Here is a 144,179-nt window from a genome sequence, read left to right as displayed (position 1 = left end):
GTGTGTTATCATGTCCCAGTCCATTTAACCACTCTCACCACCTGCACTCTCTGCTAGATTGTCCCCTCACATTATCTAGAGTTTTACCAAGTTCCCACTGTTGCTTTCCTGCCCCTTCGGTCTCTGGGTAAATATACTGACTGCCTTTCTGTTTCTAACCCAATGCCTGCTTCACAGAATTCAGAACATGCCTGTGCCTGTACAACCCCAGTTCCAATGAAGCTGGAACAGTATGTTTACCACTGTGTTACATCACCTTTCCTTCTAACAGCACTCAATAAGTGTTTGGGAACTGAGGACACTAATTGTTGAAGCTTTGTAGGTGGAATTCTTTCCCATTCTTGCTTGATGTACGACTTCAGTTGTTCAACAGTCTCTGTTTGTTGTGAAAGTGTAGGTACACGGACCCACAACAGGGGGCGCAATGAACGGACAATAGAGAAAGGTGAATAACAAGTTTTACTGTTGTGAACAGGGCACAACCAATACAACAATTAATACTTTGTAAGTCGAAATCTGCTGGTGTTGTGTGGGCAGGCTCGAAGGTAGGAGACGTCCGTCCCCGTCGAACCGGAACCACCCAGATTTCCTCTGCCACCGAAAACCAGGAGTACTGGAACCGCCAAGTCCCGAATTCCCAGGTGGCCACTGCCTTCGCTCGTCGGATCCGGTACTGCTGGCGGGAAAGAGCACAAACACACAGGTATGGGTGCGACAGCACCCAGTAGACGGAGAGGGGAGAAGCCGCCTCCACCTCTTGAAATAATGAAGCAGGAAGGTGAGTACTTATCCAAGCAAGGTGCTTTCTGTAATCAGCTGTCCTGAAATAGTTTAGCAAGGTTTATCAGAGTCCTCAAAATATATACTAGCAGAGTAGGTTACCTTAATCTCAAGGCGATATCTCGGCACTGAGGTGGAGACGCTGTCCTGCTGATATACTCCGTCCTGAGTGCAGTCAGCTGTGTCTAGTAATGGGTGACAGCTGTCAGCCTGACAGCCTTCGTCGGCGGCAGCGCCCTCTGGTGCCTGGAGCCCGCACTCCAGGCAGGGCGCCCTCTGGTGGTGGTGGGCCAGCAGTACCTCCTCTTCAGCGGCCCACACAACAGGACCCCCCCCTCAACGGGCGCCTCCTGGCGCACGGCCGGGCTTGTCCGGATGGCGTCGGTAGAAGTCGGCCAGGAGGGCCGGGTCCAGGATGAAGCCCTTCTTCACCCAGGAGCGCTCCTCGGGGCCGTACCCCTCCCAGTCCACCAGGTACTGAAAACCCCGGCCCATTCGACGGACATCAAGGAGCCGGCGCACGGTCCAAGCCGGTTCCCCGTCGATGATCCGGGCAGGAGGTGGTGCCGGACCCGGGGTGCAGAGGGGTGAGGTGTGATGGGGCTTTATCCGGGAGACGTGGAATACTGGGTGGATCCGCAGTGAGGCCGGAAGCTGAAGCCTCACTGCGGCGGGATTGATGACTTTGACAACCTTGAAGGGACCGATGTACCGTTCTTGGAGCTTGGGGGAGTCCACTTGAAGGGGAATGTCCTTGGTGGACAACCACACTGCCTGCCCAGGACGGTACGTGGGGGCCGGGGCCCGCCGCCGGTCTGCATGTTTCTTCGCCCTCGTCCGGGCCTTCAACACAGCAGAGCGGGCAGCACGCCACACCCGACGGCACTTCCGTAGGTGGGCCTGGACCGAGGGCACACCGACCTCTCCCTCGACCACCGGAAACAAGGGGGGCTGATACCCCAAGCACACCTCAAACGGGGAGAGGCCGGTGGCTGATGACACTTGGCTGTTGTGGGCGTACTCGATCCAGGCCAGGTGGGTACTCCAGGCCGTCGGGTGCGCGGCTGTCACACAGCGTAGTGTCTGCTCCAGTTCTTGGTTGGCCCGCTCTGCTTGCCCGTTGGTCTGGGGGTGGTACCCGGACGAAAGGCTGACCGAGGCCCCCAGTTCCCGGCAGAAGCTCCTCCAGACATGTGAGGTGAACTGGGGACCGCGATCGGAGACGATGTCTGATGGTATGCCATGCAGACGGACGACGTGGTGGACCAGGAGGTCCGCTGTCTCCTGGGCCGTAGGGAGCTTCGGGAGGGCCACGAAGTGGGCCGCCTTGGAGAAACGGTCCACTATCGTGAAGACGACGGTTTTTCCCTGGGACGGCGGGAGACCCGTGACGAAGTCCAGGCCGATGTGGGACCAGGGGCGATGAGGCACGGGCAGTGGCTGTAGCTGCCCTGAGGTCTTCTGATGATTGGCCTTGCCCCTGGCACAGGTGGTACAAGCCTGGACGTAGTCCCGGACGTCGGTCTCCAGGGATGCCCACCAGAAGCGTTGCCGGACGACTGCCACGGTCCTTCGCACCCCTGGGTGACAGGAGAGCTTAGAACCGTGACAGAAGTCTAGGACTGCGGCCCTGGCCTCTGGTGGGACGTATAGTTTGTTCTTTGGTCCGTTTCCGGGGTCCGGGACACGGGTCAGGGCCTCCCGGACGGTCTTCTCCACGTCCCAGGTGAGGGCGGCCACGATAGCGGACTCCGGGATGATGGGATCCGGGGGATCCGACGGTTCCGTTCTGACCTCCTCTTCGTGCACCCGGGACAATGCATCCGATCGCTGGTTCTTGGTCCCGGGGCGGTAGGTAATCCGGAAGTCAAAACGGCCAAAGAACAATGACCAGCGGGCTTGCCTGGGGTTCAGACGCTTAGCGGTCCTGATGTACTCCAGGTTCCGATGGTCAGTGAAAACCGTGAATGGCACGGCTGTTCCCTCCAACAGATGTCTCCACTCTTCGAGGGCCTCTTTCACAGCAAGGAGTTCCCGATTGCCGACGTCATAATTCCGTTCAGCGGGGGTCAACCTGCGAGAAAAATAGGCACACGGGTGAAGGACCTTATCGGTCTTCCCGCTCTGGGAGAGCACCGCTCCTATCCCTGAGTCCGAGGCATCCACTTCAACCACTAACTGGCGGCTAGGATCGGGCTGCACCAGAACTGGTGCAGACGAGAAGCGCCGTTTCAACTCCTTGAACGCGGCCTCGCACCGGTCCGACCAGGTGAAGGGAACTTTTGGAGAGGTCAGGGCTGTCAGGGGGCTAACTACCTGACTGTAGCCCTTGATGAACCTCCTGTAGAAATTAGCGAAGCCGAGGAACTGTTGCAGCTTCCTACGGCTAGTGGGTTGGGGCCAATCTCTCACCGCCGCAACCTTGGCCGGATCCGGGGCGACGGAGTCAGAGGAGATGATAAACCCCAGGAAGGACAAAGAAGTGCGGTGGAACTCACACTTCTCGCCCTTCACAAACAGACGGTTCTCCAACAACCGCTGCAGGACCTGACGGACATGCCGGACATGAGTCTCAGGATCCGGGGAAAAGATGAGTATATCGTCTAGATATACGAAGACAAACCGGTGCAGGAAGTCCCGCAAGACATCGTTTACCAACGCTTGGAAGGTCGCGGGAGCATTAGTGAGACCGAACGGCATGACCAGGTACTCAAAATGACCTAAGGGGGTGTTGAATGCCGTCTTCCATTCGTCTCCCTTCCGAATCCGAACCAAATGATACGCATTCCTAAGATCCAGCTTGGTGAACATCTTGGCTCCATGCAGGGGGGTGAACACCGAATCCAACAAGGGCAACGGGTATCGATTGCGAACCGTGATCTCGTTCAACCCCCTATAATCAATGCATGGACGAAGTCCGCCATCCTTTTTACCCACAAAAAAGAAACCTGCGCCCATCGGTGAGGTGGAATTCCGGATCAACCCGGCAGCTAAAGAGTCCCGGATGTAGGTCTCCATGGATTCGCGTTCCGGCCGTGAGAGGTTGTACAGCCTACTGGACGGAAACTCACTGCCTGGAACCAAATCAATGGCACAATCATACGGGCGGTGGGGAGGTAGCGTGAGGGCCAGATCCTTGCTGAACACGTCAGCGAGGTCATGGTACTCCGCTGGCACCGCCTTCAGATTGGGCGGGACTCGGACCTCCTCCTTAGCTTGGGAGCCAGGAGGAACCGAGGAACCGAGACACTCCCGATGGCAGGTTTCGCTCCACTGTACCACTACCCCGGACGGCCAATCAATCCGGGGATTGTGCTTTAGCATCCAGGGAAAACCCAAAACCACACGGGAGGTGGCCTGAGTCACGAAGAACTCGATCACCTCCCGGTGGTTGCCTGACACCACCAGAGTTACTGGAGGTGTCTTGTGCGTGATTGGTGGGAGTAGGGAGCCATCTAGTGCCCGAACCTGCACAGGCGAGGTAAGAGCCACCAGAGGGAGCCCTATCTCCCTGGCCCATCTGCTGTCAAGCAGATTCCCCTCAGAGCCCGTGTCCACCAGTGCTGGGGCTTTCAGGGTTGAATCCTCATATAGGATCGTGACTGGGAGTCGTGTAGCAATGTGGGTGTGTCCCACGTGCATGTTTTGGCCCACCCCTGGCCCAGTCTCTAGGGGCGGGCGTTGGAGTTTAACCGCTCGGGGCAATCGTTTGCCATATGCTCACTCGAGCCACAAACATAACAAGCTCCGTGGGCCCGCCTCCTTTGTGCTTCAGGTGCCCTAAATGTTGCCCTGCTCGTGTCCATAGCTTCGTCAGCAGGGGGAGCCGTAAGCGCACGGAGCGCCGGAACAGAGGAGCGTGGGGACGGCGGAACTCGATTGGACCCGGAAGGGAGAGGGACGACCCGTGCCTGGCCACGCCCTTCGCCTCGCTCCCGGCGACGTTCCTCTAACCGGTTGTCAAGCCGTATGACCAGATCAATGAGCCCGTCTAAATCCCGCGGTTCGTCTTTAGCCACCAGGTGCTCTTTTAGGACCAGAGACAATCCATTTACAAAGGCAGCGCGGAGGGCAGTGCTATTCCAGCCGGATCTCGCTGCCGCGATGCGGAAGGCGACTGCATAGGCAGCTGCGCTCCGACGTCCCTGTCGTATGGACAGTAATGCGGTTGAAGCGGACTCTCCTCTGTTGGGATGATCGAACACCGTTCTGAGCTCCCGTACAAACCCGTCGTATGACTGAAGGAGCCGTGAGCTCTGTTCCCAGAGCGCTGTAGCCCAAGCGCGTGCCTCCCCGCGAAGCAGATTTATCACATAAGCTACCCTGCTAGCATCAGCTGCGTACATCACGGGACGCTGAGCGAAGACGAGCGAACATTGCATAAGGAAGTCCGCGCACGTCTCCACACAGCCGTCGTACGGTTCTGGAGGGCTTATGTATGCTTCAGGGGACGGAGGAAGGGGCCGTTGAACAACCAGTGGAACGTCATTCTCACACGCAGGGTCCTCGGGAGGGAGAGCCGCAGCGGCGCCCGGAGGGCGCGCTTCCATTTGTGCGGCGAGAGCCTCCACCCTGCGGTTTAGGAGAACGTGCTGCTCGGTCATAAAATCGATCCGAGTGGTGAAAGCGGTGAGGATCCGCTGCAACTCACCGATTACCCCTCCCGAAGCCGCCGCTGCGCCCTGTTCTTCCATTGGCCGTTCAACAGCCGGTTGACGCCCCTCGGGATCCATGACGCTGGCCGAGATATCCTGTTGTGAAAGTGTAGGTACACGGACCCACAACAGGGGGCGCAATGAACGGACAATAGAGAAAGGTGAATAACAAGTTTTACTGTTGTGAACAGGGCACAACCAATACAACAATTAATACTTTGTAAGTCGAAATCTGCTGGTGTTGTGTGGGCAGGCTCGAAGGTAGGAGACGTCCGTCCCCGTCGAACCGGAACCACCCAGATTTCCTCTGCCACCGAAAACCAGGAGTACTGGAACCGCCAAGTCCCGAATTCCCAGGTGGCCACTGCCTTCGCTCGTCGGATCCGGTACTGCTGGCGGGAAAGAGCACAAACACACAGGTATGGGTGCGACAGCACCCAGTAGACGGAGAGGGGAGAAGCCGCCTCCACCTCTTGAAATAATGAAGCAGGAAGGTGAGTACTTATCCAAGCAAGGTGCTTTCTGTAATCAGCTGTCCTGAAATAGTTTAGCAAGGTTTATCAGAGTCCTCAAAATATATACTAGCAGAGTAGGTTACCTTAATCTCAAGGCGATATCTCGGCACTGAGGTGGAGACGCTGTCCTGCTGATATACTCCGTCCTGAGTGCAGTCAGCTGTGTCTAGTAATGGGTGACAGCTGTCAGCCTGACAGCCTTCGTCGGCGGCAGCGCCCTCTGGTGCCTGGAGCCCGCACTCCAGGCAGGGCGCCCTCTGGTGGTGGTGGGCCAGCAGTACCTCCTCTTCAGCGGCCCACACAACACTGTTGTCATATTTTGCACTTCATAATGCGCCACACATTTTCAATGGGTGACAGGCCTGGACTGCAGGCAGGCCAGTCTAGTACCCGCACTCTTTTACTACGAAGCCACTCTGTTTAACACGTGCAGAACGTGGCTTGACATTGTCTTACTGAAATAAGCAGGGACGTCCCTGAAAAAGACGTTGCTTGGATGGCAGCATGTGTTGCTCCAAAACCTGGATGTACCTTTCAGCATTGATGGTGCCATCACAGATGTGTAAGTTGCCCATGCCATGGGCACTAACACACCCCCATACCATCACAGATGCTGGCTTTTGAACTTTGCACTGGTAACAATCTGGATGGTCTTTTTTCTCTTTTGTCCGGAGGACACGGCATCCATGATTTCCAAAGACAATTTGAAATGTGGACTCATCAGACCACAGCACACTTTTCTACTTTGTGTCTGTCCATTTCAAACGAGCTCAGACCCAGAGAAGGCGGCAGCATTTCTGGATGTTGTTGATGTATGGCTTTCACTTTGCATGGTAGAGTTTTAACTTGCACTTGTAGATGTAGCGACGAACTGTGTTAACTGACAATGGTTTTGTGAAGTGTTCCTGAGCCCACGTGGTAAGATCCTTTACTATGATGTTGGTTTTTAAAGCAGTGCCGCCTGAGGGGTCAAAGGTCACGGGCATTCAGTGTTGGTTTTCGGCCTTGCTGCTTACGTGTTGAAAGTTCTCCAGATTCTCTGAATCTTCTGATTATATTATGGACTGTAGATGTTGGAATCCCTAAATTCCTTGCAATTGAACGTAGAAAGACATTGTTCCTAAACTGTTGGATTATTTTTTCATGCAGTTGTTCACAAAGTGGTGATCCTTGCCCGATCTTTGCTTGTGAATTGCTGAGCCTTTTAGGGATGCTCCTTGTATACCCAGTCATGACACTCACCTGTTTCCAAAGAACCTGTTCACCCGTGGAATGTTCCAAACAGGTGTTCTTTGAGCATTCATCAACTTTCCTAGTCTTTTGTTGCCCCCGTCCCAGCTTTTTTGAAACGTGTTGCAGGCATCCATTGCAAATTGAGCAAATATTTGCATTAAAAAAAAGGTTTATCAGTTTGAACATTAAATATCTTGTCTTTGTGGTGTATTCAATTGAATATACGTTGAAGAGGATTTGCAAATCCTTGCATTCTGTTTTTATTTACATTTCACACAACAACATTTAAACCACTTACCTGAGTTGCTTCCTGCAAAGGGTTCCTGGATTGTGTCTTGTTTTCCACATTCAATAATACACAAAGTCAAACATTATTGCCTCCATTAACTGATGGATGAGGGGGCAGCCAGGACTCTGATTTTGTCTCCAATATTCTTTGTGATGTCACTGAGATCAAAGTAAAATTGAATAAGGAAATAAAAGGAAATCACATCGAGATCATCACTGCAATTTGTTCAGCTCTTTCTTGTTTGAAGGACCAGCTCTCTGCAATATTGTATTCTAATCATTCCACTACTTTTGGACATTTCCTTTTGAAGTTCCACTTTTGAAGACATTTTATGTGCTAAAATGTTCTTGACACAAATAAAATCACAGAAAAAAATCCCCTTGTCAACAGTCAGTATCTTACCATATCACACTATGTCTCTATGGCCATGCCTATATCACATGAGCAGGTGGTATTTTGTCCCAATATTATTCTGGTAACAAATACTGTGAATGAGACCCTACTCAGCACTTGACTTTTTTGAATTGTGCAAGACAACCACAGCAGAAGATGATGGCTCAGCTAAGGTAAGACTAACTGTATAATCACTCATGTAAAAAAAGGTTCTTGGCAGTTAAGTGCGCTTGGTTCCCGGTTCAAGGCCACCCCGTCCCATTCTCCATGCAAGTTGCAGTTGGGTCAGGAAGGGCATCCGGCATAAAACTTGTGCCAAATCAACATGCAGATCCACCTCAGATCTGCTGTGGTGAACCCAAGTGAAAGCAAGCGAGAAGCATAAGGGACTTACATACATTTAATGGGGTAAATGTGCACACTTTTAGTTCCACATTGAAGTTGTCTATGCAGCTCGGCACTTCTAATGGATGCTTTTGCTTGTTCAGGGTAAAAAAAAACAAACAAACAAACAAACTCTGACTTCTTTTTACCCAGGACACTAACATTAATGAGTCAGTTAACTTCTGTCTGCTAAAGTGGGTGTTTGTTGTAAATAATGCAGATAAAATTCATTTTTCTCCTGAGTGAAATTAATTATAAGTTATAGTAATTATAAGTGTAGCCTCACATAAGTCATCCTGGTGTTTTGTCATAAAATCTGATGACCTGTTTGACTTATGGAACATGTTTAATATGTTAAAGTGTGATTAAGCAAAGGATAACTAGATTAGAGATGATCTGTCAAACAAAAACTGCTCACTTTTTCTAGACATCAAACACTGACAGCAATTTTAATTCCAGATTGCAGGATAACTTCAGCCATCTGTGTGAGTTTCAGTACAGATGCACGCTAGTGTGATGAAGCATTTATTGTGTGTGTGTGTGTGTGTCTATATATGTGTGTGTGAGAGGTGATGGTCTAGTAGTTAACTGTTGGGCCTCAGACCAGAAGATCCTTAGTTCAAAACCCAGCCAGACCAGAAAATCACTAAAATCTTGAGCAAGGTCCTTAATCCTCTAGTTCCTCCCAGTGTGTAGTGAGCACCTTGTATGGCAGCACCCTGACATTGGTGTGTGTGTGAATGGGAGGCATCATTGTAAAGCGCTTTGAGCTTCTGATGCAGATGGAAAAGCGCTATGTAAATGCAGTCCATTTACTATGTATTTATGTGTCCAAATTAAAGAATACCATTCAAGTTCCAACAAAGCATCCAGTTTCAGGACAGCTTCTTGTTTCTGTAAGGCACCATTGAACGTCTGTGAAAACAAAGAGCTGTGAATTACGCAATGATTAAGGAAAACTTTAAAATCCGCCTCTTTGGCGTCACCAACTGCCAGTGTTTTCGGAAGAACACGTTGAAAAGTCAGACAGGATTTTCCTGTCCAGTAGCCGTTGACTATACAAGTTCTGGAAACAAATACGCTGTTGAAGAGAAGACCACAGGAAACATCAGACAAAGCCTCTGTGAATTAGTGACTGAAAATAAGTCACATTTCCCATCAGCTTTGAAGAATAACATTTTGTTTGGCTCTCAAGAATAATATCAAATGACCTGGCTGGCATCGTAAAACAAATAAAAATAAAAATCCAAAGCTGAGCACAGATTGGTTGACACAGCTTAGAGTTATACAACAAACAGATATAACAAAATGAATGCATGTAACTGTATTTGCCCAGGAGGGGGGCTGTTGCGCCAAATATCAATCAATCAATCAACAACTTTATTAATCCCACAAGGGGCAATTTCACAAGAGTAGTCTGTTAAAAAAAAAAACCCACAATAACATAACATATAACATCAATAAAACAAATAAAAACAGACTTGAGTTAAAATGAATAGCAAGAATAAATAAATAAATAAAAACATGACAGACCTATGGAGCATTTAAAAGTCAAATCGCCGAAGGGATAAAAGCTTTAAAAACTGGTTGGTTTTACAAACTGGGGAAGCATAATGGCGTCCTGAAGGAAGCAGAGAAAACGCTCCTAAAAGAACAAGACCTGACAAGAACAAGATGCTTTCAGCCTTCCGGAGGATCTGTTGATTACAGAAAGAGTCTCTTTGTTTCACTCCGATAATCTTTGAACAGATTTTAACAGTGTTGTTCAGGCTGTTTCTGTCTTTCACTGAGAGACTGTGAAACCAGCAGATCAATGAAAAACACAAAAGACTCATTAAAAAACTGATAAAAATGACAAAGGATGACAGGCCTGACAGAAAAATAATTAAATTCACGGAGAAGATAAAGTCTCTGCTGTCCTCGCTTCACAATGGTGTCCGTGTTTACATCAGACTTCAGCTTATCATCAAAAATAGTCCCCAAATACTTATATGATGTGACAAGTTCCACTTTTTCATTGTGTATGATACACTCCTTGGCCCACATCCCCAAATATGGCATGGAATCACGTGTAGCTAGCTTACAAGTGGACGTTACCATCTTCTCTTTCTCTTTGTACTTGGCGCTAACGTAGAGCAGCACGTTATGAACTGTTCAATAAAATATGTTGTACGTGGCAGCTGAAGAGACAAACATATGAACGTTTGCTCACTCCTTAGAATGATTATTCCGCAGCACAAGGTAGGCAGAAGAAAAAAGTCTACCTGTTAACAAGGGTTTTGAAGAAGTGTTAGATATTAGGTAGACAACCTAATGGTGCAGAGTTTAGCGGACGTAGCTAGCTGGGGTCCTTCTCTCTGTACAAAGGAGCAGTTTACGCTAATGTCGCGGTTGGGCAATTCTATGTTCACTGAAGTAGAATCAGAGCAAATTTTTAATGGTGAGCTAAAATACTGTTTTTATTGATTGCTTTTGTTTCCTATTAAATTGTGAAGTTACAATAATGATAATGTGACATGGAAAAAATAACTGTGCAGTTTTGACATTTGCCTGCTTCTCAGATGTATCTCAAATTAGCATGTGTCACCAAGGTTATTTAGCTTAAATCGATGACTGGATGTCCTTGCTGAGAGGTCAGTTTGGAGGATCCTTCGGTTCCACTGGAATAAGTTTGTATCAAATTAGTGGTTACCCAAAGAGGCTCAGATGAGGAGTATCAGTTGCATCATAAGGGAGTGACAGCTACATTTTGTGGCAAGTTTCTCCGATCTTGATCTAACATGTAGGTGCCTTAGTGTTGAGGACCTCAGTGGCTGAAGAACGCCACGGATGCCCAAACCTGGGTGGTTGCCCAGGGCAGTTCTGTAGTGTGGAATTTTTTTTTTTTAAATGCAGCAAATTTCATGAGGCATTTTCTCTAAAGTGTGCCTTTGTTTAGAAATCAGGTGTGTTCTGCACAAAGTGAAAGGTGGATTAAAATCAAAACAATTCATACATATAGTTACAGCACATTGATTTTATTGCCAAGAACAGAGTCAGTACAGCTTTTTAATTTCTTTAAAAATTATGCAACTGTTGTGTCAGAATGGTGCAACATTTAGAAATGCACAAAATGCAAGCAGAGCACATAGTGTTAAAAGAGAAAACGTTAAAATTGCAGGTTTGGTTTCAGGAAATTAAAGAACAGAAAATCACAGTTGTCACAGATCAACATATGAAATCGCTTTGGTTGAATCAATAACAGATTTTAATGCAACTGCCTTTTTTCCTACCACTCTCTTTGTGGCTCGTAGAATTGACCATTCCACTTAAAATAAATGGGTTCTTCTTTTAGGTCAGCGCGAACGCGGTTCATAACAGCAACTTTAGCCTTCTCCCTGTTCTCTGGTGTGTAGGTTGGGGAGGTTGGTGCTGCTGCATTTTTAATTTCAGGATCATTTTTGAGCAAGTTGCTCAGACTCTCGGGCTCAGCACAGTTGCCATAGGGCCACTTGGCATCACTACTTATGGGCAAACCAAACATATTTGAACAGGATTGGCATGGAGGGATTACGTCCCCCTTACGGATATTAAATGCTTCGCATCTCACATACTTTGGAATTTTGAAGGTACCATCAAATCTGGGGTTCTTCTGCATTCCTGGATAGTAAGTCATCACTGCGCTAGCCACGTATTCCTCCCAGGTGCTGCAGCAGGAAGAACCTATCACAATTTGTCTTTGTTTTCGAGTACTGGTGGACATGGAGACCCCATACTGCCTGGCTTTGCCTGTGTTGCGGTGCTGACAGATGCAGATGGTGGTGGAGACCAGGTATGTAGGATTCAGCGTGCCAGCAAACTCTTTCAGAGTAGTTTTTATGGCATCTTCGTTTTGTTGTTCCTTCAGCTTGACAACCTGAAAGCAAGTACAACTACTGTCAATCTGTGATTCCCCAAAAACCAAAATGACTTCCACCAAGCTGAAGAGCTGGAACGAGCTTCTCACATACGATATGTACTTGAGCACATTTTTGCACCTGTGAGCATATCGATCTTGTACGTCAGTCACCCTGTAGATTGATTCTCAAGGGATGTGCAATGGTGCATCAAACTACAACCAAACTGATGTGAAGACACAAGTTAGAAACAAAATAAAAATAAAATGTCACTCGGGAGGAGCTCGGAGTCGAGCCGCTGCTCCTCCACGTCGAAAGGAGTCAGTTGAGGTGGCTCGGGCATCTTTTCCGGATGCCCCCTGGACGCCTCGCTGGAGAGGTGTTCCGGGCACGTCCCATTGGGAGGAGGCCCCGGGGAAGACCCAGGACACGCTGGAGGGACTACATCTCTCGGCTGGCTTGGGAACGCCTTGGGGTTCCCCCGGAGGAGCTGGGGGAGGTGTGTGTGGAGCGGGAGGTCTGGGCGGCTTTGCTTGAGCTGCTGCCCCCGTGACCCAACTCCGGATAAAGCGGAAGAAAATGGATGGATGGATGGTTTAAAAAAAAATACATTGATATTTTGTTCAGTATTTTAACTGTCCCGGTTTCTCCAATCACAGCCACAGAAGCCTATCAGTTGTCTCAGGTGTCTTGGTGCTTTCTCTCACTAGTCTCCTTCTTACACGGCCACTCAGTTTTTGAGAACTGCCTCCTCCAGACAGATTTATCGTACAGTACCATACTGTTTGTATTTCTTAAAGATCGATGGAAATTAAGTCCAAGTTGACTTGCAAATGTATCCATCCCGTCTTGTCTAAAGAAAACTGGCTGTAAAAGTGATTATTTACTTTAAATTCAGTAGTAGCCAATAACCGTGCCCAACATATGTTATGGCATGATTTTTTTTGTTTCACTTTATGAAAGCATTTCCTTTTATTCTTGTTGCCAAATAACTTTTATTCTTGTTGCCAAATAAAATATTTTTGATTAAACAAACTGCTTTGTTTGTATTAATTTCTGACCATATGTATGAGGTCTATTAGAAAAGAAACCGACAGTTTTATTTTTAAAAAAAAACTATATGGATTTGAATCACGTGTGATTACATCAGCCAAGCTTGAACCCTCGTGCGCATGCGTGAGTTTTTTCACGCCTGTTGGTGACGTCATTCGCCTGTGAGCACGCCTTGTGGAAGGAGTGGTCCAACCCCCTCGTAGGATTTTCATTGTCTGAGAAGTTGCTGAGAGACTGGCGCTGTGCTTGATCAAAATTTTTTCAAGAACTGTGAGGCACATCCGAGTGGAGACCATTCGAGAAATTCAGCTGGTTTTCGTTGTAAATTTTAACGGCTGATGAGAGATTTTGGATTGTTTCTATCGCTGTAAGGACTTCCCACGGAGCGGGACGTCACGCAGCGCTCTGAGGCGACGTCGTCATCCTGTTTTAAGCTGAAAACCTCCAAATTTAAGCCTCTGTTGACCCAGGACGTCGTGAGAGAACAGAGAACTTTCAGAAGAGGTCGGAATCAGCAGTTTATCCGGACATTCCACTGTTGAAGGAGATTTTTTTACTGAAAGACGTGCGGATGGATTGGCGCGACGGCTCGTCTGCCACAGGAAAAACACCTCCGTGTTGATAACCATTTGTAAAATCCAGGCGGCTTTTGGTGGCTTTCAGTTGAGTGAGTATCTGAGAAATTGTTTAACAGCAGGGCATGTTCCAACTTGTCCTTAAGGCTTCCAACTGAGGTGTTTTTCCTGTGGCGGGTGCGCCGCGCCGGCTGCGAGCCGACGCACCAATCCATCCGCACGTCTTTCATAAAAAAAAAATCTGCTTTAACAGTGGAATGTCCGGATAAACTGCTGATTCCGACCTCTTCTGAAAGTTCTCTGTTCTCTCACGACGTCCTGGGTCAACAGAGGCTTAAATTAGGAGGTTTTCAGCTTGAAACAGGATGACAACGTCGCCTCGGAGCGCTGCGCGACGTCCCGCTCCGTGGGAAGTCCTTACAGCGATAGAAACAATCCAAAATCTCTCATCAGCCGTTAAAATTTTCACAGAAAACCAGCTGAATTTCTCGAATGGTCTCCACTCGGATGTGACACACAGTTTTTGAAAAAATTCTGATCAAGCACAGCGCCAGTCTCTCAGCAACTTCTCATACAAAGGAATTCCGACGAGGGGGCTGGACCACTCCTTCCACAAGGCGTGCTCACAGGCGAATGACGTCACCAACAGGCGTGAAAAAACTCTTGCATGCCCACGAGGGTTCAAGCTTGGCTGATGTAATCACACGTGATTCAAATCCATATGTTTTTTTTTTTTAAATAATAAGGTTGGATACTTTTCTCACAGACCTCGTATATTCAAATGTGTACATAAAATTATAGGGGTACCAAAAATTTTGTCCATGCACATTATGTACCTCAAAATAATCTGTGACTAAAATGATGTGGCAGTAAATAAAACTGCTTTTTAATCATGTAATAAGTTTTTGTTCATATATTCACATTTGATTTAATTTGATTCATTAAAATGCTATCTCACCATGTCCAGCACGCATGAAAAAGGACTCCTCTGGGCCACCATGGAGGAATAACACTTAAAAGGTTGAGGATACTTGTCTACCAGTAATTCATAGACGTCCTTATCAGTCACAATGGCGTCTGGGGGAATTTGGGGAATGGTGATTCTGCCCAAAAAGAAGATGCTGTGTAGTATCTGTTAAGTAGAAACAAATAAAGTTATTAGTTATTTTCTTTGGTGTGTGTTTGTAAGAAGCCAACATAAAATACAAACCTCACAGCAGTGGGAACAATAATTTTTTTTTTTTATTAGTTTCATAACGTAGATTACCTCATCGACTAAATATCTACTTCCTTTTGGCTGGTTCGCCCAATCCAGCATCTGCTCGATAATTTTGATGGCATTGCTTCTGAACTTATCAACTTCTTCCAGGTATTCTTCTCTTCTAAAACAAGATTTAGCAATTTTTACTTGAAACTCTTAAAGGAGACCTGCATTGAAAAAAATGCAGTCAGATTTTTTGAACGAGATCCTTCTGAATGTAGTAAAATAAATCTGCAAGCCCAGATCTGTCATTCAACGGAGAAATCTTCATTTGAAAATGACAAATTTACAGCTAACATTTAGTCCTCCGCAAATTGTCTCTCTCATCATGGACGCTGCCAAGACGTCACGGACAAGACCCTCTCCCAGCATGCATTGCGCCAGTTGTAATTTGTGGATTTACGTCAGTTTGCATGTGCACCTTTTTCTTGTGTTATACGGAAGATCTACTTTTTTAAAACTTCATATTGTCTTGCGGTACGCTTGGTGAGTACACATTTATTGTGCTTAAAATTATTTTTGGGGACTTTTTCATACGCCCGTTTGATTGAGTGGTGTCGCACTGAAAATCTACTGTCTTTCGCCTCCGGTGTACCATCGTGGGCTACGGAGGCGAGACCCGCAAAGAATCCAAGTCATTAAAAAGATATAAACCTCTCTCAGCGGCCACGGAGCTCTGCAGCTCCGATTACCGAGACGTGCGGCACTGCGGATTTTGCCGCAAGAAGTCTGTCCTTGCGGGCAACAGGTGTCACCGGCCGCTTCGTATTAAAACGGTAAGCATAGTCTCTGGACTTGTGCCAAGTTGGCTGCACCTCCATTCAGTAGACAGGGACGTGTCTGCAGCTGCACAGCAGACACGGGGGTGTGAGTGGCCCGCGGCGGCATTTAACGAGCGCATGCACTCGGTAAGAGCATCAAGGGCAGTGAGAGCGAGGCGTCGGGGAAGAACGGCGCCCGCTGTCGATGTCGCTCGCTGCTGATCTGAGCATGCAGACCGGGCATGCAGAGCTGTATCTCACATTCAGTGAAGCTTACTTTTGGATGTTGAAACCAGGATGTGTATAACAGTAACATTACTAACAGATAAAATCAATTTCAATGCGGGATCAGACTGAAGGCGGGAGCGCGTCGTCTTGTCACTGACGTCATGGAAATGATACGGATGTAAAAACTTTCACGGAGGGCTAAATTTTAGCTGCAAATTTGTCATTTTAACGAAGATTTCTCCGCTGAATTACAAATTTGGGCTTACAGATTTACTTTACTGCATTCACAAGAGTCTTATAAATACATATCAGCTATTTCTTTCTGAAATCTGACATTTATTTCAATGCAGGTCTACTTTAAATATTGTTGGTTTGTCAAAAATCAGTCGACTCACCGTCTCCGCTCTGCTTCAGTCTCCTATCACAGTAATAACAACATAAGAATAATTCAACATTTAGTAATCTGTTTAAAATAGTATTAATAAACTGGTTTAGGACACTTAGAAGCTGCTACTCACCATCACTGCTGGTAGTCAAAACGGAAAATTAAAGAAACTTCCTTGATTTTTTTTTTTTTTCAATTTTCACGAAACCCCGCCTACAAAGTTGCGGTCATGTGATTGGCTGGCTGGTTCCCGCCTCCACCCGTGCCCACATTTTGACCCCAACTGGGAAGTGCAGTTCCTTGACTGGCCGCTTGAGGCTGAGTCCAAAACAGCACATTCCCTTAGAAGCCCATTTAAAATGTGCAACTTGAGAGCAGAAATAAACATCTTTACAACTTTGTACAAAAACTGGCTTTACTGGTTTTGGTCTCTGTAGTTTCCTCATCATGACAACTGTACGGGCAGTGAATTAATTTTTCTACCTTCTTACTTTGAGACATTTTAATTAAAATTCTGTATGATTGTGAGCGTGGTTGCTTTAAGTGACAGTGGCTGTCCATCCACTCACTCGCTTTTGTGTCTGTCTGGAGATTTTTAAGATTCAAGGGTCGTTACACCTGGTAAAAGGTACAAAGTGGAACCAAATTTTGTTGCCACTGTCTCCACGCAAAAACAAAGATGAATAAAATATCAAATATACAATAAATAAAAATCAGATATGCTATGTGTGTGCAAACTGCAGGGTGGCAAGATGAATATATAAAATAACAGATATGTAATATTTATTACAAACACCTGAATAGTACGACTTGTGCGGTGAAATGTCCTAATGGATCATCTAAGACGTCTCTGTTGCAATATTAATATTGTATGCTATTAGCATTGTTAATGTGTCCATTTCCATTTTAAACAAATCCCTCATATGCTGTTAAGATCCTTTTTTTTTTTTTTTTTTAAATTAAAAACGATGTTGGCAGCACACAGAGTAGTTTTTTTTTTTTCTGACCTGTTGGTGTTGTTTCTCTGAGCTCAAAATCACAGCTTGATGAAAACATATGACACCTGGAAGTACTTTAATTCCTTATCGTGGAAATAAATCACTTAAGGGCTGAAAGTCTTTTGTATTAGTCACAACGGTCCCAGTGTTTTACCACAACTATCTTCAGGATTGTGCTCGCAATGGAAATAGTAAATGGACTGCATTTATATAGCGCTTTTCCCATCTGCATCAGACGCTCAAAGCTCTTTACAATTATGCCTCACATTCACCCCGATGTCAGGGTGCTGCCATACAAGGCGCTCACTACACCCCGGGAGCAATAGAGGATTAAAGGCCTTGCCCAAGGATCCTTAGTGATTTTCCAGTCAGGTGGGGATTTGAACCTATGATCTTCTGGACTCAAGCCCAATAATGATATAAAATAAAACCCAATAATGATCCATCAAGACAAAAACAAGTATGTTAAATACACTGTCGTCGTGAATGATGTCATCAGCAGTCCAAGATGGCTACAGCGCCGCCAGCGGCTCTTGACTAAAACGTCACCTCTTGGTACTCTATTCTCTTTGGGGTCATTTCGGCTGTTCCGGGAAAACCAATGGGTAATGTCCACGCAGGCTCTGTCCAGTATAAGTCTATTGAAAAAAGGAGGCGTTACCAGCAGTGAGTCATTCCATTTCATTGGCTGACATCCTGGTGCACCTGGAACAGTTCTGACAAAAAACACCTAAAGACGAGGACTTTCCCAGTGAAGCAGCCACTATAAATCAATGAGACTTGTTTTAAATTGTATTTTTTTATTATTACAATTACAGAATGTAAAGTTTATCAATAAGAATATACACGTGCACAGGGATGATTACTTTTTCTGAACAAAGTGTGGTCTTTAGTGGATAGCAAATCCTCTACATATACATCAGCAGAAAATGATTTTGTCTGTTAAAGGAAATTAAAATAAGAAACAAAGATCATGCATGGCGTACTATTTATACACAAGTGTCCTGTAATGATCACAACTCTGCACTGTGATTAAATGGCAACACGTGCGCTGCTAAACCTGAAGCGGAAACGGGCATCTGCAAAAGAAAAAGAAGAAAGATTAACTCTGAAGAACCAGATACTTTGCCAGAAACTGGTAGTATTTTACATAAAGAATGTTAACATTCAGCCATTAAATTTTATTTGAACAAACAAAAAAAAAGGAGGGTTAACTGATAGTTTTTCTGCTGAGCACAACGTAACACTGCAGCTCATTTTTAATACTCCAATCACATTTAACTGTGAGGTTAACTGTGATGGTCACAACCTTCATCATCATCAAACTGAATCCAAGCATGATCAGGTTCAGATACCCACCTATGTACGATTGCAGGATTTCAGATTCTTCACGATACTGGCCTTATTTTCTTGCACCAGTTTTTTTGTGCTGCTGACCAACCTCTTCCCCACTGGACCCTTTCTTATCTCTGCCCAGTCACTTTCATTCTACACACACGGAAATACCAGTTAATGCTCATTGATAATTAACAACATTCCAGGAATTACATACCCTGCTCGTTTCCTACAAATGGCTAACTGCTCACCATATCTTTGAAGGCGTCCCCTTTGTCATAGCTTACGGACCCTGGATACGTCAAACCCTCCTTGAGCAAATGCTCCATGCTTTCCGCCACCAGATGTAGCTCACAACCGTCAAAAGCGTACACCTTTGTGTCCTCACAGGTCATCAGAACAGTATGCTCACTTTGGCATGAGCCGCCCTGCACTGTACCTATAATGTGCATGTCAACTATGTCAGGAAGGTAGAATTTCCCCCACCCATTCACCACTGCCGGCTTGTCTCTGTAGACCGTGTCAACCAGTTGTCCAAACGTAAATATGGAGCCTGCTGGATTCTTTAAGGTGACCCTCTGGTGTCGATTAGTGGAAACAAACTTTGACACCTGCTCCAGGTATTTCCAACCTGTGGCCAACATGAGAAACGAATGAAGGATGATAAAGACTTGATACAGGAGGTGTGAGGGCTAGAAGATGTGATCTGTATCATTAACCTTTTATGGTACTCGGTGGGACATCACCCTTAAATGGCCAAGCTGCTGGCCTGAAAGACAAAATTAGGTGTTTCAACAAGTAGTTAAACGGCAACTGGGCTTTAAATTTCAGTTAAAGAATGATTTGAGTGAGGGGATAACATACATCAATGGAATCTCTACCTTGGTGTACAATTTTTTTAAAGCCCCATGAAACAGTAACTAAGACTTTGTTGAAAAGCACAAAAATCATCTGCAAGCACACCATCTGTGCACTTCATATGCCACATGGAGATGGTCAAACTGTAAAAATAAAATCAAATGTGTCAATCCTGTTCTGAATTTTGCAGTGACTACAGAAATCTAAATAGTTTATGGCAGGGGAGGGCAATTAGTTTTCCCAAGGGGCCACATAAGTAACAGAAAATATTGTGGTGGGCCTCAATTCGGTTGCATATTAATTTTATCTGTATAAAAAGCAGTAAATTGTATTGGTTTGACAAATTGTGACCATGATTAAACAATGAAAATGTGAACTAAGCTTAGTAAAAACACCAACATTATATAATTTATTCCATCAAAATTCCCCGAAATAGTGAACAAACCATTTTTTCCCCTAAAGACCAGCATTCAATCAACTTCATACAAAATGCCGTTACCATTCTGCTTTTAGTTTAACCACCTCAACTGCTGTTTTTCAGTTCTTTTCTTCCAGCCAAATTATAAGCGCTTCACCATCTACCTTTTTATAGAAACCCTTTTGCGATTGTGTCCTAGGATTTAAGGTCAAACAAGGTCGTCTTCATACAATACAACAAATTGTTTTCCTGCTGAACAAGATTATATTTCACTCACTAACCTTTGCTGCTCTGTTCTAATGCCGCATCATATTATAGAAGAAAGACTTTAACCTACATACTATATAAATACTGTAGGATAAACACATTTTAAGGGGACAGCTTTTCTAGAGCTTTTACTTAATTCAATACAGCCCATCTAATGGGAATCCATCGTAGCGACGGAGAACTTTAATCCTTGAAACAGTAAAGTTGTACACACGCACATAAGTAAGTAAACTGAGAATAAAAGACACCTTCAAAATAAAAGCAACACTGTTTTATTTCATGCATGATGTGCAACGTATTCACATTTAAAAGTTATCTCATGCGGGCCAGTCAGAGAAAGGCAAAAGGCGGGATGTGGCCCAGGTCTGGTTTATGATGTGTTCAAGCCATGAGGAAGAGGACCCCTGACCCAAACCGAACATCTTAAAAAAAAAAAAACACTGTAATGCCAAGATCACTGCCAGTGGTTCCTTTCCAAACTTTTGAAAATAACTAACTGGCCAATCCGAGCCTTTCAATTCCTCCTGCACCAGAAAAGATGCCGGTTAAGCTGGCAAACAGTAAGATCGCGTCTAACTCATCTCCTGAGACGAAACGCAAAATTCCTCCAGCATTTTGTATGGCTGTCTGTAAATAATACACCATCACTCAAACATGTTCCTTTTTGCTAACATATTTACTTACATCCACTAAAATAGCAAAAAAAAAATAAAATTCTGCATCCTTTACCTCATCGCTCATTCGTATCATTTCAAACATTACGGTAAATGTCTCAGTCTGTATATCATGGTCAATGCATCTGGCATTTAATGGATTCAAAATACGTTGTGACTAGTACTACAGTTACATTTTAGTTTTAAAACTGCCAAATATTCAGATCTTCAACGTGTCATTGCCCCTGTCATGGTATGTGTGCAAACATTTGTTTTTGTGTTCCTGAACAGGGGAGAAATCAGCTCTTACACGGAACTCAGTGACTCAGCAGCCATCTTCAGTTTCGGCCACCTACACACACACAGAAAGTACATTATTAAAAACACCACCCAAGGAATACAGGAAGCTGCAACAATTAATCAATTTGTTAAATTACTGACAACTATACTTGGCAACTGATTAATCTTTTGAGTCTATTTTTTAATGTCCTTTCAGCTCCTTAAATGTGAGTATTTGAGAGTTTCTTTACTCCTCTCTGACAGTAAATTGAAGACCTTTAAATAGTCTACAAATTGAATTGAAGTGAATGAACCTTTGAGTTGTGGACAAAGCAAAACATCTCAGGCTTTTTGAAATACTGTGACATTTTCACCATTTCTGACACTTTATGGATCAATGGCTGAAGAAATATGTTTGGACATTATTTCTATCTTTTAACATCTCGGGAAGCTGTTAAGTCTATAAAATGTCACAATTGTGAAAAATGCCAACCAGTATCACCTACAAACCAAGATAAACATTAACATTTAAGAAGTTGTGATCAAAGAATTTTGAATGAAAAAACAAATTCTAAGAGAATGGAAATCTGTAACACCCACATGTTTTCGTAAATGGTTGAATGATATGGTGTTCCATTCATACCTTGAAGAGATATGTTAGAACCTGACAGATAATTACAAGTTTGTAAAGATCTGGGGGTCTTTTATAGATCGCACGAAAAGGAGGAGTCGGCCTGATACCTTGCAACGTTGACGCTTAAAATTATTATAAATAAATTACCATACTTTATTGAGTTTTGTTTGTTGTGTATGCGCTGATGTGTCATGTTTATACTTTGTGTTTGGAGGGGTGGGGGGTTATGTACGAGTGTGCATTTTTGTTTTTTTGTTCATATAAAATGTAAACATTAAATAGATTGTTTAAAAAAAAAAAAAAAAAACACAAAAAGACTCAAAACAATCAGTTATGAAAAGGTGTTGATTAAACGTTGTAACTCTAGTTTAAATATCCTAGAAAATCTTTCAGTTTCCATCTCTGTCATAGAAATATAATGATAAACATTATCGACAAACACCACTTTTGTGCTCTGTAAATTGTTTCTGTCAAGATTATCAGTATTTATGTGGGGAAAATAATAAGTCTCTGTCATCAAATAAGAGTGAAATGTTTTCCAGGAACAGTAAACCGAAAAGTCACTGCTTTTTGTTTGCGTAACCTGAAAACAGTATTTTTATTCCTCAACGCTGGAACAATGCCTGCACCACAGTGAACCAAATGTAAAGTTTTTTCATTCAAGAATTTGAATGAACAACGAATTCTAAGAGAATGGAAATCTGTAACACCCACGTTTTTGTAAATGATTGAATGATATGGCGTTACGTTTATACCTTGAAGAGATACGTTATACCCTGATGGATAATTACAACAAGTTCATAAAGATCTGGGGGTCTTTGATAGACCACACGAAAAGGAGGAGTCGGCCTGATACCTTGCAATGTTGAAGCTTAAATTATTATAAATAAGTTACCATACTTTATTCATTTTTGTTTGTTGTGTATACGCTGATGTATCATGTTTATACTTTTTTTGTGTTTGGAGGGGTGGGGGGTTATGTGCTACTGTACGTTTTTGTTTGTTCATATAAAATGTAAACATTAAATACATTGTTTAAAAAAAAACAAAAAAGACTCAAAGCAATCAATTATGAAAAGGAGTTGATTAACGTAGCTCTACTTTAAATATCCTAGAAAATCTTTCAGTTTCACAGAAATATAATAACAAATGTCATTATCAACAAACACCACTTTTATGCTCTTCAAATGTTTATCTGTCAAGATTATCAGTATTTATGTGGGGAAAATAATAATAAGTCTCTGTCATCAAATAAGTGTGAAATGTTTTCTAGGAAGAGTAAACTGAAAAGTCAGTGCTTTTTGTTTGTGTAACCTGAAAACACTATTTTTATTCCTCAACGCTGTAACAATGGAATAATTCTTCTTTTTGTAGCTGTTTAAAAAAAAAAAAAAAAAAAAAAGAAAGTTACAAAAAATGGTTTAAACATTCAGACTTGTCTGTCCCCGCCTCCTCCTTCACACAGAGCACTTCTGATTGGCTCATACATGCAAGATACAGTCAATGCTCTTTTTTTCCTCCTTCAAAATTTTTATTTGGCATTTCAAAATACAAAAATGAACATGTATATAAATGCAGACAATTGACACAAAATAGAACACAATCATTAATGTAACATCGAATATACGAGGTCTGTGATAAAAGTAAGTAAGTCCCTTCGGCTGCTCCCTTGTTTGCACTCGGGGTCGCCACAGCAAATCCAAGGTGGATCTGCATGTTGATTTGGCACAGGTTTTACGCCGGATGCCTTTCCTGACGCAACTCCACATTACATGGAGAAATGTGGCAGGGGTGGGATTTTAACCCAGAACCTTCCGAACTGAAACCAAGCGCATTAACCACTTGGCCACCACCTGTGGTCTGTGATAAAAGTAACGGACCTTATTATTTTTTTCAAAAACCATATGGATTTGAATCACGTGTGATTACATCAGACATGCTTGAACTCTCATGGGCATGCAAGAGTTTTTTCACGCCTGTCAGTTACGTCATTCGCCTGTGGGCAGTGGCCCACCCTCTCGGCGTTTTTTCATTGTTTAGGAATGGCTCAGAGACTGCTGCTTTGTTTGATCAAAATTTTTTTAAAACTGTAAGGAACAACTGAGTGGACACCATTCGATAAATTCAGCTGGTTTTCGGTAAAAATTTTAACGGCTGATGAGAGATTTGGTCTGGTAGTGTCGCCGTAAGGACGGCCCACGGTGCCTGACGGCGATCTGCGCTTCGAGGCGGCAGCGTCTCACCATTTCAAGTTGAAAACTTCCACATTTCAGGCTCTGTTGACCCAGTAAGTCGTCAGAGAACAGAGAACTTTCAGAAGAAGTCGGCATGAGGAGTTTATTCGGACATTCCATTGTTAACGGACATTTTGTAATGAAAGAATGTGCGGGCAGAGTCGCATGTCGGGCCGGACCTGACCGCGGGGGGTCGCGACAGGAAAAACACCTCCGTTGGAAACCTTAACGGGCAAGTTGGAACATGCCCAAGCTGTTAAACAATTTCTCAGTTACTCACTTGTTGAAAGCCATCAAAAGCCGCCTGAATTTACAAATGGTTTCAACACGGAGGTGTTTTTCCTGTCGCGGCGCACACAGATTCGCCGAGTCGTCACAGAAACGACTCGGCGAATTTGCGTGCACGTCTTTCATTAAAAAAAATGTCCTTAAACAGTGGAATGTCCGTATAAAGTCCTCATGCCGGCCTCTTCTGAATCTTCTCTGTTCTCTGACGACGTCCTGGGTGAATTAAGCCTTAAATTACGATGTTTTCAGGTCAAAACAGGCCGACGACGGCGCCTGGAAGCGCTGCGCGATGTCCCGCTCCGTGGGAAGTCCGTACAGCGACAAACACCCCATAATCTCTCATCAGCCGTTAAACTTTTCACCGAAAACCATCTTAATTTCTCGAATACTGTCCACTCGGACATCCCTCACAGGTTCAGAAAAAATGTTGATAAAGCAACGCGCGCCATCCGCAGTGGCTATTCAGACAAAGATTCCGACGGGCGGGGTGGAGCACTCCTCACTCTAGACCTGCCCACAGGCGAATGACGTCACCGACATGCGTGAAAAAACTCACGCATGCGCACGAGGGTTCAAGCTTGTCTGACGTAAAAACATATGAATCAAATCCATTTTTTTTTTTTAAAAATAAAAAGGACCGCTTTTTTCATCACAGACCCCGTATATCAAACCTTGTTAGTATAAAGAAAAACAGAGAAACCCCCCCCCGCCAAAAAGAAACGTAAAAGGGTGTGAGGCACAGCAAACTCACCAAGGTCTACTGATAAGTCACCAAGGTACTGCAGCGTATATTCACTTTTATTATTACGTGTTAGCTCCAAAGTATTTGTATTTGTAATTTACTTAAATTGGAGCAACTTTAACTTTTGACCCCTGTACAAACTGAAACTGATCTTTGTAACCATTTTTTGCAATTTTTTACCCCATAACATTCTGTCATAGATAGTCCAAACTATACCTTTTTGGAATCGTTATGATCAGACAAGTAATGTGATATAGTTTTCAACATGATTGGAGCATTTTTAAACTTTGAACTCTGTGTAATTCTTCATTGACCCCTACCTGAGTACAGCTACCTCCCTGGGATGACTATCATACATTTTTGTGTAGGCCATGATACAATGAGGCTGGATTCAAAGTGTCATTTCTTCCCTTTAAGTGGTACCGATTAGGTCAAAATTGATGACTGGCTCATGGACTAATTGACATAAATCATTTAACAAGACAGAAGGGACTGAACACTGACCCCTACTGGCGGAATGGCACGTTTAAGGCAGTCGTTCAACCAAGCCAACAAATAAACTGAACAACCGCCAATTTAAGACGGTTTAGAAATTCTCAACAATATTTACATTATAGTTATAGCTAATATATTGACACAATTAACATAAATACGGCCACGTACGAATAATTACTGCCTTAAATAACCCGCCATGTCAACACATTTTTGTCCTAAAAAAAAAGCAAAATTACTGCTAAAACTACTTCTGGCTTAAAACCATACAGTATACGTACGCTTAAAACAGAACTCAAAACTTACCACTTTGACAAAAACAGACAAGACGTCGCGTCCTCGCTTGCTGACACCACACTCCTCCTCCTCCTCTCTTCCTGCCCAAACACGTCACGCCCACTGATCTGTATGTAACGCCTCACTGCCGTGGTGCCTTCACGTGCACAACAAAAGTTATCATTCGTGGTCATATTTAAAATTTATTATACATCAATTCATTAAAATACGACATTTATAAATAACACCAATGCATATTATAAAATAAAACTAAATAAAGATACCTTAAAAGCAGCTACAAATTTTTACATTTATATAAATAATCTTTTCAAACCAAAGTTATGTTTATTTTTTAATTCCTTAATTAATTTCATAGTTACTTTAACTTAGAAAGATAAGATGCTGTGTTCTAAATTTTACAAGCTGCATTTGAGCTATAATGATGTAAAATATATTGTTTTGTGCAGCAAACATTTTACAGTAGATGAGTGGATGAGTTCCATCCCAGTATTATGTAAGCAATAACTCACAAACAGCAAATGGTAACATCTTGTCACCAACCACATTGAAAGAGCACATAATGAGGTTGAAGTGATTAAATGTTGGTTCACTTTAATATAACAGCTCAATTAAAAAAGCAACTTTGTTTTACCTATGTAATCCCAGCTGTATCTGGCACTTGCTGGATGGTTTGCTGGATGGATTATGGTAAATTAGAACTACCTGTGATTCAATTTAAATATGGTTTGTCTGTCATCTGTTGAACTTGACATCAGCTTGCAAGTTAATCTGTCAAATGTTGGGAAATGTTTTAAATGTAAAACCTTTATGACACCTGTGTTGTTTCAGAGTCTATCAGTAGGAAGACATCACATTTATTGTTGTGTACATTTGGCTTCTGGTGTACTAACAATAATACGCATACAAGCTCTTTTCTCGTGTTCTGGAACAGGTAATTCCGACACATCTGAGAGGCCCTGAAGTGAACGAACAAATGTGACGCAGAAGTTAAGTTTCATTCTTATTGTGCAAATATTTGTCTGTGTTACATTGATGTTTATGTGTTGTATTTTGTGTCAATTGTCTGCATTTATATGCTTGTTCATTTTTGTATATTGAAACTTCCAATAACATTTTGAAAGGGGGAAAACCCACATCCGTCCTTTCAAAATAAAAAAAAATATTTGTAACAAATTAATCATTCTTGATAGATGGCTTCCACAAAATAGTATATTTCGTAGTGCTGCATATTACGTAACTTAATGGAAATGTTTGGGTTTTTTTAAGAAACATACTGCGCATGCGTAGCCAGTAAGCGGAACTCGTTTGTGCATCAACCGGAAGCTGTAACGTCCTTTCTGCTCCCGGACTGCCGACATGGTGAGTTCGCCATAAGAGTTTTACCATGTTAAAGTCAAACTTCTAAGTATACACATACATGTCCTGTGGCAACAAGACCAATTCTCATCGCTAACACGTTCATCAGCAAATTCGTTACGGGATTGATGAGTTAATTCAGATATATGTGCAGTTTAAGTCCGTCTTGGTCGGATGTGGCTCAAACGTGGTTCAGGCCGTCGTGAACGGGTTCTTGCCGTGTTCGTCACGTCTCACGGTTTCTTCTATCTACACTTTTACACATTTCAGATAGTGTTTGTCGATTTGACGGTAATCATTAGGTTTTTCGGGGAACTGCGCTGCATGTAGGCTGACCAAAGTGCACCAGCGATGTAATCCAGACTTTAGACGGATCCTGTGCGCTGTTGGTAGTGTTGAACCTTTCCTCTAAACTGCCCAGTTTTTAAAAAAAAAAAAAATCTGTAAAATTTGTGTTTCCACATATAATAGCACTGGGATAATGTGCTAGCCTCCCGATAAGACACGTATTGTGATTTTTAACAATGACTAATTTTTGTTTACTTTTTCAATACAAATCAGGTCTCTTTTTTTATGCATTTATTATTCTTATTTTTACAGAAGCAAAGTATCAAGTTTTTGTGAGTTTTATTTCAGGAGACTCATGTTTGGTAAATAACTACTTCAAACCCTGTGTGTAAGTTTAAAAAAAAAAATCTGTAGAAGAAAGTAATAAATTAAATGTTAAACCAAATTGCCCCTGAAAACTTTAAACACAGATGTTGGCCTATTTTTCCACAACACTACAGAGGGTTTTCAATCACGTGACCGATTTGCTGCAGGACAGGTGCCGTCTCCATTCTGGATTACAAGGAGGCTGGCACGTGATAGAAAAATGGAGAGAATGTACGGTTATTACGATGCTTTAAATCCCCGAGGTAAAGCTATTTATCGTGATAGATGTGTAGGCAGTTGGTTCAGTGGATCTGTATCTTGTACCATATAGTGAATTTGTGGTGATGTAACGAACTGGCCGACAGTGTCACACTGCAATATTGTAAACTAGGAAGCTGGTGACCAGGTCAGCCTGGCCAGCCTCCTGCAGAGCATCACAGCGGAGCTCTGAAAGAGGAGGTCGTCTTGAAGTCCTGAGCGATTTCTCTCACCAGGCGCTGGAAGGGCAGCTTGTGGATCAGCAGCTCGGTGCTCGAGGACCACAATGTAAATAAGCATCCGTATTGGAAGCGTTCCTGTACTATCCTTGGCAGTATTTTTATGTATTCTCATATAATTTATTGCAGAATAAAATAAAATAAAATTCTGGGAGCAGTGATTTCTGTTCGCGGCTGATCTCTCTCACGCCACGGTGCCGTGAGGCTTCTTCACACCGACGTTGAAGCTTCTGCAATTGGTTCGCCAAATGCACGTAGCGTATCGCAGCGGCCACCGCGTCGTAATCCAGAATGGCCGCGGGACACAAAATGACGTGATCGATACGTCGCATGAAAACCCTCTATATGGATTTTGACTCAATTCCAGGTTTATGGAAATTGTTTATTTATTGGTGCATCTATAACTAATGTAGAGCAACATCTAAATGAAGGGGAGTATTACTGTTGACTGCACGTGGATGGGGAGGTGATGGTCTAGTGATCAAGCGTTGGGCTTCAGACCAGAGGATCCTTGGTTCAAAACCCGACCACACACCCGACCAATTGAAACCCACATAATACGGCTTTGCTGGGGTCCAGGGACATCTTGCAGGTTCTGTTGGTTCACTGCTTGAACCCAAGCCTTCTTCCATTCCATTTTTGCTAAAAATTGATGGACAAACTTTGTGTCTGTAGATGTGGCTGTTACAGATGAACGCTGCACAGTAATGTGACATAACTAGTTGTAACACAAAACGTGCATGGTGACGAGCAGTTGAGTAGAGCTGATACGTCATTGTTGTCCTCAACCAAACCGGAGATACACACTGCACAGATCATGTACCTTTTGTATTTTTTGACAAAGTTTACTTACTGATTTAGTCATAACTAACTTTATTTCCTGGTAATGTGTGCAGACTAAGGTACCATACGTTTTGATTTTCAGCCTGATGGTATACATCGTATCTATCTCTGGTGGTTTTCTTATGTCTTCTCGAAGCTACGATGATGTGTGACTCAGATTAGGTCTACAAGAAATACATTGCACTCTTTCCTGGGTCACAACTGTAACATCTTTCCATGTCCTCCATAAGCAAAGTCTAAAATGAAGTAAATAAATCTGAATCTCGTTTGTGGAATAAAAAAAAAAAAAGCTTTAAAATCATAAAAACTTAATATTGCAGTACTTCCCCCACCGTTAACATATAACACAGTAGTCTTATGTTAGACAGATTTATTTCCTTAAAGGTCATCAGGCTTAAGCTTCTATTCTCTTGTCTTCACCAGGTGTTCAAGCGCTTTGTTGAGATAGGCCGTGTGGCCTACATCGCTTTTGGACCCTATGCTGGCAAGCTTGTTGCTATTGTAGATGTCATCGACCAAAATAGGGTGAGAAGAACAGTATTGATTAGGGTATGAAAACAAAAGGATTGGACTTACTTTTGATTCATGGGTATTAACTGCTGTTTTTTTTTTTTTTTTTTTTTATCTAGGCTCTTGTAGATGGTCCATGCACAGGAGTGAAGAGACAAGCTATGCCCTTCAAGTGCATGCAGCTCACAGACTATGTCATCAAATACCTCATGGGTGAGTACAACTCAGGTTGTTTAGAAGACAAGTGATATCGAGTAATGACAGAAAGATCATGTTTGCTGGTGCTGGGCAGTATGGCCCAAAAATTAACTGTAGTTTTGAAGCATAATTGGTAACGATATACAGTACATCACGTTGTGCTACAGTATGAAGGGAGAGAGCAAACCAGTCAGATAAACAAAGCTGTGAATCATTAATATGGTTATGGGATGATACAGTAATGTATCTTGTGGTTTAATTACATTAATGTGCGTCTGTGTGTGATGTTTGACAGTACTTCGTCAGAAGTTTGTGAGGAGGGCCTGGGAGAAAAGCCCAAGTCAATGAGAAATGGGAACAAAGCAGCTGGGCCAAGAAAATTGAAGCAAGGAAGAAGGTAAAGGCACTAAAATGTATTGAATCAGAGCTGCCAACGTTAAGATTTCTTTACAGTCAGTACAATTTCAACATACACTGTGCAGTTTTATATCTCAGGCATTTATTACAATATGAGAATTTGTCATATTAATTTTCATTTGCAGCTGCTCCATTCACTTGTCAGCTTGGGTCAAGTTAAAAACAAACAAAAAACAACAAGCGATGTCTTAAAGTCCACGACTCTGGAAAGTTTTTGTTTTTTGTTTGTTTGTTTTTTACTCAAGCGTCTCCTTGGCAGGACCACTGATCTCAATGAATTCTGATCAATGGGTAGGACTCATGCGTTCATCTTGAAAGGGTTAAGCTGCTCTTACACCGAATGTGTGCGTGAGAGTTACAGGCACTCGACACCAAACTTATCACTGTTGGCTACAACCATGTCACACAAAGCCATGTGGTTACTGGCCAGGGTGGGTAGAGTGTTTTGGACATGTTCAAAAACACTAGCAACTCGCGTCCAGGTGTCGTGCGGTCGCCTCTTTATATGCTGCTAACTGTCCACATGCGCACCATCTGTGTGACAGGATAGAAAGCACCAGGTTGTTTAGAAACTCATAAATCCATGATAAAGTGGAAGAAAAAACTGAGACAAAGTTGATAAAGTATGGGCCAGGAAGCGGCAGACTACATGCTTCGACTGTGCACTGGTCACAAGGCGCGCACACACCAGTAATCACTGGTATTGGCAATATGTGTGCAGTGAGTGTAGCATGCCAGCGGTTCTCACTAACCTCACCGTCTCGCCAGGCAATGTAGACATCTTTTACTTTTTTAAAAATAAATAAATTTGGAAAAAACAGTCCTCCGTGAAATGCGCAGAGCAAAGAAATAGTCGGTGGTTGTATGTACTGGGGATGCGGCTAAAAATGAATAAAAGCCATTGATCGCGTACATTGCTTTCCGTGGGAAGATCGTAGTCCGCTAAAACAGCGTGGGAAAGCACACCTGTAGCTCACCATTGCTCCGCTTCACGTGTTACGAATGGGTGGGCACAACCTTATGAATAATTAATTTTGAAGGGGCGTGTGTGAAAGGGGGTGGGTGTGTGTGTGGGTGGCTATTGGTGAAAAAGTGACGTAAGTTTTCTCTCAAAAACGGATTGGCCTGTTTTCTAGGGGCAATTCAAAAAAGGAGAAATACTTGAAATAGAGGTTCTGAAACTTGCTGGCACTTTGTGTGTATTCCCCACAGCGGGGAGACTCTGAACTAACACCAAAAACATGAAAAAGATGATTTTGATTCTCTATCCCCTTTAAACAAAACCTCTCAAATAATGTTGGTTGGGCTTTTTTCTGCGTTAGTGTGTCCCCTCGGGTCTGCCGAGTCAAGCCAGATCGAGCTCAGAAACCACTCCGACTAGTCTTGGCCAAGTCGTTCCTGGTTTTGTTGCTGCGGGTCTTAGATGTGCCACAGATCAGAGCGCCACACGCTGGCTTATGCGTGCTCAGCAGGACGGTACGACAACGGCAGACCATGCAGGGTTCACGCATGAACTAAAAAGAACGAGGATCTGAATGACGCTGCGAGTCTCGAACACACAGAATGAGCTGCTGACTGTCTTTAATCCGCTGTCAAATGTTGTTCGTGAAGCAGGTGTAAACTTTTCTAAATGTGATTTGTGGTGGCGCTCATCTGCAGCTGATGTGTGTCAAAAATGATCTCTGACTTTTCAGGCACATAATCAGAAAAAGATTTAAATTCTTTGTCTGTGTATTTGAAATGTTCACGGTTGAAGAGTAAATAGTGAACTCGCAAAATGATGGTGATGTTGTTGTTTAAACTCCAAGATGAGCATCCTGTGTTCAAGCTCACCTGATTTCCGTGGACGTCATGTCCTGACCACCCTTCTGAAACCATGTGACATAATCAGCCATTCCATATTGATGACCTTAGCCATTAATCATCAAAAGGGTCTGACATAAATAAATAAATTGCCACAGACCGCACTGAGAGTGCGCTGCTGTACGCGCCACTATTAAAATGCTGGACACCACACACACACACACACCCTCCAACTGTAAAATACTTATTATTGTGAAGCACATTCAGAAAAACATGTTCTCAGTAGCAGCTTTGCACGAGTAGCTCACTGCTGCTTGTAGCGAGAAAGAGAAAGCGATGGATGCGGAAAACCTGTCGTTGTTTGCAGGTCAGCCAAAGAAAATAAGCATTCATAATACTGGCGCTTGAATCATCGGCAAAATCAACATGTTGTGCAGGTTTGCTGCTCACTGCTTGTGTGAGAAGGAATTTATTTATACCTAAGCTTTTCACATTATAACACTATCTTGTTTTTGCAGAGGGCCAAGATGTCTGACTTTGACCGCTACAAGGTGATGAAGGCTAAGAGGATGGTGAGTGCAGTGGAAAACCTCTCACTGTGGTCTGTTTCTCTGCAGGAGATCATTTGGACATCAAACTGATTTTATTTTAAATGGTCTCTTTGTTGTCGTTTCTACAGAGAAACAAGATCATCAGGCACGAGGTGAAAAAGCTTCAGAAACAGGAGGCTAAGAAGTGAAAATTCTTCACAAAATAAATTTCTTGTTTAATTGTTCGTCTGTATTCTGTTAATTTTTTTTTAATCTATTTGTGCTGCGACGCAAACCGATTTCTCCAAATCCAAAAATACATGGAGTGAATATTCTTACATTTCATGTGTGGTTAAATATATAAAAAAGACAAATCTGTCTTTGACAAAAGGACTTAGACATTTTTGCTGAAGCTGTTGCACTCTTCAGTCTGTTTTCAGAGGATTGATGTCACCAAATGAACTGAACTCGGGAACGATGCATCAGTTTTTTGCAGTAAAGCTGGTGGGGATCTGTGGGTGCCGGTCCATCTCTATGGCATCACTGTCTGAACATCTTATAGGATTTGTCCTTTGTCCTGTGCATTTGGACCACAGGAAAGTCACAGGGACACAGATGAGTCGGCATGCATCAGTCCAACAAGGAGTGTTACACTGCCTGCGCTTCTGTCTTGCTGTCAGGAGGGGGGACTGTGTCAGAATTAACATGGACATTTTAAAAATTATTGAAATTACTGCAGGTATTTCAAGCCACACTGAGAGCATTGACACAGATGTTTAAAAAGAAAAACTGTACATTTGACCAGTTGGTCAGACGTGTACATGCACGGATATGACTTGTTTCTTTGACCTGTTTTTGTGGGGTAGAAATTATTGTACAATATGTCTCTGAAATCAACACAGGATCAAAGTTATGCATTCAAGATCAAAGGAGATATATAAACATCTGATATTTGGTTGAATGTCTTAATTTTCACCTGGACCTGATGCTTGTGGCAAAGAGTTCAATTCACCTTCAAACTTAAGTGTTAAATCTGTAGGTTTCCTGGAACATTTCCGACTTTAAAGCACAGTCCAGACACATTTGATAGACCCGAATTCAGGACTTTGGAAAGGCTGTTTAAAAAAACATATTGTTAGTTTGCTTAATCTGTTCCACAAATAACTGAACTCCCAAGTGAGTCCTAAGTTTGAATCATCCGATTGATGGATTTGAGTTTTTGTTAAAGAATGTTGAGGTCAGCCTTCATTATTCCATCCATTTTGTGCAATGCACCAGTTCTGGCAGCAAAACAGCCCTAGAACCTGATGGACCACAATCAACAGTTGGGGTTGACTGCCCGACCTTTACTTCTCCAAACATAATTGTCTCATCTGACCATAAAACCTTACAGGTATTTTCTTTGTCCGTGTGCTCAGCTGAAAACTTTCAGCTTCTGTCTGTGACTGAGACACCCTGAAGAAAACCCAGGACCAGCAGCTTCCAGTTCATGGCAGATCTGGGCCTTGGTGGTTCCTCTCAGCTGGCAGGGGTGGACACATGGTCTTCTTCCAGACCTTGGCAAAGTGGCTACATCTCCCAAGGACAAGGGAGTTTTGACACTTGTCTAGCATTTGACACAGTCTTGCAAATTACTACATTATTCTGTGTCGCCTTCACATTTGATCATTTCTGTCCAAAGGTGGTGGACAGACACTGCTGACTAGGCCTGCAGGTCCCACTGCACAAGGTGTTTGAAGACTGTCCTTGACTAACAACCTCTCCACCGGGTTTAAGCTGTACAAGCTTCAAACTGAAACATTTGGGACATTTGTCAAAGTAAAATCACTTTTCCTTGGCTGACCCTCTGTCAGTCAACTACATTTGGTCCAAGAGTTATGTTCTTCACACAGTGATACTCTGGCATGTACGACCAAAGTGTGTTGGTGTCTGTCATTGTCTCAGGATGTTCAGGACCACAGGGCATTATCCTATGTAATAAAAGTGTCATTTTGTGATGGTGTTAATATCTAAGCACAAAATTTATGCACCAAATTCATGATCCCCCTTCACACTGTTGGTGTTTTTATGTCTTTCCTAGAGCCTTGAAGGTATTTGACTGCACTGTTTAGAATCTTTATTTGAAAAATAGGGTTAAGTGTGTATGTATGTATCTATAAATCAATCAAGTTTTATTTCTATAGCACTTTACAGCAGTTTTCACTGAACCAAAGTGCTTTCCAATAGCACCAGCTAGAGATAAATAAAAAGAACAGTACGAAAAACACAATAAGAGCATCCAAAATAGAATAAAAATAGACAAAAAAGTGTCAAAGCTATTATGTGCAAAAAGCTGCCCTGAACAAGTATATAGAGAGAGAATACAATAAACATAGAAAAACATCTTGTAGGTAACAAAATTGTCAAAATGCAGAGGAATATAAAATAAGAGTTTACAAAACATACTGACTGGGGTTTTATAATCACAAGGCATACAATATTATAAAAAAAATGTAAAGCTTGGGTATAATTCAAATAAGATTTCTACAGATCTTTCTATTTTATTGGAGTATGATTTTTTTTTTAAGGGATAGGAAAAATAATTTGAAATTGTCTATAAATCAGTCAAAGGGGGCTTTTGCTATTTCTCCACTTACTACAATGAATATGATATTTACCTATTATATAGTATATATAATTATATATACGCTATAAATATGTTCCCCCTGTGAAATCCTAGGCTCTCCAAATGTCCACTAGATGGCAGTATAAGCCTAATACTACGTGCATGTGTCCACCAGCTGCTGATTTGCTGAGCTGATTAATCAGTGTGGTTTATTCACAGAGCTGGAAGGTGTTAAATAAAAATAATAATGCATTTTTGATTTGATTTTTTGATTTGCATATTGATTTGCTAATTGTCATTATATGGTATATGTGATGTCATGATGACATCCAAAAAATGAGGTGGGCTTCATAGATAATTGGCAAAGCTTCTGGGGAAAACCTGGTCTTGTTAGGAGAGACGGCATCCATCCCACTTTGGATGGAGCAGCTGTCATTTCTAGAAATCTGGCCAATTTTCTTAAATCCTCCAAACCGTGACTATCCAGGGTTGGGACCAGGAAGCAGAGTTGTAGTCTTACACACCTCTCTGCAGCTTCTCTCCCCCCTGCCATCCCCTCATTACCCCATCCCCGTAGAGACGGTGCCTGCTCCCAGACCACCAATAACCAGCAAAAATCTATTTAAGCATAAAATTCAAAAAAAAAATAATATAGCACCTTCAACTGCACCACAGACTAAAACAAGTTAAATGTGGTCTATTAAACATTAGGTCTCTCTCTTCTAAGTCCCTGTTAGTAATGATATAATAATTGATCAACATATTGATTTATTCTGCCTTACAGAAACCTGGTTACAGCAGGATGAATATGTTAGTTTAAATGAGTCAACACCCCCGAGTCACACTAACTGTCAGAATGCTCGTAGCACGGGCCGAGGCGGAGGATTAGCAGCAATCTTCCATTCCAGCTTATTAATTAATCAAAAACCCAGACAGAGCTTTAATTCATTTGAAAGCTTGACTCTTAGTCTTGTCCATCCAAATTGGAAGTCCCAAAAAACAGTTTTATTTGTTATTATCTATCGTCCTCCTGGTCGTTACTGTGAGTTTCTCTGTGAATTTTCAGACCTTTTGTCTGACTTAGTGCTTAGCTCAGATAAGATAATTATAGTGGGCGATTTTAACATCCACACAGATGCTGAGAATGACAGCCTCAACACTGCATTTAATCTATTATTAGACTCAATTGGCTTTGCTCAAAATGTAAATGAGTCCACCCACCACTTTAATCATATCTTAGATCTTGTTCTGACTTTTGGTATGGAAATTGAAGACCTAACACTATTCCCTGAAAACTCCCTTCTGTCTGATCATTTCTTAATAACATTTACATTTACTCTGATGGTCTGATGGGGAATAAGTTTCATTACACTAGAAGTCTTTCAGAAAGTGCTGTAACTAGGTTTAAGGATATGATTCCTTCTTTATGTTCTCTAATGCCATATACCAACACAGTGCAGAGTAGCTACCTAAACTCTGTAAGTGAGATAGAGTATCTCGTCAATAGTTTTACATCCTCATTGAAGACAACTTTGGATGCTGTAGCTCCTCTGAAAAAGAGAGCTTTAAATCAGAAGTGCCTGACTCCGTGGTATAACTCACAAACTCGCAGCTTAAAGCAGATAACCCGTAAGTTGGAGAGGAAATGGCGTCTCACTAATTTAGAAGATCTTCACTTAGCCTGGAAAAAGAGTCTGTTGCTCTATAAAAAAGCCCTCCGTAAAGCTAGGACATCTTACTACTCATCACTAATTGAAGAAAATAAGAACAAACCCAGGTTTCTTTTCAACACTGTAGCCAGGCTGACAAAGAGTCAGAGCTCTATTGAGCCGAGTATTCCTTTAACTTTAACTAGTAATGACTTCATGACTTTCTTTGCTAATAAAATTTTAACTATTAGAGAAAAAATTACTCATAACCATCCCAAAGACGTATCGTTATCTTTGGCTGCGTTCAGTGATGCCGGTATTTGGTTAGACTCTTTCTCTCAGATTGTTCTGTCTGAGTTATTTTCATTAGTTACTTCATCCAAACCATCAACATGTCTATTAGACCCCCATTCCTACCAGGCTGCTCAAGGAAGCCCTACCATTATTTAATGCTTCGATCTTAAATATGATCAATATATCTTTATTAGTTGGATATGTACCACAGGCTTTTAGGTGGCAGTAATTAAACCATTACTTAAAAGCCATCACTTGACCCAGCTATCTTAGCTAATTATAGGCCAATCTCCAACCTTCCTTTTCTCTCAAAAATTCTTGAAAGGGTAGTTGTAAAACAGCTAACTGATCATCTGCAGAGGAATGGTCTATTTGAAGAGTTTCAGTTAGGTTTTAGAATTCATCATAGTACAGAAACAGCATTAGTGAAGGTTACAAATGATCTTCTTATGGCCTCAGACAGTGGACTCATCTCTGTGCTTGTTCTGTTAGACCTCAGTGCTGCTTTTGATACTGTTGACCATAAAATTTTATTACAGAGATTAGAGCATGCCATAGGTATTAAAGGCACTGCGCTGCGGTGGTTTGAATCATATTTATCTAATAGATTACAATTTGTTCATGTAAATGGGGAATCTTCTTCACAGACTAAGGTTAATTATGGAGTTCCACAAGGTTCTGTGCTAGGACCAATTTTATTCACTTTATACATGCTTCCCTTAGGCAGTATTATTAGACGGCATTGCTTAAATTTTCATTGTTACGCAGATGATACCCAGCTTTATCTGTCCATGAAGCCAGAGGACACACACCAATTAGCTAAACTGCAGGATTGTCTTACAGACATAAAGACATGGATGACCTCTAATTTCCTGCTTTTAAACGCAGATAAAACTGAAGTTATTGTACTTGGCCCCACAAATCTTAGAAACATGGTGTCTAACCAGATCCTTACTCTGGATGGCATTACCCTGACCTCTAGTAATACTGTGAGAAATCTTGGAGTCATTTTTGATCAGGATATGTCATTCAAAGCGCATATTAAACAAATATGTAGGACTGCTTTTTTGCATTTACGCAATATCTCTAAAATTAGAAAGGTCTTGTCTCAGAGTGATGCTGAAAAACTAATTCATGCATTTAGTTCCTCTAGGCTGGACTATTGTAATTCATTATTATCAGGTTGTCCTAAAAGTTCCCTGAAAAGCCTTCAGTTAATTCAAAATGCTGCAGCTAGAGTACTGACGGGGACTAGAAGGAGAGAGCATATCTCACCCATATTGGCCTCTCTTCATTGGCTTCCTGTTAATTCTAGAATAGAATTTAAAATTCTTCTTCTTACTTATAAGGTTTTGAATAATCAGGTCCCATCTTATCTTAGGGACCTCATAGTACCATATCACCCCAATAGAGCGCTTCGCTCTCAGACTGCAGGCTTACTTGTAGTTCCTAGGGTTTGTAAGAGTAGAATGGGAGGCAGAGCCTTCAGCTTTCAGGCTCCTCTCCTGTGGAACCAGCTCCCAATTCAGATCAGGGAGACAGACACCCTCTCTACTTTTAAGATTAGGCTTAAAACTTTCCTTTTTGCTAAAGCTTATAGTTAGGGCTGGATCAGGTGACCCTGAACCATCCCTTAGTTATGCTGCTATAGACTTAGACTGCTGGGGGGTTCCCATGATGCATTGAGTGTTTCTTTCTCTTTTTGTTCTGTATGCACCACTCTGCATTTAATCATTAGTGATTGATCTCTGCTCCCCTCCACAGCATGTCTTTTTCCTGGTTCTCTCCCTCAGCCCCAACCAGTCCCAGCAGAAGACTGCCCCTCCCTGAGCCTGGTTCTGCTGGAGGTGTCTTCCTGTTAAAAGGAAGTTTTTCCTTCCCACTGTCGCCAAGTGCTTGCTCACAGGGGGTCGTTTTGACCATTGGGGTTTTTACGTAATTATTGTATGGCCTTGCCTTACAATATAAAGCGCCTTGGGGCAACTGTTTGTTGTGATTTGGCGCTATATAAATAAAATTGATTGATTGATTGATTGATTATTAAAATACAGCACAATGCTAAAATACCCTGAGCCCTATGAGCATAAAAATAGGAAACAGAATGTAACATTTGACCCCTTAAAATAGGTCAAGGTTAGCCATCTTTAAACTTGTCCAAGATCTGTGTCCCAAGAATGCTCTCTGTGAATATGAAGACCCTGGCAGTAATGGGACCGGAGTTATGCTGAGGAAGGAAGGAAGGGTGGACCGCTATGAAGAGGAAAAAAAACAAAGACAAATCAGTTGCTCCCCCGTAATAATGGGATTGTGTCATAGTCAATGCAAAGCATGCTGGGAGTGTAGGACAGATTGTCGAAGAGCCGAGGAGATGTTAATTGTTGTTCTAAAGTGAAACTGTCCAACCGAAAAAGGTCATTACAGTGTTGAAAGTCTGCTGTGTAGCCGCCTGCCACAACCGCCGACATGTCCGGCTTGAAAAACAGCACAAAGTACTTATCAAAACACGTAAACGTTCTTGAGTTAAACATCGCTAACACTACATAACTAGCTGCCCGCCTGCCTAGCTAGCTCACGGAATAGCTCGTCTTTTTGAAGAAATTCTGTTTAATTTTGGAAATGCTTCGGTGTGATCATGAACATTTAACAATTAGCTACCTTTGTTTGAACGGCAGTTTTCTGGTTCTGGACTCAGAAAATTGACTCAATCTAATAAGGAAACTGAAGTTGGGCCTCCAGGGATTTATAGTTCTTAAACTTCTCGGATGTACAGATGAGGACAAAAACATCAAGATATGGAACATTTGGAAGCAAGTCAAGATCACCAGACCACTCGTTACTTTGTTATTTTTCTGAATGTATCGTTGTTTTGCGTCCTTGTTAGGCTTCGCTCCTCTCACGATCCATTCCAGGTATTTTTTCATACTCCTTCTTGATTAATCTAGTAGGGAAGCCATGAAGAGAAACAAAACTGTGACCTGCAATGAAATAATGCTATCTCTAACCTTACCACTAGATGTCACTGTATCCTACACACTTTGGCTTTAAGCTCAACTGAACACACACACTCCAAATAAGAAACTTCTCCAGCAACACACACACAAAGGAAAAACACGCGGAGTGTGAAGAATATAAACAGGGGCATTTCCAAATTTGCAAATATTACATGACAACGGTTGACTATTTCCCAGCTTGGCACAGAACATGGATTCTAATCACCCACTCGTCATAAGGCTGACTGGGGTTTGAAGGAGGCCTGAAGCCTGGGCTCCAAAAAAAAAACAAAAAAAATTAAAAACATAAATAAATAAAAAACATTTCCTCCTCACATTTCATTATACTTGAAAACCTTGAGTGAAGAAAACAAAAATTCTGCAGTCACCAAAAGGCCTGAAAACACGCTTTTCGATGACAGTAAGTAGGACCAATGCGCAGTGACAATTGTCAGCAAGACACCATTCTGCCGGAAAACAAGTGAAGACAACTTCAACGTAAAAGATCAAGCCAAAGCGTTTTTCATGTTTACATCAGACTATAGACCATTTTCAACCATAATGGTCCTGTTTTAAATTTGTATTCTCATTGTTAAAGCAACATTATATCACAAGATAGTTAAAAGCATTCACTGTCAACCATTTTATGGAATATTAATTTAATTTTTATTCTAAAATAAAAGAGAAGCGGTCTCAGTTATATAAGAAAAGCTATTATGGTTGCAGTTACTCTCAGAATTCATGAGCAAGACTTTAATATTTGTTCAGAAATAGTGACTTCTGCTAAATAAAGGGTAGCACAATAATGTTATTTTTTTCTGAACACAAAAGGTTGAAGTGACGGGTGATAATGAAATGCAATTCCAACTTTTTGTGAATGTGATGCATATTATTATTATTTTATTTTACCTTCAAAACAAGAGCTATAAAATAAACATACACATGTACAAAAATCACATTTAATTCGCTGCGCAATTAAAATTCCAACATCGCAAATAACTGTACATCGGCTAAAAATGGCAACAATATTAACTAAAAGCTATATTATTATTATTATTATTATTATTATTAATTATTATTGATAATTACATTTAACTGTAATGTACAGTTAAAATATGCGTCACATAAATTCACCAGACAATGACAACAACAATTTTGATCTGAAAATTTCCAGACGTAAAATTAACATTAAATTTACTGCGAACCAAACGTGTAATCCATTTTAATATGAGACCTCAAAATACTTTTAAACTGTGAAAAAAATTTCACAAGCCCGTCCAGTATGTTGAGAATGTGGAGTCGACATGGTGCCTAAATATAAATAAATGAGTAAGAGAATAAATAAATGCGGGAATATAACGTGGAACAAATTAATAAAAAAATAAATTATAAAGATACGTTTTTAAAACATATCACATTAAAAATATGAGCATTTTTATTAATTTTATTATTTATTTGTGAATTGATTTATGTTTACTTTTCTTTTTGGATATTTAAAACAGACACTTCTGCAGATATTTCTGTATATTATTAAATTCTATTTCTTTTATATTTTGTATCTGTCTATCTATCTATATATCTAGAACTTGCACTGCTCAAATACTTTTGTTTATTCGTCCATCTTCCGCTGTAAAACGACGATACTCTTATTTTGAAGGATTTACCATGTTTCTGTGGTAACTGCAGTCACTTGACGAAATAGAGCGAGCGAGAGGTTAATTCTCACACACTGGAGTAATCTTTGGCCGTTTTGGTGTCAGTGTGGTTCCAGGTTGATCCGTGTCGTGGTGGATTTCAGACGTTGTAAAGCGGCAGGTGTGAAGGCGTCGGTCCGCACACGTACGGACGGTGTCGCAGTTTAACGCGAGCGGAACGGAGGAGCGACGGTCCTCTGCGGTGAGTCGGACTGAATGTGGGCCCAGACTAATAATATGTCAAATTAAATAATCGAGATTTCAGTCGGGGACAATAACTTGGTGGGTATTTTATCACGCTGTCCACGTCTTCGCAGTTTGTCGCAAACGGGATCTGCGCCGACACGCACGGCGCAGAATCGTCTCAAATAAAGTAGAAATCCTCGCTTAACTTTGTCATTAAAAATATCAGTGGATTTAAAAATTAAAAAACGGTAAGCAACATTTGACAAATGAATGCGCTAAATAAATCTCGAAGCCTGAGGACGGCAAAAATATGACCCAGTGATTCAATGTTGGACCATAAATAATAATATATCCATCGTAACGAATAATTATGCGTTTTTGTTTGTTTGTTTTGTTTTTATTTGGTTAGTTTGTTTTCCCCCAGTTTGGGTTCCAGTCATAGAAAACGCTGTACTCCACTTCCGGTCTATACTATACTATATACTAAAAAAAATTCATAAATTTAAATTCAGTGTAAATTTATCTGCAAATTATTAAAAAATATTCCACTTTTGCTCCTGTCTGAGAAACATGGGGGCTGGTGCTCAATGCATTGTGGGTGCTATATACAGATTGTTTTTCTCAATTATAAAAAAGTAATAATTTTTTTCCATCCATCCATCCATTTTCTTCCGCTTTATCTGGAGTCTGGTCGCGGGGGCAGCAGCTCAAGCAAAGCCGCCCAGACCTCCCGATCCACACACACCTCCCCCAGCTCCTCCGGGGGAACCCCAAGGCGTTCCCAAGCCAGCCGAGAGATGTAGTCCCTCCAGCGTGTCCTGGGTCTTCCCCGGGGCCTCCTCCCAATGGGACGTGCCCGGAACACCTCTCCAGCGAGGCGTCCAGGGGGCATCCGGAAAAGATGCCCAAGCCACCTCAACTGACTCCTTTCGATGTGGAGGAGCAGCGGCTCGACTCCAAGCTCCTCCCGAGTGACCGAGAGGAATAATTCTTTTTTATCTGTTAATTTCTTCTCATACTGACTTTGTGACCTGCAAGAACAGTGACACGTATGCGTACAGTCTGTCAGTAATAATGTCCTATAAATTGAAGAACTGCATATTTAATGCATCTTTAATAGTAAGACATGGTGACTATTTTTGTGCAGCTCAGAAAATAAGGAGTGGAATTAATGAGAACATGCATTTTCTGAATATAACACATTTTTGGTGCGTTATACTCAAGTTGCATTTTCCCGGTTAATCCCCCCCCCCCCAGAAATTTTGCCTGGAAATTAGAATTCTAATGCGTCATCTCATTCGAACCCACGCACCCTGAGTTCACAGTCCAACATGGCTGCTGTGAGTGTCAACAGGAAGTCAAAGCTGTAGTTTTTGTGTGTCCAGTTGAATAAATCATGCACACAGTACTCTTGTTCCTGCTGTCAGTGGACATGTTGCTATGATATTTTTTTTATGCATAAAGTACTGTTTCTCAACAGTTGTCGTCAATATTCGTAAATCCGGTAGATGTCACTAACAACAACAGCTGGCTACATCGCGCTACAAACTGAGCAGTAAAACACTAATGTAAGATCTGCATCATTTGTTCTCTTCCATGAGGTCTCTTTTCTGGACCTGATGTCTTGGTAGCGTTCTATACACCAAGCTTTTGGAGGCATGCTGCTTATTTTCCGACTTTGGTTGCTGTGTGGAAACTGTGGAAACGCACTTCGGGTGTGACATCATTCATAGTTGGAGATTTATGAGTTTGAGGTTAATGGAGGTTCCATTAACCTCAAAGTTCCGAACACAGCATTTGATGGATGAAGGATAGACGTCACCTGTAGCTGAGTGCTTCTGAGACATTGTATTCTACTAATATGTGTGAGTTCTTTTCCATTAATTTTGACCAATAACCTTTGCTAACATAAATGCAAAACATCTAAAACAACACTCTGATGAGGGTTCATTGTATAGAAATGTTGTTTTTTGCCCAGTCAGATTCACAAACTCGGCGTCCTTTTGCATTGACAAAATTTGTAGTTTTCATTTCGGCTTCCTGCAGTGGAAAAACGTCTCAGATTTATCCAGTAAACCGAAATTCTCCATGCCGAGAATAAAAAATAAATAAATAAAATGTGAACAATTCCAAGGAACCTGCACACAGAAAAATACACATGCAACATTTTTAACCAGTAGGTGCTAATCCTGGACTTCTATTTAAGACGAGTGGGAAATATAGCATGAGTGATACCATTCAGTTATTTCAGCACTGCGTAAACCGATACACCAAATTTATTTCTACATCCTGGCGGAGCTGTAGATCAAACACTCTACACAGTGCACTTTTTCTTTCATATGTTGAGGAACCAAGAAATAATAAAAAAAATATTGTGATATGAAGCATAGTTGCACAGTTGTACGACATTTGAATGCATCTTCCTGAGCAGTACATAGAATTAAAACACAAAATTAGGTAGAATCTTTTAACAGAGTCAAAGCAAACATGTGCCCTGCCTATATGAACTACACACATCCATATAACCTTAATCAAGAGGAGCATGCATTAATTAAAATACACACTCACATATTGCACAGGGAGGGTGCAATATGAACAAAACCGTTAGTTTTACTTCAGCACGACGTGTGGAACTTCTGTAAGATCATATTACCTTGCTTATACAGCTGCCTGTGTTGTCTGGATATATTGGCATCATCACTTGAAGTATTACTATGTGCCCGAGGTATTTAGTAAAATGTGGTTCTTCCAGCGCTGCACCAGTCATAAAACATTTAAGTATCTGCCTCTAAAGGACATAACGGCACTTTTCTGTGGGTTCTCTTGTGCAGAGTAGTTTTTGCTTAAAAAAAAAAAAATTTCACATACTGTGATTAACCCATGAACTGAGGGTGCAGACAGTAAGAGATCATCAGCGTGCATGAGGTGGTTTGTCGGTAGATCACGATAATAGTAACCAATGTGGCAGGTGTTAAGCATACCGCTCAGGTCGTCCACGCAGACGTTGAAACAAATGAGTGGGCGAAATTCCACTAGGGATGGGGCGACTAGTCGTAATAGTCGATTACAACTAGCTGACATCAAAAGTCAAGCCATTTATTAAGTTAATTTAACCCTTAAAAGAATAGACCTGGTGGAGCTGCCACCGCTCCCTTCACTCAGTGAAGACAGTGTGTGAACCTCAGCAGGTGAACTAGTCAGCTCACACGGGTCGTCCATACCTAGTAAATGAATGCAGGTATTGTCTTCATGCTATTGCTGTTTTTTTGTGTTTGTGATGTTTGTGGGTATATTTGTTAAAATAAATGTCACATTTCAGTTTCACTATGAAGATTTAAAATTGGCTTAATTCATTGTGTCAAATTTAGTCGCTGGCTAGTCGATGGCTGATGGTACCCGACTAGTCGGCTATTGATTTTCATTAGTTATCCTGTCTGTCTGTGGGTCTGTGGGACAGTTTAAGTCCAGACTGAAAACTCATCTCTTCTCCCTGACTTTCAACACTGGCTAAGTGGTGTATGCTTTGCTCTGCTATTTTGCTCTGTATTTTTAGATTATTTATTTATTTATTTATTTTATTCTTTTCCTTTAATATTTTACACTTTTGTATTGCTATTATTGTGAAGCACTTTGGTCAGCTGCAGCTGTGTTTTAAATGTGCTATATAAATAAATTTGAATTTGAATCCCAACCCTAAATTCCACCCTGTCTAACATCCTGTTAGGGTGTCCAGCTTGATATACACTGTGTTGACTACTCGATGACTAATGGTATCTGACTAGTCTGTCTTTGTTAGACACGGTGGAATTTAGGGTTGGGACGATGAATGAAAACCATTAGTCGACTAGTCGATGCCTAATGGTACCCGAAGAAGCACTGGAAGAAGTGCGTTCTACTAAATACCTCGGACACATAGTCAGTAATACTTCAAGGGTTTGGGACGACTAATGGTGCCCAACTAGTCGATGAGTTAATGGAACCCAACTTGTTGACTCATGATTTTCGTTAGTCATCCCAACCCTAAATTCCACCCTGTCTAACATCCTGTTAGGGTGTCCAGCTTGATATACACTGTGTTGACTACTCGATGACTAATGGTATCTGACTAGTCTGTCTTTGTTAGACACGGTGGAATTTAGGGTTGGGACGATGAATGAAAACCATTAGTCGACTAGTCGATGCCTAATGGTACCCGAAGAAGCACTGGAAGAAGTGCGTTCTACTAAATACCTCGGACACATAGTCAGTAATACTTCAAGGGTTTGGGACGACTAATGGTGCCCAACTAGTCGATGAGTTAATGGAACCCAACTTGTTGACTCATGATTTTCGTTAGTCATCCCAACCCTAAATTCCACCCTGTCTAACATCCTGTTAGGGTGTCCAGCTTGATATACACTGTGTTGACTACTCGATGACTAATGGTATCTGACTAGTCTGTCTTTGTTAGACACGGTGGAATTTAGGGTTGGGACGATGAATGAAAACCATTAGTCGACTAGTCGATGCCTAATGGTATCCGAAGAAGCACTGGAAGAATTGCGTTCTACTAAATACCTCGGACACATAGTCAGTAATACTTCAAGGGTTTGGGATGACTAATGGTGCCCAACTAGTCGATGACTTAATGGAACCCAACTCGTTGACTCATGATTTTCGTTAGTCATCCCAACCCTAAATTCCACCCTGTCTAACTTTGTTAGACACGCCAGAGAATTCAAAGTTCATCCTCCATCTCACATGTAGGTTGTTTGTTTGTTTTGTTGTGTTTTCTTTGGGTGGGGGTTGGTTTTGGGGGGGTACATGTGGTGTCATTCATGCTATTTTGTTGTTTCATCTCTACAGCCTTCAACTAGTGGGCACGTTGTCAACTTGTGCAACCTGCCGCTGTGACATTCCACCAGTCAGTGTAACAATTATCCCCTCCCCTTTTACTTTTGAATGTCAAGTTATTGTCGCTGGTATTTGTGCAGAAACAATGCCAACCTGTACCTGACGTCAACGCCAAATGGTGAAAGAATTTGGCCTCTTGGCAAAGCACCAGCATGAGCACAAACCCTTCATCCATTGTACAGGTTGCAGAATGACTCGGGGAGGAGTGAGTGCTCTGTTGGCACAAAAAGAACAATTCTCCAGAGGTGTCGATGGAATCGCGGTTCAGCAGCACAGATTTTAATGACTTGGTGTCTCAAGTTTGTCAGAAGTTTCCCCGTATTGAAATGTAGACATCAGTGGTGTAATGTTGTATTTTGCACACAGCTGACGTCCTTGACCTCAACATGAAAGTAAGTGCTTTGTTATCGCTGTGCGTGTGCATGTATGCACATTATGGTAAATCAGTGCACCTGTAGCACCTTGAACTGTTATGCAACTGACCTGAAAACGCGTACAGCGCACCTACAGTACCAGCAGTGTTCCGAGGGTGAACTGGTTCTGCAGACACGTGCATCAAGCTGCATGTTCTCTTCTTTTCTTCATGTTTTGCGCTTTTATCCGTTACATGCGTGAAACCAACCCATTGCCGACCTCTGTTTAGGATCCACAAGGATGTGCATAAGGAAAGCATGTGCAAGTGTGTAGAGTTGAGCCCGTTTGAGAAAGAGAGAAGCGGAGCGAGATGGATGGAGATGTCACCCTCCTATTATAAGAAGAATGACTCACTCTTTTCACTCAGGAGCGCACATGTTCACCCAGAGAGATTTTTAGGCTGTTAAACATTCAGCAGAACAACCACAGAGTGCCATCAGGCTTTTTTTTTTTTTTTTTCTTTTTGCCGTACTTCATTCAAACCCACAGGCATGTTCCTTGGCAACGGTATTTGGCCTCCTGTTGTGGGTGGGACACACCTAGGTGAAGATCACCTCCCAGGAATGTTCTCAGCCCACACAGTATGTGCTTTTGTTCCCATGTAAGTAGATTCCTGGAATACGAACGCCATGTCTCCCCCCCTGCAGGTGATATTTCGTAACCGTGACTGTGGACAAACAGAACGCATGAAAACGGCGGCTTCTGTTCAGCGCAGCAGAGGTCACGCGTGTGATTTTTAGAGTAGTGGAATGTTATTGTAGTTAGGGTTGGACGCAAGAACGTCAACTTTGCTCGCATAAAGTCAAGTATGAAGATGACAGATGTGACCAGTTGTGCCGCAGCGATCGGGTGGAACAGTATTTCACGGTGGAAAAAACAGACAGGATGTTAACGTGAATGTCAGATGTAGATTTAGCAATCCCTGGCCACTTTATTAGGTACACCTTGCTAGTATCAGGTTAGCTCCCCTTTTGCCTTCAGAACAGCCTCAATTCTTCATGTCATAGATTGAACAAGGTGTTGGAAACATTCCTCAGAAATGTTGGTCCATATTGACACAACGATATCACACTGTCGCCCATTCAACCGGTCTGTCCATTCACCTCTGACATCAACAAGGCATTTCCATCCACACAACTGCCACTAACTAGATATCTTCTCTTTTTTGGACCATTCTCTGTAAACCCTAGAGATGGTTGTCCATGATAACCTCAGTAGATCAGCCGTTTCTGAAATAGACCAGACTGTCTGGTGCCACCAACCATGCCACGTTCAAAGTAGCTTAAATCCCCTTTCTTCCCTGTTCTGATGTTCGGTTTGAACTTCAACAAGTCGTCCTCACCGTGTCTAGATGCCTAAAAGCACTGAGTTGCTGCCTAATTGGCTGATTAGTTATTTGTGTTGACAAGCAATTGAGCAGGTGTACCTAATAAAGTGGCCCGTGAGAGTATATCAGCCATTGGCTGACTATCCTTGTGTCATAGGTTAAAAAACCCATATTGGTAGACCACCGCTTTTAAAACATATTAATACAATAACATGCTTTTGGAGGGCGGTATGCATTTTCAAGAGGCCCGACGTCCATGCCCAGTCGCCCAAAATGACAGCTATTCGCCCTGGTCTAACTCGGGCGAATAGCTGTCATTTTGGGCGACGGGATGGATGGAGGTACTCAGAAAAATGCATACTGCACGACAACAGCATGTTATTTGCATTATTATCACTTTTTACTGAGATACACAACACATAACGCGTACATAAAAAGTTGGCTCACATAACTTTTGTCGCGTCGCCTGGCGCGCGTGCTGCTCTCCAAATTTGGCAGTGTGCCCTCATCAAGCTGGCTGCTTTCTGTGCTGTTCATTGTCGTACTATCCATGAGAAAATCATCCGGAATATCCATATTGGGACCAAAACAAACTTCTCGTCTTTTCATCTTTTCCTCTGCGGACAGTTCTTGGGCTGCACGCACTATGACGTCATTTGTTTATGCACAGCGGGCAGGTATAGCCAGATAGCGTCGACGTAAATCTACAATACCGGCCCAGCAACGCCCCGGTAAAGTGATAATAATAATTATTATTTTAAACTCTTTCCAACCAGGTATTTATTTTGTGGTTTTAAGCTCTACACTAAAAGTAAAATATCTTAAACTGGGCTACAGTTACAGTTTTCGTTTGTTTGATTTGACTGGGTGTTAATTCTAGTTCTAAGGGGTTTTGACAAATAAGATGCATGTTTACAGCTGTGCATGGTTGTAGCATGTTTTTTGTCATGTGTGTCCGTCTGTGTGAATAAAATAACTTGTACATGTTTGAGTTGGACCAAACTGTGTAATAATTTAGGGTGGTCCAAGGACAATCCATTTTAAAAGAAAGGTTACAGGCCAACGCCAATATTATAAGCCCAATGTTTATATATAGAAAATGTGTAGAATGGATTTTACAGGGATTCGTCAAAGATACACGTACGGTTGCTGTTACAAAGTCGTGTCCCTGTTCTTGTGGTCACGTTACCTTTGACCTTGTGTTACCTTGAAAGGTCAAACTGAAGCCCTTAAACAGTTTGGAGCAAATATGGATTAAACAGGTGAGATGAGAGAGATGATCATTTATTGTCATTACACTTAGAAGTGCAACAAAATTATCTTCACACCCAATTGCCTCAGACAAAATACAACAATTAATCCACAATTATTACTAGCTGAATGTAATAATGGCACGCATCAGAATTAAAACAACCACACATATACGTTTGGCATTGTATATGTGCACTAAACTTTGGAGCAGTCCGTCATCCAAATTGAGGCAAGGTGAGCGTAGGCAGAAGCAGAGTCCCACGCAGCCTCCCGGGAATGGCAGAGCGGGGGGGGGGGGGGGTACAGAAACACAAGGGGGGGTGGCGGAGGTGAGGCGTGCGTCACGTGTGCAGTTGAGTTTATGTCAGTCTCTGTCTGTGAGTTGCATAGAGTCTGTAGGGGAGGGCAAAATGAAGAGGGAGCCAAATGCTTCACCAAAGCCATTGAAATCCTTCTGGAGGAAAACAGCAGGGAATTTTGGGGCAAATGTGGTTCACGTTTGGGCAGAATTGGTCAAATGTTGAGGCCACACAGAATGAACAGTGTAGTTTCACGCAATCACAGAGACTTATTTAAGTGTTCAGTGTTCAACGTAAGGAGCAAGTGTTGCACTCGCTGAACTTCCATACTTCTTGTGCTCGTGTTCTGGTCGACTGTTGTGAGTTTATTAAATATTCACAGAGACTTATTTAAGTGTTCAGTGTTCAACGTAAGGTGCAAGTGTTGCACTCGCTGAACTTCCATACTTCTTGTGCTCTTGTTCTGGTCGACTGTTGTGAGTTTATTACATATTCACTTAACATAGTTATTAAGACTACTCCCCTCCAAACCTTTGAAAACTCAAAAGCAATACATTTCTAAGACCATCAGTTAAATGAATCATTGTGCACCATCAGTTTTGTGTATTTCTTACAGTTAGTTCTCTTTCTGTCTGTCTGCTATTTTTGGTTGCATGCTTCTAGATCTGTTTTGAAGACACCTGGTGATCTGTCTTGGCTGACTGAAAAGAAGTGCAGTGTAACCAACCCCCTTCAAGGACAATAATCACTGGTTGTAGCCTTAAATAGTGTTTGCAGAAAGATCACACAAGACACAAAAGCAAATCGAAGACGGTTGGTACCAAGCAAACCACTGACTAGTTTTCCATGTAAATGCAGTGATGTCGTTTTACTAATAAAGTAACACGAAGCATAGGAAGATTTACAAGTACACGGTCTATAAAATAGAATAAAATAGAGTTTTGATTAGTTTGTGTCTCTTTAAAATCTGCAAAGTAATCTGAGTACTTTTGCTTTGAAAGTTGTGTGGAAAGTAAAACTCCTGTTTTACTTCTTCATATGGTTTGTCAAGTTTTCTATTTCGTAAAGCCTCGTAAAACACTGGAGATGAAGAGCAGTTTGTCGCTCTTACGGTTTAGGTCCAATTTGCATTTAAATGTGTATTTGGAGATGATAAAACTCTGCCTTTGGACGGACTTTGAGGAAGTTCCAGTGACTGCAGGGGAAGATCTGCTGCTGCCAGCTGGGAAAGCCGGGATTCTTTCAGCGGCACGTAAGATCAACAGGGGAATTATGAGCTTGGACAGTGTCCGGGGCGGAATGTGTCTAACTGACCTGGGTTTGTTTCCCAGTAGCTCTATCCCTTGTCAACATAGGAGGGTGGGGGGGCGGGGGGTGACCTATATACCTGCTTCCTTTTAACACACGAGGACCTCTAAGGGTGGTGTAGGGCTGCTGAAGTTGAGGGTAAGCTGAGATGGTACATCTGGGTCCCACTGCACTACAAGATGTATTTGAACATTATGGAGAACAAGTTATCAGGGAGGTCTGTCACTCTTAAAGGGGTCACATTGAACAAAATCCATTTTCAATGACCGCATTGACATTTAAATAAGTTTTGGGTTTTATCTCAGACTGTTAAAATCCAGCTTCTATAACTGTGCATGTACTTAGAAATTTTGCTGCACTAAGCAGAGCCTGTAAAGACTTGTATTAGACTTATGTGACATATGTCATAGAAACCCAGGCCTGCTTTCTCTGTGGGAGAAAGATACTTGAAGGGAGGGGGCCATGGAAATCAATATTCTTTCTGATTGAAGTCACAGAACTTTAACAGTGTTGTTCTTTACAATTTTCTTACCGTCTAAGTCATGAATCTAGTGTGTGTGTGTGTGTGTGTGTGTGTGTGTGTGTGTGTGTGTGTGTGTGTGTGTGTGTGTGTGTGTGTGTGTGTGTGTCTCAACAAAAATATAAACGCAACACTTTTGGTTTTGCTCCCATTTTGTATGAGATGAACTCAAAGATCTCAAACTTTTTCCACATACACAATATCACCATTTCCCTCAAATATTGTTCACAAACCAGTCTAAATCTGTGATAGTGAGCACTTCTCCTTTGCTGAGATAATCCATCCCACCTCACAGGTGTGCCATATCAAGATGCTGATTAGACACCATGATTAGTGCACAGGTGTGCCTTAGACTGTCCACAATAAAAGGCCACTCTGAAAGGTGCAGTTTTGTTTTATTGGGGGGGATACCAGTCAGTATCTGGTGTGACCACCATTTGCCTCATGCAGTGCAACACATCTCCTTCTCATAGAGTTGATCAGGTTGTCAATTGTGGCCTGTGGAATGTTGGTCCACTCCTCTTCAATGGCTGTGCGAAGTTGCTGGATATTGGCAGGAACTGGTACACGCTGTCGTATACGCCGGTCCAGAGCATCCCAAACATGCTCTATGGGTGACATGTCCGGTGAGTATGCCGGCCATGCAAGAACTGGGACATTTTCAGCTTCCAAGAATTGTGTACAGATCCTTGCAACATGGGGCCGTGCATTATCCTGCTGCAACATGAGGTGATGTTCTTGGATGTATGGCACAACAATGGGCCTCAGGATCTCGTCACGGTATCTCTGTGCATTCAAAATGCCATCAATAAAATGCACCTGTGTTCTTCATCCATAACGGACGCCTGCCCATACCATAACCCCACCGCCACCATGGGCCAATCAATCCACAACATTGACATCAGAAAACCGCTCACCCACATGACGCCACACACGCTGTCTGCCATCTGCCCTGGACAGTGTGAACCGGGATTCATCCGTGAAGAGAACACCTCTCCAATGTGCCAAACGCCAGCGAATGTGAGCATTTGCCCACTCAAGTCGGTTACGACGATGAACTGGAGTCAGGTCGAGACCCAGATGAGGACGACAAGCATGCAGATGAGCGTCCCTGAGACGGTTTCTGACAGTTTGTGCAGAAATTCTTTGGTTATGCAAACCGATTGTTTCAGCAGCTGTCCGAGTGGCTGGTCTCAGATGATCTTGGAGGTGAACATGCTGGATGTGGAGGTCCTGGGCTGGTGTGGTTACACGTGGTCTGCGGTTGTGAGGCTGGTTGGATGTACTGCCAAATTCTCTGAAACGCCTTTGGAGACGGCTTATGGTAGAGACATGAACATTCAATACACGAGCAACAGCTCTGGTTGACATTCCTGCTGTCAGCATGCCAATTGCACGCTCCCTCAAATCTTGCGACCTCTGTGGCATTGTGCTGTGATAAAACTGCACCTTTCAGAGTGGCCTTTTATTGTGGGCAGTCTAAGGCACACCTGTGCACTAATCATGGTGTCTAATCAACATCTTGATATGGCACACCTGTGAGGTGGGATGGATTATCTCAGCAAAGGAGAAGTGCTCACTATCACAGATTTAGACTGGTTTGTGAACAATATTTGAGGGAAATGGTGATATTGTGTATGTGGAAAAAGTTTTAGATCTTTGAGTTCATCTCATACAAAATGGGAGCAAAACCAAAAGTGTTGCGTTTATATTTTTGTTGAGTGTATGTATATATATATATATATATATATATATATATATAGTGTGTGTGTCATCCAAGCTATAGCTGGCTTTCGTGATTTCCACTTTTATTTTACATGGTGTAGATTTTTAATTATTCTTCAGTTTATGGGTTCTTTAATAGATATGAACATATAGTATCTACGTTTGGGGTTTCCATTAGATAGCATATAGAATATGTATTTTGTCTTCCTATAGTAAGCTAGCATGGTGAACTTTAGATAGATACCTAAAACATATTACATCATGGCTTCTGTTTCTATAATAAAATAATCATATTTATAGCTTAGCCTACTAGCTATAATTTAATTTTACAACAAATCTACAGACTAGGTATATGTATACTACAATCTTCTCCTGTATGAATATTTAGGTTTTAGAAGCTAACTCCTATAATATTATGTAGTAACTCTATTTCTTGGATATGTTGTTTACTACCCTGATTGTGTAAATATCATTTATATATATGCTGTCCATTTTCTTGAGCCGCTTGGGTGGGTAGGGAGAGTTCCCATGGGATAAAAAAAGCTTTTCAACCTACCATTCCTCGTTCTCAAGACCAGGCACCTAAGTGGCTCTACTCATCTTTTTTTATTTTTATTTATTTATTTTTTTTAGATATACCTTAGTATACACTAGTAGAGTTCTACCTTAGAATTGGAATGTGTTATAGAAGACATACCTTACTGTATTTTCATGAAAAGAACACTATACATACATATAGAACATACATTTGTCTATCACAATATGATAAAAAAAGAAAACAATCTTGTCTGAAAACAATTTAGTATTTTGACCCACATGGGTTAAAATACAGTAACATGGGCTTTTCTGTTCCTGGAATGGCAGATTTGATCAGTGTAATCAAGCAGAAATGTCACTCCTAACTGAATATTGCAAAAAAAAAAAAAAAAAAAAGGAACAAATTTGAAGTATAACTATCATGGCACATAGAGCTTGGAGACAAACATAGGCGACCAGAGTTGCTGTTGGGAAGAACATAGGAAAAGCTCCAGACATATTTAAAACAAAAGTTTTGCTGGATATCTACTGGACAAGTGAGGCAACACACACACACACACACACACACACACACACACACACACACACACACACACACACAGGTCTACTGTGCCCGTTCTCTATGCTAACATTTTCAGTTGGTTTTCCAAACTTAGTGGGGGAGACCAACATTTTACACACAGACTAAGTTAAACTTCAAATGCAACTCACTGCATTTACCATCAAACATTGATGAAATAAATAAGCTGCCAGAATTAAAATAGGCTGTAATTTTACAATATGGCATAAAAATAAAAGTAGTTTTATAATAACTATATATCAACACAAAGAAGGGAGTCAATTTTGTGGAAAATTGAAGACTGTCCCTTTTATTTCATATAATTTTAAGGCTTGTGGTAACATACAGTTTGCTGTAAAAATGGATACTATCACCCCCTTTTTAATTGCGGTTTTTTTTCCCCAACATATGATACCAATTTAGTTATTAATTTTGTTTTCAGTGTGAATTAATGAATTTTGACACCTGTGTCATGTTCCGCTTCTGATCACCAGAGTATGGGAACAAGTGAACAAAGCACTGGCAGCACAGCAGTTTGCAATTGCTCTCTGGCGGCATTTGGACCTTTAACTCTTCGAGAATAATCTGAGAAGACCTGCAGCTGCTCTCGGATCAGCACTCACAGCCAACTGCTCCATTGTCTTCAAACCTCAGCCTAGACGGGAGGAGATGGAGAACTAACTGGGGACCAGCAGGCAGTAGCTCCTCCCTCACCATCCACCAGCAGCCATGGCGGGGCTAAAACGTTGTCGTGATGGCAAGATCGCCGGGCTGTACGACCTGGATAAGACGCTGGGCAGGGGCCATTTTGCTGTGGTCAAACTGGCCAGACATGTCTTCACCGGGGAAAAGGTGTGTAGGTTCAAATGTGATCCTCTTTTCTCATTGGGCAAACTAACACTGGCTTTATTACTTTTGTGACATTGGCGGTTTTTCATCCGGACTCTTCCAGGTTGCTGTGAAGGTGATCGATAAAACCAAGCTGGATCCGGTGGCACGAGGTCACCTTTTCCAGGAGGTGCGATGCATGAAGCTGGTGCAGCATCCCAACGTGGTACGACTCTACGAGGTCATTGACACGGCAACCAAGCTTTACCTCATCCTGGAGTTGGGCGATGGAGGAGACATGTACGACTGCATCATGAAGTACGACGGAGGCCTCAGCGAAGAGGTGAGTGGCACTGCAGGGGACCTGGACGCGTAATGCCTAAAACAAAAAACAAAAAACTGGCTCTGAGGTGACACAGGATCATTTTCACTTCAACCTAAACCTACAGTCAGGTCCATAAGTGTTTGGATAGTCACAAGGGGTTTATCAAAAAATATCACATTAACCCTTAAGGTATTATTGCCATTTTTATACACAAGTCAACTCAAGTCTATGAGAATTGGCTGGTGAAGCACGAAACCACAGAACCACCTTGGGTCCTGGATGGAAACCCCCAGTCAGACATCCGGTCCATTCCTTCATTTCTCAACCATTCATCTGCCAAAGCTGGAAACGTGGGCGTTCCCTGGTCCTTCTCCAGCTACTGGGGTTTTCAACATTCAGGAACCTGTGTTCATTAAGACATACAAACAGTATGATACGGTATGGTTAACCTGTCTGGAGGAGGCAGTTCTCAAGAACTGAGTGATTGTGCAAGAAGAAGACCCGTGAGGGAAGCCACCAAGACACCCAGACCACTCTGACGGATTAAGAGGCTTCTGTGCTGTGATTGTGGAAGCTGTACAAAGTGCAGCTTTTGGCTTTTGCGCTACCAGTCACAGCTTCACAGAGCAGAAAAGAGAAGGACTTTCATCCAAGAAACCAGACCAAATCTAGGCTTGAGTCTCCCAAGTGCCTTCTGTTAACTTATAGCTGAATGTTGCCATCTGCTTTTGTGGGTTACAGGCTGGTAGACCGCTAACCCTATGTTGTGGCGTGGCTTCCATCATAGTCGTCATCTCTTTATTGTGATACCTCAAAAACTGTAACTTTTTTCTAATTCAGCAAGGGCGTAATATGGGTTGTTGACATTGTTCCTGTCTAGAAATCATATTCATAGATTCGTTCGTTTGGAAATGGCGGCCATTTTTATGCCAAAGATAGCTATTTTGAGCACTTAAAGGCAATTTTCTCAAAAAATAACTTTTTTCTAATTTGTCAAGGACAAAATATGGGTCGTTGACATATTTCACATCAAAACATTATACTCAGATTTGTTTATTTGGAAATGGCAGCCATTTTTATGCCAAAAACAGCCAATTTGAGTCTTTGGACCCAATTTTCTCAAAAACTTTTCTTTTAATTTAACAAGGGCACGAGGCCGAAAATGGCCATTTTGCCTTGGGCTTTAATTGAGCCAGTAACCCACAGGGGCCTTGGCACTCTAGTTTAAGAAGAGCCCTTCTCTTTTGCACACCACCATGAAGCTGTATAACTTCTGTCTACTGTGTCCTTTGGTCAAGTGAATAGAGAGTGTGGGATTTATGTTTGATCCTCATGCAGTTTAACTGAATGAAAGAATCGAGGTTCCACTTGGCGTTTGACTATAATGTGAAGCGTTTGTCTGTGTTTCCTGACCTTCTAATCTCAGACTGGTTGAAAATCCCCTACAATGCTCAGTGGCTCTTTGTTTGATGCTCTCTCTGTCTCCTTTCTTCAAGATGGCCAAGTGCTACTTTGCCCAAATTGTCCACGCCATCTCCTACTGTCACCAGCTGCACGTGGTGCACAGAGATCTTAAGCCAGAAAACGTGGTGTTCTTTGAGAAGCAGGGTATCGTCAAGCTCACCGACTTTGGATTCAGCAACCGGTTCCAGCCTGGGAAAAAGCTCAATACCTCCTGTGGCTCCCTGGCGTACTCAGCCCCTGAAATACTGCTGGGAGACGAGTATGACGCACCTGCCGTGGGTAAGTTTACGGTTTGCATGTGAAAGTGAGACACTATAAATGGTGCTTTAACTCGTGATACTTGCGCTGATTTAATGCACGGACTCCGTGACCTCACCCGGACCCCCACCATGGGAGCACTGAGTAAGAGCCAGAACTCATCCCAGACCTTCGCTAGAATTCACAGAGACCTGTCTCCACTCTGCACAGCACTTTTGGTGGTCGTGTTATGACAACAACTTACTCCAGATCGGGTTGAGTCTCAGGATGTCCCACAAGGCGACCTGTTCAAACAACTCAAACACTTTGGGGGGGAAATCCACACAAGCCGCAAATACGCTGCAAATTTACCAAGTGTGTTTGCCTAATTTCTATTCAAACTATCTAATCTACACTTTATATATGACACAGTCACAAATCAAATAAAACATAAGTCAGATTTAAAGACTTGTTTTTGGGGACTAAAACTTAAAAATCTCAAGTGAAAAGAATTTTAGAAACTCAATATTTTTAAGCGGCTGTGTTGTTTTCCAAAGTTGTAACTCTTCCTAATACTAATATAATAAAGCTCGAAATGAGTTTTGTCAGTTCATTTTAAGACATTTCAAGAACTCATAATAATGAATTTTAGTTCTTTCTTTACAATTTAAAAAAGATGAAAACAAGGTGTTTTAAAACCAATCTGCTAATGGAACATGAAAATTCACTTAGTTTTATTGAGATAAGATTAGCTGAGAAAACTCATTTTAAGATTTATTTAGCTAGTATTAGAAGTATTACATCTTCCATGAACACAGCAGCTTAAAAATGGTACGGCGAGTCAAAAAAAAAGTTGTAACTCTGATAAGACTTGAAACAAGATGTTTCCAAAAGTCTTTCTCTTAGCAAGATTTTAAAGATGTACATATTCTTTAAAAAAACAAGTCATTATATATTAATACAAATGTACTTGTTAAAAGTTGAGACAAACATACTTGCACACAGAGAGGTTTAAACCTTACTCACTCCTTGAGTGAGCACTTTGGCAACAGTAGTAAGGAGAAAAACTCCACCAGACATTTCTTTTTTTTTTATTGTAAGAAGAAACCTGAAGCAGACCAGACTCAGTGAGGTGACCATCTGCTTTGACCATACGAACAATACGTACTGCCTGAAATTTTAGATGGAATGTTTATATATCTAATAGGACCGTGAATGTTTCCCTCATAAAATAATAAAATGTGTATACACAGGCTCTGGAACAAAACTTTTATTATGAAACAAATCAGTGCTGTTATATTCAGTGCAGTATGATTATAATTCCTTCATTAATATAGACAATTATTTTCAAAAATAAAATAGAAGAAGCCAACAGTGGCATTCATTTTTTTTTTTTTTAACTCTGGTGTGGCACGCTGGCACTGCCTCTTGTGAACCTTTTGTTCACCACTAGGGGCAGCAGCAGAGCAGAATGCCTTTCATTGAAGAAGCCCAGATGAAGAAACCAGCTGATGTTAGCATAGCATGAAAAATGTCCTGTTCTGAACCGTACAATAGTATTAACAAATTACGAACTGAACGTAAAGTTCAAATGGGTATATTTATCTCTTGTACTGTCTACCGTTATCAGACATACTGATTTTCTTTTTTTCTTGTATGTAGCAAAGCTAACATTGCCGTGACCAGTCTAGCACCGACCTTTGAACTTTTACAAGAGTTGGAAGATATGGAAGCAGCTGTGAAACAATCTTCAGTCAACTGATTAATAACATTAAAAATCGATCCATCAACTGATTATTAATTAAATGTCGATTTTCAATTTGTGACTTTTAATTCTTCCACTTTTTTAATTGGTTAGAATTTTTTATCTAATGTATTTAGGACTTGATAAGGTAAAGGTATTAGGTATAAGGTATTAGCAGTATTTTATTGTCAGCTTTTGTTCATTCTGCTGCTGTGATGGTGGTGTAGCACTGAAATAAATTGTCTGCACTCCTGCAGTTAAAAAATGTGGCTCCTGGCCGATGCGCCATCTGCGAAATAAAATCTCATTCCGTGTTGATACTAACATGCATCATTGCTTTCATACCAGTTCAGGATGATTTCGTGTTCCAGCGTGTGTGTGTGGGAAAACCGGACTTGTTCCAGTGGGTATTTATAGTCGTCCACCTGCAGTTTATTTTTGTCGGCAGTTTTTGTCCTCCTTACGTTCCCAGAGATCCGCAGTCTTCCTGGGAATAATAGAAAACTGATGTCAGATCAGGCTGCAAACCGCCTCACACTCATCACCAACACTTTGCTCTGGTTCCCGACTCAGATATTGATTTTAAAATGCAGTGGCGGGGGGGCACAGAAATATAGAACTTGAGGAAAATAAGCCAGAAGCCACTGCGTCAGAGTGAGATGGGGACAGATAAAACCGTATGATTATGAGAGGTGCGTGTTCTTCTCGAGTGCGTCTGCAGTGTCTGTTTTTTCCTGTCCGCCTTTTCACTCTCCGTTTGTGTGCAAAGCCAGCGAGCTGATCAATCATCCCAAATGTTGACCGCGCTCTAACAGCCTCTCTGTAATTTGGCTACTCATGTTGCTGACGTTTTCTGCAGGATGTCTGAGGTCAGCCATTCTGTAAAAGCCCATTTCAGCACCGATGATAAATGCTTGTGGACATTTAATGTGCACATGCAGTTGTTCAAACCGCACGCGCGCTGTTGTTCATGTGGCTGTGATGGTGCTTCAATTGCAGGGGGTTATCCATCCACTCAGGATGTAATATTGCGCGCGAGGCTGATTGTATCAGGAGTGCTTTTTTGTTAGCCGAATGGAGGCCAACACTCCTGCTTGGCCGGGTTTGTATCCCGGCCAAAGTACCTGCTGACACTCTGCAGATTGTTGAGTCTGACGTTTCCGTGCCAGGTGGCAAGGTGCCAGCTTGCTGCAGAGATAAAAGCTGTTCTCTTCTCAGCTCTCAGGTTTGACCTGTTTGGCGTTTGTTGCATGTTTTGGGGAGGTGCTGCAAATAATTTGAGGTGAGAAGCATTCCAAAATCCCAAAAAGAACAGGGCATTTCTATTCTGGAGCCCACACGGTAAAGACGCTGCACACACCAAAAGTACAAAAAGCTTTTTAAAAAGTGCTTTTACAATAAGGTAGACTTCCTCATCAATGTTCCATACAATCAGGTGTCCATAAATGCAATCTTCACTGCAGTTACGTGTTTGCAACACTACGACTGCCCTCCAGTCATCGTTAGCTTCGTCATGGAGGCTGCGTGATCGTTTATTAGACAGTGAGCATGATGACTCTAAAAGTTTACATGAAACCCTCAGTGAGTGTCTTCACCACGTCTAGATGACTACATGCATTGAGTTGCTGCTGTGTGATTGGCTAATTAGCTATTTGTATTATTAACAAGCAATTGAACAGGTGTACCTAATAAAGTGGCCAGAGGGCGTATGAATTAAATCTGAGACTATTTTAAAAATCTTGAGGTTTTGAGTTGTTTGCTCACTTGTTTTTTGTTTTTACTCTTCTTCCTGTCAAGTATCCTTCCTTGTGGTGCGTTCAGTGTCCTTCTGTGGCTTCAGTCTCACTGACCTGAATCTTAATAACATCTATGTAAATGCACTTTGGTTACATTGGCATACAAATATTTAAAAGTTCACAAATAAATGTGCTATTTATTATGGATTTTGACATATTGAATTCAAATATGACAATAACAACAGCTAATTGGCGACTGTTTCCATGATATACAAGGTTTTACATTTTGCGTCTACATAATTATGTTAACAGTAGACTTTTCATGAAAAATCATAAACATGGGTCTTTTTTTATGTTTCTCTGACTCTTTGTATAATATTTCACCTGTTCTCTTTTTGTAACACTTTAAAAATCAGCAAAAGGGTTATATATTAATCCTTAGTAGCACAGTAGTAGCATTTCTAAAAAATACAGCCAGTCAAAAATTTCAAACATTTTCATTCTCTGTGGCCCAAAATTAGTCAAGTTTGACGATCTTTATTTCAGAAGCATTTTGGCTGTAGACCAGTGTTATTGCTCTTATACAAAATGCAGTCCTTCAACTTATTTTATCTGCCTTCTCCCCCGCATTGGGTCAGATCCCACAGGACTAATAAGACCTACGCTTTGCCTTCTGGTGTTCTGCAGCTCCCTGCTCTTCACTTGCGAAAATGTGATGTTAAATATTGATTTCTGCATCAAAAAAAAAAAACACCAGTAGGATGAGGATTTGTTTGACTTTTTTTCTTTACAGAAAAACACTAAATAATCCTTTATTGGGGTGGGTTGGAGTTTTAGAGATGTCAAGAGAAAGAGAACAAGCTGCTGATCATCGAGGGGCAGAAATGCCATTTAGAGAATCAAAAAAGGAAAAAAGAGACAGGTGTCACCCATAAACAGACAAAGTCCTGAGCAGCCATTGAGGCTAATGTGTAGTGACGTGCACGGCGTTATCCACAGAGCGTGTCATCCATCTGGTTTATAAATAAAGTTACTGAGGAAGGAAGTTTGGCGGATCGCTGATGTAAGTAACAAGGGAGCAGTGCCCCGGTTGCTGGGATACGTTGGCTCAGGGTAAGCTGGTGCCGGAGACTGCAGCGGCGGAACGCGGTGCTCAGGAGACGCGAACGCAGAGACGCCGCCGTCTGGATTCTCTGCTCTTGTTTCCAATAACAGAAGCCCACGTGTATATTTCTGCAGGTTCAGCTCTGTTTAAATTTAGTCTGAGGAGCATGGAAGAAGTGGGGGGGGGGCATCAATAACCACTTGATCAGTTTATTTCATTATCATTAGGTCTGTTCGAGGTGTTAGAGTTGTATTTCATGTGTGGACTATATCATGATGCTGGCTGCTGTTTTCACAAAAGCTGGAAGGCAGAGGAGCGTACACACAGACATGCGCGCGCGCACACACACACACACACTGAAAATCAGCTGTCCTCTGCCCTTTCCTGTACCAAAGTGTCAGTGGGGTGCTGTTTTCCCAATGTACAGAAACACAGGATTCCAATGGGAATTCCAGGGGAGGTGATGGTTTAGTGGTTAAGGTGTTGGGCTTGAGACCAGAAGATTCCCTGTTCAAATCCCATCCTGACTGGAAAATCACTAAGGGCCTTTGGGCAAGGTCTTTTAATCCCCTAGTTGCTCCCAGTGTGTAGTGAATACCTTGTATGGCAGCAGCCTCACATCGGCGTGAATGTGAGGCATTATTGTAAAGCACTTTGAGCATCTGATGCAGATGGAAAAGCGCTATATACGAGGGCTGTCAATAAAGTAACGGTCCTTTTTATTTTTTTCAAAAACTATATGGATTTCATTCATATGTTTTTACGTCAGACATGCTTGAACCCTCGTGCGCATGCGTGAGTTTTTCCACGCCTGTCGGTGACATCATTCGCCTGTGAGCACTCCTTGTGGGAGGAGTCGTCCAGCCCCTCGTCGGAATTCCTTTGTCTGAGAAGTTGCTGAGAGACTGGCGCGTTGTTTGATCAAAATTTTTTCTAAACCTGTGAGACACATCGAAGTGGACACGGTTCGAAAAATTAAGCTGGTTTTCAGTGAAAATTTTAACGGCTGATGAGAGATTTTGAGGTGAGACTGTCGCTTTAAGGACTTTTCACGGTGCGAGACGTCGCGCAGCGCTCTCAGGCGGCGTCATCAGCCTGTTCAAGCTGAAAACCTCCACATTTCAGGCTCTATTGATCCAGGACGTCGTGAGAGAACAGAGAAGTTTCAGAAGAAGTCGGTTTCAGCATTTTATCCGGATATTCCACTGTTAAAGGAGATTTTTTTAATGAAAGACGTGCGGACGGGTCCGCGCGTCGGGACGCAGCCGACGCTACGCAGCCGACGCGACGCTCCGCCACAGGAAAAACACCTCTGTTGAAAGCCTTAAGGACAAGTTGGAACATGTCCTGCCTGTTAAACAATTGCTCATATACTCACTCCACTGAAGCCATCAAAAGCCGCCTGGATTTTACAAATGGTTATCAACACGGAGGTGTTTTTCCTGTGCCGCGCACCGCGTCTGCTGCGTCCCGACGCGCGATCCGTCCACACGTCTTTCATTAAAAAATCTCCTTTAACAGTGGAATATCCGGATAAAATGCTGAAACCGACTTCTTCTGAAACTTCTCTGTTCTCTCACGACGTCCTGGATCAATAGAGCCTGAAATGTGGAGGTTTTCAGCTTGAACAGGCTGATGACGCCGCCTGAGAGCGCTGCGCGACGTCTCGCACCGTGAAAAGTCCTTAAAGCGACAGAATCACCTCAAAATCTCTCATCAGCCGTTAAATTTTCACTGAAAACCAGCTTAATTTTTCGAACCGTGTCCACTTCGATGTGTCTCACAGGTTTAGAAAAACTTTGATCAAACAAAGCGCCAGTCTCTCAGCAACTTCTCAGACAAAGGAATTCCGACGAGGGGCTGGACGACTCCTCCCACAAGGAGTGCTCACAGGCGAATGACGTCACCGACAGGCGTGGAAAAACTCACGCATGCGCACGAGGGTTCAAGCATGTCTGACGTAAAAACATATGAATGAAATCCATATAGTTTTTGAAAAAAATAAAAAGGACCGTTACTTTATTGACAGCCCTCGTAAATGCACACACTGATTTGATTTATTTTAACTGAATTTCATGAATGACGCTGTTGATTTGTTGATGGTGAATTTTATAAAATAACAGACACTGTGTGATTGGGGAATTGGACGCCCTGACAGATGTGTCTTTGGACAGGATACTTTGTCCACATTGTCTCTGTCCAAACAGCTGTCAATGGGAAACGGTCTTGTTTGGGGAAGTAACCTGCGTAGGACTGGTGTCCCATCCTGGGGGAGTCATAGTGTCTTGTCTCCTTCATGCTGTGGAATCAGGACTGACTTTTTCTTTAATACGATGATGTAACAAACTCTGATTATGCGGAGAGTTGTTTGATTTTTTTGTTTTTGCCCCTGTTTGTTTGTTTTGGTTGTGAACAGCCTGGATCCTACAACTTTTCATATATTGTTATGAAATTTTTATTGAAGATTCATATCTTGATAGGCAAAAACTGATTAAATTTTCAAGGTCAAAGGGCAAAGTCAGGAAAAATGTTGAAAAATAGATAAATCCCTATCTTTAACATTGAATGAAAGTCCAAAAATCCATAACTCTGTCAAAAAAGATCAAATTTCTTTCATATTTGAGAACATTATGTAGGATGGTATCCTTTATCAGCTAACAAAGTTTGATCTGGATCTGATCCAGATTACAGATTTTGTGACCATTTAAATTTAACATTGCAAACCCCATTTAATGTATATTTTACATTATATCTTAATCAAACGTGCCCCAATCACTCTCATATTTGAAAGTGAGGTGCAGACTGACACTCACTATCACCTGACAAAGTTTGATCTGGATCTGATCCGGATTGTGGATTTTCTGGACATTTGAATTTAATATTGAAAAGCCCATTTGATGTACATTTTGCATTATATCTCAATCAAAAGTGCCTCATTCACTCTCATTTGTGACAATGAGGTGCAAACTGACACTCTCAATGAATAGACTAAGTTTGATGTGTATTGCAGATTAGCAGATATTTGATTTTAACATTGAAAAGCCATTTTGATCTATATTTTGTATTATATTTTAGCTTATGAAAAGACACTTCTAACAGGACTTTGAAAGTTTCTTCAGAGGTAAAAATTTATGGAATTGGAAACTAGTGTTGGCAGAGGTTTGCGCTCTGGCTGTGGTGCTCTAGTTTTTTTTGTTTTTTCCTGGTAGATAGGACAACAAAAAAAAAACCTCAAACATTGCACCTGATTATTTTTCTGTAAAAACAGAGGGGCAAATATAAATAATTCAAGGAGATTCACGCGACTGTGCAAATGTGTTTGGCATCAATTAAAGCATGTGGGGAGGGAAGAAAAAAGAAACCTTATTCTTCCAGACGCAGTTGTCAAAAAGTTGTCTGCGGCATCTTTGTGCTTTCTTGCTGCTGTCTCATCTCGCCGTGACGAGAATGTGTGTCAGTGGGACGCACCGTTGATCGGAGTGGAAACGAAGTGCTCAGAGCTAAAAGTCGCTCTCTGAAAATGCCCATTCAGACCAGTGCAGCTGTTCCACTATAAATGCCATTTGCATGAAGCTTTGAGGGATGAACATGTTCACCTACTTTTGCAGGTGTGTGTGTGTGTGTGTGTGTGTGTGTGTGTGTGTGTGTGTGTGTGTGTGTGTGTGTGTGTGTGTGAGACTGAGCGTGCTGCAGGCGGCGGTGCAGCGCCTCATCCTTGGTTACACAGTTGTGTCCTTAAGCTTGTGCATATTTATGGAAATGGCTCTGATCAGATATGATTCATGCTTCATTTTGAACTGGTGGGGGGGCAGCCTGTTGTTTTTTAATCTAGGTCACTGAGCAGCAAAGACTGCTCCGTTTATCCTCTCTGTCTGATTTCATTTGTGACCATCTGAAGTGAAATATTTTCAGGTATTATGTGCACACAGTAGGATTTGAGTTCCACTCCCCGTGTGTGTGTGTTTCTTTCTGCAGATATCTGGAGTCTGGGGGTGATTCTTTACATGCTGGTGTGTGGGCAGCCCCCCTTCCAAGAGGCTAACGACAGCGAGACGCTCACCATGATCATGGACTGTAAATACACGGTGCCCACGCAGATCTCCCACGCATGCAGAGAGTGAGTATATAAGAACGGCGGCGCGCCGTGCAGGTGCTGCATATTTCATGTTTAAAGAAGTGTGAAGACAGAGAGAGTGAGAGAGGAGCGGCCGCTCTTCTCTTCTCGTTTTCGCTCAGTGCCGCAGTCAGTTGCTCTGCTTGAGGCGCAGCGTTGCTTTCTTTAAAATCTTCTCTGTTTTTATGAGCAACACGCTGCAGAAGCAAAGGGCTGAAATGGGAATAAATGATACTGTAGAATGACAGGCGTGAACCACTCAGAGGAGAACTTTCTTTAAGAGCACATGGCTCAAAATGAAACCCATAAAATGGCCCAGAAATTTTATTCTGAAAGAATCTTAATTGGCATATAATCTATTAACGCACCAAACCTTACAGTTTTAACCACCTTAATCTGGTACTTTTAAAGCTACAGTATGTAGGATTTGGTGGCAGTTTGAGAAGCCTCATGTTTATGAGCTGATTTTGCTGGGTTTGATTCAGAGACTGAAATGAACACTTCATCTTCACAGGCAAAGCTATCACCTCCAACCTACCCCGGATCCCAGAGAACTGTTAGGGTGCCACTAAAGCTGTCTCAGGAAGAGACAGCCCCCCCCAATATGTCAGAGTATATGTGTGCCAAGTTTGGCTCTGTTCTGCAGCACAAAAAATGTCTCTCCTCTTAACTACTACTGCCACCGCTACCACTGTTACTAAAGTGCTCAATAGCCTATGTCACCCCCACCCCCACGTCACTCCCTGTATGTGGAGTGACATGTGGGGGTGGGGGTGACCATCTGATTTATGAATCAGATTTATGTGTGCTAGGTTTGGCTCTGTACTGCAGCACAAATGTGTCTCTCCCCTTAAATACTATTACTACTGCTACCACTACTACTGTTACTAAAGTGGTTAATAGCCTATGTCACCTCCACCCCATATGTCACTCCCCGTATGTCAGAGTATATGTGTGCCAAGTTTGGCTCTGTTCTGCAGAACAAATGTCTCTCCCCTGAACTACTACTACTACTACTACTACTACAACTGTTACTAAAGTGCTCAATAGTCTTTGTCACTCCCCATATGTCGGAGTATATGTGTGCCAAGTTTGGCTTTGTTCTGCAGCACAAAAATGTCTCTCTCCTTAACTACTGCTACTACTACCACTACTGCTGTTACTAAAGTGCTCAATAACTTTTGTCACCCCCATACAGTAGTGTTCAGAATAATAGTAGTGCTATTATTATTGTGAACACCCCCTTTTCTACTTTTTTTTTTTTACTAATAGCCCAATTTCATAGCCTTAAGAGTGTGCATATCATGAATGCTTGGTCTTGTTAGATTTGTGAAAATCTACTGAATCTACTGGTACCTTGTTTCCCATGTAACAATAAGAAATATACTCAAAACCTGGATTAATCTTTTTAGTCACATAGCACTACTATTATTCTGAACACTACTGTATGTCAGAACACGTGTGCCAAGTTTGGCTCTGTTCCGCAGCACAAAAATGTCTCTCTCCTTAACTCCTACTACTACTACCGCTACCACTACTACTGTTACTAAAGTGCTCAATAGCCTTTGTCACCCCCATATGTCAGAATATATGTGTGCCAAGTTTGGCTCTGTTCTGCAGCACAAAAATGTCTCTCTCCTTAACTCCTACTACTACTACTACTACTACCACCGCTACCACTACTACTGTTACTAAAGTGCTCAATAGCCTATGTCACCCCCACCCCCATATATCACTCCCTGCCCTGTCACAATCTGCCCTGGAGTGGACTCTCTCAAATTATAGGGTGGACCTGGATAATTGCCCTGTAAGCAATTTAATGAATGAATCACTTTCTACAAAAGTTTCCAAAAATGTTGGGCCTGTATCATGACACTTTGAGCCCGATCGGCATCAAGAGGCGGAGTGGAACTTCTTTATGAATCCAGAACACTGAGGACTGTCTCTGTCCAGTCTCATAGGCCTGATGCTGCAGAGGGACCCTAAGGAACGGGCGTCCCTGGAGCATATCGAGGCCCACGAGTGGCTCCAAGGAGTCGACCCCTCCCCGGCCACCAAGCTGTCCACGCCGCTGGTGTCGCATCGCAGCTTGTCGGACGAAGAGCACGGCTGCATCATCCAACGCATGGTGCTGGGGGGCATCGCGGACCGAGACAGCATAACCAAGTATGTGTGACTGCCACTGTCGCGTATAAGCAGCGCAGCTGTTTGGTGTAATCTGTAACTTAAAGTCATTCTGTATGACAGCTGAAAGTTCCATTGTCGATTGCAAGCAGATGGCCGTTAATCCTCAGCTGCTACCATGTCAGTTTAATTCACATCTGTGTCTTTGAGTTTCTCGGTCAGGCTTTGGCACTGATCCACTCATTTGTGCTCCTATGCTTTTTGCAACCATCCTCTGCAGCGCTCTGGAGTCCAATCAGTACAACAACATCACCTCTACCTACTTTCTGCTGGCTGAGAGGATGCTGAGAGAGCGGCAAGAAAAGGAACAGCACAACCAGACGCGATCACCAAGTCCCAGCAAGGCCCAGTTCAGGTATAAACATAGAAAACTGGATATTCCTCCCACCCCAGAGTTTCTGTACCATATAAAAGCCGCATCAATCTATATGTCACATTTATTTTTAGAAATGTGATGTTGCATCTTCATGTACCAAGAAGCAAAATTTATTTAATGGGTGCATTGTTTATTTAGAATGCATTGTTAACGATCAGAAGCTAACGAGTGGGGAAAAATGTAAAAGGCAAAAAAATAGTAATTATAAGAATGAAGTTTCTTTTGGCCACTAAAACTGTCATAGCTGAAGTAAATGTGCAGTATAATTAAATGTGTGTAATTTATAACGCAAAAAAGATGACAGACTTACCTGTGCTGACTTACCATTTTACCTGTTCTTCTGTCTCATACAGTTCAAACAAGAAGAGGCTTTCAGTTTGAGAGCATGATTTTTGTAAATGTTCTCATTCTCTAAGTCAAAGAATGTTCTTCTCATATGGAGCTTCTTTTGCTCCATAGTGTGAATTAGTATACAGGAGCAGCTTGTCACACATGCGGATGGCACCATCTTGTAGCCACAGATGATAATGCAGTATTTTTTTATATATGTATGTGTGTGTGTGTGTGTGTATATGTATATATATGTCTCTATATATGTCTCTTCCGAATGTAAATCACAGGACCTCCAAGACTAATTTGAACACACAAACACACACAACTTGTAGTCAGGAAAATACTGTAATTGTCAAATCTGGACTTGTTGGTTTGGTGTGACAAGGTGTGTTAAGATCAACCTAAAATCCACTAAAACATGTTGTACTATGTTATTTTTGCCATCACAGGCAGTCCTGGCCCACTAGAGTGGATGTTCATCAGGATGTTAATAACGGCTTGGGAGGACCTCCAATCTCTCATCCAGGAGGGCCCCAGTCTCCTGCCCGCAGCGCTGAGAGCCTCCACACAGGTCCCAGGCCCAAAACCGCTCTATTGGACCTCAGTCACCAGCAGGACAAAAGCACCTCATCATCCATCCAGCAGTCTGCACGGCAGAACCAGGAGAGGGCGCTCAGGCCTCTGGGGAACACCCAGCAGCCCAACCCCCTCAGGCTGTGCTCTCTGGCCCCCGCGGGGCCGCGCAAACGCCGCAGTCCCGGACTTTTTAGTGTCGAAGAACACGAGGAAGAAAATGAAGAAGAGAAATGCTTGTCCCCCTCAGCACTACCTGCTCAGGTGGTGCTCCGTTGTAAAGCCTCTTCTTCCTCATTGCCCTCGTCTGTAGAGTCTTCTGGTAATCGCCTGACGTCTCGTATGAGCGCTCCCATCCTTAACCATATCCACGAGGAAGAGAAAGAAGATGAGGGAGATGAGGAGAAGAAGGAGCTGGGTGGACTAGGTCCACCCAAACCCAGCCTTAGCCTCAATCTGAACTCTAGAATATCGTCACCATCACCGCTCACGTCCTCTCCCAAAGCTCCTGCCATAGTAACACCCATCATCACTTTGACGCCCAGTTCTGAGACGAGCGATGATGACGCAGCAACTCATAATAAAGAGAAACCAGATGGAGATACGGCAGCTGTGGGTGGACAAGGGAAAGAGAGAGAAAGAAGGTCCCACAGGAAGGAGGAGAAGGCAAAAAAGGGGGCCGAGCAGGAGAGTCCCACCACTTGTTCCAATCCGCCTGCGGGTCAAGGGAAGGGTTCAGCCAAAGCTGCCAGTGGCCTGGTGGAAAGCCTGAAGCTAATGAGCCTGTGCCTGAGCTCGCAGTTCCACAACCTGACAGGAGGAGGGGGAGGTGGCAATGGCGGTCTTGGAGGCGACGCCCAGGACCGCCCCATGTGGAGAATGTGCATGGGCGGTTCCACCGGGAGCTTGGATAAGGTCTTACTGTTGGGTGGCCCATCGCCCAGGGGGAACCTTTACCACCACCAGGCCCCACTGGGAGACCTGTTGGTGGATCCCCTGCTGGACGGCACCTGCTCAGCGACCCTGAGGTTGGGAGAGCTGGACCTGGCTCGAGAGAACCACAGGAACATGAAGAACCAGGGGCTGCAGGTGCCTCTGAGTGACAAAGCTCTGTCTGTCAACATCCACCGGAGTCCCAAAGACGGTCTGCTGTGCACCCCGAGCCCCCACAGCTGCTGCCAGGTCATCTAATGCATGGACGGACCGCGCCACGCCACGCTCCCCGTGTGGTGTGTTTGAACAGGCCGTGACAAATCTACGGGTTCATTGTTCTTTTTTTTTTTTGTATTTATTGCTGTCACATTTAACACTTTTGGTGGATGAGTGGAGGTCCATATGACAACGTTGCACATTTAGAGACATAACTGGTCTCCATGGTGACGGAGACCAAGCGCCACAACAAGTATGTGGGTATTTTGTTCCTTTGGTTTCGCTAAAGGCAGGCGCTCCCTTCTCATGTCCTCGCCGTAACATACCAACACGTGCACGACGTGCGCCTCCACATGCACTACGTGCGCCTCCACATGCACGCTCATTCTGATAAGCTGATAAAAGGAAACGTCTCATGTTACATGTTGTCTTTTGTTCCAATTTGATGCTGTTTTTTTTTTTTTTTTTTTTTTTTTTTACGGTCATTTTTAATTCTATTTTGGAGTAATATTTTTATTAATTTGTCTTTTTATTCTGACTGAAATGTTTAATTTATGGCTGTTTTTAATCAAGAACACAGGGTGTAGTGGCACATCAGCGTGAGGGTTGCACATGGCATTTTATAGTCCGTCACTGTTTTATTTTTGTATCTTGAATAAACTCTGCACGGCAGTCTGAAAGAAATTGTTCGCCTCTGCACGAGTACATGCCAGAGTTTGTACATATGTAAATAACCTTAAGAGTACACTGTACCTGTGGTATTGATGGTAAAGTTGTATTGCAGTAGAAACATGAATATCCATCCATTTTCTTCCGCTTTAGCCGGAGTTGAGTCGCGGGGACAGCAGCTCATGCAAAGCCGCCCAGACCTCCCGATCCACACACACCTCCCCCAGCTCCTCCGGGGGAACCCCAAGGCGTTCCCAAGCCAGCCGAGAGATGTAGGCCCTCCAGCGTGTCCTGGGTCTTCCCCGGGGCCTCCTCCCAATGGGACGTGCCCGGAACACCTCTCCAGTGAGGCATCCAGGGGGCATCCGGAAAAGATGCGTGAGCCAGCTCAACTGATTCCTTTCGACGTGGAGGAGCAGCGGCTCGACTCCGAGCTCCTCCCGAAACATGAATACTCTATCCTTAATGCACACCATTACTTGTCATGTCTACAGGATGTTCCAGGTTTTGGTTGAACCCAGAGCTGTAAATGCTTTTATTGCCAGGTTGGGTGAAATTCAACAGTTGCACATATTTTCACCAAAAAAAACCCCACAGAATTAGCAGCTAAAATTAGCAGTCACTGACGTGATATAAGAGGATTTGTGCTGTTAATTAAAGGAGCTGCATCTGGCCACGCCCCCTCAGGGAGGTGGAGCAGAAGCTATGCAATGGGTGAGCAGTCTGTCTAAAAATGTCTCAATGCGTGAACATCTTACCGACTGCAGACCAACTCAGTGGGTGTGTCTCTTTTGGCCAACAGCTCTCTAGATAAGAATTTCTGTGACATGTCACGGAAGTGTAAACCAGGCTTTTTAAGGCCCAAATGTTGCTCATAGTCATTGAGATTTTATATGCACAAACAGAATTGTGGGACTTTGAGTATATTTACATGAAACTCCATATGTAATTACAAAAGGAAGATTAGAACAGTTTGGCTCCTTTTGCTGTAAGCAAACTGGGTATTATCCAGTTTACTCCAATTAAGGGTGACAGAGGGCTGGAACCTATCCAGCAGTCATGGTGTAAGGTGGATACACTCTGGACGGGTCGTCAGCCTGTCACAGGGCCACATAATACAAACAAACACATTCACACCTACGGATAATTTAAAGTTTCCAGTCCACCTAATCTGCATGTCTTTGGAATGCGGGAGGAAGCCGGAGCACCCGGAGGGAACCCACACAAACACAGGGAGAACACGCAAAACTCCACAATGAAAGACCCCAAGTAGGAATCAAACCCACAACTTTCTTGCTGTGGGGTAACAGTGCTAACCACTAAGTCATCATGCTGCCAACTGGGGATTATTATTATTATTTTTAAGATTTTTGCACAATATAACCTCTGGGTATGGAAAAACAAAACAGCCTATTGATGCTGGGTGAAACCCAAACCGAGCACATCCTGTAGCTTCCGAGGATCACGGTAGCCACTGTTGTAGCATATTCCAAAAACGAAATCAGCTAAGGGGTTTCAGCAGAAAATAACACCACCTGCTCCTTTGTCGTCTGTGTAACTGGATGTTAGAGCAGCCGTAGTGGAGAATATAACTTGAAAGTGCATGTGTTTTTGCTGTAGCAACCTTATTCTCGCCCACTGAGGTCAGTCCACCTACTGTATGTAAGTAACAATCTAAAGGTCACTTTATTGTAGCCTCACAGCAATACCAGCGACTACAAATGTACAACAGACATAGATGTGCCATTAAAAACAAAAAAAAAAGTCTGTCTTCGAGCATATTGTATATGACAGAGATCTATTAAATTAAAAAGTGTGAATGAAGTCATTTTATGGTCTGATTCTTAGCTTGTTTGGATAACGTTTTGTTTAAAGATGAAACGAGGTGTATTCATGTATTCGAGATGCTGATACTTATTCAGAGGTTCAGACAAAACCCCTGTAAGATCTGACACCACAGTGTTTTGTTTTGTTTTTTTTGTTTGTTTTTTTAAAGTGTCCTCTCTGTGTATGTCAAGGTAGACTTGTTGCCCCAAGTGGAGGAGTTCAAGTATCTCAGGGTTAACAAGCAAGCAGCTAAGTAACTGGCACGTGCCATGACCTGAAAGCTGTTGAAACACCAGTGTCACTCTCACAGACTAAGGTCAGGTGAGTTTTACATCACCATGGATTGAGAGGATTTTTTTAAAATTTATTTTCATTTTTCATAGCACCAAATCACAAGCGAGTTGCCTCAAGGCGCTTCATACAAGGAAGGTCTAACCTTACTAACCCCCTGAGCAACAGTGGTAAGGAAAAACTCCCTCTGAGGAAGAAACCTCAAGCAGACCAGACTCAAAGGGGTGACCCTCTGCTTGGGCCATGCTACAAAACATAAATTACAGAACAATTCACAGAACAATTCATGGACGAATATACAAGAAATGCTATTGGCGCACAGGACAGGAGGATCGCCAACATGACCACAACTCCCATCTCTGGATGGAGCTGCACCTTAAACAGAGAGAAAAAACAGAATCAGGCATCAGAAAGACAAGAAATACTGTATAAATTGTCAGCATTAAACAACAAGAAATACTAAGGTGATCGCCGGCCACTAGCCCTAAGCTTCACTAAAAGAACCAGAATTTAGGTAAAGTTGAGGCTGCAGCACGCTCAGTTTCCTAGTAAAATGAATTAAAAGAGTAAAAAGCATAGAACTATACTATGCCAGTATGCTACGAAAGGGAAAATAAGTGCATCTTAAGTCTGAACTTGAAAGTCTCTACAGAGTCTGACTGTTTTATTGACACAGGGAGATCATTCCGCAGAATAAGAGAAAGCTCCATGACCCGCAGACTTCTTATTCACCTTAGGGACACAAAGTAGTCCTGCACCCTGAGAACGCAAAGCCCGGGCTGGTACATAGGGTTTAATTAGGTCAGCTAGGTAGGGAGGTGCCAGTCCGTGAACAATTTTATAGACTAGTAGCAGAACCTTAAAATCTGATCTCACTGGGACAGGAAGCCGGTGAAGAGACGCCAAAATGGGTGTAATGTGGTCGAACTTTCTGCTTCCTGTCAAAAGTCTGTTGTGATATGTTGTTATGGGACTATATTACACTTACGCGGAGTAATCTATACTGTAACAGGGCCCGTGTAATAACGCTGCATGTTCTGTGTTCTACGTCAGTCAGTACCTGAGTTAAAACAACGGCAACTTTATCTCCGAGACTTCTCATCATTGTGTACCTAATGTATTCAATAACACATCATGGTGGCAGCGGAAAAAGATCGCTAACAACACCATTCAGCGGGATCAAGCTAACGCTAAGTGGCTGGTTGCAACAGTTCAAGCTCGAGACCAGAGAAACGTAAAAAAAAAAAAAATGACTTCATCTGCCAACAATGAACTGGTCCGACCCGGATCTGAGTGAGGCTATTTCACTTTTCAAACAGAAAATGTGTCTATATCTGGAGGATGAGGAGATAGAGGATGCAGCTAAGAAAGCTAGGAAGATATGCCAAAGGATTGGAGATGAAGGCCTAAAGAGACTTAACGCGAGTGGACTCAGTGAAGAGAATAAAAAGAAACCAGAGGAGTTGTGGAAGTTTTTCGAAGGTCAGTTAAAACTAAACGTGAATTTCAGAATACACAGACTTCATTTGATGCAGTACAGACAGAGGTCTGATGAAACGATTGACGACTTTGTTACCAGAGCTAGGACGCTAGCGCTGAAATGTCAGTTCACAGACGAGGAACTGAGTGAACGTCTGATTGAGCTCATAATAGCCAGTACCCCACACGACACACTGAGAAACGATCTGTACAGTAAACCCAAAGGCTACTCCTTGGCTGAAGTGCTAACTGAAGGAAGAAAATAGGAAGCGCTGTCAGCAGGCAACGAGCAGTTAAACCAGCTGGGCCTGACTACTGCAGAAAAGGTTCACGCCATACACCGAGGACGGGCATGTCAGAACTGCGGCAGAAGCCATCAACCGCGTCAGTGCCCTGCCTATAACGATGAATGCTCTGCGTGTGGCGTGAAGGGACACTGGGCGAGGTGCTGCAGGAAGAACCAACATCAACAGAAGCCAGGCTCCACTCCACAGAGAAAAAGTAAGCCCTGTCCACCACCAAACAAACATTACAACAAGCACCGGGCAGCCAGGAGAAGAGACAAGCCACACCATAGAGCCACAGTTGATTGAGTTGACTGTGAGGACCCAGAGGATGAAAACATCTACCAACAACAGTTCCATTCCATCACCATAAGCGAAAAATGCATGCACAGCATCAGCAGCAAACCACCTAGAGATGAAGCCTACACAACACTCAACGTGTGACCACCCGACGTACCTGGCCAAGGACACACACTTAGGCTGAAGATCGACACAGGGGCATCTGGGAACACTCTTCCTCTGCACACATTCATGCAGATGTACGGCAAGGACACAGCTGCATACCAACGCCTGAAGAACAACAACATGAAGCTGTCAGCATACAGTGGACACGAAATACCATACTATGGAACCATCAACATCCCATGTTAGTACAAGGACTCCAGATGGGTAAACGCCAAGTTTATGTTGTGAATGTACCAGGGCCTGTTGTCATTGGACTACCCACGAGTGAACTGCTTAACCTTGTTACCCTGCATGTGGACACTGTAAAGAGGAAGACTGATAACATTAAGGAAGACAGAGAAAAGCCAAAACACTTGAAAGTAAGCACTTGTACTGATCTCATGAGAGCATACCCCAACCAATTCGACCAAATCGGCAACTTCAAAGGAACTGCAAAACTCATCCTGAACCCTGATGCTGAACCATTTATCAACCCACCACAGAAATGCAGCATCCACATCAAAGACAAGCTCCAAGGGGAACTGAACAAGCTAGTTGCACAAGATGTCCTGAGGAAAGTAGAACACCATACAGACTGGTGCTCCAGCCTTGCATACAGCACAAAGAAAGACGGATCCCTGCGCATATGCCTTGATCCACAAAAGCTCAACGCCAGCCTGAAGAGATGCCCACACAAAATACCTACCGTGGAGGAACTGAATCCCAGATTCGCAACGCAAAGGTCTTCAGTAAGCTGGATGCAAAAGCAGGGTACTGGTCCATACATCTGGATGAAGAGTCACAAATCCTGACAACATTCCGCACCCCCTTTGGCAGATACTGCTGGAAACGTTTGCCATTGGGATTGAGTGTGTCTCAGGATCTCTTCCAGGCCAAGATGGACCAAATCCTGGAAGGACTTCAGGGCATGGCCAGCATCGCCGACGACATTGTAATCTACGGGAAGGATGAAGAGGAGCACGACAGAAACTTGACTGCGCTGATGGAGCGTGCTGCAGAGGCAGGTATGGTGTTCAACAGTGATAAGTGTGTCATCAAGCAAAACAACATTTCATTCTTTGGCAACCCGTACACAGACAGTGGCATAAAACCAGACCCTGCAAAGATCAGAGACATTCAGAAAATGCCAACACCACGAAGCAAAGATGAACTGCACAGATTCTTGGGAATGTTAACCTACCTTGCCACATACATACCAAAGTTTGCAGAGAAAGCGCACACACTCAGAAGACTGTTGAAAAATGACGCTATGTGGATATGGGAAGCTGACCACCAAAAATGCTTCGACGACTTAAAATCTGCCATCACAGAGGACGCATGTCTGAAATACTACGACGCCAGCACATCTCTGACACTGGAAGTAGACGCATCACAGAAAGGCCTTGGCATAGCACTGGTGCAGAACAACAGACCCATCACATTTGGATCAAAGACCCTGACCGACTGCCAATCCAGGTACAGCAACATTGAACATGAAATGCTTGCAGTTGTTTATGGAATGCAGAGATACCATACCTACCTGTATGGGAAGTCATTCACTGTGATTACAGACCACAAGCCACTTGTCATCCATCATCTGCTCGAAACCACTGCATGCTGCACCACCCTGACTCCAGCGTATGCTGATCAAGACTCAAGGCTACAACTACGAGGTGAAGTACCGACCTGGCGCGGAAATGGTCCTGGCAGACACCCTCAGTCGACTCCCAAACCCCGAGAACGACGGCGACATCGAGCTGGATGAACGGATAGACGGCATCGACACAGAGTTTGAAGATCCAGAGAGGCACACCATCGCCATTTTCAACTTTTCACCTGAAAAGCAAGACACTCTACGCAACCAAACTGCTGACGATCCAAAGCTCCGTGCACTGACAGAACTCATTCAGCGGGGATGGCCTGAAAACATCAAAGACTTACCCAAAGATCTACATCCATACTGGTCCTTCAGAGACGAGCTTGCCACGGAGTCAGGAGTCATCTTCAAGGGCAGACAGGTACTCATCCCCGACACCATGACTGCAGACATTCTCACACAATTACACATAGCACACCAAGGTATAGAGAAAACACGTAGACTGGCAAGAGAAAGTGTCTATTGGATTAAAATGAATGACGACATCGAAAGAGTTTGCAGGTCATGCAGCGTATGTGCTGAACACCAAGACGCCAACCCAAAACAATCTCTTAAGCCACATGAGACACCATCCAGACCATGGCAGTCTATAGCCTCTGACCTGTTCGAAACCAACAGATGCCACTACCTATTGACTGTAGACAGATACTCAAAATACCCACTTGTTGAAGAAATGCCCACTCCAGTATCCAGCCATGCAGTCACACTAAAGATGCAGTCTTACATGTCTCTGTTCAGACGACCAGGCGAAATCCTTACAGACAACGGACCACAGTACATGGGACAGACTTTCCAAGCATTTGTGAAAAGGTGGGGAATCACACATGTAACCAGCTCCCCCCACTACCCCAAAAGCAACGGGTTCATCGAAAGGCATATCAGACACATCAAAAGCATCATCAAGAGGACACAGCAGAACAAAAGTGACCTCCACATTGCCTTGCTGCAAGTCAGAGCAACACCCATCGACAGCAAGCTGCCTTCACCTGCAGAACTGCTCTTTGGGAGGCCTGTCACCACCCTACGGCCAAGCCGAGCAGAACCAGGTAAAGAGCAACACCGTCAACGCCTAGCCCACAGAGCAGCTGTGATGAAAGAACACCACGACCACAGCTGCTGCAGAAAACTACCACCACTCCAGCCTGGACAGCACGTGATGGTGTGGAGCAAGGAGAGAAGGACATGGTACCCAGCAGTCGTCCAGCAGAAGTGTAAGGCGCCAAGGAGCTACATCGTCCGGACACCCAATGGACACATACTGAGGTGTTGCAGGAGCCACCTACGCTGACCCTACAACACACACCACACAGGCACAACAACATGCTGTGAGCAGAACACACCCGGCAGTGCCACAAATGCTGGGTGAACGTCAAGAGGGTCACAGTGAACAGACAGAGACTGCACCATCCTGTGAACCTGTAAGCAAACCACCAGACCCCAACACCCCTCAGCCAGTCCGTACACGCTTCGGAAGGGCTGTGGTCAAGTCAGCGCACTTCAAGGACTATGTCCAGTAACAAGTATAATGTACTCTTGCTCACTTTCAGAGATTAAATGTTAATATGTGTTTTCTAAATTGTTTAAAAATATGTTCCTCTTGTCATTTGACAGTGATTGCCAGATGTTTACAGCCTCGACTTAATGTGTTTACAACCTTGAATTACACGGTTCACAACTTTGCATTAATATGTTTACACCAGTATTGTGAGAGATATAGTAAGCCTTAAATGATATGTGAATTGAAATGTTCAGTCTATATAAGAACAAGTAACCATAACTAAATAATACAGTGCTGATGTGAGTTTAAATGAAACATTTAATAGTAACCAGAGCTGAATTTTGTAAAATTAAATTAATGCAGTTCATGGCAATGTTTGCTACACAGCTATGCATCAGATCTTATTTTCTAGGATTGTCTCTCAAGCTAAACAAGGGGGATGTTGTGATATGTTGTTATGGGACTATATTACACTTACGCGGAGTAATCTATACTGTAATAGGGCCTTTGTAATAACACTGCATGTTCTGTGTTCTACATCAGTCAGTACCTGAGTTAAAACAACGGCAACTTTATCTCCGAGACTCCTCATCATTGTGTACCTAATATATTCAGTAACACATCAAAGTCTGGCAGGAAGCCGGCAGGAATCAATTGGAGACCCCTAATGCTAGACTGCGGTAAACCAGAAAATAGACCATTGCAGTCGTCCAATCTAGAAGAGATAAACGCATGGATCAGGGTCTCAGCATCAGCCATAGACAGGATGGGACGAATCTTCGCTATATTTCACAGGTGGAAGAAAGCAGTCCTCGTAATATTTCTAATGTGGAGGTCAAAGGACAACGTAGGATCAAAAATTACCCCAAGGTTCCTCACTTTGTTAGTGTGATGTTAACTGGTCAAATTGATGCCGATGTCTCTTGGACCAAGAATCATTTCAGTCTTATCAGAGTTTAAAAGTAGGAAGTTTCTTGACATCCAACTTCTCACTGATGCAAGGCAATCTTCTAAGGATTTTATGTGAATGAGATTACCAGCAGTTATCGGCATGTATAACAGTATCATCAACATAGCAGTGAAAGGTAATCCCAAAACGCTGCAATATGTGCCCAAGGGGTGCTATATAAAGGGAGAAAAGCAGGGGGCCTAAGACGGTCCCCTGTGGAACCTCAAATTTCATGTCACTAAGGTTAGAGGTAGTGTTACTGTACAAAACGACTGGTCAAGTATGACGTCATCCATGCAAGGGCACTCCCAGTAATCCAAAAGTGATTCTCCAGCCTATCAAGTAGAATTGGATGATCCACGTTATGCAGCACTGAGATCTAACAGCACCAGAACCATATTGGTGTCTGAATCCATTGCAGGCAGAAGATCATTCACCCCTTTAGTGAGAGTCGTCTCTGTGGAATGATATTTTCTAAAAGCAGACTGCAGTGGCTCAAAGAGATTATTCTCAGTAAGGTGGTGCACGAGCTGCCGTGACACCACTTTTTCCAGATTTTTAGAGCAAAATAATAGATTTGATATCGGCTGACAGTTTTTCAATACACTAGGGTCAAGATTAGGTTTCTTAAGTAATGGTTTAATCACTGCAGATCTGAAACATGTAGGAACAGATCCAGAAGTTACAGAAAGATTAATCATTTCCAGCACAGTCGGCCCAAGAGTGGGCCACAGGTCCTTAAACAGTTTTGCTGGTATAGGATCAAATAAACAGGTTGTGCTTTTTGTTGACGTTACAAGGTTCGTCAGCATGCCTAGAGAGATACTATCAAATTCTGTAAATCTAGATAATACCTCAATAGCAGGGTGTAGTGGCTGAGTTAAGGCATGCTGGGATATGTTTAACCTGATGTCTTCTCTTTTCTTCTCAGAGTAATCCAGGAACTCCTGTGCTGTAAAAGGAGAGCGACGGTTGTCCATGAATAAGTGTTGCCACCGTGTCGAACAAGAACTTTTGAGTTATGCTTGTTAATCAAATCAGAGTAATAGGTCCGCTTTGTAGCCAGTAATGCATGCTTATAGTCTAAGATAGCATCACGCCAAGCAAGATGGAATACTTCTAATTTTGAACTATGCCATTTCCGTTCTAGACGTCTAGCCTTATGCTTGAGGTCACGCAGGAATCCAAGAAAGAAGCTCCTGCTACGAAAATCAACATCTTTAAGCTCAATTAAGAATTGGAGCTGACCAAGGGGACAAAGACAAATCCTTCTTTATGTCAGATGCAACTCCAGATATACATGGAGAATAGGGTGCAGATGGCACCTACGCATACTGCATATACTTGTTTTCTAATCATGTAATATCTGTTTTGTTCTTTTCACAACTGTATTGTTAAAAAAATACATTTCAGCTGGTTTCTCGTGGGTTTGCACTCTGTCTGTAATCTGTCTTTTGTAATCACCCCACCTGCATCTCCTTTATTAATCACACACGTGTCTGTTTTTCAGTATGTCTGCCAGGATTTTGTTTCTGCGTAGTTTGGTAACTGACTTTGTTTTCCATCTTATGTTGCTGACTTTTCTTCTAGTTTATCTCTTGTTTGATTGTCACTGCCTGTTTCCCCCCCATGTGTTCCTGGCATTTTCCTCCGTGGGCTCATTTGTTCGGTAATAAACACCATCTCCTGCCTGCGTCTGAGGTTTTCATTGCATTATTTCACACCCAGTTATTTTTGGCCTTCAGACTTTCAGTAAACTTTTACCTTCTGTTGTTTTGTTTCCTCCATAAGGATACGATTTATCGCACATGTGACTGAGTTGGTGAGAAATATATTGTGATCTGTTGCATCATCTTATTAAATGTTTATTGTAGACACAGGCCCGGGTGTTGTGCACGTGTCTCCAGCAGCTGTGCACACGTAGCTCCTGCTTCTCCATGCTGCCTTGACAAGGACTCAGCCAGCAAGAAAACAACCCATAATTACCCCGTCCAACCACAACATCACTTCCTGCGGGTCCACAAGATGGTCTCCCTGGCTACCTAGTTGCCAGGAAACTGTTCTGGTGGGCCAGGATGATGTCTCAGAAATGGTGGGGAGGGGGAAAGTGACAGTGGGGCGGTTCTGTTGGCGATTGGGATGCTTCAAACACTAAAATAGGCACCAACTTTTTTTTTTTCTCAATTCAAACCTCACATGATTTTCTTTGCTTTGATTCCTTGGAGTATTGGAATCAAAGCTATTCCTTGCTTTGATTACAGCACTAGTTAAACTTGACAATACAGGTTTCTCACCATATCTGTTGCTCTCCAGTTACCAAATTAAGATCATCCCCCCCTTCAAAATCTCATTTTGTTCCACGGAATCTCAACTTTTATCCAGAACTCCAAAATATGGGATACATTCAGTTATTGTCACTGTAGATCTACATAACTAAAGCTCTTGGCAAAATTCTATTGTACCTACACATAAAATCACCAGTGTTAAATTAACACTGCCAGTGTCTATTCCTCACTGACTAAGGTTGGGTAGGATTACTTTGAAAGAATACATGTGGATAACATGTATGTACATACATTTGGATTACTTGTAATCTGATTACATTTCAAAGTAATCCTACCCAACCTTCTCACTGACCCAGTGTGGACCCATATAGACACTGTCAGTGTTAATTTAACATGGGTGATTCTGCTATGTATGTTAATGGTAAAATCAATGTGATATTTCCCAATCAGGGCCACGAATCAGGTGTGATTGGTGGTAGCAGTAACATTATAAAGCAGTTGGGAAAGTTTAAATGTTTTTAAAAACAGAATTGTGGTGTCAGAAATGTGATCCACAAAATGTGAGTAATCAGATTTTACTGGTGTAGATTTGTGGCAATCTTGTGTAAAAATAAGTGAAAGTGGACAATGGGGTGCAGTATGCAGTAGTTGGGGCCTACTTTCAGCAGGACAGTGGCCCTAAGCACACAGCCAAGATTCAAAGGAGTAGCTTCAGGACAACTCTGTGAATGTCCTTGAGTGGCCCAGCCAGAGCCCAGACCTGAATCTGATTGAACATCTCTGGAGAGATCTGAAAATGGCTGTGCACCGACGCTCCCCATCCAACCTGATGGCGCTTGAGAGGTGCTGCAATGAGGAATGGACCAAACTGCCCAAAGATAATTATATACTATATAAATATGGAACCTCCAAATTTGGTGTGTAGTTTTTTTCTCAAATGTGACACTCAGAATGCAAGACCACAAAACTATAAACATACCTTAATATTTCTGACCCTTGGTATTTCTACATTTATGACTTCCCCTACTTGGATAGAGGATCCCACAAAACCAAGAGACCAGAATTCCCATGTGGTCTTTCCTCATTGAGGACTTGTGGTAATACAGTGTGTGTGCAGGGTAGGAAGTAACACAAGCTTGCAGATGCACCTTATAGCATGTTTGGCAGCTTCCGAGTAGTTCCGCTGAACGACTATTTTTAATCCCACACATGTCCAACCCTATTCCGTCATGACTTAGCTGAGGTGAGTGTCGTACTGCACTTAAAGCCTCACTGTCCAGGTCCCCTGAGTGGGTCTCTCTACTCAATATGTATGAGTGTGCCAATGTGGGACACTCGGTTTTATCAATTTGTAAAACAGTGGATGCACCTTGTGCGTTTGTTGTTACTCTGCTGCCACCTGCAGGTCACTTTCAGTCACACAGTCTCTGGAGAGGTGAGGAGGTTTTGTGAAAACCAACCAACCCCTCTGCCCCACTTCCATGTCCACTATCTCTCACAGTGGGTGAAGAGTCACAGAAGGAACACAGAGTGTACTTTGCCTCAGTGACTACCCAAAAAACATGATATTCCTTTGAGAAACATGTTATCTTTGCTCACAGATAAAAGTACACACACGGTTTCTCAGAATTGATGTTTGAAAACAGTTTCCACTCACTGCTGCTGCTGCCGGCACAAAGAGGACAGACCACCAAGAACATAGTACCACTACATCGAACATTTATTTACAAATTATCCTTCACATGAGTTTGACTTGAGAAGAATGTATTTAAAGAGTGTTTGTCCGTGTAACAGTGAGCAACGTGTCCGAAGGCACTGATGGGTGTCTTTTATGAGTAAAGTGCGAGATAAAGAGGCGTATGGTTGTGTAATCAGTCCTGTGTATGTTTTTGTTAAGCTATCAGTGCTTCAGCCTTTCACCTCCGTCTTTCCTCTCTGTTCGGACAAGTATCTGATGGACGGTCTGGTTGAAGTCATCTGGCTGGTCGGCAAAAACATAATGACCCGCTCCCCTGATCACCTGACAAACACACACACACACACACACACACACACATAAACACAGGCCAAGAGACAAACAAAAACTTAGCTGTCGAAACATAAAGCAGCCGTGCTTCATTCTCAAAAACGGAATAAAGTAGACACAATGAAATACCTACTATAAATCCTATTAGATAATATTAGGGGTGGACAGTTACCCCAGTGTGATACCGCGCCATGATATGAATAAATTCAATAATGTGAGAAATAATGCTAACAAGTACCCGCTCTAGCCCAGAGATATATTATTAATGGTGTCCCCCAAAAAATAACCTGGATGAAATATTGAAAAATACAGGCAAATATCCTTCAATTTCAAAATCAGTAATCATTTTGGTGCACCCCATCTCGGATTAGCACTGCAGTGCTGAGCTCCACACGTGAGTCAAAATATCTATTAAATACTACAAAAAAGGAGAGTTCTCCACACTTCTGTACATCACAAAAAAATCCGGTGCAACCAGGTAGGACTGACTTGTAGACGAGAAAAGCAACTGGGGCAACACAGAAGTAGGTGCTGAAACCTACTTCTGTGTTGCCCCAATTGCTTTTCTCATCTATTAAATACTTTTCTTGTGAATGTAACTGGCTATAAAGTCATTTTGATATGAAGATATACAACCCCAATTCCAAAGTTGGGATGTTGTGTAAAATGTGAATAGAAACAGAATATGATTTGCAAATCCTCTTCAACCTATATTCAATTGAATACATCACAAAGACAAGATATTTAATGTTCAAACTGATAAACTTTATTGTTTTTGTGCAAATATTTGCTCATTTTGAAATGGATGCCTGCAGCACGTTTCAAAAAAGCTGGGACAGTGGTATGTTTACCGCTGTGTTACATCACCTTTCCTTCTAACAACACTCAATAAGCATTTGGGAACTGAAGACACTAATTGTTGAAGCTTTGTAGGTGGAATTCTTTCCCATTCTTGCTTGATGTACGACTTCAGTTGTTCAACAGTCCGGGGTCTCTGTTGTCATATTTTGTGCTTCATAATGCGCCACACATTTTCAATGGGCAACAGGTCTGGACTGCAGGCAGGCCAGTCTAGTACCCGCACTCTTCTACTACGAAGCCACGCTATTGTAACGCATGCAGAATGTGGCTTGGCATTGTCTTGCTGAAATAAGCAGGGACGTCCCTGAAAAAGACCTTGCTTGGATGGCAGAATGTGTTGCTCCAAAACCTGGATGTACCTTTCAGCATTGATGGTGCCATCACAGATGTGTAAGTTGCCCTTGCCATGGGCACTAACACACCCCCATACCATCACAGATGCTGGCTTTTGAACATGGAAAAAATCTGGATGGTCTTTTTCTTCTTTTGTCCGGAGGACACGACATCCATGATTTCCAAAAACAGTTCGAAATGTGGACTCATCAGACCACAGCACACTTTTCCACTTTGCGTCTGTCCATTTCAAATGAGCTCAGGCCCAGAGAAGGCGGCGGCGTTTCTGGATGTTGTTGATGTATGGCTTTCACTTTGCATGGTAGAGTTTTAACTTGCACTTGTAGATGTAGTGACGAACTGTGTTAACTGACAATGGTTTTCTGAAGTGTTCCTGAGCCCACGCAGTAAAATCCTTTACAAAATGATTTCGGCTTTTAATGTTGTGCCGCCTGAGGGATCGAAGGTCACGGGCATTCAATATTGGTTTTCGGCCTTGCCACTTACGTGTAGAAAGTTATCCAGATTCTCTGAATCTTCTGATTATATTATGGACTGTAGATGATGGAATCCCTACATTCCTTGCAATTGAACGTTGAAAGACATTGTTCTTAAACTGTTGGACTATTTTTCACGCAATTATTCACAAAGTGGTGATCCTCGCCCCATCTTTGCTTGTGAATGGCTGAGCCTTTTGGGGATGCTCCTTTTAAACCCATCATGACACACAATTAGTGTCCTCAGTTCCCAAAAGCTTATTGAGTGTTGTTAGAAGGAAAGGTGATGTAACACAGTGGTAAACATACCACTGTCCCAGCTTTTTTGAAACGTGTTGCAGGCATCCATTTCAAAATGAGCAAATATTTGCACAAAAACAATAAAGTTTACCGGTTTCAACATTAAATATCTTGTTTTTGTGGTGCATTCAACTGAATATAGGTTGAAGAGGATCATTGTATTCTGTTTTTATTTACATTTACACAACGCCCCAACTTCATTGTTAGATGAAAACGTGGGTCATTCTTCGAATAATCACTCCACACCCATGCGTGGCTCCTTCTTCATCCTTCATTATTCAGTGGGACCCAGGCTTAAGTTAACAGTCATGGAAATGGCTAAACTGTGATTCTGTTGTGAGAACCAGTGGACCTTTGCGCTGCAGGCTCATTTAAGCTTTAATGATTGTTACTTAAGCACAGCTACGGATTTATTCAAGAGAAAACTGTAAAAACCTTTGATTAGTGACGTTTTTCCATCCAGATGTTGACTTTGAAGGAGCAGATTTGAAAAGTAAAAGTATCTAGGTTAAACACAGTACTATGGTCATAGGACACCATCGCCATCCAAAAAGTGAAGTATAATGATATTTATTTTAGGTCATATCACTCACCTGATACTACAACAACCACCCAGTTTTTACACAACTAGATTAAAATTTAACATCTTTATACTTGCATGTGCATATCTGTGTGTACAGTGTTCTTCCTGTTATGTTAAAGCTACGACTGCTGTAGAATTGTGACTGCGTTGACACTGGGTTTTTTCCAAGGATAGAATTACTTTGTGTGTAAGAAGTATGGTAAGGCCTATATAGGACCTGATGCCCATTGGTGCTGGTTCTTATCTGCAGGTTCCACTGCGTGAAGGTGAGGAGAGTTTACAACTCCCGCTGAACAGGGCGCTAATCTGACCCAGGTTAGTTCCCCAGCCAAGTGTCTTGTCCAAGTACACAAACAGGAAGCTTCACTGGGAATCAACCCCAGGTCTGTATATATTGGTAGCCCAACTCCTTATCCCGCTGAGACCTTGATCAATCATCAATACATTTAATAAACATTTTCTGATACAATCCAGGGTTAAGAACTTACTGTGATCTCCACGTCAGGCCTGGTTTTCTTGAACGCATATCCAGAGTCACTGTCAATGCTGGAGCGGGAGCCATAGATGAAGGAAATGGGAATGTCAGCTTGGATGTGACCAATCCTCTCCAACATAGGCCTCTTAGCCCACCCGTAGGGAACAGTCATGTTCTTAAAGGCTGTTTCTCCACTGACACATGAAGAAACAATGTTGGCGTGTGAATGACGTGCTGCCAGAGAAATAAGGTAACTGTGTTTAGACTTCCATACCTTGGAGTCTGAGCGTTCAGATGGTAGATGTAGTCGGACACGGTGTGGTCGTCAAACATAGAAGAGTATTTCTGTTTGAAATCTGACCTGATTGTCTGAACCAGCATTGGGCCTAAAGACAGGAAGTTAAAGAACTTTTATTTTCAGATATGAGCATGACGACCCGAAAATTTTGCTTATTGAGTCATGAAATGTCTAAAATTCATCTACTGTAGTTTGCAGAACTTTTATTTAAGTTGTTTTTGTTTTATTTGACAAAATATCAGTGTTTAATAAAGTTATGTGGTGAAGCAGGATGAGTACAAAGAGAAAGTCAATCACAGTCAACACAAATACAATTACAAGGCAAAAACACCAGAGAGCTGAGTACAAACCTCAAGGAAAACCAGTGTCACAAGCATGTGGAAAATTATGCATAACTTGAGGCATGTAAGGCTGGGATAGAGCCTATCCTAGCAGTCACTGGGGGCGAGGAGGGGTACACACTGGACAGAACAATAGCCTATCGACAAACTCCTTCAGAACTATGGTCAATTTAAAGTTTCCAGTTTACTTAACCTTTGGAAATGTGAGGAAGACGGAGCACCGTTAGGAAACCCACGCAAACACGGGAACAACATGCAAACTCAACACAGAGAGGACCAGATTGAATTCAAACCTGGGAGCTTCTCACTGTGATGCAACAGTGCTAACCGCCAAGCCACTGTGCTGCCACACATTCAACTATTTTGTCATAAAAAATAAATTTTACAAGTTTTTATAAAACCCAGCATATAAAGACTATAATGGGCCAAAAACGTAAAAAAAAGCAGTTGTGGAAAAAGTATGGAGAGAAAAAAAAAAATTGCTCACAGCTATGCCTAAAAACAAATCATGGCCAAAAAATAAATAAATAAATAAATTTTCATCGAACTGCAAGCATAGTTTTTTTTTTTCGTTATAAATGAAACTCTTCATTATTTTCTGCATTTATCTATATTAGCTGTTTGGCCCATAAAACATGAGAAAATTGTACAAAATGTCAGCCGTTATATTTCTCAGAGCCCAGTATGACATCCTCAAGTGTCTTGTTTTGTCCACAACACAAAAAATATTCAGATTACTGTCAGAGACGAGTAAAGAAACCAGAAAATAGTCATATTAATGAAGCTGAAATCAGAGAATTCAGACATTTAAAAAAATGAATAATTATTTTACTAAACAATTACTTGTTGCATGTAAACACCGTAATCAATGTCCTGATCAAAGCATGTAAACACAGTAATCAATGTCCTGATCAAAGCATGTAAACACAGTATTACAGTGATCAATGTCCTGATTAAAGCATGTAAACAGTAATACAGTGATCAATGTCCTGATTAAAGCAAGTAAATAGTGATACTGTATTTACTACACACTAACAACTCTACAAACACGAATCCTACAAAATGAGGAGAGTTTACTTGGAATAATTCGATTTTTTCCTGTTCTTTTAATTTTTTTTTTTTTTTTGTTAATTACAACTAATGTTAAAAGTAAATTATGCAGTTCAAAATACAGTTAGAGGTAGTGCATAGTGAGGAACATGTATGGACAGAAGCTTTCCATTTTGTTTGATTTGAAGAAAGATTTTTGGAAATGACATCAAAGACTGCAAGTCAGTGCAATTTTTCTGAAAATGTGATGTGATAATATCAGCACAAAATTCTATTTGTCTGTAAGAACAAAGATGAAAATGACAATGTTCCACACACTCGGAACAATCATCTCAGAATAAATTTACATATTAAGGAAAACAGAGCTTGACATTACAGAAACACGACCCCTTTATCATTTCTCATCTGGCCTTTTTTTTTCCTCTCCCCTGTTGATTGTTAAAAAGCAATTAAACAAATATACAGATATCTTTAAAGCCTGTCTACCATGACAGATTTTATTTTAATCCTTATTGTTTACAATTTAGGCAACAAACAAAAAATTAAATAAAAACAAAATGGGATACCTGGTTGGGACCTGAACAATGAGCAATTTGTAAAGTTTTACACATTAAAAAAAAATTGTGACATAATAAATTGCAATTGAAAAAAGTGAATAACTGAATTTAACTGGTGCAGATCGGGGGTAATTTTGCATGAGTCAAGTATCGATGGTCTCAGATGAAGCCCTGCCGGAAGAAGAAAAAGTGGCAGTTTCTTGACTGCCACTTGAGGCTGGATCCAAAACAGAGTCATAGGAGTCCATGTTAAAATGTCCAACTTCAGAGCAGAAATAAACATTTACAGCCTGGTAAAAATGGTTTAGTCTCTATAGTTTCACCTCCATAACAACTGTACGGGGGTGATTTTTTTTTTTCTAACTTCTTATTTTAAGATGTTTTGAGCCATAAAGTTGCATATATTTAGGGGTATGGTTGCTTTGAGTGACAGCAGCTCAACCAAGCATCTCCACCACTCATAGTGTCCAACCGTAACTCATTGGGCACTTGATGTGGCTGCTAGTTGTTGTGGAGGTTGTGTCTGTTTTGTTTGCAGTATTTTATTACAAATACCTGGAATAATACGGCTTGTTGTGTGGTGAAACATTAACAAATCTTCTAAGACGTCCCTGTTGCAACAGTCTCACTGAATGAATTTCTTGTGGTATCTAATGTTGTATGCTCATGACCTTAGCACTTTTACCAGCTGATTCCGTAAGTCCCATTAATACATGATTACTGAGAAAATAAGTGTGTCTTAACTTTTAATGTCCACAACAAAGTAAATCGTTAGGAGAATCACTGTGCGGTCTCCAAAAATATGATTTAATAGACACCCAGACCAAGATTAGCCTGTTAGCTCACTCACTGCTGAAATCAGGATGGAAGTCATAGCTACAAATCTGTAATGAGAGACAGGCTTTACGTGTTCGACAAAATCTGTATTTGCAGTGGAAGCAAAAAGCTACTGTGGAGTGTGTTTGCTGACCTAGAGGACCAGCCAGTCTGAGTCCAGCCAGGGGGTTAAAGGGGCTCACGAAGGCCGCCATAGCTCTGATCCACACTGGGATGGAGCTATGGTTGGGGTTCTCTGGACGTGCTGGGAACCCCCACGGCTCCACCAGAATCAGACGTTTTACCCTGCAGACACACACACACACACACACACACACACACACACACACATAATTTCTTCATGATTTTAACATTCTGCAAGCTCAGTAATTTACAAATATTCACATTAACGTCTCCACAGGGTTCCTTATTCAGTGGTTAGATCTTGTTTACATTGATGTACTCCAAAGTAATCTCCCAGTAAGATATGGTGAATCCCTCATGGACTTGATTAAGACAGTGCTTGCAAAAGTATCCAAGGCCTTTGGATGTTGTACAGTATAAACCTGCATGTTGATATTCACAAGTTTGTGGAACAAAGTGCCGTCCTGTTCGGCATGATTGGCACACCTTTTTTTTTTTAAGACCACCTTTTTTATTAAAAAAAAACACCTGACAACACTGTACAACAAAGATACTTTCATATCAATTAAATTTTAAAAATAATAGACACAAAGTCTCACACTCGATAAAATTACAGCAAATTATCACTTTTACTGCCAGTTTGTTAAACAAAAATAGAAATGCATGTAGTAGTGGCTTAAGAAAAAGACATTCACGTTCATCGACAGACGTTTTGAGCCTGAGGCAGAAAAAGTAGGGTGTCGTTCTCTATCTTTTGCATTCTGAGGAAACAACATTTATTCAGAATGTGTGATGCTCTCCCTCACTGGGCACAATGTTGAGAAATGTTGGTTTCTCAAAATAGATTGTTGTCGACTGATAACATGAGGAGACTATTACATCTGCTAGGATGAATAAGACTAACTCACAACCTGTGGTAGCCATATCTTTAGATGCCCAAAAAGCCTTTGACAGGGTGGAGTGGGCTTTCCTATTCGCAACTCTGTCAAGATTTGGATTTGGTGCTAATTTCTGTAGATGGATAAGGATTCTGTATTCAAATCCAAGGGCTGCAGTTTTTACTAATGGGATGGTGTCTCAGTTTTTTTAACATATCTAGATCAACATGTCAAGGATGCAGTCTTAGCACAGTCTTGTTCACAATATTTCTTGAACCTTTAGCTGTAATGATAAGAGAGGAATCAAAAGTCAGAAGAGTTACTGGAGGAGGTAGGAAGCATCAACTGTTTCTCTATGCTGATGACATTTTGGTACTGTGTCAAGACTGAACCAGCTCTATAGAAATGCTGTTGGAAATTATCAAAAGACATGCTGTGGAGGGGACCAGAGATCAATCACTAATGATTAAATGCAGAGTGGTGCATACAGAGCAAAAACAGAAAGAAACACTCAGTGCATCATGGGAACCCCCCAGCAGTCTAAGTCTATAGCAGCATAACTAAGGGATGGTTCAGGGTCACCTGATCCAGCCCTAAATATAAGCTTTAGCAAAAAGGAAAGTTTTAAGCCTAATCTTAAAAGTAGAGAGGGTGTCTGTCTCCCTGATCTGAATTGGGAGCTGGTTCCACAGCAGAGGAGCCTGAAAGCTGAAGGCTCTGCCTCCCATTCTACTCTTACAAACCCTAGGAACTACAAGTAAGCCTGCAGTCTGAGAGCGAAGCGCTCTATTGGGGTGATATGGTACTATGAGGTCCCTAAGATAAGATGGGACCTGATTATTCAAAACCTTATAAGTAAGAAGAAGAATTTTAAATTCTATTGTAGAATTAACAGGAAGCCAATGAAGAGAGGCCAATATGGGTGAGATATGCTCTCTCCTTCTAGTCCCCGTTAGTACTCTAGCTGCAGCATTTTGAATTAACTGAAGGCTTTTCAGGGAACTTTTAGGACAACATGATAATAATGAATTACAATAGTCCAGCCTAGAGGAAATAAATGCATGAATTAGTTTTTCAGCATCACTCTGAGACAAGACCTTTCTAATTTTAGAGATATTGCGTAAATGCACAAAAGCAGTCCTACATATTTGTTTAATATGCGCTTTGAATGACATATCCTGATCAAAAATGACTCCAAGATTTCTCACAGTATTACTAGAGGTCAGGGTAATGCCATCCAGAGTAAGGATCTGGTTAGACACCATGTTTCTAAGATTTGTGGGGCCAAGTACAATAACTTCAGTTTTATCTGAGTTTAAAAGCAGGAAATTAGAGGTCATCCATGTCTTTATGTCTGTAAGACAATCCTGCAGTTTAGCTAATTGGTGTGTGTCCTCTGGCTTCATGGATAGATAAAGCTGGGTATCATCTGCGTAACAATGAAAATTTAAGCAATGCCGTCTAATAATACTGCCTAAGGGTAGCATGTATAAAGTGAATAAAATTGGTCCTAGCACAGAACCTTGTGGAACTCCATAATTAACCTTAGTCTGTGAAGAAGATTCCCCATTTACATGAACAAATTGTAATCTATTAGATAAATATGATTCAAACCACCGCAGCGCAGTGTCTTTAATACCTATGGCATGCTCTAATCTCTGTAATAAAATTTTATGGTCAACAGTATCAAAAGCAGCACTGAGGTCTAACAGAACAAGCACAGAGATGAGTCCACTGTCTGAGGCCATAAGAAGATCATTTGTAACCTTCACTAATGCTGTTTCTGTACTATGATGAATTCTAAAACCTGACTGAAACTCTTCAAATAGACAATTCCTCTGCAGATGATCAGTTAGCTGTTTTACAACTACCCTTTCAAGATTTTTTGAGAGAAAAGGAAGGTTGGAGATTGGCCTATAATTAGCTAAGATAGCTGGGTCAAGTGATGGCTTTTTAAGTAATGGTTTAATTACTGCCACCTTAAAAGCCTGTGGTTCTCTTCAGGCAGTCATCTTTATAAATCTCATTGGAACGGCACCAAACAAAAGCTCCAGCATCATCACCTTGCCCAATGCAGATTCGAGATTCATCACTGAATATGACTTTCATCCAGTCATCCACAGTCCACGACTGCTTTTCCTTAGCCCATTGGAACCTTGTTTTTTTCTGTTCAGGTGTTAATGATGGCTTTCGTTTAGCTTTTCTGTATGTAAATCCCATTTCCTTTAGGCGGTTTCTTACAGTTCAGTCACAGACGTTGACTCCAGTTTCCTCCCATTCGTTCCTCATTTGTTTTGTTGTGCATTTTCGATTTTTGAGACATATTGCTTTAAGTTTACTGTCTTGACACTTTGATGTCTTCCTTGGTCTACCAGTATGTTTGCCTTTCACAACCTTCCCATGTTGTTTGTAATTGGTCCAGAGTTTAGACACAGTTGACTGTGAACAACCAACATCTTTTGCAACATTGCGTGATGATTTACCCTCTTTTAAGAGTTTGATAATCAGTGTTGGGGAAAGTAACTTTGGAAAGTTACTTCATTAGTTAATCTATACAGTTATATTTTACAGTTACTTCTTACATTTACTTCATTAGCAGCTGCGGACACCTTGTCAGCAGCTGCTGAATGTAATTAATAAAGTTACTCATAATCTAATTTGGTTATTTTTAAGATTTAGTACTCAGAAAAGTAACTATTAGTTACTTTGCTGATTAGTTACTTTTCTGATTGCTCAATCTTACGAGTAACCAAGTTAGATTACTCGTTACCTTATTAGTTACATTACTTATTAGTTGCAAGTTTTCTGCAGATTCTAATAAAGTAATTGCATAAAGCTGCTAATGAAGTCACTGCATAAAGCACCTGTATAAAGCAACTAAAAAAGTAACTTGTCAACGTTACTTTCCACAACACTGTTGATAATCCTCTCCTTTGTTTCAACTGACATCTCTCGTGTTGGAGCCATGATTCATGTCAGTCCATTTGGTGCAACAGCTCTACAAGGTGTGATCACTCCTTTTTAGATGCAGACTAACGACCAGATCTGATTTGATGCAGGTGTTAGTTTTGGGAATGAAAATTTACAGGGTGATTCCATAATTTATTCCTCAGAATTGAGTGAGTCCATATTTTTTTCCCTCTGCTTGGTCTAAAAAAGTAACCGTTACTGACTGCCACAATTTTTTTTTCCTGATTTCTTATAGTGTTTCTTAAAGCCAGAAAGTTGCCATTTGAAATGACTTTAGTTTTGTGTCATATCTGTGATCTGCTTTTTTTCTACAAAATTAAACAACTGAATGAACATCCTCTGAGGCCGGTGATTCCATAATTTTTGCCAGGGGTTGGGCAAAACTTCCAAACATTGGGGTGGAGCAAATTATGATTTAGACAGGATTTTAATTGAGCAAGAGCTTACCTGGCCTTTTAAACCCACTGAAACCCTTGCTCAAATGATATAGATGAAGAGATATACACATAATCAGGCGTTACTTACAACTGCCACCAATATCCCAAAAAGCATCCAAGTGGTATGAGATATGCCTGTGGAAGACTAACCAGGGCTGTCGTTATTTAAGGAGAATATGGGAAAAAGACCTGAGTTGTACACTGGATGAAAAAACATGGGAAGGGATTCTTTCCAACAATGAAGAGTACATCCAGGGGCGGTCCTGAAGGCGGGCCGACCGGGCAGCCGCCCGGGGTGGCATTGTGGGGGGGGCGGCACGACCGTGAGGGGGAAAAAAAAAACGAACGGGGTGGGGGGGTGTCCTGACGGGGGGGTTCGTGGTTACAACGCGCTCAACTTTTGTTCAGAATCATCTTCTTATCACTGGTAATGACGCGGCTTTCCTCTCACTCATTCAGCAGCTTCACAGTGCTTTAAATAGTGATGACGCTGAGCGTCCAGAGTTCAATAGCGAAGCAAAGAGTGCAGTGAAACGAGACGAGTCATTGGATAAATGCTGGGCTTTGTCCCGCCCATTGGACGCTCAGCGTCTCTGGGGGTCTATGGGGCAGTGGGCTGGCCTCGGCTGGCCCGGACGCTCAGCTTCTGCATGATGATTGGATGATCTGTCTGAGGCTGAATCCCTTTTTGATTGACAGCGAAATGAGCGAATCAGCGATCTTTTGGTGTAAACATCCGTGGGAGCATTTTTTAATTTTCATTCTGTTCTGAGTTGAACCGGAGACTTTCCTAATCCTCTTAGCAGGATTTTCTTTGTTAAAAATGACCAGCGACAAATTGAGCTTCTATTTCTGGTGTGTTTTTTTGTAGCTGCTTGTGTTTGGAGACTGACTTCTATCACTCTTTCTGACTTCTATCGCAGTTTCTGTCCCTACCGAACAGCGGGTGCTGCTGAGCTCCTCCACCGTCACAAAGCACTCACAGGCGGACACACTTCACACTAGCCTCGCGCCAGTTCCAGCTAGCGAGCTAGCTAGGTAGCAAGCTGCACATAATGGCAGACAATTTGAATGTTGTGGACTGGATTTTGGCGAAGCCATTTGATATTCTTCCTTACGAAGAAGCCGTGGCTGCTGTCATGGCTTCAGCTCTCAATGGTTTGCAGGCCAAAGTTAAAGCAATAGCCCCCAGTGCAATGTTTGTGCATTGCTATGCACACAGACTGAATCTGGTTCTGTCTCAGGGGGCTAAATGCAGAATATTTTTTGCATCACTCTCTGGGTTTGCCACATTTTTTTCTCAAAATCCACAAAGAGGATGTCTTTTCTTGAGTCTGCAGGCTGCTCAAGGTTGCCCAGAAATGCTCCTACTCTATGGAATTTCACATCACGGATAGTGAGCACTGTGGCAAACAATTATGATGCCCTCCTGCAAACTTTTGAGATGATCATTGCAGATAAGTCCATGGATGATAACACATTAGAATGTGCCAATTTCTTTGTGTTTGTTATTGCAGTAGTCAATAAAACCAGAAATTTGTTCTTGAAAATAGCTGTTGTGAGTTAATTTGTGGGATTGTGGGTGTTCTGGACAAGTTAGTGTTTTCATGGGTGGTGGGGCGGAGGTGGTGGCCACGTTAGTGTGCGCGGGGGGGGGGGGGGCACGTAGGGGGTTTTGCCCGGGGAGTAAATCACTCTAGGACCGCCACTGAGTACATCAGAGAAGCCAGCAGTAAATTTATTCAGTACAAAATAATACAAAGATATTATTATACTCCAGCAAGACTTTATAAAATGAAATTAATGGGAGATGATTTTTGCTGGAATTGTAAGGGAGAATGTGGCACATGCATGCATGCAATGTTTAGATGTAAAAAGGTTTTTCCTCTGTGGGAAATCATTTTTGACTATTTAGGAAACTGGTTGAACTATAAACTCCCAAGGTCACTGAGATTGTGTCTCCTTGGAGACAGTAGTGCCACACTTAAATAAATTTAAGTCTAGTCCTAAGATGTTGGAAGGAACCACAAACTCCCACACTGGCTATTTGGAAAGTTCAAATGATGGAAACAGCTGCATATGAAAAAATGCTGACAAGATTGAATGAGGGAAATATGGAGGTTGATGAACAACAGGAAAGTTTTAGAGAATATGTGTATAGAAGAAATAATGTAAGCATGTGAAAATTGGTGAAATGTCCTACATTCAATGACTGCCTTCCCTATAGTATAACCTCTATTTTTTTTTGATAATTTGTGACTGACACTGCCTGTTCCATAATCTGCCTTTTTTTTTCCTTTCTTTGTTCAACGATATTGTTTTAATGCCTGATAATTATCAAAATTTAATAAAAAATTTGAATTATTAAAAAATGGTTTCTCAGAATGCAAAAGATGGAGAACCATGCTCTACTTTTTCTGGCTCAGGCTCAGGCTCAGTTGCCCTTTGTTGATGAGTTAAAATACTTTTGGTCGGTCAACTGTTCAATGTACCGAGAGTGTGGTGGAGGGGTGAAAAGAAGCAGGAGTGATTTCTGACAGAATGGTATCTGCAGGAGCAAAAGAGATAGTTTACAAGATGGTCCTCAGATGAGCTAAGTTGTATAGTTTGGCTGTGATGGACTGGACAAAAAGACAGAAGTTGGAGCTGGAGGTGGCAGCGCTGAAAATGCTACAATTTCCCTTGAACGTAATGAGGATGGACAGGATTAGGAATGAACATATCAAAGGGACAGCGCAGGTAGGAGGGGTTAGGAAGTCAAGTGAAACAGATGAGATTGAGACAGCTTGGGCATGTGCAGAAGAGGGATGTGGGGTATGTAGAGAGAAGGATGCTGAGGATGGAGGAGAAGATGAAGGCCAAAGGGAAGGTGAATGGTCTTGGTGATGGAGGACATGCAAGTAGGTGCAGAACATTTATGTTCCTGGCTCCCCTAAAATGACTCTCTGCAAGATGAAACCCAACTTGTATACCCCCTCAGCCACCCACATGCAGTGACACACCCACATCACAGCACCTGTGAGGGTATTTTAGGGTGTAGGCAGCAGCCAGATATCCGCCCAGATTATGTCCCAGCAGCACCATTTCCTCCAGTCCCACCTTCTCCCTCCATTTCTCCAGAGCATCCAGGAACTGATCCTCAGCTTCCTCCGGGTCAGTGCTGAACTGTGGACGGCTGCTCCGGCCGAATCCCAGTAGGTCTAGCGCGTAGACTGGCCCGCTGCTGGAGAGAGAGTCCAGATTCTGAGTCCAGAGCGCAACCCCACCTCCAAAACCGTGCAGCAGAACCAGAGGAAACCTGGCCCCTGTCTGGAGGTGGGGGAGTGAGATGGAGCGTGGTTGCCACTGATGGGAAAAGGCTATGGTCCACAGATAACTGCTGTGTGATATTCGGACGTGCTGCCGGGAGAATGGCTGCTTCACAGCTGCAGCAGAGAAGATCACAGAGAAATAAAGTAAGAAGGACTTTGGACATGGATCACATCAAATCTAATTTCCAAAGCTGGGTAGAGAGAAACCAACAAAAGTAAAACAGAAAGTACACAGTTAATAAATGTTCAAGCGTGTGCTCATTTATGGTACTGACTGACCCCACTTTGGATGATTATCACTCCAGCAACAGAAAATATTTAGTATACGTAATGTGTGTCCTCATCGCGATGCACATGTACAATGTACTGTTTGCACAATGTGCAGCAGCTGCACTAATGCACTTTGCATGTGTCATTATACTCTTATTTCTGCACTGTAAAAACAAAAAAGTGTTCTTAAATTCAAACAAAAAATTGCCAGCTATGACTGTCAGAATATTTCTGTAAAACAATACAGTAACAAGAGCAAACCAAGATTTCTGACATCCACCAATCCGGATCCGGATCACCTCCAAAGGTCAGTGGAGTGTTCAATGGCTTAATATCTATCTGTGGAGCAAATTTGGTGAAAATCTGTAAAGTAGTTTGTTTGTTTGTTTTTACTAGTAATCCTTCAAAGTTTATATAAAATGAAATCCACAATCCGGTTCCAGATCACCACCAAAATGTAATGGAGTCTTACATGCCCTAATATCCATCTGTGGAGAAAATTTCGTCAAAATCCGCACAGTAGTTTTGACAAATCTTGCTAACAGACAGACAAATCAATAAATAAACGGTAATGATTTATTACATAGTTGGCAGATGTAAAAATATGTAAATAGTATTATGGGAACAATCTCTGAAATTTACAGTACAAATCTGTTGTAATTTACATTTTCAACCAGTAAATCCAACAGCATTTTTTGCTAAATTAACATTATAGTGCTGTTTCTAAACTAATTATTTCTGTAGAATTCAAATGCAGTTGTAACTTATTGCATACTGAATCCCATTTGCTCTGGGCCAGTAGAAGGTGTTTGGTATGAGATCCACACGTTGATCTACTTTATCTTATATACACTCCAACTGTATTTATGTGAATGGTCCTTGGGCAGCTTCATCTTGGGATATTTCGGTTGGGGGATAAGCACACTTATTGTTTGTGCTGTCACACAATAGGAACTCCTCTGAAAATATAATGAACATTATATTATATTGCTATATTAACATAAAATGGACTCTGCAGTTAATTTTCAGACAAATTCATATCATGTAGCCAAATGGTGGTGCAAGCAGTTAGTGTTTCCCAAACAGAATATCCCTGTTTCAAAACTACCCTTACCCCATTCTCCTTTTCATCTTTTTTTTTTTTTTTTTTTGAAAATAACAACATTTTATACTGTAAATTTTACAGTATTTACTGTAACTGTATATACATGTTTTTACTGTATTTTTTGCAGAATTATTCTATTAAAAACAGCTGCCAGTTTTTCCTGAAAAATAACCGAATTTTCAGATTTTTTTTACATACGTGAAGACCGGTTTGAAAACCACTCTGCTTGGCTTTTTAACTGGTGACAATTCAACACCTGTCCGCCAGATTGTCTAGGTTCATGACTGCTCTCTTGGGTTGTTTCTACATGTTTTCTTCTGTGTTATGAGTCATGCCGTCTTCCTGTGTTTTTCTGAGTTTAGCCTGCCAATTCTAGATTTGGTCACCTCATGTGATTGATCATTGCCTATTGATGCTCTGACTGTTTTTGTGGATAACTCTTCTGCTGCTCCCTTGAAGAACACGGATGCCTGTGGTTGACTGTTTTTCCATGTTCCGGACCTCTGCCTGTTTAAACAACGGATCTCCTTGTCTGCCACTTCCTTGAAACTGTGTGGTACAAACTGTTCCTAATGTGCATATAAAGCCAGTTTCAGTTTGGAGTTACAAACCAGCTTTTTACCTACCTCTGTTGTTGTTCTCTGCATTGAGGTCATCTGCCAAGCAATGACAGAATGGCTATTGTGTTACTGTTCAAAATTTGTTGCAGTGCTGATATGATGATAGCCTTAAAACTGCAGAAACCATCACACCTGACACCTGCTCTCAGGTTGTGCATGCATATTTCCTTTATGATTACCATTTGGGTTCAATGGGATTTGTGGGGTTGGGGCCCAACTCCTACTGCACAACACAAGTGAGGCACAATGAGAAACGTAGCGAACTGAAAAGTAGATTATTGGCTCACAATTACTTGAGTTAGGAGTACAAATAGACTTTTATACAAGAATTATGAAAAGTGTTTGTTCCCCTAAAATGATATGGATTACCTGAAACACATTACTACAAATCCATGTTAATTTCACAAAGCTCATCATTTTTAAGAACCAGTCCTGGAGTTCCTGGATGCCAGCTTTTGGCATTTTACCCTCCAATAAATGATTTTATTTTTTAGTCTTTTATACCACAGAGGTTAAAAATTGCAGGGGGGGAGACAACACTACAATCGTCTCACCACATAAATGCAACACAACTACTCAGTGAAGTTGTTATTGGTGGGTGAAAAGCTATTTAAGGCAACTTACTCTTGAGCATCTTTTCTTCTGCATTTTTCAGCTGAGAAGGAGAAGTGGGGCACCAAGAGGGGAGCCAACTTAACATCCAGCAGCTGCGAGTCAGCCAGCGAGGACATGCAAACACAGACAGGCATAGACAAAAACAAAATGTAAATACAGTGGATGTCAATGAACTTTGATCAGATGTTGTTTATTGGCAGTGTGGCTGATATCAGAAATACTTGGAATGAGAGGCTTGGAAACATAGTATTGTGTAGCACAAAGTGGAAAAGACTTTGTATTGGGTGGAATTAAAGAAATCTGTGTATTAATGTTGTCTTGCCTGGAACAACACATTTAATGAATTTAAAAATGGCCAAAGTTTTCATAAATCCTCTCATAGTCCAACAAATAGAGCCCCACTTGAAAATCAGTGAAACTAGCTTTTCAAATAACATAGCACTGAAAACACTCAAATAGGAAATTCAACTATTTTCACATTTGATTAACCATTTAAAAATGTAAGCAAGGAAAACAAACTTAATTCCAAGTTCTTAAATAAGCACATTCTGTTTCAAATGACTGTAGATTTTAGGCTGTGTCTTTAAAAAAAAAAAAAAAAAAAAAAAATAAAACACTTCAGTAATGCAATGCTCATCTTTGGGACTGTGTATTAGGCATTATTTTTCAAGTTTATATTAATTAATCACAAGATTAAACAACTGTAGCCCAAAATGAATTATTAGGGGACACCGGGGCACAGTGGATCAGAAATGCTGTTTTGTGGCAGCATAAACACATTATGCATAGGTTTAGGTCATTCTATTGTGGATTTAATACAGCAGATTATTGTTTATAAGGCTGTTTTATTTATTTCTCCCCAAGTGTAATTTACAGGTGTTTAAAATCAATTTTAAAATTTTTTGATTCACTGTACCCTGGACACTAATTCACGGGGCACAGTGAATCAACTTAGTATGAAAAAAAAAACCACATGATTATAAAGATTTCTTCAAAATTATTAGTATATATGCTGAAGCATATACAAACTATAATCCAGCAAACCAGCTTTGTAATGGGTGAGAGTCTTATATAGTGATATAAGTCCTTTAAAAACTATTATAAATACAACTATTATAAATGTGAAATCAGTTGTTTATATACACAAACTATAGAAATACTTAATGGAAAAATAAATGTATAAGCTTCAACAAATAATATTTGTCATCCACTTGACTGATTCACTGTGCCCCGAGTGCATATGACACACATGAGTCATGTTATCAAGTAGCTGATAGTCTGGAGAAGACATGGAGAGGACATTGGACCACCTTTCCTCTGTTGTGAGAAATAAATACAAAGACACTGACAGCGACACAATTTACTTTTGACAGGAAAAACTGACTTCACTTGCCACTTACTTTTACTCTCAATGTATCCAAAAACAAACACTAAGTTATAAGAGGGATGTCTTTATGCATAAAAATATGACATAACTGCTGCAAATATATATGAAGTTTTGCAGATATAGCTACTGATTTATTGTTCCCCGTGATTCACCGTGCCCCGGTTTCCCCTATTTTTCATGCGTTCACGTGATTGTATTTCAGGTGGTGGCATCTCCCCCCACCACAACATGGCTACGCCCCTGTTTTAAAAAATACTACTTTCCAACCTTAGTAAATTTGAATATAACCAAAACCATATTAAGTATTGTTTTAGTCAATTTTGTATATAATCTTCAAAATAAAAACGAAGACATTTTTGTAAAAAAAAAAAAAAAAAAATTATATTCACGCGAATGAAAAAAGCAACAGAAACCAGTGTTATTTTTATTTTAATAAAATATAAACTGCCACATGATGTAAAGAACAGCTTTAAAAATAATTAAATCTTTTTAAATAAAAACGCTCACCTTTGTTCTTTAGTCGGTTGTTCTTCCGCCATCCGTCGCATTCTAGAAAATCTGTGCGCGCGCGCTGGTCTCGCGCTGACCGACGCTCAAAGTTTGTTGTGATGCCTTCGAGTGCATCACGGAAAGCAGAGAGTTCTATTTTTTAATCCCTCTGTCTCCTTCAGCCAGCGCTGTCCAGCGTGGAGCCCGCGGGCCACATTTGGTCTGCACTCCCTTTGTTTTAGCCCGCCATGGAAATTGGACAAATTCTCTGCAAATTAATGAATTCATGTTAGGCAGATTCCACAGCAGTGTATTTATGATTTGGAAATTTTATTTGAGATTTAGAATGTTAATTGTCTGCAGAATTTAATACATTTAATGTAATATAATTGTATGCATGTTACACACAACACCAACATTTGCCCGTATCTCCATCCAGATGAATTTGTGACCCTTCACATGAAAAGGATTTGGGCACCTCTGCTCTCAGCATGTCTCATTTTTAAGTTACATATAGTTTGCAATGGGCTCATGTCACCATTCACATTCTGGTGTTAGTTATCCTTTCTAGTATTTTCTACCACGTGTTTTACTTCTATGGTTTGTGCTCCTGGTGTAATCTACTCTGTGTTAGTCTTCAGTGTTTTCATTTCCCTCATGCTTTTATTTTGACAGTTGATTTTACTTCCTGGCTTTGCTTGTGCGCTTATTTCTAGAGTTACACACTGATTAACTCAGGGGTCATCAACCCTGTTCCTGGAGATCACCTGCCTTGCATGTTTTCAAGTCACACCTAATTTTTGAAAAATGGTGTTTTCCAGCTCTTGATTGGCTGATAGAGTTAATTGTCTGGCAGGGCAGGTGCCCTCCAGTAACAGGTTTGGTGACCTGCAAAGTGTGAAGCATGAAAAAGTGAAGGGCTGAGAGTAGTTTCTGGATGTACTGTACATTTAACTTAAATTTAACTTAGCAGTGACCTTAGTGTTCTCGAGGGACCTCATTCACAAACCGTTCTTAAGAACAAATTTGATCCTCTAAGCCCTGCTTACAAAGTTTTTATGAAGACTGTGGCTTCCGTGAATGTTTTCCTATCCAGGATTTATTTTTAGGTAAGAACCTATCCTACAAACACCCAGAAGTACTCTTACGCATATTTCGGTGCTGATATGTTGTCACATTGGTTGCGTTGTCTGCTTATGTGAAGTTCGTTAAAATACGATTTTGCAGTGATATATCCATGATATCTCTCTTCATTATTATACATTATATAACGGCTGAGTGGATCCTTGTCATTTGATTGGTGCTTTGTTTGTCACATGACATGGATTATTCATCCCATTTGTGTTGCATTGCATTTAGAGTGCAATTTGGTTCCATACATTTGATACCATTGCACTCTGCACACACACACACACACACACACACACACACACACACACACAAAACGTGTGCACTCACACACAAAACAAATCCACTGCGCCGTAAGTCGTCTGGAGGCTGTTAGCAGGAAGTTAGAATGAAAAGCTGGACAAATTTCTGACGTGTTTTTTTCACAGTACACAGTCTTTTTTTTTTTTTTTGGTAGTACACGCTCGCACAAGCGCTGTCCCGCGGGACAATGACGATGATTTGATTGAGCTAACTGAAGGCGCTAGTTCTTGTAACACACACACACAAAATCCACTCCGCTGTAAGCCATCTGGATGCATGAAGAGCTGTTCAGATGAAAAGCTCAAAAGCTGACGTGATTTTTGGCTGGACTGAGGAACTACACAGTCTTTTTTTAAATGGAAGTGCGAAGTCAGTGCACAGCATCACCGGACGACACGTCACAATTTGGACTCCTATTTAAAGTTTGTGTTGGACTTTAGCAGTAGTGAAACACCAAAATGCAAGTCCCTTTTCTGTTTTTTATAAATTAATAAAATATCAAATGTCGAGGAACTATTTTAGCCATTATATAAAACAAATAATTAATGTTTTTACATTCTTTCAATGGAACAAATATTTAATTCGGTGAAAGATGGAACATACCATTCAACGAGGTGAACTTTCCCCTCATGAAATATTCGTACCATTGAACTCATAAACATTCATTATTTATATATTACATTTTGGTCATTTACAGAGTATTTTTATTTTAAAATAAACTAAATGTACACTGTAAAAAAAATGATAGCCCCATTAAGTTAAGTGAACTTATTTCTTCTCAGTTACTCCACTTGTAATGACAAATTTAGGATATTAGACTCAAGTTTATATGTTTTCAAATTCTGCATTTAAAGCTATTCCCGATGCGCTGGTCCATCTCGGACGGCTTTTGGGTGTCTGCTCTTCCTCCTCCAGTTTGTTGCATCTCCCGTCTGGATTTTGAGATGAGGTTTTTTTTTTTGGTGTCGGATTTTAAATCGAACCATTTGTTATGTGCTGACGCGGGTCAGAGAACGGAACCAGCCTCTGACAATGGCCCAGCGCTAAATAACCAGAAAGTGGTTCCAAGAAACAAATTTATTCCCCCTCATGTGCAATAATCCGTGTACAACATAAATAGTCAGCTGTCTTGGCAAGGTGAAGGACGGCGCGCTCTCCAGCGCCCAAATGGATCAAAGCCCGGCACTTCTGGACTCAGATTCACTGCCGAACACCCCCCAGGTGAATACGATAAACTGACTCTGTGAAGGACGGAAAAGGTGAGGTAAGTTAACAGAGCTACAACAAATATCCTTCAGAGGCACACACTATCAGCAACACATTCAGGTCTGAATTTAAGCCTTATGTAAATGAGCAGCTTCTCACAACAGGTGGAGGATCATCAATCCGTACGCCACGGCAGTGAGAAGCAAACTGCACAATTCTCATCAATGTTCAAATATACTGCGTGACAAAACGCCAAATTACTATTAACGATTATTCAGACGATAATCACCTCTGATGTGTGCTGACAGCATGTGTCCCTCACCCGTCCTCCTTCACAGGCACGATGTGTCAAACCCTGGCGCGGTCCTCAGCGTCTCACAACCGAATGTCACAAGGTCGAGTTCCCGGCAATTCTGCTCAAATCACTCATGGCTTAAATGCAGAACGCCATCTCATTATCTGCTTCAGCTGAAAGTCTTTAAGTCTGCACCTGAGCATCATCCACAGGTGCTGCAAGTTGTTAGGCCTGCACGTGAACATCCTCCACAGGTGCAGCCAATAGTTCTGATGAGGGTGAAGGACTCTTCCGCCAGCACCTTCTCCACAGAAAAAATCAGTTTGCATACCACCTGGAGAGCAAAGAAACGAAAATAGCACCCAAATGTCCAGCCAAACCCCCCAACACACAACAGTACCCCCCCATCAACGGGAAGCCTCCCGGCGACCGAACAGACCAGGCCCGAGAACAGCACCTCCCTCCGGGGTCCACGACAGGAAGCAGACGGTGTAACGCCCCCAAAGTCCACAGCAGGACAGGGCACCGCGGCTGGAAGGCCGGCTGGCATCAACAAAAACCCCAAAAGAGTCCCAAGTACAACCTAACACACAAGAACAATACAAAACCCACCCAAACCCTCCCCAGGGGACCGTCCCATCCAACCCCGGGAAGAAAAGAAAAACTCCCAAATCCAATAACCCAACATAGCCCCGACAACACAATACAAACACAATGTCACAAAGAAAAATAACAAACAACCCCTCCAGACGACGTGCAGAGCTCAACACCCCCAGAAGACCTTTACCGCCAGTTCCAGGAGTAATAACCAAAGCCGGAATCCCACAGAGGTCCCCAGGTATACATGGAGCAACAGCGCCCCCCAGAGGACCGTACCATCAACCCCAGGAGGCACCCTCCCCACAAGCCAGGAACCCCAGACCAGGCCACACTTGGCTAGTCGGCCCCACAATCAATTCCCCCCCAGAGGACCATCCCATCAACCCTGGAGGTGGAACCTGGAAGGAAACATAAAAAACACAAAAATCCAACCCCCGGCGGACTCCATTAAACTACCCCGGGGGCAAATAAAACAACCGGAAACCCTGTTACCCTCCCCAGCACCCCGAAAGACCCCAGATTACTCCCAGAGCCTATCGTCAGTACAATTTCGGTGAACGGCACAAAACTACCAAGCCGGGGAAGGAAACAGGAAAAACTAACCCAGTCCTATCTCCTAAGCGCAGCGGAAAACCGACCATACCACCAGCCTATCGGGAGGGGTGGAACTACCGAAATGGCGAACGGCACAGATCGGCCCACCACTCCGACTGAGGTACATTCCCGCTGCACTACACCCCGGTAATGCCAATGATGAACAGTCAAAGGCCCACCGGGGCTGGAGTGGAACCGGGTATCAACCAAACCCAAAAAAACGCCCCTGACAACCCCCCCCCCCCCCCCCCCAAGGCGCAGAGGTTTTCTGAGAAGCGCTCAGCGTAACCAACCTGCACCACCCCACAACCCAAAAGACAAACGGTCTTAGAGTACGTGAGGTTGGGGTTAGGGAAACAGGGAAATAAAAAAGAGAGAACTGAACCAGCATCTGACAATGGCCCAGCGCTAAATAACCAGAAAGCGGTTCCAAGAAACAAATTTATTCCCCCTCATGTGCAATAATCTGTGTACAACATAAATAGTCAGCTGTCTTGGCAAGGTGAAGGACGGCGCGCTCTCCAGCACCCAAATGGATCAAAGGCCGGCACTTCTGGACTCAGATTCACTGCTGAACACCCCCCAGGTGAATACGACAAACTGACTCTGTGAAGGACGGAAAAGGTGAGGTAAGTCAACAGAGCTACAACAAATATCCTTCAGAGGCACACACTATCAGCAACACATTCAGGTCTGAATTTAAGCCTTATGTAAATGAGCAGCTTCTCACAACAGGTGGAGGATCATCAATCCGTACGCCACGGCAGTGAGAAGCAAACTGCACAATTCTCATCAATGTTTAAATATACTGCGTAACAAAACGCCAAATTACTATTAACGATTATTCAGACGATAATCACCTCTGATGTGTGCTGACAGCATGTGTCCCTCACCCGTCCTCCTTCACAGGCACGATGTGTCAAACCCTGGCGCGGTCCTCAGCGTCTCACAACCGAATGTCACAAGTTCGAGTTCCCGGCAATTCTGCTCAAATCACTCATGGCTTAAATGCAGAACGCCATCTCATTATCTGCTTCAGCTGAAAGTCTTTAAGTCTGCACGTGAACATCCTCCACAGGTGCAGCCAATAGTTCTGATGAGGGTGAAGGACTCTTCCGCCAGCACCTTCTCCACAGAAAAAACCAGTTTGCATACCACCTGGAGAGCAAAGAAAAGAAAACAGCACCCAAATGTCCAGCCAAACCCCCCAACACACAACACCATTTCTTTTTCACCTCCTCGGTTGTGCGTCCTTCTCCGGATACTGCATTCACTGCATGTGTGATGGCCTCCCACTAGGCTACTGGATAGAATTTTCTTCCTGTAGCTGTACCTCCAACTCTGAACTGCCAAAGTTTTTTGGTTTTTTTCTCTTTGCTTGCTGAGATGAAACTGATTTGGTTTTTGCTTCTGGTATTACTTATGCTAATCATATGGTAATTAGGCTCACCAGGCACGCGCTTTTCAGGTTACGAGGAGATGGACTTCATCAATTTAAGAACACAGCTGTGAACAATTCTGTAGTTTGAGAACAAGTTGATGAATCTGATGTAGGGTTTTAGGGACACCGTAAGAAGGAATCTAAGAAGATTCTTAAGAAAATATTGCTGAATGAGGCCCCAGGACCTTGGTGTTCTCTAGGACATCGATGTTCTCCATGACCTTGCAATTAGCAACAAGGCTTCATAAATTGCATCCAAACAAAAGCTCTACTTTACATGTCTGTGCCCAAACAAGCCCTGATATGTCCAACTGTGCCAACATGTGAACTAAAATAATAACTGCAAAAATATAAATATCCAAACCAAGTGGTTCACTGGGCCTCACTCAGCCTTCTCAATAACAGGTGTCCTGCTCCTCAAAGATGAGAGAGAACTAAAAAACAACAAAAAAAAACCCTGTATATTTAAAGAGGTTTTCAATTAATCTCACAGCAATTCCTGCATATGACAGTGACAGACCTGTTTTATATCGGGGGTGGGGGGGGGGGATTCCCATTAACTCCACTGCATGTCAAATAATATGGTGTCGTCAAACCATAATGTAATTAATTACCTCTGGCACCAGATCTTGAAAACCAGAGTGAGTGGACATGTGTGGCTTCACACTTTCCTGCTGTGCTGCGCACACATCAGGTTATCTGCTATGTATATACGAGGGCTGTCCATAAAGTATAGGTCCTTTTTATTTTTTTCAAAAACTATATGGATTTCATTCATATGTTTTTACATCAGACATGCTTGAACCCTCGTGCGCATGCGTGAGTTTTTCCACGCCTGTCGGTGACGTCATTCGCCTGTGAGCACTCCTTGTGGGAGGAGTCGTCCAGCCCCTCGTCGGAATTCCTTTGTCTGAGAAGTTGCTGAGAGACTGGCGCTTTGTTTGATCAAAATTTTTTCTAAACCTGTGAGACACATCGAAGTGGACATGGTTCGAAAAATTAAGCTGGTTTTCAGTGAAAATTTTAACGGCTGATGAGAGATTTTGAGGTGACACTGTCGCTTTAAGGACTTCCCACAGTGCGAGACGTCGCACAGCGCTCTCAGGCGGCGTCATCAGCCTGTTTCAAGCTGAAAACCTCCACATTTCAGGCTCTATTGATCCAGGACGTCGTGAGAGAACAGAGAAGTTTCAGAAGAAGTCGGTTTCAGCATTTTATCCGGATATTCCACTGTTAAAGGAGATTTTTTTAATGAAAGACGTGCGGACAGGTCCGCGCGTCGGGATGCAGCCGCCGCGACGCAGCCGCCGCGACGCTCCGCCACAGGAAAAACACCTCTGCTGGAAGCCTTAAGGACAAGTTGGAACATGTCCAGCTGTTAAACAATTTCTCATATACTCACTCCACTGAAAGCCATCAAAAGCCGCCTGGATTTTACAAATGGTTATCAACACGGAGGTGTTTTTCCTGTGCCGCCGCTCCGCGCCGGCTGCGTCCGCACGTCTTTCATTAAAAAAATCTCCTTTAACAGTGGAATATCCGGATAAAATGCTGAAACCGACTTCTTCTGAAACTTCTCTGTTCTCTTACGACGTCCTGGATCAATAGAGCCTGAAATGTGGAGGTTTTCAGCTTGAAACAGGCTGATGACGCCGCCTGAGAGCGCAGCGCGACGTCTCGCACCGTGGGAAGTCCTTAAAGCGACAGAATCACCTCAAAATCTCTCATCAGCCGTTAAAATTTTCACTGAAAACCAGCTTAATTTTTCGAACCATGTCCACTTCGATGTGTCTCACAGGTTTAGAAAAAATTTTGATCAAACAACGCGCCAGTCTCTCAGCAACTTCTCAGACAAAGGAATTCCGACGAGGGGCTGGACGACTCCTCCCACAAGGAGTGCTCACAGGCGAATGACGTCACCGACAGGCGTGGAAAAACTCACGCATGCGCACGAGGGTTCATGCATTTCTGACGTAAAAACATATGAATGAAATCCATATAGTTTTTGAAAAAAATAAAAAGGACCTATACTTTATGGACAGCCCTCGTACGTGTATGTATGCATGCGTGCATGTGTGTACCTTCGAACACAGAGAAACTGGGGAGAGCTGACATTTGCCATTTGGTATATTTATGTATTTTAGGTCAAGGATGAACATCGCAAAAATGGAATGTTGACAGGACTAATATTTTTGGAGAATCTATGGATATTAGCGAACAACAGTGAACAATGGACATTGATATTTACATTCTGGACTAAACACGCCATTCCACCAGGTTGCAGTAAATCATCTACATATTTAAAGCAAAGTGGCCTTTGTGTACGATGTGTACACGTGCGGGTACTCTCGAACACGGACAAACTGGGGAGAGCTGACATTTGCTGTTTGGTATGCTTATGTAATTTGGGTCAACGATGAATGCTGCCAAAACAGAACATTGATAGGACTAATATTTTAGGAGAAATTACAGATATTAGCTAACAACAGTGAACAATGGACATTGATAATTGCATTATACACTCAACAAAAATATAAACACAACACTTTTGGTTTTGCTCCCATTTTTGTATGAGATGAACTCAAAGATCTAAAACTTTTTCCACATACACAATATCACCATTTCCCTCAAATATTGTTTGCAAACCAGTCTAAATCTGTGATAGTGAGCACTTCTCCTTTGCTGAGATAATCCATCGCACCTCACAGGTGTGCCATATCAAGATGCTGATTAGACACCATGATTAGTGCACAGGTGTGCCTTAGACTGGCCACAATAAAAGGCCACTCTGAAAGGTGCAGTTTTATCACACAGCACAATGCCACAGATGTCGCAAGATTTGAGGGAGTGTGCAATTGGCATGCTGACAGCAGGAATGTCAACCAGAGCTGTTGCTCGTGTATTGAATGTTCATTTCTCTACCATAAGCCGTTTCCAAAGGCGTTTCAGAGAAGTTGGCAGTACATCCAACCAGCCTCACAACCGCAGACCACGTGTAACCACACCAGCCCAGGACCTCCACATCCAGCATGTTCACCTCCAAGATCGTCTGAGACCAGCCACTTGGACAGCTGCTGAAACAATCGGTTTGCATAACCAAAGAATTTCTGCACAAACTGTCAGAAACCGTCTCAGGGAAGCTCATCTGCATGCTCGTCATCCTCATCGGGGTCTCGACCTGACTCCAGTTCGTCGTCGTAACCAACTTGAGTGGGCAAATGCTCACATTCGCTGGCATTTGGCACGTTGGAGAGGTGTTCTCTTCACGGATGAATCCCGGTTCACACTGTTCAGGGCAGATGGCAGACAGCGCGTGTGGCGTCGTGTGGGTGAGCGGTTTTCTGATGTCAATGTTGTGGATCGAGTGGCCCATGGTGGCGGTGGGGTTATGGTATGGGCAGGCGTCTGTTATGGACGAAGAACACAGGTGCATTTATTGATGGCATTTTGAATGCACAGCGATACCGTGACGAGATCCTGAGGCCCATTGTTGTGCCATACATCCAAGAACATCACCTCATGTTGCAGCAGGATAATGCACGGCCCCATGTTGCAAGGATCTGTACACAATTCTTGGAAGCTGAAAATGTCCCAGTTCTTGCATGGCCGGCATACTCACCGGACATGTCACCCATTGAGCATGTTTGGGATGCTCTGGACCGGCGTATACGACAGCGTGTACCAGTTCCTGCCAATATCCAGCAACTTCGCACAGCCATTGAAGAGGAGTGGACCAACATTCCACAGGCCACAATTGACAACCTGATCAACTCTATGCGAAGGAGATGTGTTGCACTGCATGAGGCAAATGGTGGTCACACCAGATACTGACTGGTATCCCCCCCCCCCCAATAAAACAAAACTGCACCTTTCAGAGTGGCCTTTTATGTGGACAGTCTAAGGCACACCTGTGCACTAATCATGGTGTCTAATCAGCATCTTGATATGGCACACCTGTGAGGTGGGATGGATTATCTCAGCAAAGGAGAAGTGCTCACTATCACAGATTTAGACTGGTTTGTGAACAATAGTTGAGGGAAATGGTGATATTGTGTATGTGGAAAAAGTTTTAGATCTTTGAGTTCATCTCATACAAAATGGGAGCAAAACCAAAAGTGTTGCATTTATATTTTTGTTGAGTGTAGAAACTTAGATTACATTACATTATAGAGCCCCACGAGCAAAATGCTAGTGTATATATATATTTTTCTGCTGATCACTGTTGTCATATATGTACATTACAGTACGACACTTATCATAAGAAGCCATGAAAAAAAGGTATAAAACTTTATGATTCTTTAATGTGAACCTTGTTTTAGTTTTGTGGCAATGGGCAGGGGCACCAAAAAGGGGAGAATAAGGAGAAGGGTTCTAGGGGCCCATAACTGACAGGAGCCCAGAGAGGCCTCTAATACAATTGTAATACTGACAAAATAATATTGGGGGTGGCCCAGTAAGATTTCTTTTCATGGCGTCCAAAATCCATGGCGCCCCTGGCGACAGGTAGCTGCATGGAAATGTCTCTTAAAAGCTGGGTAGTAATGTTGGGAACATTTCCAAAATGAACTAAAGTGAAAAAAAAATCTACAGTTACTTTATGACTAATGGCTGTTTCATTCAAAAACTTGGAAAACACAACTGCAAGTCAACTCAAATCAGCCAAGAGGATTTTCTATGAATGTAGCCGAAACAGTTTTCTTGCTTCTCTCCGTCTCTGTCTGTCGACCCAATGTGGGGCAATTATCTGCAATTTTGTTTTGGATTTATATATTAGTTTTCTATTTTTTAAAAATGCATATTATTGCAATATAATTGTGTGTAATTCACAAAATAAAATGTGCCCATTGTCCTACATTTACAAGTTAGGGCCCTTCAAAGGATTCATTTAAAAATTCATTTAATACAGTAAAATTAATATAGTCAATGACTATGAAAGGAAATTCAATTGAATTAAATCTCCACCTGAAAATGTGTTTTATTTTAAAGTAAACTAGAGCTCCGCGTTCATAGAGTGCAAACCTCCGCCAACACTAGTTTTCAAGTCCACAAATTTTACCATGGAAAAACATTTTCAAGGTCAAAGTCCTGTTAGAAGTAACTTTTCAAAAGCTAAAATATTATACAAAATATAGATAAAAAGGGCTTTTCAATGTTAAAAAGAATCAAACATCCACTAAATCTGCAATGCGGATCAGATGCAGATCAAACTTAGTATACTCGTTGAGAGTGCCAGTTTGCACCTCACTGTCACAAATGAGATTGACTGAGATATAATGCAAAATGTACAGCCAATGGGTTTTTCAATATTAAATTCAAATTTCCACAAAATCCACAATCCAGATCAGATCTGGATCAAAGTCTGCCAGGCGATAGTGAGTACCAGTCTGCATCTCACTTCAAAATATGAGACTGATTGAGACATGTTTGATTAAGGTATAATGTAAAATATACATTAAACGCGGGTTTCAATGTTAAATTTAAATGGTCACAAAATCTCCAATCTGGATCAGATCCAGATCAGACATTGTCAGGCAATAGTGAGTACCAGTCTGCACCTCACTTTCAAATATGACAATGATTGGGGCACATTTGTTTAAGATATAAGGTAAAAATATATATATTAAATGGGGTTTTCAGTGTTAAATTTAAATGGCCACAAATTTGAATCAAACTTTGTCAGGTGATAAAGGATACCATCCTACATAATGCTGTCAAATATGAAAGACATTTTATCTTTTTTAATAGAGTTATGAATTTTTGAAAATTAATTAAATGTTAAAGATAGAAATTTTTACAATTTTCCAAGATTTTTGCTGACTTTTTCCTTTGATCTTTGTCCTTAAAAATTGAAGCAGTTCTTGCCTATCAGGATATGAATTTTCAATAAAAAATTGCATCTTGACATATGAAAAATTGTAGGCTCCAGGCTGTTCACTAATAAACAAACAGACAGGGGCGATAACATAACCTCCACCACCAACCACTTATTAAAATCTGTCATACACTTTCTGATGTGAAAGCAATGGAGACATTTTATTTATGGGTGATTCTTTAACTACGGGCACTATTGGCCTTGTAAATGTAATTTCCACCACACCATTGCCTTACAATATAAAGCGGCTTGGGGCAACTGTTTGTTGTGATTTGGCGCTATATACGTGGTCTGTCCATAAATTAACGGTCCTTTTTATTTTTTTTAAAAACTATATGGATTTCATTCATATGTTTTTACGTCAGACATGCTTGAACCCTCGTGCGCATGCGTGAGTTTTTCCACGCCTGTCGGTGACATCATTCGCCTGTGAGCACGCCTTGTGGAAGGAGTGGTCCCGCCCCCTCGTCGGATTTTCATTGTCTGGAAATGGCGGAATGAAAAGGACTTTTTTTCCATCAGAATTTTTTCAGAAGCTGTTAGAGACTGGCACCTAGAAACCATTCGAAAAATTTATCTGGCTTTCAGTGAAAACTTTACGGGCTTCACAGAGAATAAGGACTTTAACTACAGCTTTAAGGACCCCTTTAAGGAAAGTCGGTGCGCTGCTCTGCGAGCTGCTACGATACGGCACAAACCACTGGATAATTTCTAAGCTGATGGCTCTGTGGATACGAGACCATCGTGTGCTCTTTCTCTGGTTATCACAAGACCTGGACATCAGCCATTTTCCGGCAGATTTCACTTTTAACAAGAGATTTTGTCATGGAAAGCCGCGCGGAGGCTTCGCGCGTCACGACCGATTCGCTGATGAAGCGAGACAAAGGAACACCTCCGTTTTGGAGTGTTAGAGGACAAGTTGGGACATGTCCAGCTCTCCACAAGTTCTTTTATACTCATTCGACTGGTAAGCACTGAAAGCCGAGATAGACATGTCCCAACTTGTCCTCTAACACTCCGAAACGGAGGTGTTCCTTTGTCTCGCTTCATCAGCGAATCGGTCGTGACGCGCGAAGCCTCCGCGCGGCTTTCCATGACAAAATCTTTTGTTAAAAGTGAAATCTGCCGGAAAATGGCTGATGTCCAGGTCTTGTGATAACCAGAGAAAGAGCACATGATGGTCTCGTATCCACAGAGCCATCAGCTTAGAAATGATCCAGTGGTTTGTGCCACATCATCGCAGCTCGCAGCGCGGCGCACCGACCGTCCTTAAAGGGGTCCTTAAAGCTGTAGTTAAAGTCCTTATTCTCTGTGAAGCCCATAAAATTTTCACTAAAAGCCAGATAAATTTTTCGAATGGTTTCTAGGTGCCAGTCTCTAACAGCTTCTGAAAAAATTCTGATGGGAAAAAAGTCCTTTTCATTCCGCCATTTCCAGACAATGAAAATCTGACGAGGGGGCGGGACCACTCCTTCCACAAGGCGTGCTCACAGGCGAATGACGTCACCGACAGGCGTGGAAAAACTCACGCATGCGCACGAGGGTTCAAGCATGTCTGACGTAAAAAACATATGAATGAAATCCATATAGTTTTTGAAAAAATAAAAAGGTACGATACTTTATGGACAGACCTCGTACATGTGCTCTGATGTCACTGTTTATCTCCATAGAAACTACCCAAACAATCTTTCATACAAACTGTTTAAAGGGACATTACAGTGTTGTGGTGGAAATTACGGCAATAGTGTAGGACAACTACATTTTGTTTAAAAAAAATCACAACAGTTGTATGACATTGAATACCCCAATTATGTTTTGATTATTTTACTGATATTTTATTCAGAGATATTTTAAAACATTAGAAAAAACGTTTCTTTACCATTCATTTTTATCATTGAAGATCAAAAGTCTGGGTGTGGGACAAGCACAAAACGGCAATATTTGCATATGATGATGCTGAAAAGACTACTAGAACAAATTTCTTAACACACTTTCATTGTAAAGATAACTATAAAAGTGTGAAATTTCCCCTTTTTTCTGTTTTTCATACAATATGATCAAAGGACATAATAAGTGCCCGTAGTCTAAGAATCACCGTTATAGTATAGCGCCTTTTCCATCTGCATCAGACGCTCAAAGCACTTTACAATAATACCTCACATCTACCCCAATGTCAGGCTGCTGCCACGCAAGGCGCCCACTACACACTGGGCGCAACTAGGGGATTAAGGACCTTGCCCAAGGGCCCTTAGTGATTTTCTGGTCAGGCTGGGATTTGAACTGAGGATCCTCTGGTCTCAAGCCCAACGCCTAACAACTAGACCATCACCTCCCCATTTTAAGTTATTCAGACCAATAATTTAACAGAATAGTGCACTCCTTCAGATTAGGCCGCATGCTTATCTGCCGACCTTCCTTCTTATAATTTAAGATAAGGGTAGAAGATTAAAAGAGAAGTTAATTCACACATCCTCAAAGGATTTGAGTGTAGTGTGTATAGTTCTGTTGTTATCTCACTTTGTTACCTTTTGTGAATCTCATTTGTCCTCCGAGAGGTGTTTTATCGTACAGATTTACTGCAAAAAAAGACATAAGCGTGATCGTCCAAAGTCTCACGAACATCCTTCAAGAAGTTGTCAGCCTTCAAGGACACCAAAGTATTTTTGGAATCAGGCTCTGTAGACATTTTTTTGTGTAATGATGATGTTCAGCGTGATTTATGTTTGTTGTTTGTATTTCTGAATTATGCATTTAATGGGTGTAAGCTTTGCCTTAGAAAATACTGTGGAAAAGTTCCTTTAAAAGTGGAGTGCCGGCCACTTTATTAGGTACACCTGTTAAATCGCTTGTTAAGACAAATAGCTAATCAGCCAAACACGTGGCAGGAATTCAAAGCTTTTCGGCATCTAGACGTGGTGAAGACGACTTGCTGGAGTTGAAACTGAGCATCAGAATGGAGAAGAAAAGGGGATTTAAAGGACTTTGAACGTGGCATGGTTGTTGGTGGCAGACGGTGTGAATATTTCACAAACTGCTGATCTACTGGGGTTTTCACGGACAACCATCTCTAAGATTTACAGAGAATGGTCCAAAAAGGTGAAGCTATACAGCAAATGGCAATTGTGTGGACGAAAACTGGTTAGCATAGCCCAGATAGGTATATGACGTCACAATCAATATGGCTGCGTAAACAATGAATATAAATACTTATTTGTACCCTTTATTTCTTAAAACATTTTAAAGTATTTTTGAATAAAATGGTTTGGTTGAACAAAATGTTGGTTTTAGCAACTGCTAGCTACACCATGGGGAGGGTCCACTAGACCAAACCTCTTCACAAATATGTAAAATTGCTAACAAACTAGATCCAGTTTTGGTAAATTTACAAAAATAAAATGTATGATTCTGTTGACATACACTGTTAATCACCTTTAATTGTACTGTTTATCAATCTGTTGAATTGAAAATCAACAGATAATGGTATTTCTCCATTATTATTATTATTTGTAACATTACTTGACCTACTTTAGTGCAACATGCAGCCTACCAGAAATGTAAAAACAACTTTAACATGCGCTCCTTAATACTAGAACTAGTGGGACGTTCCACTCAATCATATTACAGATATCTGTACTTATCTTTAAAAAAAAGTAGCTTGGCTGCAGTTGTCAAAGTTCTCTCACTTTATTTGCTTGAACACTATGTTGCAAATAACATATAAATCCAACTTCCATTTACCAAGTAGTTCTGAACATAGGCACAGCCAGGCTGTATAAATGTCAGGCTTATTTGTGATTTATTCCGAGAACAAAATCATGAGTCTGACATGTATTTTCTCCAAAAAAAAATAGCCAGTTAGGAGCTACTTTTAATGCCTCTAATTCCCTTTTCTCAGAAATTGTCTTCTTTCCTACAGGATGAAGGGGACAGCTGCTAGTCCTGATCCACAAGGTGGCGGTATTGTATCCTGTTTGCAGACATTTACACTGGCACCGTTTGTCCTTCAGTCCTCAAACACAATTTTCCTCTCATCCCACCCGCTGTTGGTGGCTCTCACACTATGGGCTGATTGAGTGGTTCCTGAGTGCTTCATCTGGTTCATTTTCTTAGCTGAGTGCTCAGAATTTTATAAGCCAGTAGACAATGAGGCTGTAGCTGAGCACATATGAGTGCGTACCGGCCTGGAAAGCAGTAACTGGGTGGGCTTTTAGTGGCGAGACAGTTTATAGTTTAGTCTTGTCAGTCCTCGGACAACTCGGAAGGAAATTTGACCAAAAAAAAAGTCAAAGCAGTCAGTAGACAGTCTGAGCTGAAATCTGTCCATAGGAACGTCTACTGTCTACGCAGTAAATGAGCATCTTAATGTTGGGAATGAATCCTGCAGAGACCATGCATGCAGAAATCTGTAGACATGTGCCACAATTCCTATATATATATAAAAAAAAAAACAAATAAAAAATGCACAACAAAATACAACTCGATCGTAGAGGGCAAACCTCTGCCAACACTAGTTTCCAATTCTACAAATTTTTATCTTGGGGGGAAAAAAAAATTCAAGGTCGAAGTCCTGTTGGAAGAGGCTTTTCATAAGCTAAAATATAATACAAAATATCGATCAAAAGGGCTTTTCAATTTGAAAATCAAATATCCGCTAAATCCGCAATTCAGCTCAGATGTAGATCAAACTTAGTCTATTCATTGAGAGTGACAGTTTGCACCTTATTGTCACAAATGAGTGATTGAGGCCCTTTTGATTGAGATGTAATGCAAAATGTACACCAAATGGGTTTTTAAATATTAAATTCAAATGTCCACAAAATTCACAATCCGGGTCAAACTTTTTTTTTTTTTCCCGACTTTGACCTAAAACCTTGAAAATTGAATCAGTTCTTGCCTCTCAGGATAGGAATTCTATGTAAAATTTCATATATCTTTATGAAATTTTTACAGAGTTGAAGTGAAACACAAATACCATAGTAACCATTTAGGAATTACAGTAAGTATTTGGATAAATTATGGATGCGTGACCATTTTCACATCACTGAATATGTCTTAAGCATCATTTATATCTTTAAGAAATACAAACAAAATTGGCAGTTCTCAAAAACTGTGTGACTTGTACGATGAGATCTTTTATTTAAAAAGTAGCTATGTAAAATTTTATATAGCTTTCTTGACTGGAATTAACAAAGACAAAGGAAAAAGGAAGACCATTCCATATCTTGATATGAGTACAAAAGAAGACAACCCAAAAGACTGGACTCTGGGGATGATTTATATTGCTTGATCTAGTTTGATAAATACTCACATTCAGAAGAAAGTTTGATTTTAAACACTCTGGTGCTGCATATTTACATCATCAAAATGTTCAGGACCAATGTGTGACATTGGGGAAACATCCTCACTCAGGGGGCGAGGGGGAGTAACAGAAAGACGGAGGACAGGAAGGAGAGGAACAGTAGTAGCCAGTAAACCAGTAGCGGGCAGTATTTCTGGTATTTATATGTATATTTGCAAATTGTGTGTTACTCTGGTTTGAGACTTTGTGTGCTTCTTAACCTGTGTGCTGCTATACAATGTTGCTGGAACCTCAATTTCCCAAGTGATTAATAAAGTTCTATCTAATCTAATTTACTGTAACAGGTATAGAATATGTTTTTGTATTACCTGAAGACAAGATTTATCACACTTAGTCAAACCACTGTACCAGGACAAATAAATCAGATTGAATCTAAGCCAACACTAAAAATATTTTAGTCATTAAGCTGAAGAATTTGGTATCAAGATGCATAATTTTAAGTCTATTTGAGCATTCGGTTGCAATCTTGGATTGGAAATGGTTTTATATTTTAGACTAATGCGTAATTCCTAAATATGTAACTTGGTCCTTTGAGTTAGTAACAACTCCAGAACACTGAAAAGGTGTTAATCAGACAATTTACATTTTGAGACAAATAGTATTTTGACTCTGAGATGGATTACCATCTACTTTATAAGTGATAATTTGCTCTCCGACATTGGGACAAATGGCCCAAAAATGAGCGGGAGCTACGCGACACCCTGAGGAGACCGATTGGTATTTGGGCCCAATCTGGGCCGGGTCTCGGACCAGGTTTCAGCTTGTAGGACCATATGGTACCCATGAAAACTCCTAGTTTGTTGCCAGAATACCTTCTAGACACCGTAGTGATGTATGATCAATGCAGTTGACATTTATTCTTTTGACTGAGTCATAATAATTCCTAATTTTCGTCATAACTCATGCAAACCAACTGCAAAGCTGACCGCAAACCACACTAGTGGGTTTTTAGGGCATTGCCCAGTGCATTATGGGTAATAAGCGTGACCAGGCTGTTAGTGGAAGATGGAAAAGGGATGGAAGAGCGGTGGATGGTCTGTCTGGTTGCTAGGATACGTTGCCGGCGCCAAAAGCGGATGTGATTTATATTGGCCAGTCTCACTGTCTCGCTTTCTCTGCTACTTTCTTCCTTCCTCTCCTCCCTCTTACTTTTCCACTCACTCTCTCCATCCTCTACCCCCCATTTCTATCCTCCACATCTCTATGGGTCTATTAACTGGCGCTGTCTGACTGATTTGAGCACTTACTGCTGGCATTAGTGGAGGCTGTTATTTGTATGGGTGTTCCTGATATTCTCTCACGTGCACGCTGCGATAAATTCAAACCAGCTCCAATTCGTTTGGAAACAAACACAAAACTGACTTGGTCTCCGTCTCCTGCGAGCACACAGCATCGTCGTATGAGCGGATGTAACTTTCATGTTCACACGCGAGTGAGCATGTTGACATGTTCATGCGTGAATGGGTTGTATTGATTTGAGATGGAGGAGCTACAGAATGGAGTGAGGAAGAGGAGGAGACAAAAGGCCACATGAGGGAAGGAGAGAATGGGAGATGGAAGGAGGTAGAGATGGACTCCAGTGTTTGGTGGATACAGGTCTGTGAATGCCACAACAAGATACATAATTCCCCTTTTTTAGTGCTCAAAAATAAAAAAAATAGCTGTTTAATCCTGTGTTTGGGAGGAGCTGTCTCAGAGCGGTAATCATCCCACCAGACAAACTGTCGATTTGCATTTTGGTTGTAACTCACTCTGACTTGGCAAATAACTCGTGTGTACTACGGTGGCTGGGAAGTGTGACTCAAAACTACAAAATGCAAAACACTTTTACAAGAACTCCTAAAACAAATTTACAAACGACACAGATTCTGATGGAGGGCAACACAGTGGATTAGTGGTTAGCACTGTTGCCTCACAGTGAGAAAGTCATGGGTTTGATTCCCACATGTGGCCTTTCTGTGTGGAGTTTGCATGTTCTCCCCGTGTTTGTGTGGGTTGTCTCCAGGTGGTCCGGCTTCCTCCCACATCCAAGACATTGCAGGTTAGGTGGATTGGAAACTTTAAATTGTGCGTGCAGGTGTGAGTGCTTTTGTTTGTCTCTATATGGCCCTGCGACAGACTGGCGTCCTGTCCAGGGTGTACCCACCTCGATCTCTGAGTGCTGGGATAGGCTCTAGCCCCCCGTCACCCTAAATTGGACTAAACAGTTGAAGATGAGTGTGTGAATGAGATTCTACCAAACGACAGACATTCCCCTTTCCGTCACTTTGTCATTTACTACTGTCAGAATCTGGCATTTATAAATTTGTTTTGGGACTTCCCAGCCACCGTAGTTTACCCTAGAATAGGTTTTTTTTCTCCCCTCGGGCACAGTAATACACCCCCCCCCCCCCAAAAAAAAACCTGCATGGTGTGTTGTGTGGGGAAACTGTGAAATGCTCAGACACATAAAAGCTAAAGTTAAGTGCTGTTCTCATTAATTATGCAGTCCTGCCACCATCCTGCAAAGCTCGATCATTAGCGGTTTAAAAAAAAAACTTTTCACAGATTAATAAGTATTTTTCAGTAAGAGAATCACGTTCAGCTTCAGTGACCACGCCACCAACTGCATGGGTGTGCAAACATATTTGGGCGTCATAAAAATTTAATGTCTATTAATTGGGGAGGTGATGGTCTAGTGGTTAAGGTGTTGGGCTTGAGACCAGAAGGTCCTCGGTTCAAATTCCTGCCTGACTGGAAAATCACTAAGGGCCCTTGGGCAAGGTCCTTAATCCCCTATTGCTCCGGATGTGTAGTGAGCACCTTGTATGGGAGCACCCTGACATCGGGGTGAATATGAGGCATAATTGTAAAGTGCTTTGAGCGTCTGATGCAGATGGAAAAGCACTATATATAAATGCAGTCCATTTAATTGTAAGAATCCCCACAGTGATCACTGACGGATCTCGGGGTACATGCACACCCACTTTGTTTTTTCAACGATTAAATCCAGACACCTTTTTTAAAGCATTTCCTCACAAAAAGAGACTGGGCCAAACATGACCCATCTTGCACCAGTCAGTAAGCCAACTTAATGTTCTGTGTAATGCCAGACTTGCTGTCCCACAAAACATCACTCAGGCCTCATTAAGAATCACAAAGTTTTTTTTTTTATGTCACTTTAGCTTTCGCAGTGCAGATGTCTGGTGTGAAACAGAAGTTTTTGAGCAGTTTCATGAATTAGAAAAAAACACATGGACTACACATGTGGAGGTGGAAGTTAATGGCAAACTTTTTTTTTTTTAAGTAGTCTGCTTTTTTGTCTTTTTTTTTTTTTTAACTAGTCAAAATCTGTGGAGTAGATGTCAGATTCTGACACCTTCTATTGAAAGCTGACTGCACCGATGTGGGCAACAGCGGGGATATTTACATTGTGCAGCTGTCAAGTGGCTGCTGTGACCACCAGTAAGATAAAAAAAACAAACAGCAATAATAAGATTGACACAGTCAGATCACTATAGAAATAAGTTATTCCACAAAAAATCATTTGTGTGAGAGAACACCAGAATCAAAGCAGACCGGATACGATGAAATTATATTTGGCTGTATTTTTTTGCTGGTCTTATTAACAAAATATTTCTGGGCTCGTGGGGGTTTTCTTTACCCTGGCAGGCCCCCAGGCCTAGAATACTGTAGGGCAAACACTGAACTCTTATATGAAAATAAAATGAGTTTTTATGTTTGATAACCTAATGTTTGCCACAATTTCTTTCTTTCTTTCTTTTTAATATTTATTTCATTCATTTAAAAGAAAAACAGAAAAGCAAAAAACAAAAGCACCACAATACCAGAATGAAAAGGAGCAGAAAGAAGAACAAGTCTTATGATTTCTGCCCCTTTTAACAATACAATCTTTCAATATACAGCATCATAGTCAACATTATTTAACAGATTGCATTTCTTTAACTTGTCACATACCACTGACCCATTTCATAATTATGACCATTAATTAATAGATTACATCACTGACAGGTTATATTTAAACTTAAGACACTCCAAACATTATTAACAGTTTACTTTTTTTTTTTTTTTTTACTTTCTTGCAGCCCACTGACTTACTTCATAATTTCATACTTACTTAATACATCTAATTTAATATGTTTTTTTAAATAATTTAAGTGACCTTAATTCTTTAATTTCTTTATTAAGATTGTTCCATAATTTGACACCATTTACTGCAATACTCCTTTCCTTTACTTTGGTTCTAAATCTTGGTTTTTTAAAGACTTCTATTCCTTTCAATTTATAACTACTTACTCTTTTTTCAAACTAATTTCTTTAGTGTGTATCCTCCACTGAAAAAAGGCTAAACTTATGTCTGTGTTCAACAATATGAAATAATTCCTACACTGTATCATTTGTCCACAGACATTTATTCAACTTCTGTGGACAAATGATACTATTATAATCTGTCCACAGATTAATCTGCATGATACTATTATAGATTAAAGTGTTTTGGGGGGGTTCCTAGCCAGTCTATCAAAAAGTCACTGGTAATTATACTATTGCTAGTTTCTGTGCTAACTTAAGTTGATGTTGGGAAAACACTTTTGTGGTCGCCTGGGTCATGACCTCAGTCCCCTAAATGACCAAAAGAATTTATTAAAAATTTTATATATATATATATATATATACGAGGGTAGGCTGAAAAGTTGTAAGGCTCCCCATGAAGGAGTAATGCATTAACTGCATTATAGTGAGCCTTAGAACTTTTCAGCCTACCCTCGTGTGTGTGTATGTGTGTATATATATGTATGTGTGTGTGTATTTTTTTTTTTTTTAATATCCGTCACGGTGTTACACTTTCATCCCATGAATGAACAGATTGCAAAATTGTGATGAGTCAGACCCCTCCCACCATAAATTCCTGGATCCGCCGGTGGAATTAAGTAGACATTATAATTGACTTAAAATACATGTTGTTTGATAAAATGTAATGTGTGCAGCTGTTAAACCAAGGTGTTTGCAAAGGTGTCCACAACTGTACGTGTGCTGTGATGGTTTGAGTCATCTCACTGCCTTTTTTTTTTTCATCATGTCAGACGGTCAGACTGGAACTTCTCCACACTTGGTACATTTGATTAAACAGACGTCTCTTCTTGTGTCTGCACTTGTGAGTCAGGAAGACATTCAAACTGCAGTGTCCACATTTCTCTTTCCCTCTGTTTGTCCAGTGTCTTCCAGTAAATGGAGGATAATTTTAGAGCGATAAAGAGCCCAGAGGATGTCGAGGCAAGGAACACACACACACACAGACAATGAAACGGTCCCTGTTTCCCTACTGCACCTGCTGACCCCACAGGATCTACTGAGATCGGCTACTGCTGAGTGTGCGGCTTACACACACACACACACACACACACACACACACACACACACACACACACACACACACACACACACACACACAAGAATGCATGTGCACTTTGACTAATAGGCCTAATGCTTCCTGAAGAGGGCCCAGCACTGCATTAGCTACGGATGTGGGATTGATTTAAAAACTGAAAGCCTTCTTGTGTGTGTGTGTGTGTAGATGTGTGATGGTCATGACGCCCCCCCCTCCTCTTTTCACTGCTGTAATATTATGAACTACATACTAACAACAACAAAATGATATTCAATAATCAGTGTTTACTGATTATCCTTCGCTCCAGATTTTTTTTTGGGGGGGGGGGGGGTCTTCAAACATGTAGCCCTTGATCACAGATTAAAGTCTCTTTTGATGCCTGCTCTATATTTAGAGGAAGCAGCACAGTTAATTAAGGAAGACTGACCCATCACACCTATTTAACAGGAGTAAAACATTTGCCGGATTAATTTGACATCAATTTAAACATTAAATTATTAATTATAAAAAATATTTTTTGTATTACTGTGATCAGGGCTGAGCCTTTATCCTTGTGTAAGTTTATTTAGCTACAATAACAGTGGTAAGTAGAGGAGCACTCAGTGGAGAACAGACCTCTGTCCAAAACATATTAACTGCAAATCACATTCCATCCCTTTGACCCTAAAAACAGAATAGTCTTTATTGTCATTGTACTTCCTGCACACCACAAAAACAGAAAAAAACAAAACATCTTATACATCACAAAAAATGGTTTAAATATGCAATATGTACTGCATACTGACATGATGTTGGGTTGTTTGTTGTCGGGGGGAGTTATGAGAGTAAGTCTGTGGGTGAGTGTGTGTCAGCCTGCTGGTGTCTGACTTTGACCTGTAGCATCACCCGCAGGGCAACAGGTCAGCCAGGGTGTGTGGGGTCTCCTGTGATGGCCTTGGTTCTCCTCCAGCAGTAGGACGTGGTGATGGTTTCCAGGCTGGGCAGAGGGCAGCCAGTGATCTTTTCGGCAGTGTTTACGACCCTCTTTACCGCCTTTCTGTCCTCGGCTGTGGAGCCTGTGTACCACACACCCAGACATGAATAAAAACACAAAAGAAAAAAAACACCTACGCCACAAGGTGCACATGCCAAAATGTAATGACCTCTTTCCCCATCCATGCTCCACTCCTCCACCAAGTCTGATGAACGCTGATCCAGTTATTTTTGACTAATCCTGGCAACAAAGAAACAAACCAACATGAGCGAAAACAGCAAATGTGTCTTCTGCAATTTCTGGTCTCTCATTCTTACATTGTAGGAAAAATGTGCAAATAATTTCAAGTAAATCACAACGTAAAAGATCATTTTACCAAAACAGAATGTAGATCTACACTCCATTAGAGCTGATGGAGGGACAAACAGCTATTTTGACAGTCGACTTGGCATTTAAGGGATCTTTTTTTTTTCTCAAGCAGACATACCAAGTAGTTTCTTACCTTGATGACCATCACTAGAACATAGCACCTTTCAAAGCTGAATATTTTTGTTGTTTTCAGCTGCTGGTTGAACTGGATTATTTGCTCAGATCACCTTGGATTTAAGTAATTGTGATGAAAATGTTTCTTTCCTGTTGACTTAAAGACTAAATTATCGCCAACTTCACATAATCAATGAATTAATAAACAGGTTTGGAAAAGCCTCAACATACAGTCTGTAAGATGCAGTGACTGAAATAGATGGATAGATACCTTTAGTAGACGGATAAGTTCTTCCCCATATCTGTTGTTAACATAATTCAAAAACAATAAACACTATCATCTTGAAAGTCGTTACCTTGCACGTTGATGACTATGCCGTGTGTGAAACAGCTGAGCAGATGTTCACCAAATGCAGTAGGAATATTTCTTAGGCGGGCGTCTTTGGAGAAGATTGGGCAAAGTTTTCTAAGGCTATAAACGTAGTCCGAAGAACGCATTCTTCCTGAATATCTCCAGAACCAGTATGGCTTGAGAGGCGATCCAGAGTTCGTGTCGATCAGCTAATCATTTGTCATTATATGGTATAATGTTGTGATGAAGTCAGTAAAAATTGCCACTATAATCCAAGAAAAACATTTGTGTGCACGCAGGGTATGCACTGCCCCTCTGATGCCTTTTTTGCATATGTATAAATTACCATACATCTCTTTGCCACTTGTTGGACACATCTGGGATTCATTCATTTTCTACACCTGCTTATTCCAATTAAGGGTCACCAGGATGGGGGGGGGGGGGGGGGGGGGGGGGGGGTGCTGGAGCCTAATCCAGCGGTCGTTGGATGTGAGACGAGGTTCACCCTTCGACAGGACGCCAGATGATCGCAGGGCCACTTATGGACAAACACGTACACTCACACCTACGATCAGTTTAAAGTTTCGACTCCGTCTAACCTGCATGTCTCTGAAAGTGAAAGGAAGCTGGAACACCGGAAGTGAACCTGTGCAAATGCAGAGAAAACATGCAAACTCCACACAGAAAGGACCGGTGTCTCAGACCGAACAGTTCCCCCTAAAAATTGGTCCGCCCTGCCTCCACTATGCATGTGTCACTTTGGAGCGTCAGCAGCTGTCTGAGACTGACTCTCTTCACCCAAAGCGATCAGATGGATTAAAGGGATTATTAACCATCAGATGAGAAGATTAAACCTCTTAAATCATTCTAAAGTAGTTTTAAGCAGAAACGAGGTGAAACTCTGATGCGCAGTGAACGCATCAGCTAGCAGCTTGTGTAGCCATGGTGCTCTAATCGCTTCATCTGTCTTTTATGATCAATCAATCAATCAATCAATTTTTTTTTTATATAGCGCCAAATCACAACAAACAGTTGCCCCAAGGCGCTTTATATTGTAAGGCAAGGCCATACAATAATGATGTAAAACCCCAACGGTCAAAACGACCCCCTGTGAGCAAGCACTTGGCTACAGTGGGAAGGAAAAAACTCCCTTTTAACAGGAAGAAACCTCCAGCAGAACCAGGCTCAGGGAGGGGCAGTCTTCTGCTGGGACTGGTTGGGGCTGAGGGAGAGAACCAGGAAAAAGACATGCTGTGGAGGGGAGCAGAGATCGATCACTAATGATTAAATGCAGAGTGGTACATACAGAGCAAAAAGAGAAAGAAACAGTGCATCATGGGAACCCCCCAGCAGTCTACGTCTATAGCAGCATAACTAAGGGATGGTTCAGGGTCACCTGATCCAGCCCTAACTATAAGCTTTAGCAAAAAGGAAAGTTTTAAGCCTAATCTTAAAAGCAGAGAGGGTGTCTGTCTCCCTGATCTGAATTGGGAGCTGGTTCCACAGGAGAGGAGCCTGAAAGCTGAAGGCTCTGCCTCCCATTCTACTCTTACAAACCCTAGGAACTACAAGTAAGCCTGCAGTCTGAGAGCGAAGCGCTCTATTGGGGTGATATGGTACTACGAGGTCCCTAAGATAAGATGGGACCTGATTATTCAAAACCTTATAAGTAAGAAGAAGAATTTTAAATTCTATTCTAGAATTAACAGGAAGCCAATGAAGAGAGGCCAATATGGGTGAGATATGCTCTCTCCTTCTAGTCCCCGTCAGCACTCTAGCTGCAGCATTTTGAATTAACTGAAGGCTTTTTAGGGAACTTTTAGGACAACCTGATAATAATGAATTACAATAGTCCAGCCTAGAGGAAATAAATGCATGAATTAGTTTTTCAGCATCACTCTGAGACAAGACCTTTCTGATTTTAGAGATATTGCGTAAATGCAAAAAAGCAGTCCTACATATTTGTTTAATATGCGCTTTGAATGACATATCCTGATCAAAAATGACTCCAAGATTTCTCACAGTATTACTAGAGGTCAGGGTAATGCCATCCAGAGTAAGGATCTGGTTAGACACCATGTTTCTAAGATTTGTGGGGCCAAGAACAATAACTTCAGTTTTATCTGAGTTTAAAAGCAGGAAATTAGAGGTCATCCATGTCTTTATGTCTGTAAGACAATCCTGCAGTTTAGCTAATTGGTGTGTGTCCTCTGGCTTCATGGATAGATAAAGCTGGGTATCATCTGCGTAACAATGAAAATTTAAGCAATACCGTCTAATAATACTGCCTAAGGGAAGCATATATAAAGTGAATAAAATTGGTCCTAGCACAGAACCTTGTGGAACTCCATAATTAACTTTAGTCTGTGAAGAAGATTCCCCATTTACATGAACAAATTGTAATCTATTAGACAAATATGATTCAAACCACCGCAGCGCAGTGCCTTTAATACCTATGGCATGCTCTAATCTCTGTAATAAAATTTTATGGTCAACAGTATCAAAAGCAGCACTGAGGTCTAACAGAACAAGTACAGAGATGAGTCCACTGTCCGAGGCCATAAGAAGATCATTTGTAACCTTCACTAATGCTGTTTCTGTACTATGATGAATTCTAAAACCTGACTGAAACTCTTCAAATAGACCATTCCTCTGCAGATGATCAGTTAGCTGTTTTACAACTACCCTTTCAAGAATTTTTGAGAGAAAAGGAAGGTTGGAGATTGGCCTATAATTAGCTAAGATAGCTGGGTCAAGTGATGGCTTTTTAAGTAATGGTTTAATTACTGCCACCTTAAAAGCCTGTGGTACATAGCCAACTAACAAAGATAGATTGATCATATTTAAGATCGAAGCATTAAATAATGGTAGGGCTTCCTTGAGCAGCCTGGTAGGAATGGGGTCTAATAAACATGTTGATGGTTTGGATGAAGTAACTAATGAAAATAACTCAGACAGAACAATCGGAGAGAAAGAGTCTAACCAAATACCGGCATCACTGAAAGCAGCCAAAGATAACGATACGTCTTTGGGATGGTTATGAGTAATTTTTCTCTAATAGTTAAAATTTTGTTAGCAAAGAAAGTCATGAACTCATTACTAGTTAAAGATAATGGAATACTCAGCTCAATAGAGCTCTGACTCTTTGTCAGCCTGGCTACAGTGCTGAAAAGAAACCTGGGGTTGTTCTTATTTTCTTCAATTAGTGATGAGTAGAAAGATGTCCTAGCTTTATGGAGGGCTTTTTTATAGAGCAACAGACTCTTTTTCCAGGCTAAGTGAAGATCTTCTAAATTAGTGAGACGCCATTTCCTCTCCAACTTACGGGTTATCTGCTTTAAGCTACGAGTTTGAGAGTTATACCATGGAGTCAGACACTTCTGATTTAAGGCTCTCTTTTTCAGAGGAGCTACAGCATCCAAAGTTGTCTTCAATGAGGATGTAAAACTATTGACGAGATACTCTATCTCCCTTACAGAGTTTAGGTAGCTACTCTGCACTGTGTTGTTATATGGCATTAGAGAACATAAAGAAGGAATCATATCCTTAAACCTAGTTACAGCGCTTTCTGAAAGACTTCTAGTGTAATGAAACTTATTCCCTACTGCTGGGTAGTCCATCAGAGTAAATGTAAATGTTATTAAAAAATGATCAGACAGAAGGGAGTTTTCAGGGAATACTGTTAAGTCTTCTATTTCCATACCATAAGTCAGAACAAGATCTAAGATATGATTAAAGTGGTGGGTGGACTCATTTACTTTTGAGCAAAGCCAATAGAGTCTAATAATAGATTAAATGCAGTGTTGAGGCTGTCATTCTCAGCATCTGTGTGGATGTTAAAATCGCCCACTATAATTATCTTATCTGAGCTAAGCACTAAGTCAGACAAAAGGTCTGAAAATTCACAGAGAAACTCACAGTAACGACCAGGTGGACGATAGATAATAACAAATAAAACTGGTTTTTGGGACTTCCAATTTGGATGGACAAGACTAAGAGACAAGCTTTCAAATGAATTAAAGCTCTGTCTGGGTTTTGATTAATTAATAAGCTGGAATGGAAGATTGCTGCTAATCCACCGCCACGGCCCGTGCTACGAGCATTCTGACAGTTAGTGTGACTCGGGGGTGTTGACCTCATTTAAACTAACATATTCATCCTGCTGTAACCAGGTTTCTGTTAGGCAGAATAAATCAATATGTTGATCAATTATTATATCATTTACCAACAGGGACTTAGAAGAGAGAGACCTAATGTTTAATAGACCACATTTAACTGTTTTAGTCTGTGGTGCAGTAGAAGGTGCTATATTATTTTTTCTTTTTGAATTTTTATGCTTAAATAGATTTTTGCTGGTTATTGGTAGTCTGGGAGCAGGCACCGTCTCTACGGGGATGGGGTAATGAGGGGATGGCAGGGGGAGAGAAGCTGCAGAGAGGTGTGTAAGACTACAACTCTGCTTCCTGGTCCCAACCCTGGATAGTCACGGTTTGGAGGATTTAAGAAAATTAGCCAGATTTCTAGAAATGAGAGCTGCTCCATCCAAAGTGGGATGGATGCCGTCTCTCCTAACAAGACCAGGTTTTCCCCAGAAGCTTTGCCAATTATCTATGAAGCCCACCTCATTTTTTGGACACCACTCAGACAGCCAGCAATTCAAGGAGAACATGCGGCTAAACATGTCACTCCCGGTCTGATTGGGGAGGGGCCCAGAGAAAACTACAGAGTCCGACATTGTTTTTGCAAAGTTACACACCGATTTAATGTTAATTTTAGTGACCTCCGATTGGCGTAACCGGGTGTCATTACTGCCGACGTGAATTACAATCTTACCAAATTTACGCTTAGCCTTAACCAGCAGTTTCAAATTTCCTTCAATGTCGCCTGCTCTGGCCCCCGGAAGACAATTGACTATGGTTGCTGGTGTCGCTAACTTCACATTTCTCAAAACAGAGTCGCCAATAACCAGAGTTTGATCCTCGGCGGGTGTGTCGTCGAGTGGGGAAAAACGGTTAGAAATGTGAACGGGTTGGCGGTGTACACGGGGCTTCTGTTTAGGGCTACGCTTCCTCCTCACAGTCACCCAGTCAGCCTGCTTTCCCGGCTGCTCGGGATCTGCCAGAGGGGAACTAACTAACGGCGGCTAAGCTACCTTGGTCCGCACCGACTACAGGGGCCTGGCTAGCTGTAGAATTTTCCACGGTGCGGAGCCGAGTCTCCAATTCGCCCAGCCTGGCCTCCAAAGCTACGAATAAGCTACACTTATTACAAGTACCATTACTGCTAAAGGAGGCCGAGGAATAACTAAACATTTCACACCCAGAGCAGAAAAGTGCGGGAGAGACAGGAGAAGCCGCCATGCTAAATCGGCTAAGAGCTAGTAGCTACGCTAAGCTAGCGGATTCCTAAAAACACGCAAAGTGAATAATGTGTAAATAATTTAGAGGTGATTCAGCAGAATGAGTGCTTTAGTTAAGGCACGTAAAGATTACACTGGGAAACAAATCGTAATCTAGATAACTAGATCAATCTAACTGCGCAGATTAAACAGCTAACAGATACAGAAAAACACCGCTGTGCTCCGGAACAGGAAGTGATACAATACCGCAGTGAGAGCCAACCACCAGTAGAGGCAAGCAAGAGGCATGATGAAATAATGCTGAATTTATGTGGAAATGATTGTTGTACAAAAGCTTCAGATATCTGTTGCTGAGACAGATGATGCAGGTTGAAGCAGTAACGAGGTGATAATCCGTGAACCGCGGCTAATGACGCATGCACAGTGAAGGCAGGGCAGACGGAACTTTAGGGGGGGGGGGCCGTTTGGTTGGTGACACCGGATGGAAAGCAATCCCATGACCTTCTCGGTGTGAGGCAGCAGTGCTCACCACTAAGCCCACGTCTAGGAACAGGACTAGTCTTATTGTCACATGCTTGGTGGAACATAGGAGTAGGTTTGCTTGCAGTTACTGTACATTTACCTTGAAATGAGCTTTTTTCTCTCTTTACTATCCAAAGCCTGTAGGTCTGGCTGCTTGTACGTAAAACTTCATAGTGATAAATTCATCATTTATTGATTACGATCTCTTTGTTGTGCTGTAAACCTTCAAAGTAATTTTTATTAATTTTTTTATAAATCTGACAATGTTGCTTTCCTTAAAATACACACAATTCTCTGTTAAATTTTGTTTCAATATTTAAAATTTGGGCTTGGAAAAAAATTTGTGCATACTAATTTGGGGGTAGGGGGTACATATAGGGAACCTAGAGTGCCTAAATTTTATTTGTTTATTTTTCATTTGCATCTCAAGAACCGCTTCAGGAACTGCTGCTGTCACGTGGTTCCAAGGTCCATTTTCTGTTTCATACGCGTTCATCTCGCTTAATTTGTCCTGTCATGCTAAATTTATTAATGTGGTGTTCCTCAGGTCTCTAACACAAGTAATTTCATACGCGTTCATGGTGGTGGTGGGGAGAGGGGGGTTGATTTTTAAACATCCCAGCACAGGGGCGCCGAAAAGGGGAGAATACGGAGAAGGATTCTAGGGGCCCATGATTGGTAAGAGCCCAGAGAGGCCCCTAATATAATTAAAATACTGACAAAATAATATGAGGGGTGGCCCAGTAAGCTTTCTTTTCATGGGGCCCAAAATCCCTGGCGCCTCCCCTGTCCCAGCACTTCATGCTTCAGAGGAAAACTCGAGCAGGAAGCACCAAGTCCAGATCCACACAGTGACGCACGTGAGCTGCAAAGGATGCTGGAAGAAAGCAAGATGAATGAGGGCAGAAAAGGAACGGGTTAAAGTGTTTTGATAGTGGAGGAGAGGGTGAGGTGGCCTGGGGGGGGAGCTCAGAGAAACAGAGGAGCAGACGTGGAGGAGGTGGAGAATTGATGAAGCAGAAAGCTGGGTTATTCCTACTGTGTGAATCTACGCCTTAGCTATGGATTATGGATGCACGTGCGTGCGGACGTGCACGGGATGGGAGTGAGTGCGACTGGCGGGTTTTGAGCAGTAAATGAAACTGTTTATCAGATCAATATGGCCATCATATGCCAGATGACTGTGGCCTCAGCTGAAGAGCAAATCATAAATCACAGCCAAAATGTGGAGGACGTGAGTGTGTGTGTGTGTGTGTGTCACTCTGTGCATGTGCACACGCTTGGGCGTGCACCTCCATATGTCTGCTCATGTGAGTCTGTCTTTTTTACTTTTTACAGTTTGAAATCTTTTGGCTCCAGAGTGGAGATGGTGTGCCTGAAAATGGAGAGAGCAAGGCCACACCTCAGAGCGCCCGGACAGTCGACACACAAGATCACATCAACCAGGCCGGAGACACACACACATACATACGCCTGTCATCAATCCCTATTCTCCTGTAGTGTGCGTTTGTGTGCGCCGGCCTACTCTGCCCTCACTCTGAATCATGTAGCCTCCAGATATCTGACAAGAGTCCTGAAACCAAAATAGCATCTCGAGCTCCGATAAATATAGAAGGTAATTAAATCGGCAGTGAGAGAGCAAGCAAAAAAAAAAAAAAAAAAAAAAAAAAAAAAAAACAGGGAAAAGAGATGGTTTGATTTTTCTCTTCTTTTTTTATGCCATACAACCCGCAGTGGATCGACCGGATGAGAACGAGATCGAATATCTCACTGCCGTGTTCTCTCTTTCTTTTTGTTTAAAAAAAAAAAAAAATCATTTCTTGCATTCACATTTCAAAGTAATAATAAAATAGTTTGGCGTTAACATGCTGGGTGCAGCGTTTGATCTCTGCGTGTGTTTTGGGGCCTGCCACGAGCACAGTGACTCAGCAGTATTTCAGTGCTCGAGAGACGCCGGCGCTCGCTGCCATCTGCCTCTTATCACTCTGTCAGGGGCGTAACCAAGATTTATTCACTTATTTATTTTCAAGGGTCAGCAAACTAAGCAGTGGTTGTTTTGGACATGATGTGGTTTATATACAATCAAACGTTAAATGCCTTCCATCTGCTAAGGCCCAACACTTGCTTGGGTCATCGCTTCTCAACGTTCTTTGAGTGCAGGTGGGTGGGGTGGGGGGGGGGGGCGCTGTTTCATCGCAGTAGGAATAACATGAAAATCCATGAGACATTGCAAAAATTAACAAGAGCAATCGAAGATTTCTGACGTCCGCCGATTCGGATCACCTCCAAATTTCAGTGGAGTCTTCCATGGCCTAATATCTATCTGTGGTGAAAATGTGGTGAGAATCCATATAGTAGTTTTGATGTAATCCTGCTAACAGTAATCAAAGCCTATATAAAGTGCAACTTGATCTAAAATCCGGATCACCTCAAAAATTTTAATGACGTCTTCCTTGTCTTAATATCTACGTATCTGTGGTGAAAATTTCATCAAAATCTGTGCAGTAGTTTTGACGTAACGTTGCTAAGAGTGAGACAAATAAACGCTGATGACTTTATTACGTCCTTGGCTGATGTAATTAAAATTGGTCACGGTCTGCATTTGCTTGTTAATCTAATCATCCATGGACCATGACCAGAAGCCTAGTTATCTGTCAGATTTCACTGAAATCGTTTGATTTCACTCAGATGTGGCCAATAGACCCAGGCACTGGAAATGAATGAAACTTGAGAAATAAGATCATTTTAAGCACACATAGTCTGAATTTCCATAATGCGCGTGATGACATTAATTCCTGCCACATTACTTGCCCTGTCCAGCAGATGACACGCAGGTTTGTGAGATATTACAGAACCAAAACAAATTAATTAATCTGGTGCATCAAAATTAACCACTTTAATGTGATTTTACTCATGATATGCCATTTCAATTTGAAGGGGTGGTGGTTAATGCGCTTGGTTTCAGTTTGTAAGGTTACCGGTTCAAACCCCACCTCTGCCACAGTGTTCCATGTAATAAAATAAAACTTGTTCCAAAATCAACATGCAAATGTACACCTTTGGATCTACTGTGGCATCCCCGAGTGAAAACAAGGGAGCAGCCGAAGGAACTTTTAATTTGGAGATTTACGAAATGATGGCAAATTGGAGTAGATTAACTAATCGCCAGTTGACTGAACAATGGAACACACCTGACAGAGGTGATCTACTCCAAGGAGTTCAGGGGCAAATGGAAAATGTGCAGTACTTTGCCTCCCAAGGACCAGGATTGGGAAACACTTGTTTAAAGAAACTAGACGGGATGGACTAATTTTTCTATTTGTTCATCTAATTTTTTGGGGTACATACTGAAGTGTTTTCCAAATGCGATGAATAATAATATCTTTGCATATTCTCTTCAAATAGCTTGTATATCTTTGTAAGCTTGCGTGTTCTCCCCATGTTTGTGTGGGTTCCCTCAGGGTGCTCAGTCTTCCCTCCCACTTCCAAAGACACACAGGTTAGATGAATTGGTGACTCTGAAGTGGCCGTAGGTGTGAATGTGTTTATCTGTGTATATGTTCCAGCCCTGTGATGGATTAGTGTCCAAACCTTTTTCCCTATGCCTGCTGAGATAGGCTCCCGCGCGCCCTGTGACCCTTACTTGGAATAAGCAGGTATAGAAATGAATGAATGGAAATATTTGTTGGTTGGTTGACTGGTTATTTTGTATATCTTGTTAGGAGTGGTGCTATGCTGTTCTTTGATGGAACCATCAATGTTATAAACATCAAGAATGTTAAATTTGTGTTCATCTGCATGTAATTTCGGATTATTTTAACCATTTTTATGTCAAAAATTGGACCTTTTGATCACTTAAAAAAAAAACTGATCGGTGATTAAAACACTCACTAATGCTTATCCCGTGGTGAACAATCAACAACTGAGAACATTTCATTTCTTTAAACACATTTGATTGAGGGGTATTGCAGGTGGAAGTCAACTCAAAGCCAGTGTGTGTACCAAGACTCCACATGCATGCAGAGGGCATCTGTGTACATGACTACTCACTTTTACTGCACGTGCTTGTTCGGGAAAGGATAGACTTTAACGATGAACAATAATACCGACATGATCATATTTGCCCCCTTAATGCTGTCTGCTGGGTGATGAGCCTTCCAAGAGTTTGCAGTGATACTCCACTAACAATGTTGTATACTTGACTTGCAAAAATGCTGTTTATCTGATCTCATGGTTGCAGTTCAGGAAATGACAATTTTCCAGTCTTTTGCATGAAAATGCAGCATACCGTTTTACACTTGTGAACATTTAAATGAATAAAGTTAGATATATTGTTGGTTGCTTGTTGTTTGGAGCAGAGGTATCATGTGGTGGTGCAGGTGACTCTTTGGGATAGGAGTTGGACTACCAAAATATAGATCAAGGTTTGTACTTCAGGATATCCATCCTTGGACAAGACATGTCATCTACAAAATCTCTGTCCACCCTGGTGTAAATGGTTCCCAACTTTTGCTGGAGAACCTGTGATGGTGCCCCGTCCAGGGAAAGTCGTAACTCCCATCCACTTTAAACTGTGGTATCCAATGAGCTTCAGGGTCTGTATAGGAATTTGGTCTTAATTTTGAATGACACATTTATGATTGCTTGAATTGGCCAATAGCAACCTCTGAAGTGGACACTGGAAGAAGATGCTTAAATTTACAAAGAAGTTCACATTTGCAAAATAGCTGTTAGCAACACTGCTAATGCAGATGTTGTTAGCATAGCTAAAGGCTACATATGGAGGTTCCTCCTCCATCACCGCCTGGTATGGTGCTGGACAGGAGCAGACTACAGCGTATAGTCCACATACCAGAGAAGATGGACTGCAATCTGCAATCCCTACAAGACCTGTACACCTACAGGCTTGAAGTGAGGAAGGAAAATAGTGGCTGATCCCTCTTACTCAGGACACAAGCTTTTTGTTACCCTCCCCTCTGGCAGACAGGTGAGGTCCATCAGGACTAAAATCTCAAGACACAAAAACAGCTTCTTTCCGTTCACAGCTGGACTTATAAATAATGCTAGAGACCCCCATTTACTCTGCTCCCCCACTCCTGCAAAGTACAGACTGATCATCCCTGTACTGTTCATCTGCATGCCTGCACAGCCCCATTCCACTAAATCTATTTGACAGTAAACTTAGCCCATTTGTCTATTTGACTCCTTCTTACAGAAGTATTTTTCTTTTATTGTTGTTTATGCACCAATGACACCAGCTCAAATTCCTTGTATGTGAGAACTTACTAAATTCAACTGATGCAGAAGGAAGCTGGTCTGAAAGGAACATTCAGAATTGAGGAAGTTTGAATCTTTGAGTGGCAGTCATCCAGCATCACTCCAGTGAAAGCTGTTCTTTTTTAGATTTGGGTACTGAGGCTGCATCAGCATCCTTCTGGCCACACCCCCCATCTCATCTTACTTTTCCATCCTTCCCGTGTGTTCTGATGTGGTTATCCTACTTACCATTTTGTCAAATATGCCCCCCCCCCCCCCCCCCAGAAGAAGGATGAATTGTGGAGTGATCCTGCATGTGACACTGCTGCAGCGAATAGGAAGGACTCAGAGGAGTGGGGTGAAAGGTCAGAGGGAGGGTTGATCAGCTTGTCAGAGCAACCGGCCACATCTTGACATGTCATCCTCTGGGGGTGCTGTGTGTGTGTGTGTGTGTGTGTGTGTGTGTGTGTGTGTGTGTGTGTGTGTGTGTGTGTGTGTGTGTGTGTGTGGTGTGTGTGTGTGTGTGTGTGTGTGTGTGTGTGTGTGTGTGTGTGTGTGTGTGTGTGGCATGTTGTGACAGAAGGTGACTGACAAGCCCCTTTGCAGCCAAACACCAGCGGCTGCAGAGACTGATGATGACAGCTCTCAAGCTTCTCTCTCTCTCGTCATGTCTTTCCATCTCCGGCTCCCTTTGTCTTGTGTTTCCCTCAACTACCTCTTCCGCTACTGCACACCCACTCAGACAATGGCATCCTGTATATCGTCTCCCTGACACAAAGGCGCAATCACACACATTTGCACGGTCGCTCTGGCAGTCGCACCGCCATGCTCATTGTTGACGTGTGTATTCATACTCTTCTGTGACAATTGCGTTCTGGAATCCAGAGAAAAAAAAAAAGTAGTTGTTCATCATCTTGCATTGTCTGTTTTCCTCCCAGTCACACATGCTTGCATGCACAAGCGCCGCACTACTCTGTCTTGGAATTTTACATTTTGATGTAGAAGGAAGCACATCTTCCAATCAGGAGGGAAGGCGTAGGGGAGAAACCAACTTGGCGCAGACAGCGGGGTGGACCGCATGCAGCTCCACCGAGTCGTGGCATGGCCTCGCCTATCAGCTCCGCGCCCCCCACCCCCTCCGCTTCCTCAGCATCCCCTCCTCTCTAGGCAGCAAGTGGTATGATCAGCCAGGCTTGATAAGAACCCCCCACCCCTCTATGTCTCCCCTTTTCTGTAAGTGCCTGGGTGTAGCTGCTGGTCCAGTACTACAGCGCACAGAGAGTGGGGAGCGGTGGTGGTGGTGGGGGGATGTCAGGTGTCACAGCTCCATAGCCCTGCTTCTCAGGCTGCATTTCCACGACAACCGCCTCCAGGGGTGCTGCCAGGTGAGTCTGAGGACACTCTGACACATGCACGCTGACACACGTGCGGCACGTGTGCACAATGAAGTGATCCCACACTGACACGTTGAACTGAGTAGGCTGATGCACACAGGTGTGCAGTCGTAAGAAGGATGTCACCGTGGCGTCGCATTGTCCGTTTACACACCCTTTTAAATGTTGCAGTGTGAGCATGTGCGTAGTTGGCATTTGCCCTACAGTGGTGTGTGTCTGCGTAGCTGTACTCGAACGTACAGTATATGTGTGTACGTACGGCGTCCCTCCCTCTGTGGCAGTGGAAGACAAAGGGTCTCCCTGTCTGGCGCTGTAGCGCCGCTCACACAGTCATCGATGGGTGGGAAAGTTCTCTCCGTCGCTCTGCCTCTCGCTGTCTTTTCTCGTTCTCTCCTCACTTCGCTTCCTGAGTCAGGTCTGATTGGGGGGAAAAAGAAATGTCAAATCATCATCTTCCTGCTGCTGCCTCATAATAGGACATGATAGACGATCATCCGGTGGATGGTGGTGGTGAGGGGGGTGGGATGTGGGGGCACTGTTTAAGTTGATGTGCTCTCTGAGGCAGTGGTTGTATTACTGTACCTCATGGCTGTGCCAGTCAAACTGTGGAGAATGTGGTTTCAAGGTGTGTGTGTGTGGTGGGGGGGAGTCATCTGCCTTGCACATGACTGTCTGTGAGAATGCACATGTGAGAAAATGGGAGCCATTACCAACTGATGAACCCAGACAAAGGGCAGCCAGATCATATGTGCAGTCTCGTGTCACACTGGGCGTATGCGTATATTGTGTGTGTGTGTTGGGGGGGGGGGGGGGGGGTAGTGTAAGAGGTTGATCACGTATGCATACGCCGGTTGCAACCAAAATGCTTGTGTGGCATCCGTCATGTACAGGTACATCTGAGGCCGAATGTGTGACACAGATGTGAAAGTGCATCCTGGGAGGCGGCACATGTGCGCAATGCGCCGCTGCATTCTCGCCACTCTCCCTCTCAGTCCCCGACACCCTTATTCAGCCTGTCCCTTCTGACAACCCGGCCATCGTCCCACCCTGACTTACGGCTGTTGTGCAGCACCGGCTGATTTCGAGCCTCACATCTCACCAGGATGTAGTCTGGTCCAGCCGTGTCTCTGACAGAGTTATCGATCCTCTCTTTGTGTCAGCTCCCGTAGACGTGGCCTTTGTTAAATAGCCTATATGACTGCAGATCTTTGTGTGTGTGTGTGTGGGGGGGGGGGGGGTCCTAGCTTCTGTAGATTATAGTATTATATGGTGTCTAGATATTGTGCCAATACAATATCTAGACACCATTGACAGCCTTTGTGTGTGGGTTTTTTTTTTGTGTGTGTGTGTTGCGTTAAATGAGTGAATTCTTTTGGCAAATATACTTCCAATGTAGCATCTCGGGGTGATAAATCTGGGATTTTTCTGTGGGGGTTTGTATCGAGTGGTTGGAAAATGAATGCTAGGATGGACTGGGTCTAAAAGAGTGGAGAGCTGAGCTTGTGCACGTGCTTGGGGCCTGTCAGTAACGACGAGGCCGAAAAGGCAGCACTTGCAGTTCTTTAGTGTGTGTGTGTGTGTGTGTGTGGTAGTCTGTAAGGTGTTTAGGGCGTACACCGAGAGTGCAGGGATAACATAAAGCAGAAAGAGCGGCGCCAAACTGCTTCATCTGTGTGCAAAAGGGGGGGGGGGGGGGGGCTGCCGGTGAGAACACTGTGCATCTCTTTCAGCGTTCTCCTCTCATTTTTGTTCCACTCCTCTTTTTCCCTGAGCTCACACACATGCAATCCCCTCCTCAGTGTGTGTGAGCACTGTTGAGCTGTAGGGTGTGCCCCCCCCCCCCACCCCCATACACACACACACCCAACCCAGCCCCCCGACCACCATGTACAGTAGCACCAGCCGTGCCATGTGCATACATACATTCATGCCATGCGGAGGTCACACATGGCTGCACAGTAACTGGCACACCGCCTGTCATACGTGTCGTGGTCCACGCTTCGGTGCCTCTGCATTGAGAAATGACACGGAAAGCGCTCAGTCAGGACCCCCCCCCCCCCCCTTTAAAATATATAAATATATATATTTACATGCATGCTGTGAGGTGAGTGAAGCGCTCTTTATTTATTGCCTATATGATGCCCAGTAATGCAGAGGAATGATGTCATAAGCAACAATTACCCAAATTGAACATTCCAGAGCAGCCCTGCAAAATGGCTGCCACGCGGGCGCACGCTGTCTGTGATGGCCGACAAGAATGTGTAGGTCTGAAGTGTGTGTGCACGCGTATGTCTGTGTGTTGGTCTAAATGTGTTTGCTTTACATCTGTGAGATTAATCCTGCTTTTTTTCTCTTCGCAAGCTGCTTTTTGTCAGGAAAAGTCTCTTCTCACCGCAGATCTCTTCTAATCCATAATTACCAACCGGCAGCACCGGATGTCAAATCCCCGTACTGTAGCAGGCGATGATTGCGTTTCTTTGCGTCTTATATATTTAAATAAATAAATAAATAAATGAGGCTGCTTTTTATTTATTTTACTTTGGGCGCGCTCCACTCTTGGAAGCGGCGATGTCGGGAGTCCTTTTAGCTTCCGCTGACCGCCATCTTCAGAATGTCTGGGTTTTTTCACGCACACCAACATTAAGGCTGCTGAATGTGTTCTGCCAAAGAGCTGACTTTGTTGTTTCTTTACAGCTCACTGCCTCGCCAGCCCAGCAGTCAGCCGTCCATCCATCTATCCGTCCACCCACCACAGCCAGGCCAGCCAGCCAAGCCCTGCCCACGACTGGCAGACTCCAGGAGTCATCAGGGTTAGTGCTCCTCTGGCACACATCTGTGCCAGATTCAGTTACAAGGACCAGGCCAGAATCTGTCAATTTAGAGATCTGCACTCAAAGCAACGCGGGTGACACAATCAAATCAGAGACTCGGGCAAAAACCACGACTTTTCTTCTTGATTTAGAGCAGTCAAGGCAAAAGGTAATACAGAGTTTTAGCTTTAATCAAAGGGGTTGAAGGAAATATATCACATGAACCATTGAGGAATTACGGCTATTTTTATAGACGGCGGCTCCTCCATTTTCACAGCCATTAATATCGAGGATATAGATTTAAACAAATATACATTTGCCTGTTTTCTTATCCCAAGTCAGGGGATGGATACATGCACAAGTCAGTAAATGTCTTTGACTTCTTTTACTTCAATCATTAAGAAATATAACCAGCGTAGGTAGTTTTCAAAAACTCCAGTGACCGTGCAAGAGTGAAACTACCAGTATACCCGTGATAAGTCTTAACCAGTTACAGCTGTAGAGTGCAACTTTTGTCTGTTGGATCACCAGTTATACAGCTTAGAGTGGAACAGAAGGATTTTCATCCAGAAAAACCAAGAAATCAGACCAAGACTTGAGGAAACTAAAATTTTCTGTCTTCTTTTTGAGCCTAAACTGGTCACAGTGCAGTTAACGGTAGAATTTCGGCACTAACTCAGACAAAGTCATTCTCTGTGCCACGTCACCATGAAGTTGCGACGGGTAGTGCAACCAGCAGAAGTTGTACTAAGCAGCTTCTCCAGTCACGGTGGCAGAAGCCTTGGTTTTGGTGTCTTTCCTCACTCACCTTCTACTTGCATGGCCACTCAGTTTTGAGAACCGTTAACTCCAGACAGATTTACCACACAGTACCATAGTGTTAGTATTTCTTCATGAGTGACGTAAATGAAGTCCAAGACACATTCAGTGACTTGGAAATGTTCATGTATCCATCCCCTGTCTTGGCAAAATAAAAAGGTCTGTAAAAGTGATTAAACAATAACCCTGATATTTCATTTGTCCAGTTAATTATTACCAAATGTTTAATGTGATATTTCTCTTAAGTCTCCACCACAAGCTTGTTTGCTTTATTTCAACTCCATTCTGGTGCTAGTGGTGCATTTTATTATTATTATTTTTTTTTGGACCATATCGGCCACACCCTTTTATTCACATATGACTCAAGCATATTGCACGAGTCACTGGATTAAATTAAACGCATGCCGTTTTGCTAAGAATCCAGAAACTGCGAGCACTAGCATGTCCCGCACTTTGTCAGGGAGGCGCCTTTGGGGAAAAAAAAAAAATGAAAACAAAGATGATCTGAATCACTTCCACTGCGGTGCTCAGGTCTTATTGCAGCCATGTGAGTGTGAATGAATGCACACAGCGGGCCGTAGTAGGGTGTGTCTGAGCGTGCACATCTGCCACAAACACACACTTGTTATTTAGGGTAACAGTGGCGTCACGTATTGTGCATCTGGAAAGTATACACAGCGCTTCACTTTTTCCACATTTTATGTTACAGCCTTATTCCAAAATGGATGAAATTTATTTTTACCCTCAAAATTCTACTCCCAACACCCCATAATGACAACATGATTTTATTTATTTTTTGCAAATTTATTAAAAATAAAGAATTAAGAAATCACTTGTACATAAGTATTCACACTCTTTGCTCAATACTTTGTTGATGCACCTTTGGCAGCAATTACAGCCTCAAGTCTCCTTGAATATGATGCTATAAGCTTGGTGCACCTAACTTTGGGCAGTTTTGTCCATTCCTCATTGCAGCACCTCTCAAGCTCCATCATGGTTGGATGGGGAGTGTCGGTGCACAGCCATTTTCAGATCTCTCCAGAGATGTTCAATCTGATTCAGGTCTGGGCTCTGGGTGAGCCACTCGAGGACATTCACAGAGTTGTCCTGAAGCCACTCCTTTGATATCTTGGCTGTGTGCTTAGGATCATTGTCCTGCTGAAAGATGAACC

The 144,179-nt window shown here is 42.3% G+C and overlaps 4 protein-coding genes across 4 annotated transcripts; 2 read left to right on the top strand and 2 right to left on the bottom strand.

The window, feature by feature from the left end:
- Positions 1-11,245: 11,245 nt before the first annotated feature.
- Positions 11,246-16,599, bottom strand: LOC117501752. The gene is made up of 5 exons (XM_034160711.1): positions 16,521-16,599; positions 16,398-16,420; positions 15,020-15,134; positions 14,711-14,884; positions 11,246-12,144 (listed from the first exon to the last, which is right to left on the bottom strand). The coding sequence occupies exons 1-5, from the start codon at positions 16,521-16,523 to the stop codon at positions 11,518-11,520; spliced, it is 942 nt and encodes a 313-aa protein (XP_034016602.1). The 5' UTR covers positions 16,524-16,599; the 3' UTR covers positions 11,246-11,517.
- Positions 16,600-27,181: 10,582 nt separating this feature from the next.
- Positions 27,182-32,935, top strand: rpl14 (ribosomal protein L14). Its single transcript, XM_034160712.1, is given in 7 exon segments — positions 27,182-27,241; positions 29,656-29,757; positions 29,862-29,955; positions 30,236-30,270; positions 30,272-30,337; positions 32,679-32,732; positions 32,840-32,935. Coding segments are annotated over 7 exon segments (414 nt in total). The 5' UTR covers positions 27,182-27,238; the 3' UTR covers positions 32,900-32,935.
- Positions 32,936-41,927: 8,992 nt separating this feature from the next.
- On the top strand, positions 41,928-72,020 carry LOC117501573 (SNF-related serine/threonine-protein kinase-like). The gene is made up of 8 exons (XM_034160480.1): positions 41,928-42,124; positions 55,436-55,793; positions 55,894-56,112; positions 57,591-57,837; positions 66,356-66,497; positions 68,448-68,660; positions 68,899-69,033; positions 69,837-72,020. The coding sequence occupies exons 2-8, from the start codon at positions 55,671-55,673 to the stop codon at positions 71,149-71,151; spliced, it is 2,394 nt and encodes a 797-aa protein (XP_034016371.1). The 5' UTR covers positions 41,928-42,124; positions 55,436-55,670; the 3' UTR covers positions 71,152-72,020.
- A 12,174-nt stretch (positions 72,021-84,194) lies between these two features.
- Positions 84,195-103,011, bottom strand: LOC117501574 (1-acylglycerol-3-phosphate O-acyltransferase ABHD5-like). The gene is made up of 7 exons (XM_034160481.1): positions 102,874-103,011; positions 100,989-101,071; positions 98,075-98,483; positions 90,784-90,935; positions 87,842-87,953; positions 87,581-87,761; positions 84,195-84,512 (listed from the first exon to the last, which is right to left on the bottom strand). Exons 1-7 carry the CDS (start codon positions 102,912-102,914, stop codon positions 84,393-84,395), a joined length of 1,098 nt encoding a protein of 365 aa, XP_034016372.1. The 5' UTR covers positions 102,915-103,011; the 3' UTR covers positions 84,195-84,392.
- Between the last annotated feature and the right edge of the window lie 41,168 nt (positions 103,012-144,179).

The sequence above is a fragment of the Thalassophryne amazonica genome, chromosome 20 (assembly GCF_902500255.1).
Source record: "Thalassophryne amazonica chromosome 20, fThaAma1.1, whole genome shotgun sequence".
Classification (NCBI taxonomy): Eukaryota; Metazoa; Chordata; class Actinopteri; order Batrachoidiformes; family Batrachoididae; genus Thalassophryne; species Thalassophryne amazonica.
This window is presented reverse-complemented; position numbering and strand designations above follow the sequence as displayed.

Excerpts from the sequence above, each read along its gene's own strand:
- LOC117501752 (XM_034160711.1), bottom strand. Across the intron at positions 15,135-16,397 it reads ACTGAAGCAGAGCGGAGACG|AAGAGAAGAATACCTGGAAG; the intron begins GTGAGTCGACTG and ends ATCTTGTTTTAG. Across the intron at positions 14,885-15,019 it reads GTAGATATTTAGTCGATGAG|ATACTACACAGCATCTTCTT; the intron begins GTAATCTACGTT and ends TCTACTTAACAG.
- LOC117501573 (XM_034160480.1), top strand. The coding sequence starts at position 55,671 with ATGGCGGGGCTAAAACGTTGTCGTGATGGCAAGATCGCCGGGCTGTAC. Across the intron at positions 68,661-68,898 it reads GACCGAGACAGCATAACCAA|CGCTCTGGAGTCCAATCAGT; the intron begins GTATGTGTGACT and ends CATCCTCTGCAG. Across the intron at positions 69,034-69,836 it reads CCCAGCAAGGCCCAGTTCAG|GCAGTCCTGGCCCACTAGAG; the intron begins GTATAAACATAG and ends TTGCCATCACAG.
- LOC117501574 (XM_034160481.1), bottom strand. The coding sequence starts at position 102,914 with ATGCGACGGATGGCGGAAGAACAACCGACTAAAGAACAAAG. Across the intron at positions 87,762-87,841 it reads CTGAACGCTCAGACTCCAAG|TGGAGAAACAGCCTTTAAGA; the intron begins GTATGGAAGTCT and ends TTCATGTGTCAG. Across the intron at positions 84,513-87,580 it reads GGCCTGACGTGGAGATCACA|GTGATCAGGGGAGCGGGTCA; the intron begins GTAAGTTCTTAA and ends TGTGTTTGTCAG.